A 132,540-nucleotide genomic window follows, 5' to 3' on the forward strand; every position below is an offset into this window, starting at 1 on the left:
GAAAATGAAGTTAAAATAAGGTCCAAAAGGTTCTAAAGTAAGTACATTCTGTACTTCCAGATAGACATTAAGCAGGTTGTATTTGCTCAATCTTTAATCCTACATTAACGACATACTGAAAGGAAGGACAAGCCAGCACTGATTAAACTAACTACAAGTAAACGTCTGGCAGACTTACAGAATACAATTAGGGACACATGTATATTAATAATAAGCACATACTTGTGAAAACTGTTATTTATTAAAAGTAAGCTGCAGGTTACAGAGAGACAAAGCTGATACCTTAAAGATGCCAGAAGCTGCCCCTTGGTAGGTGGCGAATGCCAGTACATATGCTAATAAGTGGATGGTGTGACCATATTGATGATTAGACATCCTTAGCAAGAGGATCCTTATACTCCTACATGGACGATTGCCTCTCTTCTCTCACAGCTAAAAGTGAGTCTGGTATAATAGCTAGTGGATTTTCTTCTAAATCCAGTGCTCTCTTGCTTTTGAAACATTAGCATCTTTAGTATTCAGGCATAAGGATAATTTCTCATAATATTAGGACTCTGCTTCCATGGAGATAGCAGAGGCTTCAAGCAGTGGCAGGTCCAGATGATGGAGCTTGGCTCTGAGTCTGGGCTTGGAGAACTGCAAAACTTCTGGAGAAACACAAAATTCCTGCAGTCCTCTTTCAAGTAGTCTCTGACTTGCAGGGCACAGCTTCAGAAAGTTATCAGAAAGAGAATTAATCATCTGTTCTACTCAACTTGAGAGCTTCACATCAATTCCAGATGTCACAGGTGTTTTCTATGCTGATGGGAGAAATCCATTCACATGCAGAGATCTGCTTTCACATCCATGCATCACGTTTTCAGTCCATGGAGACACTAGGAAATGTATTGAAAACACTCCAAAATCTATAAAATCCAAGAATACAATTACTGGAGATGTGTTTTTAAGTCTTGGATACATTTTTGTATTGAGAAGACTATCATTCAGGAGCAGGCACAAAGGCCATATTCTGCCATCAAAAGCTGCTAAATTACTTTACTTGTATCAGGGTCTCATTCTCTTCAATGGTTTACCTAGTATTATATTAATTTTTTGTCAAATAGTCAGAGAAAGTTTGTCCTCATACAGAAATGCATTTTTTCTTGAAACAAAATACTTGGGAAATTGCCAGAGAGTTTTAGTAGTCCAGATCATTCTGACACAGACTTACTTTCCTCTGAAGTGGACAATAACAAATATCATCCATTCTAATACTAAAACTCATGGCCATTAAAAAAAAATAAATTACACAAGCTTCTCATTAATAACAAAAAGTCCTGGGTAAGCACCCCACCATTCTGCACTTAACGATCCTGACATTCATTAGCTAAATCATGTGAACTGGTGCGTTTCCTTCTTCCTTTTCCCAGACTTAGAATAAACAAAATATTAAGAACACCATGGAGTGAACCCAACCTAGTAGTAGTAAATTGTCTTAAAGGGCTGTCTTTTCTTGTCCATTCAGATTTATATATATATATATATATATATATATATATATATATATATATACTTGAAAGATTTCAGGCATGGATTGTGCAAGAGCATATCATGTTCACATCATTGCCCACAACTTGTCTGGTGCAGTGGTAAAGCAATTTGTTCAGTGTCAGTAACAGCATTCATAGCCTTGTGATGCTGTGGGGGCCTAGGACGAAATTTTTCCTGAAGCAGCTGAAGATGAAGCTCCAGCTGCACTATATCCTCTTCCTCAAACCAGCTGTAAGTTACAGCCAGATCCTTGAAAATGGCAGGGAGATACTGAGAAGATGAAAAAGGAAAACATTTGCAGAGACAGAGTACCTCACAAGGCTCCAGGGCACTTGGCAGCCAGCTTTGCTTGGCTAACGGTCTTCTGTATGACAAGGAACATATGGCTACCTTAGCTAAAAAAAGGATCCCAAAAAAGCATATTAGAAAAAGGAGCATTAAGCGGCTTTGTTTGTTGACAGGCAAAGGGAGTCAAAGGCAATATCTTATCTGACAAGAGCTAAAACAACCCCAAAACTTCTTGCTGAATCTGGAAACTGGAAATCATAGCTAATGGAAAAAATGTTACTGCAGTGGGTCATATGGTTCCACCCATGGAGAAATTATTGCAGAGTTATATAGCTGACAGAAATAAAACACCCAAACCAACAACCACTGTTCCCATCTCCCCCAGATACCCTTTGGTGAGTCTGAACACTTCCCCAACCTGTTGAATCTGGGAACAGAGTACTCTAGGGCATACAATAGTTGCTTAGAAACAATACATGGCCCCATTGTCTTTGACAGCTGCCAGATAAAAACGTGAATTCACAGTTGTCAATTGTCCATATACGATCTGAAAACAGACTCCAAGGGGAACCCATCTCCACCTCCTATCTGATGGTAGGAGCCAGTCATCACCTTCCATCTGATGTTAGAGACAAGCAGTATAGGAAATGAGAGTTTTAGTTCAAAAGCAAACAGAAGAAAACATACTGATCAAGCAGATCTTCTTAAAGCAAGAAGCCTTGCTGAAACAATGCATTTGACCTAAGTGCATAACCAGAAATGGGTAGGACACAGTGGATGAAGTGGATGAAGCTCACCACCGAAACAAAATTCAGTTCACTCAAATTCACAAAATTCATTGATATAAAATGTCAAACTTGTGGCAAAAATCTGCCAAAGTTTTCACTAGAAGACAACAAAGTCTCCTTTTGGGCTTCCACTTCAGTACATATTGCTTGCATACATGTCTACTATACATACTCACCCCTTCACACAAGCACACAATTCAGTTTAATCAATAATTTTTTACACAGGGAAATGATTCACATACCAACACGGATCCTAATAAAACCAGTTTGTTCTAGATGTACATCTGAGAAGAAAGGGCAGCCTCTTTCACTTTCAGAAGGAAGCATGGATCATCAAGAAAAATTGGCAAGTAGGGAAGCTGTGACAAGCCCAAGTAGTTGCACAGTGGAAGTCCTTGCCACATTTCAATATGGAACATATACATAGGTTTCATATACATTGAAGGGCAGATCATGAAAGTTAATGGAGAAGAAATCCACAGTTACAAAGTACACAGAAACCTTTCTGGCTCAGCAAGATGTGAATGGAAAGGACTTGGACAGCACAGTGGGCAGAAAGGAGAACTGAAAGGCTGAAATGTCATGCAGTGGTTTCTCTGGGTCTACCCTCTTTCCCCAGCATCCATCTAAGGTACTGTAGGGGACAGAGTCTGGGATGCAGACTGTGCACAGATCCAATGAGGATTCATTGCATCTTTGCAGACTTTTAAAAATTTGGTTTTAAGCTTAAAATGAGAAGAAAAGGTAGCTCCCCATAAACACATTAATAACAGGGGTTTAGTTCCTTCTTTTCATTCGTGACAGTGTTTACTCTTTGTAGAAAGCCAGTGCCTTTTCCAAATAAGTTTTTCCATTTTTATGTGGACATGTTACATCTGGAAGTAGTTTAAAAATGAAGACAGCAAAGTCACATAAAACATATCAGTGCTCAATTGCAGGAAATTTCCATTGCAGCACTTAGGAAAACTTCTCTACTCTCAGAAATTTTAAAAAAACAAAAAAAATCTAAAACCGTTAAACCAAAAAAATCCTCACATAAGTTGCAGTTGGAAAACTTAAAACAGAAAATATAGCCACTCTTGGCAGCATTCATCTGATCACCCTCATTTTAAAGTTGCTTTTAGAAGGAAACAAGTTTTCTTGTTAATCTCCTAACCTTCATTCTTCAGGTCCTATTTAGTTTCAAAAGTTACCCATTACAGGTAATCATAAGAGAAAACATACTGAGACACAAAAATCACAGCTAGAACATGACAGTTTGCTTTTGCATATCAATCAGAATCCCATCTCTTTTCTCTACCCGTCATATGACCTCTCTGAGGACATATACATCTGCCAGAGGTATGGACATTGGACCAATGTTCCTCTAAAACATGAACTGCAAGAGAGGATTCCTGGACTGTCAAGCCCATCTGACTCATGTTCTTTGTTTTGTGGGTAGGTCCAGACTTGCCTGTAAATAGAGCTCAGTGCTATCTCTAAGGGTGATATTTCTCCCATAACGGATTCAAACAAATCCAGTTTATGTAAGAAGAAGAAATGTTATTGCCTGAAACATTTCTGAGCTTTTTCAGATGGGTATCCCAGGCCAGACTGTGAATAATGAGTAGTGTGGAAATCCCTCCAAAAGTCCATTCTTGGGCTTGCTCAGAAGTAACCAAGAAATTATCACTGGAAATTTTCTCCTCCTGAAAACTTCTGCCTGAAAACTCCACTTGTCATATTATCTTCTTAATTCAATAGCATGCAGTGAAATTATCTCCATAAAAAGGGCATCCATTAGTGACAGAACTTGACAATGATGTGCTTTACTTCTCTTTCAGATACTATGAATTTTTATAGGCCTAATAACAATTTCTGCAAAAGTATCTATGCTGGGAGGCTAAAACTGCACTATACAGCATGGACTTTGTCATCTGTGGAACAAATCCAAATAGGATTACAGGGAAGTTGCATCACTTGCTAGAGGAATGCAAGGAACAAAGTAAGAACTCCCGCAGAGAATGCAGCAGTTCCCATCTACACTGCAATTGGGAAAATGTGTAAGAGAGTAACATTTACATGTTCTAATGAAAGAACAATACCGACACCAATGAGACTCCCTCCTCCACCCTGCAGACCAAACAGTATTTTATTAGCTAACCACTAAGATTGTGGGGGCTGAGGGAGTGAAAGCTGCAAGATGGTATTGGCAGTCTTCCTGGATGACTGAGCTTGGACTGCTTAATAGAAAATGCAATTCTGACAAGAAGAAACCAAAGACTGATGGGTGAATAGGGCAAATCCTGGCTAAATACAGGATTTGTAGGCTGTAAATTTTGTCTTTCATATCAGATCCCAGGAAATGTTAAGGCAACACAATAACAGGATGTCAGAAATCTGTAAGCAGTCAAACCTTACAAAATCATTACCCTGCATTTTAACTGTGGCAACCGGATGTGTGTTTTTTCTTCTCCATGGTAAATTTAGAGTAAAACATACCAACGAAAATAAGGAAGCTCAATAATACTGAAACAGTTTATCTCACCAAGTTTTGCAGGTTTAAAGCGCCAACACAAACCTCATATATCAAGCGTTAATTTGTGAAACTGCAATTGTAAGGTTGTATCTTACAATAACTTCAGAGAATTGAAAGTGAAATAGTCAGTTAAATGAATAGCAAAACACATGTATAAAGGTTTTGCACTTTCTCCCAGAAAAGGATCTGTACCAGTCTATCTTTTAAGTGGCAATCCTTAAAATAGCTTTTGTTACAGATGTAACACCTCCTCCATCCCTCAGATGTTTCCATAAATAACTGTGTCCATTTTGAAAAATTACTAATTTTAAAGTAATTATTTCAAATTATGTAAATAATTCTAGGAAAAGTCACAAGAACTGTTGGAGTGAATTGCCATTAAGGTGAACAACAAAGAATGCAACTCAGCAGTGGAAAACTGAGTTATTCTACAGCACGCATGTTGAACAAAGCCATTCCAGAGAAATTAAAACCAGCTGTTAGAACGCCTCCTCCCAACAAAACAGTTACTGGAATTCATGGGAATACAAACGTATTTAATGACATACCTTCTAAATCTATGTAAGATTCTTGGTTTCTTTACCAATTTTCTGCAAAGTTACTTTTTCTGCTCTTTGTAGAAGATATAATTCAATAATCAAATCCCTTGAGTAGCTAAAAATGTTGCTTGCCAGCCTTTCAGTTTATAAATGACTGGCCAGGTGCCTTGTGAATAGTTTCATTACCTGAAAGATGCATCTCTGTTTCTAATGGATAGAGAGCAGTCAATTGGGTAATGAATAATAACTATAAAGCATAAGAGAGATTGCAACCAGACTACTAATAAGTTGCTTGCCATTATGCTTTTGTGCTTTAAATTCAGCCAATGTGGCCAGATCAGATTTCCAAGTGAGAGAGGAAACAGGATCATGAAATCCCAGGAACACTACAGCAAAGGACAGGAGGTTTAATAAATTTTCACACATAAATATCAGCAATCAGTTGGTTGCTACTCCAAATTTGCAGAGATTGCGCAGGTAATAGATAAATGGAAGGATGTGGAATGTACATTAAAAAAAATATAAAGAAAATCAGAACAAATCACAAATAATCTCCACAAAAAGCCCCACAAAACATATGAGAGCTTGTAAGGGGCGTCTAAAATCTATGCATTCAAACCAACAGCACATCTGGTGAAAGGCAGTCACGGGTGAAGGTGTATTAGACTACTAACCTTATTTAACTCTCCCAGACAGTTACACATATTGCAGAAGTGGAAACTGAAATACCTGGGGTATCATTAAGACATATATAAAAATAATCAGTATTTGCATCATAGTCAACATTCAGATAACAGATGGGGCCGCATGAGAGTGAATAATTGTAACTGAGCACTGTGTGCACCCTCCACACTGATCACAGGTCTCTAATCCTGCTGCTGCTTCAGGCCTGTCCAAAGTGCCGAGACACACTTAGTGCCATGCTTGGGTTGCTAGTGCAAAAAGACCACAGAACAGCAGCAAAATGAGCTTACCTAGTTTCAAATTTTATGTCTGCAAGCAGATAAGAAATTAAGCCTGAGCTGAGGTCTGACAATGAAGGGCTAGAGAGACCAGTTTCCATGCAGCTTTCACTTCTGAGGAGTCATTGGCTTTTAGGGGGCCTTGGTCACTAAGGGCTTGCCCTTTAAGTTACATTACTCACAGCTCCCTGTGTGGTCTCCTGCTAGAGGCTTTATTAAAAGAACGTGGCTAGAACTAACTGTTAAAGAGCATGCCTTTGTAAAGCAGAATTGGTTTCATGAAAGCTGTGGAACATAAGGGATGTAAGAATTTTTCATCTTTTCATCTTCTGATTGATAAAGGCCAGATGTTTTTTTCTTTTTTTTTAATGAATTTGTACTTACATCATTCTGAAACAAAATACCTTACAGTGGAGAAGCCTTGCTAAAGATTTTAGCTAAATGTTTAGACTGGGTCTCTTGCTTATGGTAGATACTTCATTTCTCTTATTGCAGCTGTGAGAGATTACCACAGTGGCTGAGCTCTGGCTGAAGCTGGAAAGCTGTGTTGTTCCTCAGGCAAGAATCTGAAAGGTTACATTGCATGAAGAAGATAAATCCCAAAGGCAGTCTAGCTTTGTTAAGCTGGTTATGTTCAGTCTGGGCTACTGAACCCTCTTTCTTTTTATTGTGATTGCCCTGCTGCCTGGTGCAGGTACAGCTAGAAAGCAATCATGTCAAGCTGGCTGGTCAGTTCTAACCAGTTCACCATTATCCTCCTTGTATCTCATTTTCTCCACCTGTGAAATGGGAAGACTAGTGTTTTCAACTGCGGAGCTTCACCATCTACAGAAGGAAGAATACACTGTGAAAACTGGGACCCTGTAATCAGCACAGATTCCTGTAAAGTTCAGTGGTTAACTTTGTCACTAGTCACACTAGTTGTGTGTTTTCATTCAAAAACAACTGGAAAAAAAAGCTGAGGACATGGGAGAGTGGGCAGCAGATGAGTCAGGAATTCATTCTTACTTTGTAAGCAAGTACTTTTGCTTACAAATCCAAAACAGCTCTTCACTGCACTTTCGGCTTACAAATAACTGGCCAGGTTCCCTGCAAACACTTTCTGCAAATTCTGCAAGTGAGACACAGTATCTGCTAAAGATGTCACTTTTAAGAAATCAATATTGTAGTTCACTGCACACTGTCCATGTTCACTTCCCTTTCAGCATAAAATACTTCTTGGGGGAAAAAGATGGAAAGTTAGTCCCAATGGATTGCCACACAAAGCTTTGAACAGTTGTGTTATCACACCTTAGGGCACCAAAGAGTTTCCAGGTTTTTATCACTCAGGAGTGGCAGCAGAATCAATCACATGAAAGAGAGGAATGAAAATTTATTTAAATACAGCCACATTTGGGTTCATGTCTGCAGATCTTTTATGTATTTCCTTGAAAGATCTGAAGACAAGAAGATGTTAGAGAGATTTCCTAGATGAAAGGGAAATATCCAGGTCTGAGTGTGGGCATCTAGAACAGAAGGAGATCTCAAAAACACAGGAATGTGAAATTAAGGGTTAAAACCCTATGAAATGGACATGCTGACCAAGACATCAGCCTGAAAGCTGCTTCATGCCCATGACTGTCCCTGAAGTGAGGATAAAGTGAAAGGATTTGCAGGGCCAAGACCTTAAACACACTCTGAGCACCTCAGAGCACTTAATGCACATAGTTCACTGGACTGAAACACTGCAAGGGTTTGATGCACTCAAGTACAGAGGTCTTTTTTTTGTGTTGCACTAACATCAAGAATTTAAGACACATTAAAAGTCAGGAAACAAGATATTGCATATAAATTCACATACTACAAAAATTAAGAACATCACCTGGTTTTATTAAGAAATTTCACACATGGACCAAATGAGAAGGATTTTAAAGGGGAACGTAATTATGTAACTCACTAGTAGTGGAAAGAAAAAGCCATACTCAAGCATCAAGAAAACACATTTTGAAGAGGAGTTAGAATAATCAGTACTTTTTGGGATTGAAGGACAAGGAATTATACAAAGCTAAAATCACAGTGATGAGCCAAATGTCTGTAGCTAGGCAGTGTTCCTCAGACATTCCAGACAAAGTGCTCCAGAAAAAGGCAACAGTTTTTTATGAGTTCTGCAGAGAGGATATTTGAGCTTTTTCCTACTCCTGAGACTTGGTCCTCTTACAGAGCAGACACATCACTGCATCACTTCTGTTATCAGACATTTTACAGTCCCCAAAAACTGAAACAGAATGATCAAGGGGCAAGGATTAGAAGAGGCTCAAGCAAAAGATGAAATAACACATAGCAATTCAATAGTCAAAGTAGAGAAAGATAGTGGAGGTTCCCTTAATGTTTTTTATACTTCAATTTGTTTATTAACTAAGGAAGGCAATGATTGATGATGGCATTAATCAATGAGCTTTTGGAGAACGAAGGGATAACTAAACTATAAAGCAGGTTATTCTGTGCATAAGATTGACATTATGAAGCATGCAGACAGAGCTGTGTGGAAAAACATACAGAAGAGGTACTCAGACAAGCCTGTAGGTTCTGCTTAGAAGCTGATGGCCGGTGGTGGCAAAGGAGTCATGAACGATATTTGAAGTCCAGTCAGTACTTGGATATGCTGTGGAGCAAAAGAGAATGCAAAGAACAAAAGAGGATGAAATCAGAAGCCCTCCTTGGTCTAGCAAGGTGAAAGATGTTATATGTTACATTTCTGAGAGAAAAATTGATCTAACAGAGCAAGTAGAGTCTATGATACAACATCTTATTACCATGTTTCACTGTGTGCTAACTGACAAGACAGAGGTGTGCCAAAGACCATGGCATCAGAAAGGATAGAACCAGTGACTACTTTTCCTGGCTTTGAGTCCCTGGGTCTTTTACATAGCTAGCAGCTTCTGTCCTAAAACAATTTCTTCAGAGCAAGAAGGCTTTTCTGCATTCAATATTTGACAACTTTTTAATGAGGGATTTACATCATGAAAAGGAGGAGCAGGTTATATTTTTTTTTGAGGAATCATTGACTTTGGATAATACAGCAGCTCACTGATTTTAGTGATAAGAATTCAGGACAGGAGTAGATCTCTAGATGTGGATATGGTTGACATAAACCATGAAAAAAAATCTCGTTAGTTCATGTAACATATTTCAACAAATAGCACCACATATGGATTACACTTATTCCCTGTTAGAGACACAGAAGAATACAAAGGTGAGCACTGATTTAAGTTGAATTGCTGCACACAGAAACATGGAAGATTTCTATCTCCAGTCACATGTTTTATAACTTCCATATTCTGTTATATAGGTTTTATTCCAATCCATAGAGTCTCTCCTCACCCTTCGATCAAGTCTTTCCTTTATACACAGAAATGTTTTTCCTTACTGAAATGAGTTTTAGTCTCCTGTTTTAGCCCAAATGAGGCTAAGGTAAAGACGTCTATGCCTATTCAGGAAGAGTACAAGCTCCTACTGTTTTGCTTTGCTTTGCTTGTTTAGGAGACAATTTCCCCCAGGAAAGACGGTTGTCACATCACAAACTGGGGGGGTACAGAAGAAAAAATGAGGAGGTAGTGCACACAGAGAGCACATGGCAACAAAGAGGAGGAAACAACAGGGCCAGCGTAAGGAGAGGAAATCTCACCTTAAACCTTGGGGGATAACAAGACTAAGAGGAACACAAGTTCAGACAGGCTCAACAGGTTACATGCAGAGCAATAGAGGAACAGCAGAAACGAGGAGACAGAAAACAGGGCATTATATCCTGAAAAAGATCACAAACCAGATGATTATGTTTACAGATTTATTGAGGAGGAAGGTGGGAGGATGAAGAGAGATCAGAGGTTGCAAAGACGTGACCCAAGGCTGATGAGAGAATTAAAGGAGCTTTCCCACACAAAGCCAGTATGCTTTCCTCAGTTTATACAAATACCACAAGACTCCAGCTCAAAAAGCAGATGTCACATTTTAAAACAACCTTATTGTTGTTTCAGGACCTCATGGTTAACACTGCAATAAACAGAGGCACAGAGTAATGAAAAGACATTCCCTGAATGCACAGCTTGTCATCATGACCACTCAGAAGAGTGAATTCCAGTTCAGACCACAGTACCAGTCCAACTGGTTTCAATTTTCTCCACTCAGCGCACTTCATTTTTGCTAATGAGCAAGCAATCTCTCCTTTGCAGACCAGAAACATTCCCACAGAGGACTCACTGTGGAATAGAGGGTCTTTGTTCTTTGTCTAAACTCAGTACCGTTAAAAGCCCAACAGCTGCAACAACAGTTTCAGCTGAACTGTCCTCCCTATTACTGAAGCTCTTCAGTTATTTTCAAGTAATAATTTTAAATATCTCTATTGCTCCTTGTGTTTGTTTCTCCAGGTTTCTTCAGTCTTTCTTCCTACTGTGAGAAACACTATAAAACAAGCATCTGTTCAAATAATATACAAATTAAGTACACAGTGTCTTACAGTGTACACATCATAACAAATACTTCAGAGAGATTGTACCAGATAAATCAGAAAGATTCTAATAAGAGTAAAACCAACCTGCCACAGACTCTTACACTTTAAAATCTCCTGATGTTCCTGTGCATCAGACATCCATTTTGTTTCCTTCCAAATGCCTCCTGGGACACCAGTTCCTCTGCAAAGCCCACCAATGCTTAGTAGAAATGTCACTGGTATACAAATGAAAAGAAAACCTGCTGGGATCCCAAAGCAGATCTTGCTTTTGTAAGTACTCAGCTACTTACTCTGTATTGCTTGAAATTGGATTACGCAGTTGCTGAAACACAGGAGTCATTTTAGTTACATGCTGGAGTAACTTCTTGAGTTTCTTGAAGGACACCCTTGTCTCTATGGTGCTCTCGAAAGCAAAAGTGCTCTCACTGCACTTAATGAGGATATTAAACAAATTACAGCACCAGAGGATATTTATTTTACAGAAAGAAGTGACAGTGTTTTTTTCTTGTTTTAACTAGGGATTGTTCTATGGTATTGACAAACCAAGCCCATTGTTTCATGGGTGGAGTTAATGGGAGGCGTTTCTCTTTTAAACAGCAAAAAACAGGCATTTTCCCTGCTGTTTACTCAACAATCTCAAAGAGCACTGCACACAGAAGGTAAGTAATCCATTGCAGTAGTTATAGGCTTTTCACAAATCAGCCCAAAAAAGAAAATGCTTGAAGTAGGAGCAATAATGGCTCCTTTTTTTTGCAAGTGAAAGAAAGCAAATATTACTTGGATGAAGTTCAAGCAAAGCTTTCCCAGCACACTCGACTTTATTTGAGGTATAAAGGCCTTCAAAAAAACCCCAAACATAAAACCGATCCAGCTACAGCTTGTGGAGTTTGCCACCTACTGAGGGAAGCACAGCACAGCAATGCCAGGGGAAAAAAACAAATGCTGCAGCTGTGACGTTGTATAGCCATATTCATCCTTGGAGACTAAGGCCATAAAGGCTTCTGACACCTCTAAAAAGCTGAGAAGAGATTGATTAAACAACGAGAATAACTTTCCTCTTCCTCCTTTGTTCACAAAGCCTCAGAGACTGTTGTTTTATCTGGAATCAGACCTAGATTTTGTCTCAAACCTAGAAGTGATTGAAAAAAAACCTCACAGATTATGCAGGGAACATACAATTTCCTAGAGATCCAAGGTATTGAGATGTCTCAAGTCACAAACTGTTAGGTAATAAAAGTCACACTAGCCATTTCTAAAACTGCATTGGTAAGTTTTATTCACTTCCAAGGCCCACAAGTACTGCCTTTACAACAGGAGGCATATGAGACATATTGCCTGCTAAGTTTTAGAAATATTTGTTGTGGTTCAGAAAACCTCTGAGTATGCTTTTGTGTGAACCACATGGCATATACACAGCCTCAGAGCAAGGCATAGAATCCTTAAACAGATCATGGGGACATCATTGACTACGTGAAGGTTGTTCACATTTCAAATTCACATAGGTAAAATACGTATAAAGCCGAAAATGCTATTAAAATTTTAATGGAGCCACAAAAAAAAACCAAACAAACAAACAAAAAAAAGCAACAAAAAATGACAAAAAAAAACGTAATGTGAAAGTTTCAGAAAACTTAAAGTCCATCCTGGTGTTCCTTTGCACTTAGCCATCAGGATATAAACAAAGTAATACTCCCCATCTGAAGATGAGACTGCTGGCTGGCACAGCAGAATTTAACAGCTCCACAGTGGAGCTCATCGGCCTCCCTCCTCGGAGCAGAAATCATCAGCCCTGGCTGCTCCCAGGTGGGCTTCTCACTTGGAATTGGAAAGCTTAAGGACTATTAGAGCTGATGAGGACACAGCACCAAAAGTAATTGCACTACATCTGTATAGATGAGTACTTCTGCCCAAGTGTAGGGCAGTGAACCCATGGCTGACCGAGAGGAGTGACGCCCAGGCTCTGAAGTCAGCTGTGCTCCCCTCCTGTAATAAACTCTATTAGTGCCAGAGCAAGCACTGATGGGGCAGCAGTGTTCTCCAAGCTGCTAGAAATCAATAATTCTAAAGCTGACATTGTGATGTGAAATTACAGTGGGATAATTATTAATTTATTTAAATCAAATATTTAAATCATAACTATACATATGTATGCATATTTTTATATGTATGTATCTGCATGAGTAGTTATATATACAAATACCACAGCAACTGATATCGTATAATTACATATTAATACAGAGATATATGTGAACGTACATGCACAACAAATAAATCAGCATTATTATTGCAAGGTGAGTGGCATGAAGAGATGGTGGATAGAGTGGCTGGGGCAGTGAGTGGCTTCCTTTTTCAGGAGCTAAACTGAATCCCCTGCTGAGGTGCTTTTGGTCAATCAAATTGTAGTGCTACAGCAAACATGATAGACTCATTTTATGCTGTGATTAAGAGAGCACTGACTTCTAGCAAACATTGGATCCTAATCTAATATCAATGACTTTGAAAATGGCCACAGTCAATACAAGGTAACAAAACAGGTTTGTACATCCCATACTTCTTTGGCTTTTTTCCTGGTGGGCTAAATTAAGTTAGGGGAAAACATTTTGTTTCTTAAGTACATTAACAAATTTCAATTACAATTGGAGGTAATTTGTCTCAGAATGTCCCATAACATCAGCTGCATACCCATCTGGTCCTAGTGCTTTATTATCTAATATAGGTCTTCTTTATTTCTTCCACATCATGCAGTTCTGTTAACTCTTTTGCCTCTCATGCAAGGTAGCAAGCCCAGCAAGGCACTGGCAGTCAGATGTAGCCTCCCTGGGTTCTGCCATGCTGTCGTCCATGATCACAGCGGGCACAGCTATGTTCTCAGTAGCCCCCGGCTTAGATTCCACTCCCACTTCGGTGACCTACCTGGAATGTCATGGTAGGGAAATGATGGATTTTCAAAGTTTTGCAACATATCAGGACCATAAACCCAGTTCCTGCATTAGGTTCAACATCTACATATGCCTCTTCAAAATAAACAAAGATCCCACAGGTGAATTCTGTGAGATCCAAACGAGCAGTGTACAAGACAGTCTGAGAAGTTGGAAAACAATTCATCTCCACCTGTCTCAACTACTACTCCCAATTTAATTTCAGATACACTACCTTTCACATCCTAACCATCCAAAGCAGTTTGTCCAGCCCCATATGGCAGCTCTGGATGTGTCAGATACCGTGTCTACAGGACTGCAGACCCCCATGTCAAAATGTCATCTCAGCTGGTATTTTGGCTGTCTCTCTCCACATCGTGTCCTTGTGTGCCTGCAGCCAACACAACCAACAAGGCAATTTTACAGCTGTGAAACCATGAACCCATGGCACCGGTTTTTAAAGACTTTTTATCTTGTCAATACTAATAGGATTTTTGTTATGCCTTTAGTCACCAGATCTCACTTTCTGCTTTTGAGACTGCTGTTTCCTCCGTGCATTTCTCTATAACCTGCAGCTATCTGCATTCCGTCCTCCAATTGTGTCTCCAACGATCAGAACATTGTCCTCAGTAACATTGCACCTATTTCTCAGCCTTTGCTAATCTTGTGAGGGCTACAGCCATCTCTTTCATATCTTGGGAAATAACTCTCACAGCATCTTGCATTCCCAATTTTAACTAACAACTGTAAAGAGAAATCCCTTTTTTTCCTCTGCCATTTCAGAGACCTTCTTTGTTGTTTGTGTCGATAAGGGTGAGGATAGCTCCTGGCAGCCATCACTTTCCCTGGGTGGCAGAGTCTTTCCCTTCTGGCAAGCGCTGATCTAGTTATCTAGGTTATTTACTTGGGATGAGGTAAGGATACAAGAGGGAAGGAACTCAGAAAAGGGAAAGAAAAAGCAAAGATAAGAGCCTACAAATTGTGTGCTTGGTAGTGTTCTAGGGTCTTTGCTGCGGAGCTGCTGCCTGGCCACTGCAGTTTGGGGTAGCAAAATAAGTCTGTGGTTTCTGCTGTACTCATGTCAATCTTGTCTCTGTCATGGTCAGGGAGGCTGGGATGTTTTCCCTGGCTTTGGTGAGGGAGCGTTACTCCAGGGTACCCAGCAGGAGCATTACTGACAGCTCTTTGGGAGCTCATTCAGATTGTTGTCTGACTAGTCATAAAACTGTCCTAAAGGCTCTCTAGATCAAAATGCTTCCTTCCTTTCAGAAATATATTGTTTGCAGGTTTTCTTTGACCAATCACGATAAACCACTTTTATGAAACTTGAATGCTTTTAGAAGCTGTTCTCCTATGCTAGGCCTAACCTTTGGTAAACATGCCACCATCCACAGCCTTGTGGTATGAGACAAACCAACCTCCTGCAGTCCTAATTTCTTTCTAGTGGCTGGTTGGAAGACAGAGCAGTTTCAAGACTAAGATCAAACCTAATTACTACAAGCCCAATTAGAACACCTGTACCTGTCACTGAAAAAATGCCATATCACCCACAGGCCCTACCAGGAATGCTCTCTCACATGTTAAAAGTAGTACTCACTGTGCAGGGTTTTTTTTAAGTAGGAAAGTTAAATGCTTTACATCCTCTATGCTGTTTAATTTCCCTGTTCTGTAAGTGCAGCATGGCACTCATACCATCTGTATGAAGAATGCCTGCAGCAGGTCTGCAGACTTATGGAAGAGGCTCAAGGCCCTGTTTTTTTTCACATACAGTGAGTGTGCTTATTAATTTCACAAGAACAGCACTAAACATCCTGGCCACAACCAGCTCCACCTGCAAAGCCTCAACAGGGCACAGTGGGAAGGCACATTGTGTCCTTGCTGGGCCTGGACACTCTTTATGAGTGGGATAATCCCAGGCTCTGCTGCTGGGTTTCCTGAAAGACTGAGTCTGAGGTTTGATGAGCCTGAGGCCTCTGGCAAGTGTGTTGCCGCCAAAAGCAAGTCTGAGATGGACAACATAGAGTTCTTGGGTTGGGGTGTTTTTTTGTTTAACAGGGACATCTTGCAGTGTTTGGCATCGTTGTTTCCTCACCTGTCTCTGCTCACACTCAAAAACTATCCTTGCCGTTGTTATTGTTAACCAGGGCCATTTCAATGTACAGCCACCTTGGAAGGAACTTGAGCCCACAGGAGGCAAAGCCAGATGCCCAGGATGTGGACTGCTCCCCTTGCTGTACCCGGTACTTCTGGTGCATCTGTCTTCAACATAAGAGTGCACTTCCCCTGCATTGTGAGCTGCTGGACTGAATGTATAACATCTGCTCCTTCCATTTACCCAGCAATGAAGGAAGGCTGTGCAGAAACCATCTGATATAGGCTCGAGTCAGGACAAGAGAGAGAGATAACTGGGTCTTGCTGAGGGTAGGCAAAAGATGTAGAGGAAGAGGCAGGAAACTACCATTGACCACCACCACTCTACCCACTCCACTCCCAGCTTCTCTTTTCCAGATATGAACCCTGGGATGGTCCAGACCCACAGAAGGCACCAGTCCATAAAGGAAGGTGAAGTGTACTAGTGATAAAGGGCCTCTTGACCACTGCAGAGGTTGGACAACAGAAGGAGATTGAGGAAACAAAACTTTTGTTTGTAATTATTGTTTTTCAGCCAGACACTTCTGTTCCCTAAGCTTTCTGCTCAGATTGAATTGCGTATTGCTCATACCCCTACCTCCAAGACTCCAAAGAAAGGATTTTAAATGATAGCATGTGTTCAGGGTCGGCTGTCACTAAGGTATCTTCACTTTGTAACTAAGAAACAGTGAACATTCTTCTCCACTGCTGGGTGGTTTGTCCTACTTTATTTACAACTCAGCCCTTTCCTGAGAGCCCCTTTCACTGGCTTTGAAGGAACTGAAATATCTGAGACTGGAATTTGGCCCTTAAAAAGCTCTGACACAATATTGTGACTATTAGGAAACAGCTGTTTTCATATCTTGTCTTAAACAAATAATATTATATGAGACAGAGAAAATAGAAATAGTAAAGAACAAAGAATGTGTAGTGAAAAGTAGGGAAAAGTGAAACTCTCTGGAATCCTAAGACTGGTTAACAAACAGGTGTCATCTTAAAAAAACTCCAAAAACTAAACACAGGCTAAAATAGTTGAAAATCTCGGTGAAAAAAGCTAAAGGCCAAATCTGAGGTGACAGGAAAAGCTGCACTTCAAAGATTGCCCAGCAGAAGAATGGATATGTGAGATGGGTAGCAAGAAATGTTTCTATAGCAATGCTAGGTATCCTTCTAGGCCTACAGTTATTATGTGGAATATCTTAGGTGCTTAAAGGACAAATACTTCCCTAAGCAAATCTCTTTACAGACCGAAATTGAAGTTAGGGCCACCAAGGTGATCAGGTGACTGGAACATCTTTCGTACAAGGAAAGGCTGAAAAATACTGAATATTGGACTACAAATAAAATAATCTAACCCCCACTCTTTTAATAGAAATTATCAGCTCCTCTGATGATATCACAGCAAGACATGCCAACTAAATATTTGCCCCCAATCTGTTACTTCAGTATTATTATTTAATCCCACTTTGGACTTCAGGTTTTGCTTGAAGATCCTACTGACTTTCCCTGGAAACAATCTTCTGTTAATGTAACATACATATTCAGATCTTGTAACTGAAAGTCAAGAAGTCTCGGAGTTAAAAACTCTGCACATAAATAGTTCATGAAAGTCTAATGGATTTAATAATTGCAAACATTTTTCACCTAGTAGCAGAGCTGTCATGCTACAAAAAACCCTTGTAATTTGTTTCAGATAAAAAAGCTAGGCTTCTTAGGAAAGTACAACTTAGAGCAGAATTAGATTAATTTACACACAGTATCTTCAGGAAAACCTTCAACTGCTACTGGACACAGCAGCATAAGGTATTTGGGGAATGTGAATGCTAAAGAATTCAGGACATGTAATATAACCATTATGCCATTTACATTTGTATGATTTCATTGTTAAAAATGTTTAGAGATGTTGTTTCACCACAATGTTTGATGTTGAAAATCATCCAGGTCATAGTACACATGTTAGCACAAGTGGCTCTCATGAAGTCAACTAGTAAATATAAGAATCTTTATTAAAAGAATTTTATCTCCTCCTCAGTGGCATATGGAAGGCATCCTGGCCTCACAAAACTTTGAGTACCTACCCAAGTCTGGAAAAAAGGGATAAAAACTCCTACTTAGCCTGTAAAATGGACAGTTACTTCGGTTGGATTATATTGGTAAACAATCCCCCTCAAAGTACTAGACCATCACCTCCAAACTGATATCACACGTTTTTGGACAGAAATAATTTAGTATGCAGTAAAAAATGCAACTACTGTAGCAGTATTACCTTCCTTGTCAAAATACCCACATAATCCACAGAAGCATAGATTCAAAATTTAGAGTAAAGGTCCACAAACATTAGAGATTTCACAGGAAATTCAACAGCAAGAGCTTACAGGACCTAACAGAGGTTACAGAACATTAAGTAAAACCACTGTCAAAGATCTGTAAAAGGTTATTTTACTAGTATTCTTTAAAAAGCTTGTACTACAATCTCAACTAACTTCTATCCTTTTATAATAGGATGGACAGCTATATTCTCTACTCAAATTGTGGCTGTTATTAATTCATTGTAGGTATGGAACTGAGCTATAGTGGAGGAAATATGGTTGCTGTAAAGTCTATATAAACCCTCTTTTAAGAACTGCTCTTGGGAACCCTGCTTACTCTAGGAAACCTTGTGCATTGGCCCTGGCTACAACTGGTGTCCATAACATCCTGTCTCCCATAACATCCTCATCAGAAAGCTCAGGCAGTGTGGCTTGGATGAGTGGACGATGAGGTGGATCAAGAGCTGGCTGAATGACAGAGCCCAGAGGGTGGTGATCAATGGCACAGAGTCGAGTTGGAGGCCTCTGGCCAGTGGAGTTCCACAGGGAAGGATTCTGGGTCCAGTCTTGTTCAACATCTTCATCAATAACCTGGATGAGGGGACAGAGTGTACCCTCAGCAAGTTGGCTGATGACACCAAACTGGGAGCACTGGCTGATTCCTCTGAAGGCTGTGCTGCCATTCAGCGGGATCTCGACCAGCTTGAGAGTTGGGCAGAGAGGAACCTCATGAGGTTCAACAAGGACAAGTGCAGAGTCCTGCATCTGGGAAGGAACAACCCCATGCAGCAGTACAGGCTGGGGGTTGAACTGCTGAGGAGCAGCCCTGCGGAGAGAGACCTAGGAGTCCTGATTCATAATAAACTAACCATGGACATGTTCCAGGTGAATCTGCCTCTGCAGAGGCGTTGGACTAGATGATCTCTAAAGGTCCCTTCCAATCCCTACCCTTCTATGATTCTATGAGCCAGCAATGTGCTCAAGAAGGCCAATGGCATCAAGAAGAGTGTGGCCAGCAGGTCAAGGGAGGTTTTTCTCCCCCTCTACTCTGCCCTGGTCGGGCCTCATCTGGAGTCCTGTGTCCAGTTCTGGGCTCCCCAGCTCAAGAGACACAGGGAACTTCTGGAAAGATTCCAACACAGGGCCACCAGGATGATCAGGGGAATGGACTATCTTTCACATGAGGAAAGGCTGCGGAAACTGGGGCTGTTTAGTCTGAAGAAGAGGAGACTGAGTGGAGATCTTAGTAACATTTATAAATCTCTAAAATGTTGGTGTCAGGAGGTTGGGACATCCCTTTTTCCAATGGTATCTAGCAACAGGACAAGGGGTAACAGGATGAAGCCGGAACACAAAAAGTTCCACTTAAAACATAAGAAAAAACTATTTCACCATGAGAGTGACGGAGCAGTGGCACAGGCTGCCCAGAGGGGTTGTGGAGTCTCCTTCCTTGGAAGTCTTCAAGACCCACCTGGACATGTTCCTATGTGACCTGACCTAGGTGGCCCTGCTTCTGCAGGGTGTTTGGACTAGATGATCTATAAGGGTCCCTTCCAACCTCTACCATTCTATGATTCTATGATAATACAACTAGACTTGCTAAGTAGTGTTTCAGATCATTAAGAACAATTGTGTCTGCCAGCAACTAATTCGTACTTTGATCCTTACTACAGTTTAATGCCAGTGGAGCTGAAGAATCTCAAAAAGAGGGCAGACACCTCCCCACCTCCCCTGCCCCGCTCCTCCCCAATTTACACTGAGGACAAGACAAATAATAATTTAAGATCAACTATTTTCACACTAGCTGATTTAATTAAATCTAGTTTAACCATTAAGTCTAATCAGTATTGATCCTCATTTGAGATACCTGCCCTAAATGTTGCTCTCCCGAGGTTCTCTGAGGAAACCTACAATAGATGGCCCACAGTTCACTGCAGATCTGTAGGCAGGTAACTGTCTAGTTCCCAGAATGAACACAAAGAATTTTAAGTAAGTATTGCCAAGTCAGACCAGAATACATGAAGATTAAAAGCAACCTTCCTCAATTTAACTTGCAAAAAACCTAAAACCATTACATGTTTAAGATCTATCACTAGAAGACTTCCATGTTTTTCACAGAACTTCAGATTTTTTAGACATCTGTCACCTTAAGAAATGGCTATTAGTCACAGTTCTACAAGGTTTCCACATGGACACAGAACACTCTTCGGGCAGTACAAAATATCTTTTTCTTTGCAGTTGTCCCCAGGGAACTTCACTACATAAAATCAGCAATTGCCTAGATTTCAGCCCTTGGAAGGATTTATGGACTACTGTATGTCAACTTTGGTTTGCAGCTTGTACAATGTTTCTTTGAATGCAGTCCCTGTAAGGGGAGAATTCACTCTCCATAGGCCCCTCAGGAGCACAGCTCCTTCTCCCTAATTTAGCCTGAAGGGAAATCTATCCTCATTAGCTCTTTTCTTAAGCAGAAAGAACTGTTTTGTTCTGCATTACCTCTAGATCACATTGCCTCCTTTAGTCAGGAAAGTGATTACTCTGCACTGTAACTTTTCTTGACACTTTTCTATCACACTCACATTTGCTTCATTCTTTCACATTATTCCGTTTTGTCCCAGTCTTAATGTGACTTCAGTGCTTCTGGTGCTACGGAAAGCCCTATCCAATATATCCCTACTTCTACCCCACTCTTACCCTTCAAGCCCAAATTTCTCCTGCATTTTCTCCCTTGACCCTTTCCAAATGTCTGTCCTCTTTCCCATCTGAATGGAGGCAACTGCTACAGCCAGTGAAGAAAAGCAGGTGTCTCGGTTCTGCATTATTCCAGGGAAGCACAGAGCACAGATACTAATGGCAGACAAAAGATTTTTCTCTGAAGGCCCCGCTATCAATTTCAGACAGGTAGACAGGTAAGAACAGGATTCCAATCCAGTTGTCTTAGGCATGCAATGAAAAATTCAAGGAAGAAAAATAAAAATGATGTCCCAGTTTTTCTGTTCTAGCTTCAGAAGCATCAATAAGGAAGACGGCTGACAGAAAACTTCTCACCGTTCCAACTGGGTTTCAAGAACCAGAAACGCTGGACATGGAACAGTTTTCAAGGCCCACCCAGATAAAATTTCCAGATAACATACTGGAGAGCATTCAGCATGGGAGACCTAGTCTCATTGAGGTGCACAGCTAAGATTCCTAAGTAAGGAAATTTGCTTGTTATCAGAAAACAGGAGTTAACTTTCTATTTTTGTCCTGACAATGGCAGTAAGTAAAATTGAAATGCAATTTTTCAGTGGATCCAAATCGAATTGGTGTCTCTGTTGCAACATACTGTTTGAGTAGCATCTCAAATAAAAACCCACAGTAGTTGACCGACAAGGACAGAAAATGAAACATTCTGACATAACGTCCTCCAATTTATCAAGTTGCACTGAAGACTATCCCACAGAACTGCTTAGCTGAGAGAAGTTGTAGTTTATTTTGATTTTAATTTGATTGCATGACTCCAGATATCCCAGAAATGGCAACATAGTAACTTTTCGCTTACAATATGTCAACCAGAATGTGAAGCTAGCTTACTTGGCTTTTTTTCACATTTCCTTAAAAGAGGGTAAATTAATAAGCAGAGCTGTTATTATTCAACAAGACACAATAGTCTGATAGCAGAGTCTAACTTTCAGGCAAGGTTTATTTTCTTCTGCTTAAGCTATTAAAATCTTAGTTTCAGGGAAAAGAGCCACAGCATGTTCTGTAGATTTCTTTCATCTTCACTACATGCTAAAACACTCCGATTGTCTCACCTCCACAGTATATTGCATTTTAAGTGCCATCTTGTTTAACTCTTCATCTTCTATAGAAACCTTCAGTTCCTCACAGTGCATTCCATTTTCAGCCTTCTTCCTTTTCTTTCAGCTCTCAAGAATCTGATTTAAAGCAGCTACTACTTCAAAGATTGATTATGCAACAGACACCATGATTATCGTATTAGTTACTGGAATAAATTAAGTAATTTGCTTCTATAGAATATGTAGTCTACTAAAATTCATGCAAAATACAAGAGGAATACTTTCCGTTTGGTTTGTGAAAATAAATCAGTCTTCAACTTTATTTGTATTACCCACAAAACAAGTGCAAACTCTTCTTTCAATTCATCCTCTATCCAGGCGTATAAAACAAGAAATAGCAGGTGAAAAAACATCTAGCATTTTCTCATTGTCATCCATGATGGGAAGTTTTCACTGCTGCTGAGTAAACATGCATGGAAATTGATTTCAAGTGATTAAATTAATGTGACTGACGAGTTTGGAAAGAGATTTAAGGCAAGTATCTCATCAAAGTAATAACTGATCATGCACATTCTACAGCTGTATTCCTTTGTACAATATTGTTCAAGTAGGTTCATTGATGCATGCAATACAGAACCTCTCTTTCTTAAGAGAGAGATAAATAATCTAATCAAGGTGGTTGTGTATAAATAATCTAATCAAGCTGGGTTGTATGTTTGGAAGTTTTACACCTGTATCTCAGCATATTATGACCTCCAGTGTTGCCTATCCCCTTGAGTAAAACTGTCTTAAAAATAAAATCATATTTAAATTCATACTGCCCTCTTTTCTACATCAAGTTTAATTCTGAAGATCTCCTAATACTCTGAAACAAGTTAAGCCTAACATAAGCTATATGAGTAGCATTAACCTAATTTTACATATCCCTCCACCCTGGTTTTAGACATTGAAGTAAGAACAGGTCATTTCAGCATCTCAAAAAAAGTTATCTTAATATTGTCTTGCACCCATTTTACAATAAGAAAATTAAGCTTTGAGATCCATATTTACATAATCAAGTATATAAGGGTATTAATCTCTCAAGAGTGACATTGGCAAAACCTTAACAGTTTTCCCACAGTGGTATGTCATCAATACTGAGTATTCTCCATCCTATGGCTTCAGATGAGGTAGATATTGAATCTGACCCACTCAGCTTGGATGCTCCAACTACAATTTTTATGATATTAAAGAATGGCACAGACACCAGACAACACCAACTGCTAATGCATTTGAAAAAGTTGCCCCTTTAAATGAAGCACTAGGAATACCTAGGAAGGTATTTCTAGCTGTGATTTCTAACTGACATGTGCTAACCCATTGACTGGAACTGCACGCTTACACTTCTAGAAAAAGGCAAACATTTAATTTTGCATTCAATAAACATTGCATTTGCTATGCTAAACACAGGCTCCATTTTTTTCCAGAAGTTGTACAAACTACAAAAGTTCAAAGCCACAATGCTCTCTCTGTTCTTACAATAACTGTAACCATCATTCTCGTTATTCAAATCACATAACTAAGATCATTTACTTGCTGTGAAGCATCAGGTAAAATTACATGCAACTATGGGAAGCATTTAACAGTGCCTCAATAAAAAAATAAACTTTGAACAGCTACTCTTCTAAGTGTTTGTTACTGAAGCCAAGCCATGTACAGGTGTAAAAAGGTCACTTATTCCTCTTTTTAAATGCTGGGATTTTAAAAGAATCCTAGGAATATGTTATGTCTAGTTGTCACTGAATTTAGTGACATAACTGATAACAGAATTAGTTGATTATTAATCTCCTGTGTATTTTATACCATTTAAAGGTACTCCTTGATCTCTAGTGAGACATAAAGACTAAATTAGCTTCTTATGTATTTGCTGTCTTAATTTCAGGAGACCCATTATTCTCTCCTTAGGCCTTGATAGCTTCTCGCAACACCTCAGCCTAGATAATTATATAAAGAGAGGAATATGCCCAGCATGGTGTGTTTAAACTTGAGATCAGGCCTTTTCAGTGGATATTGTTTTGATAAATTTCAGCTGAAGGTTCTTTACGCACAACTAGAATACAGTGTCAAATTCAGCACTTAATGGCACAAGTACAAAATGTGATTTATTCCTCTGAAGTGAGAATCCATTCCAATGCATCACAACAGGCACTTCTACATGCTCTTAAAACCACAACGTGTTTCATCATCCTTCACCCTCCATTATTCTGACCTTGGTTCTACTTAAGTACCAGATATGAGCACATGCAAACCTCAACAGTTTAGAGGCGAATAAACCACATCATCAGTGCAAATATAAATGTTCTTTGTTGAACTATGCTGTATAAGAACACACAGAAACCAAAGGATATTAAACATAAGATTAGTAATAAAATAATTGCAAAGTCCAAGTTGGATTTGTTATAAGAAATCACTTTTTATACATTAGTTGGCAAGGTGTTTTAGAAATATAACAGCATCTGATTATGGTACATTTTCCTGGCCATAACATGCTAAATACAGCTGCTAGGCATGTGTATTAGAGCCGATATAAATCAATCTTCAATCAGCTCTCTTTTAACATGTATTTTCTTTCAATTTTCGCTATCAAGTGGTGTGCTAGGACTTAAAAGCTATAATATTATTTTTCACCACACTAAACATTTGAATTATATGAACAGGACAGAATTTTTTATAGTATTTCCTACATAGACAATACTAAATGAAACTGAAGCTTTGTCCTGTAGCTAGGCTACTCCATTATTCCTCGTCCTAAAAAAGAAAAGTCTCTTGTCAGAAAGATCATAATCACCTTTTGCATAACACAACTATATAAGTTTATCCTTGCTTGCTTAAACTAAAGACTTAGCTTTGGTCTTGTATACATTATAATTTCTACTATTACCAAAGGAGGTTATAGCATCATAGGTAAATACTCAGTTTTGCTCAGTTTCAGTCCATTATTCAAAATTCCTATGGGACATGAGCAAGTGAGGTCAAGACTCTAAAGAGCATTAAGACTAGAGTTCTAAGTAAGGCCCAGTACAGCACATAGCAGTTAAAAAAAAAAAAAAGCCATAGTTCTTGTTCGAACTCTTACCCACAGATCACTCAACATAGACATCATGTACTAAATACTGCATCAGTGACACATTGTGTCATGGAGGAATGTGCTTCTTCTGCAGCATCTGGAAGATAAACCTTCTCTGCAGCTCTACTGAGACCTGACTTAAGTGCATGATTACAAATAATCCTCACACATTTATATTTCCACTGTTATCAAGTTGGGAGAAAAAAAAAAATCCAGAAGAAAGCTAAGAATCTTCATCAATCAGACTTTCTAACAAACAAGTTTAGAAGAAAATGAGAGAAGCTGTAAATATGTGTGCATATGCTGGTGACTTCAGGGCACCAAAACACTGCAGAGTATTTTAAGTCTGTGATCATATGCCTGTTCCCTGCCTGAGTGCAAAAAGGCTCATCCTAAAGCAGACAAAGTGTAACAAGTACAGAGTGTTAACATTGGCATTGGAAGGCTGAACTGAAGAAAACAAAGTTCTCTTTTACTATGCCTACAGTCAGCATTGTTATCCACAGACTGCTACACGATACTTCGTACTAAACTTTCAGAAAATCACCTTCTAAGGAAGTTCATTGTTTACTTTTTATTTCTATCCCAAATAATCCATAAAATACTATCTGTTAAAACACTGCACAAGAACAAGAGACCAGAGACTACTTCATGCTCCACTCTGAGTCTGTAGTTCCAGTTCTAATTCTTATGTAGTGTGAAATACTATTTGAAACGCAAGTTACAGAAGTTTTACTGGCAATTGTTTTCACCACCTTTCATCAGAAAATTAAGTGGTTCTATTTGATTGCTATAATCCAATAATCAGATTAAACCAAAATAACCCTAAACTAAACATGAAAATAAATACCCAAAGAGGTATTAAAAGCATTGTCTGAAAAGATGATAAACATAATTTTATTTTTGCTGCCTACTGCTTATATATATATATATATGTATAAGTGGTCAAGTTATGTATAAAAGGACAAGTAAATAGAGAAGTCAGTTGGTTGCATATGCTATTTTCTGTTGACAGAGACAGAATTATCTTCTGTACTTTAGCTACAGGCAATAGAACACATTTTAAAACAAGCATGCTGCATTTTCAGTTGATTCACTGTCTCAGGTATCTAAATTTCACACCTACATGTGTGAAATTATTGTAATCTAATGTTATACAATAATGCATTTACGCATTTGCAATAGGCACAAATCCAAACCAGTAAAGACAGAAGACTTTTGATCAGGTTTCCACTTTGAAAGGCCTACTATGTTTATTTAGCTAATATTTTAAAATCCTTATTTCACCTGTAAGTATGCCACTGTGTTACAGATTTATATGCAATTAAATGACTCGGTTGCAGTTGCAGAAGAAAGCTGTGTTCTCTGTCATCTAAGAACAGTAACTATAGCACTTAGATTATACTGACTGTTTAATTAGAAACTTTCAGTTACTCATTTACTGAAGATGCATTGTTCACTTATTTCTTTTGTTTTATTTTTGGGTTTTTTTTCTTCAGTGGGTGTTATGGTCAGAGAATCACATACAGGAGCATAGTTACTATTAATTTACCACGCAGAAGTAAATACACTGGCACTAATTAAAATCTGGAAACTGACAAGTTTTGCAATAATTAATGAAAGAACAGTTACTGGGTGTATACTTAAATAAAATCAAGTATATTGTCATTTTTAAGAACAAACAGCTAGAAGAATCTGCATATATAATGAACTGGCAAACTCAATTTGATACTGCTCTTCACATGCTAGCCTGAAAAGAAAAATGCATACAGTCATAAAGGTATTTCAATTTTACAACACGTTTTTGTTAGAAAGTAGTAATTATAATATGCATGTTTTCTTAACATTTCCACGTTTAAAAGAAGATTCACTTTTTTATGCACAATCAACTTGCATTAATAAAAGTTATTCCAATTATTAGGAAAGTAAATAAAATTGTGCAATTTTAAAAATTTTAGTTGGAATTCAAGACCAGAGAATACCAACAATGGTGTTAGTCTTCAAATATTAAAAGAATGGTTCAAAAAATGAAAACACAATCCTTTGTCCAGAATTATGACAGGGAAGATGGGAAACAATCAGTTATGTCAAGAATTATTTTGGGTAGACATCAGCAAAAGTATTCCCAGTCTTTTCCCACCAGGAAAAACATCTTGTGAAAGTTACAGTCTCCCTCAGTGCAAGGTGGGTTTCTGGTTTTTTAAAAAAAACCAAAACAGACAGGTTAAACAAGTCTATCAGGAACACAGGACTGCTGATTCTGCTATAGGGCAAGAATACAGAATATATGCTTTCTTGACTTTCTCTAGTAGTCCTGCTTTTCCATGACTGAAAAGTATCCCCCGTAACCACTTGAGTGAATGGGACCTGCAAAGACTTTGTATCTGTAGCCCTCCTTATCTGACAGTATAAAAAAATATTGTTCCCAACATGAAATTAAACATGAATTGTTTGCTCTGAAACACAAATTTCAGGACATGGTATGCCAAACATGGGTAAGGTTATCTGCAGACATTGCACTTTTGTTCCAGGGGCAAAAGAGGTTTCAAGTGTACTGCAGAAAACTGAACCTTGCAAAAAAGTAGGAATTATCACTAGTTCCACTGCTAAAACCATCATCTGTTTTCATATAAAAAAATAAAGTGTTCGCATTAAACTTTATTGCACCATCAACTTTTGTTTTAAATATCCCCCATTCAAGTCAAATATTAAATTATCTTTATCAAACAAAATATAAGGTCTTCTTTAAAGTATCAAGTAGATATAGTATATGCGCTACACAGAAAAAGAATAGTCTAAAGGAATGACATGCATCAAATCAGAGATGAAAGAAAACAATCACTATGTTGTTTCTTTTCCAGGATTAAAAAAAGATTGCAAAAAGATTGTGTAGGCTACTGTATGCACTGTATGCATGAAATGCACCCCTCCTCATTCAAGGTGTTGAAGCAGGTGACACCTTCAAACTGTCAAGTGCTGCGTGGATTCTGAAGTGCAACCTGGACTCCATAGAGTATTCTTTGTAGTTGTTTCTGCAAGTAACAAAGTTTTTTTAAGAATTACATTCTTGGCCTGGACTGTTTCTACTTCATAAATGCAAAGAAGTACCAAAGTTAACAGCCTTCATTCCTTCAACAGAGAGCAGAGGCTAATACATAGGTGAGTTATGAGACATTTAAAGCTACATCCACAAACTAAGAAGAGACTTAAGCAAGCACTAACAATTAAAAGTCCTGATAAAATGAATACATGTCTTAGTGTCACTTCAACTTATTTTGATCCTTTCAACAACCCTCCCAAATACTGAAGTTTGCTGGAAAAAGATAAGCTACAGGAAAAAAAAAAAATGCTGTTAACTGAAAGTGTATGTTCAGCTTCAAAACACAATTCAGCCAGAGCAATTAAACATAGGGAAATCACATTAAGTAATCCAAACAACAACAACAAAGCAAAAAACTACTGTTTCTGAAAAAGGTTTCAGGAGATTTTTTTTTCTAACTCACATTTACAATGCTACTGCATGACTGGTATGCTTCTCTATACACACAAACTGCAAATTCCATCCCATACAACAGTCTACAAATGATGAAGCAAACATTCTGCTCTACAGTAAATTTAGCTCTCTACTGCTCTGCTGTGATAGTATGTGAAAGGAAAAAAGGAGGTGGTCAGAAGTGTACTGGCTTTTAAACTGCTCACACTAACACCTTTACTGCAGCAAATGTTAAGCCCCACAGCTGCTCTCTGGGACAGAGGCAGTACTGATCCTCTCCAGCTCCACCTCATGCATGCAGTGGAGCCTCAGCATCTCTGAAGCCTAAATGAAAAGGAGACATTTTCCCTTCATACTATGTCTTAATTGTTAATGTCTATCCCACTGTGTCTGAAGGACAGCGTTTCTTGGAAGTGTAAAACTAATCTGCATTGGACGACTTTTCCAAGTCAAGAATATAGATTTATAAACACCTGTATTTTGCAAAGGGGTTGGCAGAAGACAAAAACAACAGATACATGCCTTCATTGCTAAAGTTACTCAGTTACTTCTAATCTACAGATTGATGCAAATAAAAAAGAGTTCACTTACTTTGCTGCTTCTATGTATCTTATTGCTTTTTCTCTCTCATCCTGTTCTTTGTGCAGAAGGCCCAGTTCATACAAGGTGAACGGCACCAAATAACTATCATATTTTATTAGCTTCTCACTGCAAAACCAGAAAAAAACCCAGATACGGTTAATTATAACCTTTCCTCAAGTGATCAGTTAACTTCTAAATACAGTCACTGCTTGTAAAAGTACATGGCCAGAGAAAACACAGGAACCCTTTTTACTAGTTAACTCTGTGCACACTAATTACAGCTGTAAAAAGCAGACATAAAATACCGCCAACATAACCTTCTAGGAGCAAAAATTTATTCTTTCTTGCTTCCTATTTGTGATACCTTACCCAAGCTATTATGGACACAAGTCCAAGACCTTTTTGTGTGACTTACAGTTAAAAAAAAAACCCAAAACAACCATCCAAAAATATAACTTAGGATAAAAACACCGTTCATTAGGTCAGGCAAAACAATACAAACACTTCTTCCCCACACACATCCCTAGTTTGGCTGAACGAACCACCAGAGAAGTAAGGAAATTAAACTTTTCCTCAATACAAGAAATTCTCAGAATCACTGTGTCTGGAAGGCACCTCTGGAGACCATCTAGCCCAATCTCCTGCTCAAAACAAGGTCAACAGCAATAATCTATCCAGGACTACATGCACCTAATTTTCAAATATCTCCAAGAATAGAGACTCCACAGTCTCTCCGGACAACTTGTGCCACAGTTTGACAAAACTTGAGAAAAAAAAAATCATTCTCCTTATGTTTAAACTGTATTTCCTGCATTTCTGTTCAAGCCCATTACCTCTTCATCTGTCACTGGGCACCACAGAGAGAACTTGGTATCTTTCTCTCTCTCCTTTCCTCCCTCCAACCTTTTTAGGTCTTCTCGAGACTGAAGACTTCCCACTCTCAGCTTCTTTTTATGACAGATCCTTTCACCATCCTTGGGGTCCTTTGTTAAGATTCACTTATGTCCATTTCTCTGCTACACCAGTGAGTCCAGGACTAGACATAGTATTCTAGATGTGGCCTCACCAATGCTAAGAGAGCAGGAAGGATCACCACCCTCAACTTGCTTATTGACACTCCTCCTAATGTACTCAAGGACATAGCCACCTTTTTTGCAAAGGCATGTTGCTAGCTTGTGGTCAGCTTGGGGTCGATTGTGGTGTTCAGGATGCCATGGGCATTTTGTGACAATCTGCTCCCCAAACAATCAGCTACCAGCCTGATGGGATAATAATCCTGCATAGGGTTATTCCTACCCAGAGGTATGGACTGGCACTTCACTTTGTTGAATTCATAAAGTTGCTCTCAGCCCATTTCTCCAGCCTGTCCAGGTTTCTCTGAATGGTAATACACCCATCTGACTCATCAATGACTCCTCCTACTTTTTATCATCTGCACATTTGCTGAAGTTGCATTCCAGCCCATCATCCATCCAGGTCTTTAATGAGGATGTTAAAAACTGCTGTCCCCATCAATGAACTTTGCATTATTCTACTGATGATTGGCCACCAGTTGACTTTGTGCTGCTGATGACAGCCTTCTGAATCCAGTAGCCAGTTTTCAGTCCACCATATTACCCAATTATCTAGTTAAGACTTCATCAGTTTGTGATGATATTGTAGGAGACAGTGTTAAAAATCATTCTGCGTTCAAGATAAAAGAACATCTACTGCTGTCTCCTCATCTACTGAGCTAGCCATCTAGTCATAGAAGACTGTAAGGACCACTGAGTATGTCTTCCCCTTCATAAATCCATGCTGATTCCTGATCACTTTCATACTTTTAGAAATGGTTTCTACAATTAGAAAGTTTCCAGAACACTACCTTGACAGGGACTGATGAGATGCTGACTGACCTACAGTTTCCCAGATCCTTCATCTTGAAGACAAGAGTGACATTTTCTTTCTTGTGACTCTCAGGAGCTTCTAACTGTCATGATGTTTCAAAGGTAATGGAGTGTCACAAGGACAGTGGGCATCTCTCTCAGCACTCGTGGGTACATGTCAATGATCTATATACTTGAGTATATCCAGTTGCCAGGGACATGCGTAGGCTTCACTTACTCACACTTTTCCTAATCTGATCCTACTCCATCAAGGGTAATTCTTGCCCTTTCCAGACTTTCCCACAGATTTCATGAATCTGGAACTCCTGAAAGCTGATCTTGCCACTTCAGAATGAGATGGCATTGCATATCCTGTCCTTTATCTTTCACAATCAAATCTTTGATTCTTATTTGGATAGAGCAACATCAACCAATGTTGCAGAACAAAAAAGTTCACAAGGAGCACTCGAAAAGCTGGCAGCATTTTGAGAGCAACACTTCTAAGGCAGCACCTCACACAAGACAAGCCTTGATGCACTAAAAGTGTGTCTGAGTGAGGAGACTGCTTATGTGATAAAAAGCCTTAGTGTACTTAAGCAGGCCAAGCAAGGTAGAGAGTAAAGCTGAACATAATGTAGATACATAATTTACCAAGAAACTTCTCCCAATGCAAAACATCCACTTTAAAAAAGAGTGCTGTCTAAAGATTTTTGAGATATCTCAGCTCTAAAAGCTTCCACTCTGTCAACTACTTTTGGAGAGAGATTTTTAGAAACAGCACTCCTTTAACTAGTAATGAATAAAAACCCACTACCCTGTAACTCGGAAAGTGCTTAACTAAACTCATGCAGGATCTTAGAAATGGTAGAAGGAGGTGAGAAAATTATAACAGGCAATAGAATTGTATGTAAAGAATTTGCCTTAAATACCATTTTTTCACATTATTAGAATATATTATTAGAAAAATTGCATGTGTAAACAATCCTTTTTCAGCATGATACTCTAGAAAATTCTGAAAAGTTTATAACTACAATCAGTACGTGTCTCAGTGTTATAGAAAGAAAAGTTATTAGAGTTGATATGGATCTAACACCTAATGCATTTATTAATCCATAACAAATGAAATTCAAATTTGCAACTGAAACAAGGAACAATTACAACAACAATTTCTCATCTAGACAGAGAAGCACCATCTACTGAAGTTGGATATCCTGTTATTTTTCAGGATTTATATGTGAATTATCTTTACCAATATTGACGGTTCTCCAAATACAAAAGTACTCATTCCAAGTGTATCTAGATAAATGCATTACTCATCGATTTATTTAGTCTACAACATCACATTTATATAAACCTATACAATATTAAATTGCTACAGAAAAATATTAGCAAACGTTTGTGGTTCTTCAACTGCTTTCAAAAGTGTTATAATTCCAGCTCTTTAACAGGATGTTGAAGTTTAATTATTCAGAATTTCAGCATGATGGCTAAGGCAGTATCAGAAATTTCACTCAAAGCTACAAAATATGAAGGCTAAAAGTCTGTTTATGTTAACTTTTACCTTTGAATTACTTTATTGAAACAGAGTTCGGCTTGCATGAGTCTTCCCAAATGTTTCAGGCAGAGGCCCTTTAGTAACTGCAACATACATGCATCATCCATGTAATATTCATTGTGATCTAAAAGTAAAAGTAAGATATATCAAACAATTTGGAGACATCATGAAAAGGAAAATTAGGTTTTCATTAGGGAACATGTATTCAAACTCAAGATCTCCCTTCACACATACAGCCTTCAGCCAGTATTTTGAATACCAACTACTGAAGAAGATATGCGCATGACATCTGTATCTTTCTCTTTAAAACACAGGCTAAGATGAAATAAGAATAAACTGAAACATCTAGATATTCCCCAGTCTTCTGTATCTGGAATAGAGTACAAAGCAGGTATAAACTGGCATCAGCTAAAGGTTTTTGTACTTGTGAAATCTAAAACAGGAACCAAAACCTACAGGGAGACTGAAGTCTCTGTTGCACTACATTTACAGCTCCCCCATTAGCAGATCTCCAGCAACATCAGTAACATGAAAAGTGCAAGAATACACTACAACTATGTCCTCCAGAACCTTTTAGAAGCATTACTTTGCTGCACAAATTCAAGAAACCATGTTTATCAGCATTCTCATCCCCACTAGAGATTAAGAAGCTTCACTAGTAGTGTGTAACACGCAAAATTCAGGAAAGTTTGATTTTCCATAGGACTTAAAATATCAGAGGAAAGAGCTTCTGTGAAGTGAGTTAGAAATTTAACCTTAACAAGCATGGTCCATTTGTTTGTTGCCTTGGCTTATAGCATTTGCTGGGTACAGGGAAGGAAAGGAGAGGCAAGAAAACACATATGGATAGACAGATGGCAGCACATAGATTAACAATTCAGGAAGCAAAACACTCTCTCTTCAGATAGTGTTGTTTACAACTAATTACCAGTTCTCTAAGGTCACGTTAATTTTTTTTTCTTAATAGTCTGCCAAAAAAAAAAAATCCTACATAAACAGTTCTGAGACATGCAAGACTAAAGAATCTTAAGATTCAGCAAAATGCATTGCCACCACATTCAGGCTTACTTCTGTGTTTAAACCCAGAAAGTCTCAATAAGTAATAACTGACAGACTGCACTTTTAGTGACGGGGAGAAGCACAGTGGGTGAGTATTTTGCATTTCCCCTAGCCTGCTTTGCTAGGCTAAGGTACTGTATTCAGGTGACTGTCTCCTAAAGGACTCATTCATTGAAATTACTGAGGGCAAGCACTGATGACAGTAAAAGCTGTTACAATTTTAATACCTCCCTGTTATTTCCCACAGCAAGAAAAGCTATTATGCCAAAACACTGACAGTGAACAGCCATAAATGCACAGGCCAATTTAACAGACATCCTTGCAATAACTGTAGGAGAACCATCTTCCTGCAGTCCTCCACACCAGAGGAAATATCATTAAGGCGATCATAAAACACACAATAAATTATTTTTTCTTGAAGCTATAAATTCATTTTCCATATCTTGGAGGTGACACAGCTGTGGAAAAATAAGATTTCCAGAAATCCTAAGAAAAAAAAAAATAATTTCTAACATCTTTCATGTGTTCCTTCTACTATATTTTCAGCTTTATACAACAAAAAATCACTTTCAGTCCTTGACAGATTCCTTGCTGTGCCTGTTCACTCGAAGTGAATGAAATACCAACAGCTTCCCTTAAGAAGTCTCAATCCCTAAACAACTTTTGTGCATAATGAACACACTACTTTACAGTACCTTAACAGTCCTCTAAAGCCATCTCCTACTGAAAGCTGTCTCTGAAAATAACATGTATCCTTGCCACAATAGGCTAATAACCATAATCACTTTCTTTGGGTCTCAATTCAGCAGCAATTCAGGTAATCAAGAGTCCTTATCTTGTCTGAGTCCATACCTTTAAAAGCAAATCAGGCTCACAGATATGAAGTCCAGAATAAAACTACATTTGACTACACTATTAGTAAAAAAGACACTGAGAGCACAGAACCCAAATATGCTTCCAGATTACATCTTACTTCTAAATTGCATATTTACATAAGAAAAACATACTGGTTTTATTTCTGTTCCTTGTATTTTGGTACCTTGTGCATCTCCATTTATGAATTTGACAGGAAATTTACTTCGCTGTTACATCCAATTAGCAATTCTAATGCAAGCCTCTGCATGATACAGTACCAGATTTCCAACAGCTTCTGCCAGAGCCCTCCATACAGAACTCATGGGAACATCAATTCAACTGTATGTCTGGCATATTGCTGCATTTCAGTTTTAACATGACAACAAAAGAAAGGAAAAACACTTGAGGCTTAAGAGGCACACCACTTATTCTGCAGAAATGTGAAGTACAACAGAAAAGAATGAAGCAATCCAATTAAGTCTTGGGCTTGCAAGTTACTCTTATTTAATTTATGACACCATCCAGATTTTACCACTATGCATTTCTTGTATGTCCATGTGTAATTTCTAACACATCTGATGCATCGGGGTTGGTCTCTTCTCCCAAGTAACAAGTGGTAAGAAAAGAGGAAATGGCCTCAAGTTGCACTAGGGGAGGTTTAGATTGGATATTAGGAAGAACTTTTTCCACTGAGAGGGTTGTTAAGACACTGAAAGGGGCTGCCCAAGAAGGTGGTGGAGTCCTCATCCCTAGAGATATTTAAAAGACAAGGTGCTGAGGGACGTGGTTTAGTGACGGGCTTGGCAGCATGAGGTTAGCGGTTGGACTTGATCTTAAAGATCTTTTCCAATCAAAATTATTCCATACTTCTACCCCAGTTTAGAGGCAAGTAATAATGGGATGTACTTTCACATTTCACAATTCATTTTTTAATCATGTGGCAAAACTAACTTTGCTAAATTACTGATAAGCATGATTAAACTCTTTGTTCAACAGAAATTATTTTTAGTGATATTCAAAAAAGTTTCATGTGTTAAAAGACAGTGTGTATTCATTCTACAAGAAATCAGAAGTCTCCCAAGAATTTCACATGATTATGACAGCACTCACTTGACAAAACCTGATAAAGCCGAGTACTTCTGCAGTAAACTGTTGTAACTTAAGTCTCCTGAGGAGTAAGATGTGAACTGATTGTATAAGCATTACCTTGAACATCTATGCTTCAAATACATCAAGACCTAACACCATGGCCAAGGTTTATTTATAGCTTTTTTAATTATTATTTTATAACTATCAAGTGTGGTTTATTTTTCCAGAAAGTAAAAAAAGCAGACTCATGCATGGTACTTCATTATTTCCTCTCAGACATACTCTGATTAGTTAGAATAGTGATGTGTACTCTGTAGTAAATTGTGGTGCAAACTAGTTTAGACAAAGTATTTTTCAGACATTTAAGAAATTAGCACATTATGCTCCAAGGATGCTCTCCAAGACTGGAATGTCTTCATAAGAATCAGTGAAGTTCTGTAACTAATCTTAGAATCACAGAGTCATAGAATGGTAGGGGTTGCATATCCTTGAGTTTTCTGCATTCTTTTGCAGTACCAATAGAGCTGGATATAGAACATATTGAAGAACCACTGCTCACTTTCACCTAGCTCCAGAATTTCCACACTCAGATTCAACAGCACATTGCCATAGTCAACACTTGCCTCACAGAACATTAGTACACAGAAGCAAAGAAAAATATCAGTATTTCACTTACTAGTTTCATTTTCTAGAGTGGTTTCTTCATTTTCAATTGTTACCAGTAAGTTTTCAGTGAGGTCTGTTCTTTTGCCCACAATTGCAAAGCCATTCCAGACATACATCATTTCCTGACAAAATCACAATAGACAGGACAAAGTCATGGAATTGCATAAAACTTTAACTAAAAAATATCCCTTGGAAGGCTGTTATGGAACATTTTAAGTACACTAAAGCACTGCCTACGAAAACTTGTTTTAAACAGTATGAAAGGTTTAAAAGCCAAAACATTTACTGTTGAGAAGCCTATGAATAAAAGTATTTGTGTGATTTCAAACAGAACTTCAAAACTTGCAGTCACAACAGCCTCATGCAACAGTACAGGCTTGAGGCTCTCCTGCAAAAAAATGACCTGGGGGTGTTGATCAACAACCAGATTAATATGAGCGAGCAGTGTGCCCAGGTGGCCAAGACCACCAATGGCATCCTGGCTTGTATCAGAAATAGTGTGACCTGCAGAGTAAAGGAAGTGATTATGTCCTCCTGTACTCGGCACTGGTGAGACCACACCTCAAGTGCTATGTTCAGTTTTGGGCCCCTCACTACAAGACAGACAATGAAGCTGGTAATAGTTTTAGAGCACAGGCCTAACAAGAGCAGCTGAGGAAGCTGGAGGTGTTTAGCCTGGAGAAAACTGTAATTACACCTTTGAAACACGAAGCCTGATGTAATTCTGAAGTTGACAAAATACATTGCGATACAAAATACAAATACACAGAATTACTTCCACTTATGTTTGTGCTGTAACTACGTGGGTTTTCAGAAGAAGAAAAAAACTGCTTTTAGCAAAGTCTGAAGTAGTATTATTGACATTACTAACTACTTGATGCTAGATTCACTTTGGTTTTGTAGTGCTGTTTAATTTATATCTACTGAAGTAACACCATACACTATGTTTATTTTTGCCTAACATATAATGGAAAATTTATTAAATTAAAATATACAGGACTTGACAGTAAAATCACATTCTCACAATTGAATAGCACCGTGCTGCACAAGCCCAAGACAACTTAATTACCTAGGTCTTTATACGTAATTGAGTATATAATGAATTTTAAACTGAAATTCCTTCTCAAATTATGTTTTTATTTTCAATTGTTGCCAAATCATCCACATAAAAAAATTCTTGCATACACATACATTGTTACACACATATTCTTACACATATACAAAGCTGTGCACATATAAAGAGAGTGTACACTACTAATGCCTCTATTTTAAAGCCTGGGAAATCAAAACAGCATTAGTGAAGTATCATTAACTTCATTTTACTCAGATTCAATACATATAAAAAAAATGAAACAAAACATCACTTCCGATTTTCACCAGAAGAACAGAAAGTGAAGTGTTCCTTAACTTCTTAACGAGTTAGGAGGATGAGGACTGAAATCCTGCCAAACTAAAGAACATCAACACATGCTGGAACGCCATGCAGGTTTCAAGCTGAAAGGAGGCTTTCAGCCTCATGGGGCAACAGCAATAGGTCTCTGTATGTCTGAACTTTCATGTGAAAAATCTGTCTCTGGTTTTGGCCTGCTAGTTGTTGGTTGCATGACCCAGCCCCTAGTACATTTCATAATTCTGCATTGCAGAATTGCAGTAATAAAAAAATAATTTAGAAAATGCAGACATAAACTACCTGATAATATTGTTCTTACTCTTCATAATGAATTATACTTATTCTTTTTCTATTTGCAAACGACGAAAAGAAGGCAAGTATATATACCAAGGCAGGTAATATCAGCTTCACTGGTTGAGAACTTGCATAGCGTCGAGCTTTCCTTACTGCAAACTTCTCAGTTGGGATAGACTTTCCAGCAATTCTCTGTTTCAGACCATCGACTTGTCTACAAAGAGGGAATACGGAAAATACGTTGCTTTTCATCAATTTTTATTTCTTCTTACTTCACTTAGTAAGATTTGCTGTCTGCCTCTGAAGTGTTAACTAAACCTTAAATTGCTTCACACCACTTAGGTCACAGTTGTAGGACATTTGCTGATAAAAGCAAAAAGAAAAACTGAAAAGTTGATGGTTGTTAAGTAGGAAGCAAGTCACACAAGACACTCAAGTCAAAAACTTCTACATAAGGGGAAAGACATAGCACACAGATTAGCTTTTTAAATGTTTACCTGAATAAAGATACAATGTCCTCACCAGTCCTTTTCAAGTCATCCTCAGAAAGCATACATAAAATGGCTGCCTTCTGGAACACATATATTGCCTATTTCAAAAAGAAACAGTAGCATGTTACCATACCTACTTTGCTGTATTTACTCAATACACTAACGACTGGTATCTTTCACCCCACTTTCTGCCACAAGTATTTCCAGTAATTCTCAGGCAGGTGGAACTACAGAAATTTAGCTTCTCCTTTGTCACACAATTTATGCTGTAATTTTATTTCCAACATTTATTAATATTCTAAGTAAGTCAGTCAGAATGCTAAAGCTGTGTCCTGCAAGGAACAGGACAATTTACTATGCAAATCACTGATGAAGAGATGAACTTAAATAACATAACTATTCTAAAGTCCATTACTGTTATTTTATGTGCAGAGACCCGCCCGAAAAAAAAAATACAAAAAACAAAACAGAAGAAAATATTTGAGTAGTTAGTCAAGGAGAATTCAATAACTGGACTTTGAAGAGAAAAATGAAACAGTCATATTTCTACCGAAGACATTTGCACTTCACATTGAATATACTATTCCTCTTCTGTCCAGAATTGGATGTGTCCCCTTTTCCACCAAGTATAACAAAAGTCTAGAAGGGAACACATAAAAGTGATATACCAAAAATTATTTGTATATTGCGCTCAGTTCATACTTTGAGAATCATTTTTACAAGGAAGAGGTAACATCCCACTTTTCTCATGAGACTCCATCTCCAGAAGCCTTCTCATTTTATGTTGCTAAGCATCTACCGAGCAGCTGTGCTAACTAACAAATACAGCTTCTTCAGCCAAGTTTTGTTAGTGAGTGTTAGAACTTGGTTTGAGATAGTGTTAGAACTTGGTTTGAGATGGAAGCTAAAGATGTTCTTCTCTCTCTTCTTTATCATAACTCTGGTAAGCACGTATGTTTTTAGAGGGGCTGAACCATTGTCAGTTACAGCTCTGGTGCCTCAGAATCCAAAACAAAAATTCCTCCTTAACCACACATCTAAAGCTACCATTTTGGTACCACTGTGCTTTTGCTTATAGGTTTCAGAGGAAAGCAAAAATTACACTTATTGTGAAAACTGAAATGCAGGTTTAACTTTGGAGAGGTTACTGGTGTATCATGTCCACCTGCCCATTTACCTTAGACCACCTGCTCTCTTTGCTGAGCAGGTCTGCATACCGATATGCTTGAAGCCAGTTTTGCTGGAAGGTGTAGCACCACATGAGCTCCCAGTAACAGAGATGATGAATCTGTTTCCACTCTTGTTGGGCAGCTATGCATTCCTGGAACCTCAACTGCGCCTACAATGCAGTTAAAGAATGGCAAAAACTGGCTAAGTTGCAGATCCATTCCAGAGACACGTCTAATTACAGAGGAAATTCCTCCCTAGCATCCAAGTGGAGTATCTATGACCAGCAAAATGAGATAAATCACAGAATCATAAAACGGCAGAGGTTGGAAGGGACCTTTAGAGATCATCTAGTCCAACTCCCGTGCCAAAGCAGGTCCACCTAGATTAGGTCACACAGGAACGTCTCCAGGCAGATCTTGAAGATCTCCAAGAAGGAGACTCCACCACCTCCATGGGCAGCCTGTGCCACTGCTACTTCACCCTCACAGTGAAATAGATTTTTTCTTATGTTTAAATGGAACTTTTTGTGTTCCAGCTTCATCCCATTACCCCTTGTCCTGTTGCTAGATACCATGACAAAAAGTGATGCTCCAACCTCCTGACATCCACCCTTTAGATATTTGTAAATGTTACTAAGATGTCCCGTCAGTCTCCTCTTTTCTAGACTAAACAGCCCCAGTTCATGCAGCCTTTTCTTACATGAAAGATGTTCCAGTCCCCTGATCATCTTGGTGGCCCTGCACTGGACCCTCTACAGAATTTCTCTGTCCCTCTTGAGCTGAGGAGCCCAGAACTGGGCTCAGGACTCCAGATGAGGTCTCACCAGGGCAGAGTATGCTGGGAGCAGAACCTCTCTGGACCTGCTGACCACAATTCTCTTGATGCATCCCAGGATGCCATTGGCCTTCTTGGCCACAACAGCACATTGCTGACTCATAGTTAGTTTACTGTCAATCAGGACTCCCAGGTCTCTCTCTGCAGAGCTGCTCCTCAGCAGTTCAACCCCCAGCCTGTACTGGTGCATGGGGTTGTTCCTTCCCAGATGCAAGACTCTGCAGTTGTCCTTGTTGAACCTCATGAGGTCCCTCTCTGCCCAACTCTCAAGCCGGTCGAGATCCTGCTGAATGGCAGCACAGCCTTCAGAGGAATCAGCCAGTCCTCCCAGTTTGGTGTCATCAGTGAACTTGCTGAGGGTACACTCTGTCCCCTCATCCAGGTCGTTGTTGAAGATGTTGAACAAGACTGGACCCAGAACTGACTCCTGTGGATCTCCACTGGCCACAGGCCTCCAATTCAACTCTGTACCATTGATCACCACCCTCTGGGCTCTGTCATTCAGTCAGCTCTCGATGCACCTCACCGTCCACTCATTCAAGCCACACTGCCTGAGCTTTCTGATGAGGATGTTATGGGAGACAGTGTCAAAAGCCTTGCTGAAGTCAAGGTAGATGACATTCACTGCTCTCCCTTCATCTGGCCAGCCAGTTACTTCCCTTTCAGTCTCACAGAGAGAGAGAGTTGTAATAAATATCAACAACAAACATGAAAAGGAGTAGAAGTATAACTATCAGTCAAAATAAATAAGTTACTTAGATCAATTAGGTACTTTTTTCCGCAAGCTGAACAATGAACAAATAAAAACCTTGAAAATGAAAAATATTACTTACCGTTTCAAAATTTCCTTTCAGTATATCTATTCTGGCAGCATAAAATAGAATAATGGAACCCTTGAAAAGAGATGAGAAAAATATCCAGTTACTACTGTAAGTTTATAGAAGTACTTTGCTGTTATAAAACTGACTGAGAATACACACATTGGGAAACTTCTGGAGATAGGGTTCGAGGAGGCTGTCTGCTTCCTGAAGGTTGGCTTCCCCTGTACCTAGAAAATATAATAAACCAACCTCAGTGCACTTAATCTATGAAACTTCTATTTAGATTTTTGTTTCTAAATCACATTATGGCTTGAATATATTAATATGACTGCTTTTATACAAAAGCAGAATTATGTCATCATATTGTGTTTCCATAAAAACAAATTCTTGTCCTGAAAGTACTAAGTGCTTTTAAGATAGCAAATGTCAGTAAGTAGAAACAGAACAGAATATATTAATATTATTTAAACTCTTCCGTTACAGATCCTAGTTATATTTTTTAATTCCTTTAATTGCTTTAGCAAGTTAGGAAAACATTCTTCAGCTGCCTCCTTTCCCAATATTGAGTTCAGTAATGAAGTACAGGTGATACCGAAAGAAATGAAGTTCTCCTTAATTTCCTGATGAGCCTGAGGGACAAGGAGTAAAATACTTCCAAACTAAAGAACATAAAATTTTAAGTCAAAGACGTATACAGAACTCATGGTGATTTTTAGCCCCCTATGGCAAAAGCAATTAATTTTCTACATGTTTGAACTTCCAAGTAAATCATTTAGGAGTACTTTCTGGAAATAGTTTTTGCAGTATCTGTTATTAATTTATGGCTAAAGACTTTTTTTAACTTTAAAGTGTTTTGTTACATTTTGCTGTTTCATGTTGAGATAGTCCTGCATATGGAGCAAGACATTGGTATAATGCTATCTATATTTGCTGTTTCTGCAGACATAGCTTTGTCAGAGATATTCATTTCGGATCACGATCAAGCATACAGCAATCTCCTGTTACAAAGCTAATTGGCCATGGTTTTGAAATTCAGCTAAAAAAAAAAAAATCACAATATCTATCATAATGTGCAGCATAACTGAACAGCTACACAGTGGGTCTCACCAAGGATTAAGGAGACGTAAGTATGATAAACCAACAGGGTGAAAGTACACAGAATGGCCCTCAAACTGCTGCCAGATGCGCCTTCCCATAGTTGACAGAGGCCCAACTCCTAAGAAACATCACAAACACATGCAAAATTAACTATCAGTATACAGAGTTACTATTAATAGTTTCTGGCTCCCCCAAATCTAGTTCTCCTGTCAGATACAAGTATCTTGTAATTCAGCACTTTATTATCATCTCAGATTGAGCACAAATTTCTACCACAACAGTCCTGCCACAGCTGATAGCACTCAGCAATAAGATTAAGCTAAAATCAAATAAAATTACACATGCATTTTAGTGCTCTGGTGAAAATGGAACACTGCACAGACCATGCAGACAAACAGGCCTACATCCCTTCCCCACTATTTTCTGGCTATAAGCCTTTCAGAATAACATCCTTAAATATCTGTTTGGTGAGAATCTCTCTCAATTGTTCTAGTGCTACTTGCTGACAGGAGTCTTCCTTCAGAAATCCCTGGCTGTCCTCACAGAATCTTAAGGGTTGTAAGGGACGTGGAAAGAATGTCTTCTCCAACCCCCATGCCAGAGCAGGACCTCATAGAGTAGTTCACACAGGAACTTGTCCAGTTGGGTTTTAAATGTCTCCAGAGAAGGGCAGCCCATTCCTCAATTCCCTTCTTAACATGTAAATATTCTTCCTGCTCTCCTCAGTGTATTATACGGACAGCTTGAATTGTCCAGATGAGCACAGAGCTTGCCTGCTCAAAAGCAGTGGCCCTTCAGAAATGTATTAGACATTAACTTCTAGATGGTAGATGTGCCAATGAGAGATAGTCAATCTTCAAGCACCACTTTCTCCAAACCCAGGATCACTGTGTCCCAGTGCACAAGAAAGGAGGAAAAGGAGGTAGGAGGCCTCCATGGATGAGCAAGGATCTGTTGGGACAACTCAGGCAGAAAGCAGCCATCTAGGAGAGGTGGAAACAGGGGCTGGCTTCTTGGGAAGAGTATAGGAACATTGCCAGGGCATGCAGAGGTGCAACTAGGAAGGCTAGAGTCCTTCTAGAATTCAATTTAGCCAGGGATGTTAAGGACAGCAATAAGGCATTTTTCAAGTACATCAGCAGCAGAAGGATGGCCAGAGGGAATGTGAGCCCGCTGCTAAACACAGAGGGTGCCCTGGTGTCTGAGGATGCAGAGAAGGCCAAAGTACTGAATGCCTTCTTTGCTTCAGTCTTTATGGCCAAGGCTGACCCTTGGTAAGCCCAGTCTGGCAAGGATAACAGGATGGCCAGGACAGCAGAGGACTTGCCCTGGGTGGAAGAGGAAGAGGTTAAAGACTTGTTGGCCAAGCTTAAGGCTCATAAGTCAACGGGTCCTGATGGGATGCATCCTAGAGTGCTGAGGGAGCTGATGTGATTGCTAAGCCTCTCTCTATTCTTTTTGAGCAATCTTGGAGGACAGACGAGGTGCCTGAGGACTGGAGAAAGGCCAATGTCATGCCAGTCTTCAAAAAGGGCAGGAAGGACGACCCAGGAAACTACAGGCCAGTCAGCCTCATCTCCATCCCTGGAAAGGTGATGGAACAACTCATCCTGAATGTTATCACTGAATATATGAAGGGTAAGATGGTTATCAAGGAGAGTCAACATGGCTTCACCAAGAGGAAATCCTGTTTGACTAACCTGATATCCTTCTATGAGTGCATAACCAGCTGGCTAGATGAGGGGAGAGCAGTGGATGTCATCTACCTTGACTTCATCAAGGCTTTGGACATTGTCTCCTACAACATCATCATGAGAAAGCTCAGGCAGTGTGGCTTGGATGAGTGGATAGTGAGGTCGATCAAGAGCTGGCTGAATGACAGAGCCCAGAGGGTGGTGATCAATGGCACAGAGTCGAGTTGGAGGCCTCTGGCCAGTGGAGTTCCACAGGGATCGATTCTGGGTCCAGTCTTGTTCAACATCTTCATCAATGACCTGGATGAGGGGACAGAGTGTACCCTCAGCAAGTTGGCTGATGACACCAAACTGGGAGCACTGGCTGATTCCTCTGAAGGCTGTGCTGCCATTGAGCAGGATTAAGAGTTGGGCAGAGAGGAACCTCATGTGGTTCAACAAGGACAACTGCAGAGTCCTGCATCTGGGAAGGAACAACCCCATGCACCAGTACAGGCTGGGGGTTGAACTGCTGAAGAGCAGCTCTGCAGAGAGAGACCTGGGAGTCCTGATTGATAATAAACTAAATATGAGCCAGCAATGTGCCCTCGTGGCCAAGAAGGCCAATGGCATCCTGGGATGCATCAAGAGAACTGTGGCCAGCAGGTCGAGAGAGGTTCTGCTCCCAGCATACTCTGCCCTGGTGAGACCTCATCTGGAGTACTGTGTCCAGTTCTGGGCTCCTCAGCTCAAGAGGGACAGGGAACTGCTGGAGAGAGTCCAGCGCAGGGCCACCAAGATGATCAGGGGTATAGAACATCTTTCATACAAGTAAAGACTGCGGGAACTGGGGCTGTTTAGTCTGGAGAAGAGGAGACTGAGGGGAGATCTTATTAACATTTACAAATATCTAAAGGGTGGGTGTCAGGAGGTTGGGACATCCCTCTTTCTATAGTAGCTAGCAACAGGACAAGGGGTAATGGGATGAAGCTGGAACACAAAAAGTTCCACTTAAACATAAGAAAAAACTATTTCACCGTGAGGGAAATAGAGCAGTGGCACAGGCTGCCCCGGGTGGGTTGTGGAGTCTCCTTCCTTGGAGGTCTTCACGACTCGCCTGGACATGTTCCTATGCGACCCGATCTAGGTGGACCTGCTTCTGCAGAGGGGTTGGACTAGATGATCTCTAAAGGTCCCTTCCAACCCCTACCATTCTATGATTCTATGATTAACAGTTTTACCTCAAACAGTTTTGACTTTATCAGAGTTTCATTGCATAGCAACTTCTATCACCTTTTCAGTGAGAGTAAAAATGTGTATTATGGAAGAGCTTCATCACAAACCAGGTCTTTCACAGAAGAAAAAGAATGAACAAGTCTCTACTGAAATCTAATTTTACATAAGCAGAATCGTATTTGTGGACAAACTAACAGCAATAAGACCACATGGTGACTCTATGTCACTAATAACTTCAAGTTTAGTTACTTGTGATTCTGTGGGTTGCTTTGTTTGGTTGTTTTTTTTAAATTTACTATGGGTGCCAAAAAGGGTTTTAAAGGGCTCTAAGATACTTACAAAATCATATAAGTGAGGACATAACACAAAAGGACACAAAATCATAGAAATAAGGACAGATTTATAAAAACAAGGCTTTGATTAAAAATATATTCCTCTGAAACTGGGACTCCACAGAGACATATGATATCCAGAAATTTCTTCTCCCAAACAAATGGGTTGGGATTAGGGGTGGAAAAAATGTAGAACTGTGACTCTCCCTTCAGTTTCTGACTGCATAGGCTAGAAAACTGATATTCTCTCTTTAAGGATCAGCAAAAAGGAAACAAAATTGCAATCTGAAAAATCCCCTTGAAGCAGACTGGTAAATTCCTGTGCTTGTTCAAGTTCAGGATATCACTATATGTGCTTTTATGCCTGCATCATCTAGCCCATTTTTTATCTTTTTAACAACATTGAAATACTGATAAACAATACAGATCATTCCACTTTTAGCATGAAATACATAACATTAAATCCATCCAGTCTTTATCTGAGAAATCCGGAAAAAAAACAAACATTAGATCCAATACCCTATTGCCAGAAAATCCAATGAATTCCAAAAGTCGAAGGATTCTTCCTGGTAAAAGTGACAGCATCTGAAATATATTTCAAACAAAAATAAAATAAATTAAAACTTAAATACAGGGTCTATTTTTTAAATAAGTAACATCACTACAAACTTGAGCCAAAAATGCTAGTTACCAAGTTAAATACCATTACACATTAGTGAAAAAATAAAATACAGAAAAACGCAAAAACAGGCATGTGTGACCAACAATACACAATCAGTCTGTAGCTTCAGAGAAATTGAATTTGGAAATTGAATTTTGGCCATTTGAAATGAAAGCATTATTTATTTTGGTAGCACTCAATTTACTATTTTTATCTTCCTTTACTCCCAAATCAAAGGACACAATGGTATCACAGAAGTTCTACTTACTCTTACTACGGGAACACTGAATTAGCAGACCAGCAACCATATTTGGTTTAGAAATACTAGCTATTGTTAGTATCCTTTAGCTTTCTATTACATGCACTTTTTGTTCCTCTTGAAACTGTACTCTCCCCATCCTATCCAACAGAGAACTTTTAAAGATCATAACCACCTTTTCAACAAGCACTACAAGAAGGCCTATTGGAAGGTCAGATTTTTGAAAGCTCCATTCACCTTAATACATTCTGCCCAGCAGAGACTTTTTCTTTAAAGCTGCCCACTGATGAGACCTCATAAAGAACAGGAAAGGTCAGACCACTTATGAACACAGACATCTACCAGCTTCTACACAGACATCTACCAGAGAGACCTGAGTTCTTCTGGCCCCATGCAGAATTGGCCAGCTCCACTTTGGAATTATACAAACCAGCAGAAATCAATTCTCACTGTTGCCATGACAGATGTGAAAAGGCAACTGTAGTAACTTGTACTTGTGAAAGTACTTGTGGATGTACCCAGTTTTCTTTTGCACACAGTGAACTACTACTCATTCTGAATTTGTAATTACCTATGTCAATCTACAGTATGCCACTGAAGGAAGAGAATGGTATACATGATGGTGTTAAAATAAATACAGACACTCCAGGTATCCTGTAACCAACAGTATAAGCATCTTAAAAATTCCTAGTACACATAGGTAGATGTAGCTGCTTTTCCTTGTAGGAAATAAATGCATTAATCAGCCCAAGAGAATTAAACACAATTCAGAATAAATTACTAGAAAGATCTTAGAAGGTATGCATGCAAAAAAACCCCGCAGTTTTCATATTGCATAAGTTCTTCAAAAGTCTGTATCTCTTGTTTTGGGAATGTGTAATTTTAAAAAGGATTACAGTACTGTAGTTGCAAAGAAAGAATCCTATAGAATTATTTCTATGGCTTTCTGTAGTCTGAAGAAGTCATACCAAATTGAATGCTCCAATTCCAAGTTTTACTCCTCCTTCAAACTGGTAGTAGGTTTCATTTTTGCTTTTGTTCCCCTGAGTCATCTGTAGCACCTGATGACATTCTCTTTTCATGTAGGGGAAAAAGAGAGAACAGGAAAAATTATTTAGAAATTATATTAAGTATAACTATTGTGATGGCAATAAAAGTATTTATTTTTATTTTAGAGGTATTAATGCACTCCATCTGTTTATATCAGCATTGAATTAAAGTGTTTTCTAATGACTTACTTGTATATTTGATAACTTGTCCTAATTTTGAGGCCACCTTTGATGAAGTTGATCATATTTTCATCCTAGAAGAATAAAAAAGATTGTATAAATATATGCACCAACTATTAAACACATAAATATATCTGAAATGTCTTTATGTATAACTTAATCATCATTGAAAATATTAAAAATAGGTTTCAGTTATTAGGCTCATCTCTAAGACTGAAGTTAACGTTTAAGTTAAGTTGCCAGGGAAACATTTCTCTGGTGCATGTTAAAAGTTTTAAAACAGGGGTGAAAAAAATTCAGAGTGAGTTTTAACTGAATTTCCAGTGCATATAAATGAAACAAGAATGTTCCCCACCAGATGGTGCTGTAGGAACTTTTAATAAAGTTTTGAAATACCAATTCTGACCTACACAAGGAAGCCCAGACCCTGGCAGAAGAAAAACCAAAGAATGCTCTGAACAGATGAATTCCCACTGCTGATCAACAGTAATCACATGTACCACCCAATTTACATGTTACTAACCTCTAGAAAGAAATCAAAGTAAAGTCACAATGTACTAGACATAAAAAACAAATTCCTCAACAGCAAGACAATCAGCAGATCCACAGGACAGAAGTTTTACTGTTTGAATTCAAACAGAAGGGAACGTGTTCAGGTATTTTAGAAATGCACATTCAAACACAGACAGAATATATAATGTGGAAAATGAAAAAGCACCAAAAAAGCCTTAGAATCATCAACCAAAGGAAATTCTGGCTTCCACAAAAAGGTTGTAATTTCAAAAGCCCTCAACTGTTTTGTCTGCAAGACTGAACACCCAAACCAAGTGTTTTAGTACAGGTATTCTTGCTACCTCTTTCTGAACAGGTACTTTTTCATTGTCTTCATCATCCTCAGATAAATTGTCAGTCAGGGATGAAGAATACAGGACATGACAGCAGTCAGCAGGGTAAGGTATATAACCAACAACAATTATCTCTCACATGATGGACTGCACTGTGCTTTTTTTTTCATTTTATACAGTCCTAAGCTCATCTTCAACAATTGTTTAAAAATTCTCATCACACTTATACAACTCCACCTACAGGATAAAAAATAAGTTGCTTCCACTTGATTAGCAAAGGAGAAATTAAGTTATAGGAAAGACAGGCACTCCACTAACAACATTTTCTAACTCTTCTGGCCAAAGTACTGTATTAAGTGGTTTAAAAAGCTTTGCCAAATTAACCTCTGCTCTCAGTACCTTTGTGCCTCACTTTTTCCTCACAATTTACTTCTGAAAGGATTATCTAAAATATATTAATTAAATGTTTGTAAAACACTCACTTGTGTAGAAAAGTTATGACTAACAACTCCTGGAGCCAAATTTCACATAGAATTTGAAAACACTGTTGCACTAAGTCTCTGAATGACAAGCTAAACAAGAAGCACTAGACAGTATTAAACATAATATCTTTCTGAGAACTGAATTACTACCTCAGCAACATTAAGGCATGCTCATTTTATAATCATTCATTACTATATTGTTCCTGACACCATGTCAATGGTGTCATGTTTTGGAGAATGTCATGCTCATGGAGAGTGATACTGGATTGGAGACAAGGGCACATCAGATGGAAGTTTTGGTACTCGGGAAACATTCTATCCTTTCAGCATGAAATACGACCTGCACTTTAAAACAAGATACTTCCTCATACTTGAACATCTTTTTAAACAGGTGCTGGACATTGGCAGACGTAATGCAAGACATTTAAACTTATTATCTGGGTAAGACTGCAATATATCTTAGGTTTTTGATTCCTGGGTATCAGAAACATGTCTGGTTATTAATATAAAGAGAGGATTTTGCTGAGTAGGCACAGCACGTCCCATACTTTCAACCACTACCATGAAATCACACTCATTCCCTAGGAAAAGGTTTTGGTTTTAAATACCATACCTATTGTGGGAAGAATGTTTTACAAATACTAACATCTTCCCATTAAATCACTACACAGAGATACAAAAAAGCAATTGACTTTACCTGTACAAAGGTCAGAGCTGCTTTTTGTAGTAAGCACTCAGCATAGCAGATTTCAGCATGCATTTCCTCTATACAAGAAAGAAAAGTTATTTACTGTCAGAAAACTTACTGTCAATGTTCTCTTCTTGGGGTCAATGAAAGAAATAAAATGCTGCCAAAAAAAGAAACAAAAAAAGCAAGATTCTGTTGTTGCTGTTCTGGTAATTGCTATTCTGCTGAACAGCTGTTCCTGTTCTGCTGAATAGTAGCTGTAACACACAAATCCAAATAAAAGTCCTTGTCCTTCACTTCTCCCCAAAAACTTTGTTCTTGCTAGAATTGATTTCAGCCTAGAGTAACAGCTATTTGTCATCCTGGTGGATTATCTCCTGCACATTCCATTCATCCTAAGTTTAAGTATCACCCTACAGCAACTACGTCTTCCAACCCTCCTTCTCTGTCTTCAAAAAAGACTTAGAGATGAATGGTAACATTCACTACGGCTCAGGCTTTTCCTAAGTCCATTAACACATATGAACAGGTTTTCACCAAGTCATGCTCAACAAAACAAAAGCCTCAGGCAGAGTTTCTGTCCTCATGCAGCACTAAGGTACATTTAATTGAACACACATAGCACAAGTTACTCTGCACCCATGCTACAAGACCAGCCACATGCACAAGGCTGCTGTATGTACAGTGCACAGGTGGTGAGTTTGATACATCCAGTATTCAAGAGGATTCTTTTGTGTCAGGTTAGAAAAAAAATGCATACTTGATTCTGCCTGAATCAGAAATAGGAGATCTACATTTTCAGAGCCATGAACAATGTACTGATACCACTTCCCAAAATACCTTAAGACAGAACAGACAAGCACAAAACTTGTTAATATATTCAGATTCCAATGCAACTAATAAGGACGTATTCAATGGCATGATGATTCTCACTCTTTGGGAGCTGTCATAAGTAAAAGGAGGATGACATCTCTTTCCAGTTCTACAACAGGTTGTGAAAATAATTCTTTTCTTAATTCATGCATCCTGAGAGCCAAAACAAAGTATTAGGCTGAATCCCCCAACTTTGAGAAGGTTTGCATTCAATTAAAAAAAAAAAAAAGCAAAACACCACACAGGTGGTTTGTTTGTTTATTTTTTACTGTGAGACACTAGTCAACTTACACAGTTAAGCATATTCATACACATTGGTAGGGTGTTTTTGAGCTTTTTATCTTTTATTTGAATTGTACGATAAACTTCTTACCTTCACTAAACTGATCCACTGACTGTTTAGACACTAGATTGGACAACGATTCCACCACTGTGTTTCTCTTCCTAAATCTAAATCAGTTTTATATGGAAGAAAAGAAAAGAAAACCACAGAGCATGAGGAACATTTCAACACAAATTTGAACATAATTATTTCTTATTCTTAAGCATTTCCAACCACAACTTTTAGACATTCTTATTAAAGTAATGACTAGCCAATAGTCCAAATTCTTTGAGTAGTCTAATAACATCCACTGGTATGCAGCTAGGCTCAGAAGCATATCCAACCTTAACTGACGTTTCAAACATGCATTTAATCTACTTCAAGTGTCCAATCACTTCCACCCCACCTCCACCCACCAGCTGCAGAGGTGTCTCCAATGCTGGGCAAGCCACTTAACTGGACTCCACAGTTTTGGAAATTAATTTTTTTCCACTTCTTAAGCTTGCACTCAGATTTAGATTGAAAAATCAAAAGGAGCTCTGCTTTCAATATAAATGAACACATATACAGTTCAGTATTTTACATCTTTTTATGCCAGATATGATACCAGAATAGTAATATATGTTACTTTCAACAGATCTTAACTGCCCTTCTTATAAACTGCTAGTTTACTTCAGTATGGCACTCCAAAAATGAATTTCTTACTACTTATGAACAACTCAGCTGTACAAGGAAGCTAAAGAAACAATTCTACATTCAGAAAAGGAATGTACTTGTTAAGCTCAGAAGTCATGAATTACCAATACGGAGCATTATCCTCTCATTTGTTTACACTATCCTGCACATGGAAAAGCACATGATCCTAATGAAAAGATTATGAAACTACAAGCTAACGTAACACATAAAAACCAAATTGGTCAATTACAGCCCATCTAGCTCTGGCAATTCTTCACCTTTAACAGTGTGCTTGCCTTTATCTTGCACTTTTATGAGTTCTGTGACAAAGTAGAACAGAGTATTTAAGCATAAAATTTTTGCTGGTATAGAATGCAGGCCTATGTTGAAACTATTAAGCCCAAGCAGGCACTAATTTTCAGTCATATTAAACAACATAGTTTAAATGAAACTGCAAATCAGTAGTATATCTAGAAAAGGCAGAAACTGCTGATGCTTTGTTTTCTACAGGTTGGATATGGTAACTTCATGCCATTTCCTTTTTTCTTTGTCATTGTTAAGGAGGTGATGTTAAATATCTGAACTAAAAACATTTTGAGGTAACTTCTTCGGAGATCGTTCATGATAAACTGTGGCCTAACTATCATGAAGAACTAATACGGTACAAAAAAAGTACTCATTTTTTTTTGTTTTGCCAGAGGCTTGTTAAGCACTTTAGCTTTTACAACCCATTTTCTGAAGTTTGGTGAGTTTTGGTTTGGTTTTTTTTTTACAAAACAATAAAGGTCACCAATAACTTCTATTATCTACTCTATTTAACTGTTGTTCCAAGGAAGACCAGAAGTAAGATGTTCAGATCATTCTTGATGGGAATAATAGCCCTTTTAATTTTCAAGGAAAGCTACACTTCCATTGGTAAGAAGTTGGTTTTTTGAAGAAACCTCAGTCCAAGTTTAATCCTAGTAGACTACTGGGTCCACTTTTGAAAACTTTTTTTTTCTTCTTAAAGAGAATTTTCATTCTCAAAGGGAAATTTCAAAATATGGAGCTTTTAAATTGTTTTTCCTTGTGGAAACTAAAAAGTGTCAGGTTGAAATATCTGAGGCAGTTCAATCATGCAGTATCAGCTTACATGAAGGTCTGCAGAGCCAACCAAATATTTCACTAACTTCCACAATCCTAGGAAACGTATCAATAATAACTGAATATAAGGCTTACTCTATTTTTCCAAATGTAAACTACTATCATATTGACAACAGCCTACTTTGAAAGTGTACACACAGTGGAGATCTTACAAAGAACACTTTGTGGATTGAGTACCTAATAAACATTCATTGCTTGGATTTACCTTTGACAGGTTTGCAAAGCTTCCTTCATTGTAGAAATTCCCATTTGTATATCCTGCTGTTCAAAGGTCATAGCAGCTTGCATAACTAAAATAGTGCTGTATCCAAGGGCATGGTACATACTATCTTTAGACCTAGGGCAAACACATAAATCTTGTGCATTTAAGCAAAACCTTGCAATACAAAATGAAATTCTGAGACACTTGCATTACTTTAATAAAAGACAAAAGAATAAAGCAGGAAAGTAATGCACATTAGAACATAACCTACTAAGTATTATCTTCACTGGGTGTACATGTCTGCCTCCACAGGACTCTGTCTCATCAAGTTTCAGAAAATATCCAAACTGGGTTACATAAACATTTGCACTTAATTATAACCCTTTTATAGTCTGCTGGTATATCTTTTTAATTTAGCTAATTAAATTTACTTAAGCTAATTAAGACTAACAAATACTTGTTCAAGAAGTCAAGATACCCTTCTAACCTTACTACTTGATTCAAAGACACAAAAATCTATATCTGAGTTGAAGAAAACTCAGTACACACATGCTTGGTCCTGCATACAAGGTGACATTGAACCAGTCTCGTTTCACAACATAATTGTACAATCAGTAAAAAGAAAAGTTTAAAAAGTGTTGTTAGAAACCTGATACAGGAGGCCATATACACAAGCCTACCAGCTGCAGTAACACTATTGACAATGTTGTGTCAGGCAAACTCAGGTTTGGGCTTATCAAGTTTCGAGAGCTTCAAGAGAAAGAAATACGCATCTGGCAGCCTCTCTGGTACTGTACTATGAATGCACTTCTTCCTAATGTCCAATTCAAACATCTGAAGCCTCAGCTTGTGGTGATTGACTCCTGCTTGACCATCTACCACTATGTGGAAAGGATGTCTCTGACTTCACATCTTTGCCTCAATAGCTCCAGACCACTATCAGTTTACTGCCCAAGTCTCCTTTTTGCCAAACTAAAACAAACCCAGCTCTCACAATCTTTATTAGTCATATGTCCTCATCTTCTATCCACACTGGTAGCCCTCTGTTGGATCCTCTCTAGTTTCCCCAACTTTTTTTCTTCCTCTTAAATCAAGGGGCCACCCATCAAGTGTGGTTTTGAAGACAAGAAATTTCAGCAGTTAAAGAAGACAGACACTTGGGCTAATTTTCCCAAAAATTTTTATATTATTAAAGGACTTGAGTTTAACTTTCATTAAAAGGCTATTTATCAGTAAAGCAATTGGCCTTTCTCTTTTTCAAAGGTGGTCTTTTGTTTCCTTGCTAGGCTAGGTCCTCCTTTGCAGATTAGCTGCACATGCTATATAATATGCTACAGACAAAGTTTGTTAGCTGCAAGGACTCAACACATCAAAATTATGGAGTTTAGAATGGTTTTTTTCTCTATAGCAAAGGCCAACTAAAACAAATACTTCATTGTTTATACAAATACTGCTGTATAAAAGAAGGAATTTTTTTTGTTTTAAAATGCAAAATCAAATACACAAAACATACAAAAACAATTTGAGTAATATATGTGTGTGTGTGTGCCTATTTAGTAACACACACGTGTACAGTCCCCACAGGTCCTCACCATGGACGAAGCAGTTCCAGGGCTTCAGAGAACTTATTGTTTAGAAATAAGTTCAGTGCCATTGAACACTCTTCCAGCGCACACTTGAGATCCATCTTGGTTGCCCTAAAAAAATTTCGTAGTTTAGTCAAACTATAAACACAAAGTCTCCTTATTTAAACACAGAAAGCATTTTACAGTAATTTTGTTACTTGTTTTTAAAATCTAGCTTTACAAAAACAAGTCATATGCTTACCATGTTATCCATGCCACAAGCGTGTGACCTCTTCACTTATTTAAGTAATGTCTATGGCTCTGTCTTCCTTTTTTTACTGGTCAGCATGCAGTTTTTACTGCTATTTATACATATACACAATACTCAAAACTTATTACTGTGCCCAATCTCTCAATTTGCTGTTATCAATACAAATGCAGTTTCAGACTCTGTATTCAAATCTAAATCTTCAGAGAGATTACAAAATAATATTTTCACCCACAAAAGCAGTAAACAGACAATCAGTCACTCTGCAAACATATGCTAAAAATAGTCCTGTCAGAAGCCTGCAGCTATGCCAAAGGCTTTTGTTCTTCCTAATTTATTTCAGGTAAAATCACTTGCACTTGCTTAAGAGGTAAGCATCTAAGAAAACCACTACTTTGGCCAGCTTTGTCTGAAAGACTCAAGAGCGCTCACATATTGCTCCAAAGAGAGAACTCAAGACAAACTGAACATTCATGGTAGTGATGAATGGCTAGATGCTATACAGCCTGCAATGTGCACAGCTGGATCTGGAAAAGGTAATCTGTCTAAAGCTTTAAAAAAGGTTTAGGCTCTATAATGGGCTTTATCCAAGTAAGGTTAAGTAGTGTTAGCAACAGATCATGCCAATGAGATCAATATTTAAGTGCTGACCAGAAGAGAAGAACCCTGAAGGAAGAATTTAAGAAGTGACAGTGGAGCACAGCTGCTCAGAATTTGAGAGTAACACACATATAAACCAAATTACAGAAAAGTGGGACATGAAAATATGACTGGACAGGATTTTACACAGAATCATAACCTTCCCCCACCCTCTTCCTCTCTCCATCATCTGAAAGCTTTAAAAACAAAGCTCTGCTTTTTATATAGTTCTGCTTTTTATATCCCTTCTGGGGTAGAAAATTTGGATAAGGCTAGGTGACATCCTAAAACTCTTTTTCAGCTTTATCTTCCATCATTTTTTAGTCACAGAGCTTGAAAAATTCACCTTCTGTAGAAAAATAAAATCGCTAACACAATACTTGGCAACTGCTAGATGTTTGAACATACCAAGAGACAAATCCTGCCCTTCATAATGAAGTACTGAATTCCTCAATAGTCAAAACTGGACAGTTTTATCATCAGAGTTTAATCAACTATTTTTAATACAATTTAAATACTCTGATTTTCTCCCACACTGGGATTTCATGTGATTATTATGCACATAGTTTTTAGACTTACATTATTTTATGTAACAAAACACTAAACTTCTTAAAAGCTGAAGCATTTGTAGCTCTGTTTCAGCTGCTACCGTTAGCCACTTGCTAAGCTTTCCCATTCTTCAGTTGCACCCACACTGCAGGAAAGGTCATAGTCTCAATGCAACCTACAGCCCTCATCTCCAACGAAAGTACTGCTGTCATATCAGAGGAGAAACCGCACCATGGCAACCCCATCAACTAGAACACATCTTTCTAGCAACACGGCCACCTCTCTTCCCACGTGTGTTGGGCTCCTGACAGCACATCACATCCCAATTTTCATCCCAGTATCTAGTCCGAGGGGTGGGAGGGCCTGGGGAACGAACCCTGCAGTGTGGCCTACAGTTGTGCTACTATATAAGTACAAGTACCAAAGCCTTTATTAGCCTGTACAGATTAGTACTGTTTGGCTACTGGAGAGCAAGTCTATCACCTTTGTGTTCTCTTCATTGTTGGCCTGTGTCACCAACAACATACTGTCCAGCTTACATTACTAGTTTATGTTCTCTCACTTAAATACCGTAAAGCTGGCTATTTAAATTTGCCTTCCAATTGTTGTAAAAGTATTTCAGGAAAGTTACTGTGTGAGCAAGTTTACCTAGGTCTACATATAAATCCATGAGCCCCAGGTACAAATAAAAATCCTTCAGACACAGCAACAGCACTATCTTTTCTCTTGCTGCAGGGAGACAGAAAAATGTCAGCTTTTTGTTGTTGTTTATGTAACACTTTTCATACTCTAGAGACTGTAGTGGAAAATCAAGGTACAATTTATAATTTTGACTACATTGGCTAATCTTAACCTGGTATGTAGACATTTTTTACAAGGCAGTTCCATTAATTATGGCACTATATTACAATCTTTTATTTTTATATGGAAAGCTTTACATTGTGCATTTAAATATAAACACATTGGTGTGCAACAAACTTTAGCTTGAGACTACTTTAATTGAAGAGTTACAATTGAACTGTAAAAAATCTGTGTTGGTTTGGGGGTTGGGGTGGGGGGTTCTTTTCTTTTTCTGAGTCCTGAATCTTTTGGTATATAAGCCTATGTGATTCAACTTTGCAAGACAACTGCCAATCAAGGCTACTCAGTAACAGAAGTGTATCTCAGTAAATTTTTAAGTTCATTTTTTAAATTTCTCCCACTACACATACTAATCAATAGGTTCTGAAACACATAGAATCACAGAATGGTAAGGGTTGGAGGTGATTTCTAAAGACTATCTAGTCCAACTCCACTGCTAAAACAGATTAAACTAGATCAGCTTGTTCTTTATTTTTCAGTGGACACAGCTTTTTATGATTTTACTTGCACTGAAATTAACATGGGACTTTGCACTTCACCAATCAAACTTGAACAATCTTTGAAATACTGGAACATCAGATACTAAATTGTAAATGCAAATAATCACTGCATGTTCACATCTTGCTTGGATTCACAGATGAAAATGTAAATTGCCTTACAATTAATTCTAACATTGAGTCACCTTCCACCATTCCTTCCTGAAAAATGAACTTACAGACCAAGAAAGCCATGTGTGAGACACAGAATATTTTTTACTTCAGTTTGGAAAAAAAAATCCAAGACCCAATATATAAAGGTCAACCACAAGCTCACTTCATATTTTGCTCTTTCCAGCTTTTAAATCCAGAAACCAAAATTACCTAGCTGAACATTTAGCTTAGATACCTGCCAAAGCCTCAGTCTGTAATAACTTTTCATACTCCCAAACTATAGTTCTTTCCAGAGCCTGGATGATGAAAACCACAAACTATAGATTATGAAGCGTCCTGCCTATTTGGTAAAAGAATGGATTTAGCACTTTGCACTAAATCCACACAACTGGTTGAAGGTTTTGTATTAACAACAATCATCAGAAATAAGTACGCTAAGATCCTAGACTTGGTCCTCAGTAAAGCCAAACTAAAATGTTTATTAAAACTGATATCAAGAAAGCAGTTGTATTTTAGTGCATTCAGACTCTAAATATGTAAACAAATCAGTCTACTTTACTTACACAAGCAGTAGAGAAATGTGTGCATTCACACGTTCTATTCATATGTTTTAAATATTATGCCCTCCAAAGAACAGTGTTACAAAATTTTAAAGACGTTCTTTTATAATGACTGGAAGTTTTGTAAAACACTCAGTTTTATTAGCTGATTCCATGAATACCACCTGCTAACAAATATTTTTCAAAGAACTACTTTTTAGATAGATTTAGAGGCTAGGAGTTTTTTCTGGTACCAGTATCACCACTATTGTGTGTTTCTATGCCACTATATTCTCATATCACATTTGTCTTTTAGGAGACTACATTTCACTCCCTGCCTGGTTAGATTACACATTCCATTTGCTCTGCCTTTCCCATCAGGAAAATGGGTAGCTGCTTTCAAATAATTTCTCAAGAAGGAGGGGAGAAAAAAAGGGAGGCGGAGGGAATTTTCTTTCTTAAATACCAATTGACAGTGATTGTTTTCAAAAAATCCAGTAATCAAAGTTGAGATCTACTAGATGGCAAGAATGAGTTTGTACCCTCTCATACGTGCGCAACACAAATATTTTGTGAGCAGCACTGAAGCAGTGCCCAATCCTAGGTATCTTCCAAACAGAAATCACATCACCATATTGAGCAGTGGTAGAACGAGGAGGGGCTGTACAAGTGTCCTTCAAAATTGCAGAGGACAGATGGACCTTCTCGTCCTACCTCCTTACACAGCACATTTGCTAACTTTGAGGTGGTCCAAGAGTTCCGTAACTCTCAAGGTGATCATGTGCCACCCTGCATATGAAGGAACTACAGACAATCATATGATGTAACAGGGGGAAGAGAACTCGAACAAGAGATCACAGTTCATAAAAGAATCTGAGGAAAGTGGATCATTAATAACAACAGGTAATTTAACAACTGATCATTACATTATTCATTTAGTTGTAAAATATTTGAGTTCAGCCTAGAAAGAAAGTTTCTTACCACTTATTGTGAAATAAAACAAATAAAGTATTACAGTACCCCACCACTGCACCATTTTTCTGAATGCAAGGATCAAGATATGAAGGCAATATCCTATTTTTACTGCTTCATTAGGTCTCAATCCTAGTTGTTGTGATTTTGGCCTAGACAGCTATGAAGCACCACGACAGTCTCTTGCTCACTGCCTGCCATCACACCCCACCCTCATTAGGATGGCAGAGGCCTCAGGGAGATGGAAGAAAATAAGATAACCAAGGACCTTGTGGATTGAGACAAGGGTAGGGAGGGCTTGCTGCCAATTACAGTTCCAGGCAAGACAGACTTGACTATTCGACTTTGAGAGGAAAGTAAGAACAGTTTCTTCTACTACCTACAAGGAACAAAAAACAAGAAAGCAAAAACAGCAGAACAATGAGAAAAATTACAACCAGCACTTCAAGATCTTCCCCCACCCCTCTCTTCCTCCTGGGCTCAGCTCACTGCTCCAGATATCTCTACCTCCTCTCCCTCAATGGCACAGGGGTCAGGGAATGGGGGGTATATTCAGTCCCTCACAGATGAGCTCTGCCACTTCTTTCTCCTCAGAGGAGGACGACTTCTCACACTCTTACCTGCACCAACTCAGGGTCCCTCCCACAGGACATAGTCCTTAACAAACCTCTCCAGTATGAGTTTTTCCCAACAGCTACAGCTTCTGCTCACAAACTCCTCCAGGGCGGGATTCCTCTGCAACCAGCAGCATTCTGAGCGCCTTCTGCTGCAACGACACCTTCCCACAAATTCATGGCCGCCTCCTGGCACAGTCACCACACCTGGCATGGAGTCCTCTACGAACTGCCAAAAACCCTCAGCTTCACCACTCCTCTCCAACAGAATGAAGGGAGGTCTCTGCTCCAGCACAACTCCTCCTCTCTTCCCTCACTGACCTTGGAGTCTGTATGGTCATGTCTCTCTCCTCCAATTCCTTCCAACACCACCAGCCAGAAAAAAGAAAGAAGAACAGCAAGAAAGGACAGCAAGAACCCTCCTCTTTCAGATTATTCTTCTTTAAAAAGAGATCACTGAGGTGGCCAATTGGCTCAGCCCCAGAAGTGGGTCTGAGTCAGAGATGGGGAAAGTTTTGAGCACCTTCTTACAGGAGCCATCTTTACAGTCCCTTCCTTGTTACCAGCTACAAACAAACACATGACATTAGTGGAAAGAAACATAGTGTCTTTGTTTATATGCTGTGCATTTTCACACTCCCTAGCCTGCAATCACCAACTGATGGAACATCCTTTGGAAGGAAAAATCTCATCTTTATTTTGCGTACCATAGCTATCGACATGGCGGCTTTATAGCTGTTACCAGAAGGTATCGTTCACCATCAGGCTCCCAAACACCATTGTACAACCAACTCAGGCATCACCAGTGTATGTAATAGTATTTGTAAAACAATCTCATAAACAAACAGCACAGACCTGGTACCTGGTCAAAACTATCTTTTCCTATTAAAAGGATGAGTAGCAGATCTCTCCAGTAGGTTGCTGTCATGTTCTTTCCCACGTTACAGACTAATTGCAGCACTGCTGCCTTTATATGTGAAACCAAAGCCTGCAGGCAATGCAAACGGTTTTTCTTATATCAATACATTTACTGTACCTTACATCAAGCAAACTTATAAAATTATTCTGCCACTTCAGATATAAAGCTTAGGAAGCCAGTTCTCAGATTCCTTTCTGATAACTGAACCATATTCCCTACTCAAGAGTCTCACTCCTGTTTAATTACTCTTTACATAGAACCAGAAAGAATCTCTCCAACTCAGATACATAATTTGATACCAGTCAGAAGTCAGGAGCATACAGATTCAGAAGCAACTTGGCTATCTTCACTGGCAGACAGGAATATTTCTACGCAGTGCCTCAGAAAAAGCACATTTCCTCCTCTCTTCCCACCCCACCAAGTTCAGTGAGCAATGCTGACTCACATTCTCATTCACATTCTTCTCCTCCTGAGTCAGTGTTATTTTGGCAATGTTTTTTCTTCCCCCTATCCCCAAATACAGTTTCCTAGAACTGACAGAGACTTAACACATTTTATCACCTCAGAGCAGCATATGCTTCAATTTATCCTGGAGTAGACTAAATTAACACTGCTTCAGTTAACTTACTACAAATTTTACACCCAGTGAATATACTTTACTGTGAAATTTTAAAAGAAAAAGTGTCCTATACTGGGTGTTACACAAAGATAACAATGTTACTTAACAAGAAGAATATCAGTGTTAAAATCTAGGTACTTTAAGGACTCTGTTTCCCAAGGCAAAGCACTTTTCAAATTTTCTCATTATTGTTTCAAGCTTCATTTATGAAAAAGGAATACGTGTTTTGGATTCCAGCAATAGCTTATGTATCTTGGGTTTGGGGCTGAGCTACTCGTGAAACTCATCCAATACAGAGGGATATATTATCCATAAGGAAGTTATTAGCAGCATTAAGTAGGTTCCTCTGATCAACTACTTCAAACTGCAACAGAAATGGAGGATAAGAATACTGACTTGAAAACCCTGAGATATGTTCATTATTAGGATGATAATCCTCAGGATGTACACAAGGCAAGAGTTTTAGTAATTTAAACTGTCAAAACAGTTGCTTAAGCCACTTTTCTTTCTTCCCTCCTACAGGGAAATTAAAAAGATAAACAGAAGTAAAACATTTGTTTTACCAGCCTAAAACAAACGAAAAAAAAAGTAATTGCTCCAGTACTTAAAAGAATCCCAGAATCAAAGAACAGTAAGGGTTGGAAGGGATCTTTAAAGATCATCTAGTCCAACTCCCCTGTTGAAGCAGGTCCACCTAGATCAGGTCACAACCGAAACATTCCCAGGCAGGTTCTGAAAACCTCCAGAGAAGGAGACTCCACAACCTCCCTGGGCAGCCTGTGCCAGGGCTCCCTCACCCTTACAGTAAGCAAGTTTTTCCTTAAGTGGAACTTCTTTGTATTCCAGATTATGTCTATTACCTCTTGTTCTATCATTGGACACTACAGAAAAAAGTGCTGGCCCATTCCCTTGACATACACCTTTTAAATACTTGTATCAGCAAGACTCACCCTCGGTTTCCTCGGGGCTGAACAGCCCCAGATCCTGCAGTCTTTCCTCACAAGGAAGATGCTCCAGTGTCCTGACCATCTTGGTGGCCCTGCACTGGACTCTCTCTAGAAAGTTCCCTGTCCCACTTGAACAGTCATAGAATTATAGAAACATTTAGGTTGGAAAACATCACTTGAGTCCAACCATTAGCCCAGCACTGCCCCATCGGCCACTAAACCATGTCCCTAAGCACCACACCTATCTGACCACACCAGGGCTCAGTCTAATAGCATTCCTTAAGGCAGTTGCACAGCTAAAGTATTAATTTGACACATGCTGCTGACTCAGTATCCGCAGAGATTTAGTTATCTTTGGGTGGAATGATCTATCAACTGCTTCAAAGGGGATTCAGTAACTAAGAGTAGGAGAAGTGCAGAAAAGTTTACCTTTAATCTAACTGTATTTTCCACATTTTAAATCATATATTTAGAACTGAGTTCCACATCACTTTATTAACAGTAGCTGGCCTTAAATGTGCATGCACTATTTTGCATGAACAGCGACTGTGCAGCTTCTAAAACCATTTATTGGCTTTTTCACAATACAGTCAAAACAATTAGCTGCATCTGATAAACAACACTTAATTGCCAGTGACTTGGCTTTGTTCAGCTACTGTTCTTGCTAACAAGTCTCACTGGGCTACAGTCACTGAAAACATCTGAAGTTATTAGTGGGAGCAAAACAAAACTTTTGACACTAAAAAAACCCCACAAAACCTATACTGATAGTGCCAAACTATCAGTTACTATTTAAGATACCCACGTTAAGATGCACATCTGACACAGAACGAAAGTAAGCTGTTCTAAAAATGGGGGGGGAGGGGGGTACACATAGAGTAAGATATTTTGGTGATAAGGGTCACAAAAACAAGATGCATCACAATTAAGAGAACGTTTGCTCAGGAAATAAATACTTCAGCAAGCAAATAACCTTTAACACTCATGGAAGTTTCATCAGAAGCCATCTTTAAGAGGCATTTGTTTGCTTAAACTCAAACTAAACCACTCGGGGTGTCAAACACAGCATCAACAGGTAGGACAGCAAGAAACTGTCATCTGTAGCACTGTTATTGAATAACATGCATTCAGACATCTGTTAGAGTATTTCCTGCCAAGTTGATGATGACAGAACAGCATCAAAATGTATTGTTCTCAGGCGGTTCTTGCCCTGTGCAGGAAGGTGCTAAGTCAAATAGTCTTTACTGCCAAAATCTGACACTCACTGCAGTTATTCAGAACATTTGTACACTTCCTGAAAAGATCTTTCCCTTTGTAGTAATGGATATCTTCCATCAGAAAACTTGATATTTAACTATTTATATTATACCATGTAAAAAAGAGTAACTATCTGCTCACACGTCTTAACTAGCCAGGAGATGACTTCTTAACAGTAAATAGCAGTTGACCTTTCCCAGATTCTACTCAATAACTCAATTTTCATGGCTAGGATACTTATGTTATTTTTCAACACTGCATTAAAAGTGTATTGATTCCCTCAGAATGTCCAAGAATGGTAGTGATTCTGATGCATTTTAGCTGATGGTACTCCTCTTCCCCTCCCTCCCTTACTGAGGCAGGCACATTGTGCTGCTTCTACATATGTGGCATTGAGTTCTCTGCTGATGTGTACCACTATGTGTGCTTAGTATAAAATAAGCTCAAGCATCCAACAGAGTCCTGTTGGGGCTATAATCACTGTCTCCTCAGAAGATTGTCTCCTAGACAAAGCCAAAAGCTGTACTCAAACTACAGTATCAAAGTTTAAGGTTTACAGCTCAGAGATATCATTAAATCATCACTTTACGTTTGTTGCTGTGTTTTTAATCTCGAACTACACTTCAGATTAGTAGTGTGACACTAGAACAAGGATACTTACATTCTTAATTCTGCAATATTCAACCATCATGCTTTAAAAATGACTAAATTAATAAAGAACACACTCTTAGCACTTGATCCCTGCCAATCATTTTCTATACAAGCACATGAAGTCTTGTAGTAGTTTGCTAATACTCTCTTCCATCTTAGTTAAAATAACAATCACCAGAATTCTGATTTCTTTTCTTCAATCATTTTAGCCTCCACCAACTTATGCCAATTCCTCTTGTGATTCAATACCTTGCCTCTGAATTCTGTCGAATGGTTTTTCTGCTTGAAGTTTACCAGAAGAAAACTAAAGTCTCTGTACATGGGAAACAAATAAAAAAACATCTTCACCTTGTCTGTTTACTGAACTACACTTCTTAGTACCTAATTAATGTCCTCCAAAACATGGTGGTTTCCTGTCTCTGTTTAGTGTTTCCAGGGTTGCTCATCTTCTTATGAACATTTTTCAATGTTTATGCTCTTAAAAATCTATTACAGGATTACATTTGGACTTTTTTTTATCTACACAGCTAGCAACTTCAAAGATTTGCAATTCCCAATAAGAATTGCTTCCATATCAACAGAAGCATATATTCATGTGTACCCACTGTATCCCAGCAAGCATATAGAAAACTCAGCTTTTAGTTCAATTATCTGCTAATACCTCTTCAAATAATTTTCTTCATATTTTGAAAGTATAGTACTCCTCATCATGAAGTCAGTCATTTGAGAAGAAAAATCTTATCCTTCCCATCCATTACTTGTATCAGTCAATAGCAATACTTCAGTCTTCTGCTTAGGGATGTGCCAAAATCTCGTTTGCATTATTACACAAATGATGTTTATTTGCTATTACTGTTATCAATTCTTTGCATAGACACCAAGCTGCAACAAAAGTACAAATCTCACCAGAAAAAGAACGAGAAGCTTTGTAGGAGTACTACCTACCACAGAGCAGCAGGTAGCACCACTCCTCACTACAGCTATGCACCAACAGTTCTATGACATGAAACAAAAGCTAAGACAGTAATCTTCTTGCCAAATCCTACCTACTAAGACTTTCTGTTAGGTCTACACGTCATGCTCAGGATAGTTCCAGTGAAGGATGTCTGAAGGCTTAACATGGTCTTCTGCAGTATAGTCTAAAGACTTACATACAGTGAACATTAGACAATGATCATAAAAGCAAACACAGAAACTTTCGAGTTATGTTGGGTTTTCTTGTGTGGTACTTCTGTTTCATTTCTTTTTAAAATAAATACAAACAGGCATTCATCATTTTCAGGAACAATTTCAGTAACAAGTTTGAAACTAAAGACCCTAATGTATCACTCATATCTTTATAGCTAAGCAAAAGACTCGGCTTTGGAAAAGCAAGGTGTAACAGGCTAGATTTTATGAGGCCAGTCTGTCTTCTCCTATCTGTATGCAAGCTATGCATTCCTCCCATCTGGAAAACAATTCTTTAAGGTGGAATCAAACAGAGCAACCCTTCTCATATTTAGGCACTGCAGATAACAAATTAAATCCTTTACATTAAACAGAACACTGTATTTTTTAACTGCCAATCACTTCCAATTTATTAATAAAAAGGATTCTTAACTCAATGTGTTCATTTAAAAATAATCAGGGAAAGATATGACATCACGTGATGAACAGTTTTTTCTATCATAAAGAGAAAACTTTTGAGAACGGTTTTACCATTTACCAGACTTCTATGTCACTTACCATCACATAGCAGACAGACCTTTAGCCTTAAGGCTAGAAGTATGAGTACTTTGACTTACGTAATCAATCCGTATCCTAGGCTATTATAATTAAGACAGAAGTTTACAAATTACAACTAACTAATTAGTATAGCAAATGCTAACTTCTACCCATACAGAGAATCCACTAGTTACAATTTAAGTCCCTAGCAAATTCTGCATTCATTATGCACACATCCCTTTAAGAGAAGCACAAAATATAAGTAAATAAAATTGTGTATCTCACATATTCAATGGAAATACTACCAGCTTATGGGAAACACTGAAAAGAAGCCCAATCTGAAGTGTGACAAATTTTATTCTTTTGAAGGCATAATATCTTCACTGTTTCAGAACATCACCAACGCATGTAGTCTGTGTGCTAAACATTCATTTAAGGAAATTCAGCTGGCAGCAAAACTATCCAGTGCGGTGCTAGTCAACTTGGCAAACAGGAAGAAACTACTCTAAAAACTTACTATAGTACAATCCGTTCAACAACAGTCAGTTTCTTAAAAACAAACAAACAAAAATAAATTGAAAAAAACCACCCAAAACCGCACAACAGGCACACACTCCCTACAAATGGTTACTTAGTTTAAATTATATGAATTTACACAGTCTGGCATTTTGGCAAACCATTAGTATAACACACTTATTTTCACTTCTTCCTCCCTTGAGACTTTCTTGCATGCTGTATTTAAAACCACTTTCTACTGCAGACAGAGGCAAACAGCAGTTCTCTTACCCAAGCCTTTCTTGGATACTAAATTCACTTAAATTTTGGAGCCATTTACCCACAGATCTGGTAATGGCAGAGGATGGAAACATAATGCTACAAAGCAATTCATTTCAGTAAAGTTGCATCTTTCTCCTCAATGCTACCTGACTATAGGACTGTAGTCAGGTAGCATTCAGATTTACCGATTTTTAAATCTCTACTAGTGGATCCCTGGATTGTTGTTGCAATAACAAGGGATCTGCTCATACCATCCTTTGTATGATCAAGCAGTCTCACCAACTGGGCATTTTCCTTTTCTTTAATAGTGTTGGGTTGGGGTTTTTTGGTTTTTTTTTTTTTTTTGTATGGTTGGTTTCACTGTGCCTTTTCAGCTTTGGAAGCTGTGGAAGAAAGTAGCCAGCTGGTATCATACATTTGTATACATAGTGAAACAAAAACAAAGTATCAAACACTGTATTTTTCAAAAGGAACAATTGTAGAAACTGAGTTGGAGTTTTCAAAAATAGAGACAGCAAGAAGGGAAGGAGTAACAGTGAGAAAAAAAAAAGGTAGTTGCCACTGTTGAAAAATCATCAATTATTAGCAATGATATGCATGAAAACAAGCTGCGAATTACTTCAGCTTCTATACCTTAGCATTGTTTAGAAGTTCAAACTGACAGCTTTTCATAGACTACTGGAATTTCACTAGGAGAGTATCTTAATTCATCAATGATTATACCTTACCAGACACACGTAATCCAGCAATGAGGTGGACGGAAGTTAGATAAAGCTCTGTTACTCACAGATCAGAAGCTGGGGCGCAGATGGAGCTGCCGTCATTTTAGAAGAGGTGTTTGCCCTCTCTTCTAATTTTAGCTTTTCTAAATAGTTCTAAAATTAGCTTCTCTAAACTTCACAGATACTTACAGAAGGCAGTTATTTTGTTTTAGGAATTATTACTGCTTACAGTAGTACAAATATTTGTGATATTGTCTTATGAAATAAGTGTATTTTAAAAACAAACAAAAACTTCATATGGAAAGAAAAATTCCCTCTTAAAAAACTCATCTGAAATTAAATGTCGGACCACCATCTGTCAGGGAGACCAGGGATGTTTCTTTGCATTACATTCTGCAAGTCAGTCTGAAATCTTGAAATTTAGGGGCATGGACAGGATTATCTTTGTCCTAGTTACAAAGCAACCCAGTGCCTACAGCACTGCTTCGTGGCACTCTAGTAACATAAAGTAAGAAAGCAATGAAAGTGTTTTGCTTCCAAAGACTTTAAGTCCACGACTAAGGGGGCAGGGAGAGGTGATGAGATAAAGGAACTTTCCCTTTCTTTTTAATGAAAAGTGGAATTTTTGTATCTGTATATCTATAATCAATGCAGTAACTGAACATCAGAAGAAAATACTGATTGCTGTATCCTCACACATTATTACTACTCTACAATGCAACAAAGTAACTGAATATGCTTAAAGGAAGAAAACCAAGGCAAAGGTATCATCTCCTTGCATCTGAGCTGCCATAGCAAATAATGACAAGACTAAACTCATTGTACATGCTGATCAGCACTTATCATTGCCAACATCAAATCACAAAAGGACAGGCTACATTTCTGGCCTCTTTTTTTTTTTGCTTATTTGAAGAAAAGACACATGAGAATTAACAAATGTCTCCGTTTCAGAGAGACCATTAATCTGATTCCATTAGCCAACAATCAATGTATTGCAAGTCAGATGTTTTACAGCTCCAAGTGAAAAAAGAAAAATCATCAGCTTTATCTGACACCAAATTCTTTAAGTTCAACAGCGAACTGCACTGCACATGCACAGTAAGCAAGATGCAAATTTTCCATAATGAATCAGCCATATTGTGGAAGCAAGACACATGACAGCTACCTGGGTCACTATTTACCCACCTGAATGCAGTTTATCATCTAATTACTAAAATGACTGTGACTATTCAAGTACATCAAATCACTCCAGTATGAATTTGATACAGCATTGCAAAATATATGCAATCCTAAAAAGAGTTGGCAAAACAAACAAATGATAGGTACAAAGAATTGATCATAATTTGACAGAGGGAAAAGAAAAATCAAAGAAGTGTCAGTTTGCAGGTAGGGGGAAAAAAAATCTGCTTTACATTGTTCTGCTGGACACTAATTGAAGTGCACAGCACTCTAAAGGTTGTTAGACTTATTTGCAGAACTCAGTGGTTCATCAGTATTTGTAGATATAGGTTTTAACAGGAGATCTTTGCAAGTAAACTGAGAATTTACTATGTTTGAATATCCCTTATCAGACTAAGTTCATATCAAATAAACCTGATGAGGTCAATACACACAATACTGCATAGAAAAATGAGCACCTGAATGTGCTAGAACACAATACTGCCAAAACTTAATATATAAGATGTAGATAAACAGAAGTTCACCAAAAAAATAAATCTCTTCAACACTTCCCTTATAAAGCAGTTCTGAATTAAGACATGCTGACAAGAAATTAGGCTGAAAAAGAAAGATCTAGCATATATAAATAATAGTGATAGCTTACTGATGGTTTTACACAAAATTAATAAAGATTCCACTTACATTGCTATGGAATAAAACAAGAAATAATTCATGCAGCAAGTAGGACACCAGATCAGGCCAGATGTTTATAGAACTAACACTGCGTCACATAAATATTGGCTCAGAGACAATGAGGACAGTGTGACCCTAGTAAGACACTCTTCCTAAACTTCAAACCAATTTACTGAAATTTATTACATAGTGAACTTACTGCAAATGTCAAAGACCTTACATTACTATAATTTTTCAAAGTATGCTTCATTACACTTAACATTTGTACTTAGAAAGCACAGAACTGCATACGATGAATAAAAGATTTGTATTTACCTCAAAAATTATATAATCTCAAATCAGTGCAGCTACAAAGAGCAGAATACAAATTCTGTCGAGTGGAGAAAATAACTACAAGCCTGATACTGTCCTTAAATTACTACATTTTAAAGAACGGTATCCCAAAATACACACCTTTCAGTGCTCTACAACCTACAGCATCCGAGCTGATTAAGCACTGACATCAGCAAAGAAGCTTCTGCTCTCTAAAAGCATTGTTCACCATTGCAAAGTGCAGAGAAATAGCAATTATTCCATAAATCCATTGTGAATGTATCATTTTTCCCTCCTCTAAATTTTAAATAATGTTTGCAGTTTAAGTGTTCAAAATACCTGGCAAAGTAAATTTTCACAGATAAAATCACATAAATCTCACTACCACAATCATGATTTCAAGGACTATCAGACAGAGAAAGTATACTTACAGGATTAATTCAGTTAATTTCAGGTATGTAAATACAGTCCTTATGCAAAAATAAGCACTGCTTCTTTCACTTTGTCCTTTTTCCACTGCACAAACACACACACACACACACAAAAAAAACCCAAAACAATGCAGAAAAAGAGCATAAGGAGAAAAATGATTCTATTTTATTTCTCAGTATCCATGAGGTTTCATTAATGAGTTATCAAGCAAAATGAATAAAAGAATAAAAGTTTATAAGCCAGCAGCTGGCATCACAGGCACTCTCCATAGTCGAATTCAAAAGAAATGTCAGTGAGAGTGGCAGCAGCTACAGTCAATGCTGGAAGCTGATGCCTCTGCGGGAAGAGGATGCTGGGAGATTTTCCCAATCTGTGCTGCAGCCTAATTCTAATCCATCACTCCTAACTGCATGGAGAAAATGGAGACATAAAGGAATGCAAAGTGATTTATATTTAAAGGCAAAAAGAGAGCTACCTCAAGATTTCCTGAATTGAAGAAAAAGATGCTACTATTGAAGTCAGACATAAAAGTATACTAATTTCACTGCAGTAAAAATAAATCAGATACAAGAGTTGGTAGTAAGTAGTAGCAAAGAAAACTACCTAGCTCACGTTTCATTTCATTATTGATGGTACTCAAATCAACATTTTCTTTTCTATTAACTTTATTAATTATTTATTATTGTTAATTTTATGTTATTAATTTTATTTTACTTTTTTTACCCCAGAAAAATAAATTATTAGCTGAAGTTGCATGACTAAAATAAATCTACAGCACAGAGAGGCAGCTAATAAAGTTATCTTCATGAACATCAGCAGCAATAGGACAAAGTATGAGTTAGAAGCAAAACAGCTGCAATAGAGATAGTTACATCCCCTTGGTGTATTCTCTACAGAAGACATATGGGAAAACTCAGCATATGGGAGCCAAGCAGCACAAAACTAAACTATGCCATCCATCATTACCTTAAAAAAAAATCTCTAAAGCTACACTGCCTGGGCTAAAAGTACCTATTCCTAGCTATGCTTACTCTGAACTGAGATTTATCAAAAAAAAAGCCTCAAAGAAAGTCTTTAAAATACAATGCAGGAACCTATAGATTTGTATTTACTCATTTCAGATGGACGCTAATTAATATAAGTAACAATCCTCCAAAACAATCTATCTGAAAAATTTACTTTTGAAGATACAAATAAGAATGCAACTGTGATGGTTTAGCCCTGGCTGGGTGCCAAATGCCCACCAAGTCATTCTATCATTCCTCCTCTTAAACTGGACAGGAGAGAAAGAAATATAATGAGGTGTATGAGTCAAGATAAGGAGAGGGAAATTGCTCAGCAATTAGTGTCATGGGAAAAACAGACTCAACTTGGGGAGAAAAGGGTTTGATTTATCAATGAACCATCAAAACAGAGCAATAAGGGAAATGAGAAATAAACTAGAATCTTAAAACACCTCCCCCCACCCCTCCCTTCTCCAGGACTCTCCTTCCTTCCTCCCCAGTGATGCAGGGGATGGAGGATAGGGGTTGTGGTCAGTTCATTACAGATAGGCTTTGCCACTGCGTCTTCTCATTGGGAGGCCTCCTCACACTTCCCCCTGCTACACTGTAGGGTCCCTCCTACGGGAAACAGTCCCTCACGATCTTCTCCAGTGTGAGTCCTTCCCATGGGCTACAGTTCTTCACCATGGGGCCTCCCATGGAGGCAACTCCTCACGTCCTGCCCCAACATGGATCACCCACCAGAAGAGTCCTTCAGGGACAGACTGCTCCAGCCTGAGTCTCTCAAGGGTCACAAGTCCTGACAGCAAATCTGCTCTAGCATGGGCTTCTCTCTCCCCACAGACTCCCAAGTCTTGCCTGGAACTCGCTCCAACGTAGACTTCCCACAGAGTCACAGTCTCCTTCAGGCATCCACCCTCTCCAGCGTGGGGTCCTCCACAGGCTGCAAGTGGATCTCTGCTCTCCAGTGGCCTCCATGGACAGCAGGGGCACAGCTGCGTCAACATGGTATTCAACACAGATCACAGACGAATCTTTCTTTCCAGGCCCAAGCACCTTCCTTCCCCTCCTTCTCCACTGACCTTGGTGTCTATGGAGATGTTTTTACTCCCTGTTGCGGTTGACTTTTAGCAACTACACAGCAACTTCTTCCCCTTCTCAAATACGTTATTCACAGAGGTGCTAGCTCCATCACTAATTGGCCAGGCCTTGGTCAGCAGCAGAGGATGCTCCTGGCAGATCTTCGTTTAAAAAAGCCACCCCTGTAGCTCCTCTGCTACCAAAACCCAGTCCAGGCAAAACTACTACAGCAATATACTAGGAAAGAGTTGCACAGTATTTCTAAAACATCTGAGGAAACTAAGAACTATGATCAGGTAATACGGACTTTGCAGGAAGAGATGAGATGGACAGCTGTAACTTACAGACAACAGTGCCTTTAAAAAAAATCAGGATGTTTATACTTTTTCCCTGAAATTGTGCCTGATAAAGACCAAAGTGTTCAGATATATCAGAGTTCTCTAACCCAACTTTGAAGTAATGCTCATGTGTACTGTCACTTACTATATCATTTGAGGCAGGGGACTTAGAAGTGCCAGGATTCCTCTCATCTTGAAAGATAAATCAGTTTTGAATCAAGTTTGAGCAGTCACAGAAAAACTGGCTCTGTTCAACTCGGCGGCAGTGGCATATAGTCCACACTTGAGGCCTTAGAAAGTGTTTCCCAGTAAAAGCTGAGAGAGTCAGAAACACATTTCCACAAAACTGACAAAAGCAAGCTTTCTTTCTGCAAATATCAACACATTTTCCCTGGATTGTCTTAAAGAAAAAACCACCAATACACGCTGAAGTCACCTTCTACTCAGATTTTTCTGTGCTCTGGTCTTTCAGTGAAGACTTGCAAAAGACAAGAGTTTTGAGCAGTACTGTGTAGAATGATCCAGGATAATGTTTGTTTGGGGTTATTTCCTGCTCATCTACTGTTTTTTAATGCTCCTTGCTTTGTAAGAAGTTACAAACATAGGCACAATTGAACATTTCAAAGCAACAGAAGATAGGAAATACAAAAATTTGCACAATGTAGCATGAAGGCTTCTACTTAAAAACACACACAGAGAAATCTGACATCTCAGGCAAAAGGTGTAGTTGCAATAAATATGGAAAAGTCAGGGATATCATAATTATTGTCCACCCAAATCCCCTCAAACTTCAACAATTTACAGTCCCAGGACTGTTCAGAATAGAGAACAGTTAGTGAGATTAGGCTAGTGTCTCACTACGGCTGCTCTAAATGTTGAGGCAGACGATATTAAGTAGCCACTATGTCATATTAATGTAGCTACAAAAATATTATTTACTGTAAACAAAAATCACCTTTACTAGACTTGTTTTCCCCTTGACCTTAGGGACCAAACATACAAAAAGGAAACTGATTGTTTAAATTGTCAAAGCTGTTTCTCATCATATTAAGACAATGTCATAATTTGAACTTATGGAGACAGGCACTGTTCTTAAAAGTTTTTTGCTCCATGAACTCAAATTTTCATGTAAGGTTATTTCCTCAGTGGCTCAGTTTCATTCACCAACAACACACACACATGTGCAGGTATAACTGAAATCTTAACTACACTTCTGAGATTACAAGGATAACCTGCTCTAACTTCCTTAAACACTTCTGGTCCTTAATCCATCACCCCAGTAATACCATACAGAGCTGCTTTGGTAGGATCAAGGATTAATAGTATCCAGCTTTGGGTAGGAAAAGGAAATGCAAAAGCAGAATGATAATATAGCAATGAAATCTGCCTCTTTCTGATGAAATCTATAAAAACAGAAAATTCTAAGAAAATTCCATTCATCAAAAATCACTTGTTTGCTTTTCTAGAGGATTATAGCTTCCACATTTTCACTATTTCATTTTTCTAACGTGTATAAATGAGATCTTACTATCTTTCAACTGGCAACAGAAGTATCTATACAAATAGTTCAACATGAAGACTTCCTCTGCACCTGGTTGCAGCAGTCAGGCAGAGTACTATGTTTCTTCCCAAAGGCAACTACAAAGCATCTTCTATAAAGATAGCTAGGCAGCTATAGTTATTCTAAATGTTGTTATTCATTTGCGTAGATCTCTGACAATGGGGTAGTAATTGAAAACATCATCTTACTTTTCCTTCAAAAAAGAGGTCTGCATGCCAAGCAGTACCATGGAAAGGTATTAACAACTTGATGGTAACTTATTGTCACATACAGATGACATTTTAAGGAAAAGTAAGTAAAATGAGATTGGAGGAAATCCAAATACAATTAAAATTTCATACAAGCTCCTAACAAATTGAGAATTTTAGAGGATAAAGTACATACACAAATCAAAATAGCAGTGACACGGTCAGTACATGTTAAAATATGGTGATGATAAAAAATGATCACAATATGGTGATGATAAAAATAGTCCAGAACTCAAACTTCTTTTTATCTTCTTATAAAATCAAAGAAGAGGTAGCTTATAAAATCATAGTTTGGGAACAGAAAACACGGATCTCTGCTCTCCACAAAAATAATTTCTGAGTAATTTGAAGAAAAAAAATAAACCAGCAGACATATATAAGGGGAAAAAAGTCACAGAAGTTGCAAATTATCTGTTCAATAAGACAGAAATTAAAGTTCACAGTTTTTCCACAATAAAATCCAGGTACTGGTGAATTATTTTTAGCAAGAATTAAATAAAGGAACAAAATACACATAAATCTATTCCTTTCATGTTTTAACCTGAAGATGCTTGGCAGGTAACAGCATTGTGAAACAGATTCATCTAAAAGATAAAGTAAGCACACACTCCAGTAGAAAAGTGGGTAAATATTTGGCAAAGAGTAGCTTAACACTATGAAATTTCTTGGCAGAGGCTGGAATCATAGAATCATTATGGTTGGAAAAGATCTTTATGATCAATCCAACCACCAAACTAATGCTGCCAATCCCATCACTAAACCATATCCCTCAGCACCTGAGCTATGCATCTTTTGAATGCTTTTAGGGATGCTGACTCCACCACCTCCCTGGCTAGCCTGTCCCAATGCTTAATAAACCTCTTAGTAAAAAAGTTTGTCCTAATGTCCAATCTAAACTTCCCTTGGCACAATTTGAGCCCATTTCCTTATGTCCTATCATTCATTATTGGAGAAAATGAATGACTTCCACCTCACTACAACTCCCCTTCAGGTAGTAGTAGAAAGTGATCATGTCTTCTTTCAGCCTCTTCTTCTCTAGGCTAAACATCCACAGCTGCCTCAGCTGCTCCTCCTAAGACTTGTTCTCCAGACCCTTCAACAGCTTCATTACCCATCTCTGGACAAGCTCCAGAACTTCAAAGTCCTTCTTGTAGTGAGGGGCCCAAAACTCAACACAATATTCGATGTGCAGCATCATCAGTGTTGAGTACAGAGGGACAATCACTTCACTGGTCCTGCTGGCCACATTATTTCTGATACAAGCCAGGATGCCACTGGCCTTCATGGCCACCTGGGCACACTGCTGGCTCATATTCAGGTGGCTGTTGATCAATATCCTCAGGCCCTTTTCTGACAGAAAACTTCTAACCACACTCTGACTCAGGCCCATAGCATTGCATGAAGTTGTTGCGGCCCAAGTACAGGACCTGGCACTCGGCCTAGTTGAACCTCCTACAGTTGGCCTTGGCCCATCACTCCAACCTGTCCAGCTCTCTCTGTAAAGCCTTCCTGCCCTCGAGCAGGTCTACACATCCACCCAGTGTGCTGTCATCAGCAAACTTACAGAGAGTGCACTCGATTCCCTCATCCAGATAATTGATAAAGATATTAAACAGAACAGATCCCAACACTGAGCCCTGGGGAACGCCACTGCTGACTGGCCACTAGCTGGATTTAACTCCATTCCCCACCACTCTCTGGGCCCAACCATCCAGTTTTCCACCCATCCCAGAGGAGATCCATCCAACCCATGGGCAGCCAGCTTCTCCAGAAGGATGCTGTGGATGAGTGTCAAAGGCTTTAGTAAAAACCAGGAAGACCACGTCCACAACCTTCCTTCACCTACTAACGTCATCTTGTCATAGCAAGGTTTGTCAAGCAAGACTCGCCCTTCACAAGGTCACGGTGATTGGGTCTGAACTCTTGGTTGTCCTGTATGTGCCTCACAATGGTGCTCAGCATAATTAGTTCCATAACATTTTGCAGAACTGAGCTCAGGCTGACAGGCCTGTAGTTCCCTGGATCCTCTTTCTGGTCCTTCTTGTATATGGGTGTCATATTTGCCACCTTCCAGTTCGCTGGAACCTCCCCAGTGAGCCAGTGCTGCTGGTAGATGATGGAGAGTGGCTCAGCAAGCACTTCTGCAGCTCCCTCAGCACCCTCAGGTGGATCCCATCTGGTCCCGTGGACTTGTTTGTGTTGAGGCAGAGCAGCAGGTTACACACCAGTTCCCCTTTCATTAAGGAGGCTGCATTCTTTTCCCTATCCCTGTCTTCTGGCTCAGGGGTCAGGTGCCCAGAGAACAGTCAGTTTTATGATTGAGAAAGAAGGCATTAAGAGCCTCAGTCTTTTTCTCCTCCTTAGTCACTATGCTTTCCCCTGCATCTGTTAAAGGATGAAGATTCCAAAACAGAAAGAACTGTTTGTCTCCAGTTACTTATTTCCTTTTACAACAGAATACGCCAATATGAAACCAGCTCTGAGTTAATGCAACCACGTAATGGAAGATTTCATTTCACATATATCCCACCTATCTTTTCAGTCAGGTTGAAGATGCTACATAAAAAGTTATCACCAAGTTAGTACCCTGAAAATTTATCAACTGTCTTTGGCAGAGAATATACTAGGTGAAACACTACTGCTTGTTTTAAGCAAAATGGGAGACTAACCTACTCTAATTAGGTTGGCTCTAACACCAGTGAGTAAAGAAATGCATTTACAGGGAGAACTCCATTTAACGGTCCCTCCATGTTTCTACAAAGCAAGTAATCTTAGCTCATTATGAAAATTGTTTTGGAGTTACTGTGTATACCTACAGCAGCCACCACGACTAGAGGATCAGAAAAGAGACTAAGGAATCTAATCCATTTATACAATCGTAGCAAAGACTGATTTCCTCCTGGACCTGTCCTCAGATATGACAGCCAGCACTAGAGATTTAGGGAAGGATTTTACGCTATTAAGATAACTCGTTGCGCTTTTAACATCTAACCTGCACAACCTGGTATCTACAGTTCAGCAATAATATTTAGGGAATAAAGCCATTTGCTAGCACTTACTGAAGCAAGTATTACCCTGTACGTAATTTTCATAAACAATTGTAATAGCGTATGAAATACTAAAGACTTAGTTCCCACACATTCTTTCCAAATTCTCTAAACCAACAAGTTGATCTGACAGAACTTGAACAAGCTCTGACCTCATAAGTAAACATCAGCAGCCTTTGTAGACATGGCTCACTATAAAAAAGGTCCATTTTAGTTCACTGCATTTGGGTATTACCAAACTGCAACAAGCACACAAACCAATGCCAGGCATATCAGAGCTGTAACAATGCCATTTTCTTATCTGAAATAAAAGGGACTGAAGTATAGATACATCAGAAAATTTTAAGACACACACTATCAACTGTGAAATCAAAAAACAGATCCAGCATCCCAAAATGTTGAACCTCTAGTAATGCAATGCAGTAATGTTTACAAATATCTATTGCTGTGTTATTAGTAGAAAAAAACTACCATTAATTCTAGACAGGGAAAGGTCAAGAACAATCATCATGGCACTAGATTTGGGAAAGACTCCCCCTCAGAAGAACTACCAGCATAGTATGACCAAAGAGCTTCAAGGAAGGCAAGACGGAAAACTTCTACAAAGTCCCAAGGTTTTTTTCAGTTCCCTATGCATCTTCTTTAAATAGCTTCATCTTCTAAAGGATTTTAAAAAGGAGGCCAATCAAGTGAAGAATCCTGCCCAGATCCAAAAAAATATACACATTTCCACATAACTTCCATAGCTGCAGAGTAGGTAATTGTCTGAACACAGAGCAAGTCATCTGCAGGTATTGTACCTGAGATTATCCTACTCTTATTGCTCAAATATTCCCAGACTGGCTCTCTAGGAAACTTCATTTTCAAAGGAATCAACATACAAAATTATGCCAATTGTCCAGCCATGTGTCCCCACACTCTCAATATTTTAACTTGTTGGACAGTTTCAATCACAACATTTGACAGAGAAACTGCTGACTCGAGAGACTATTAAAATAACTATCTAGATAGTGCACAAATACCTGAAGGGTACCTAATGAGTGAAAGACTACAGTGTAATATCCAATTTTCTGTTTTATTGGCCTGCTGAAAACTCAAGCTACCTGTTGACCATCCAGGAGTAAGGAAGACACAAGCACAACTGACTGAAATGAGAGGTAAGTAGGTCATGAAGACATATGCAGGGATAAATAAGAGCTCTGGCGATCCAGTTACTCACATTTTGAAGGACCACTCAACAAGAACTGTAGGTAGTACCACATTACTGAAACAAGCCAAACTAAAGGCTGTAAAACCCAAACAAATGCAACATTTGGCTTAGGAGACACATATACCAGAATCAGACAACAATGTAACAGTATAGGTACAGTGCTATTGTCCAGTGGATGAGAAGAGTGACAACCAGTGACAACTAGAGACGTTAAGTAACAAAGTATTTTCTGTAATAGTCATCCCGCCCTTAAGCTTCAACACAGTGGTTATTACAGAAAGAAAGAATACCAGCTAGAATAAACTAGCATCAGTCTAACTTCTACACCACCATTAGACCTGTCTCTGTAAGAGAGATATCAGCAAAGAAAGGGAAGAACAAATGAGAGCCCTACATGTCAGTAATAAACATCTATGCCCAGCTCATATACCAGTAAAAACAACCTTCTCATAGAAGGAATGAGTGTTAGATATTCTCATCAAGTAAATATTAGTCACTGTCTCCCCTCTCCTAAAGGAAGCAAGGACCATTGAAAGAAATCATCTCATCACACAGCAACTGCTAGGCAGTCAAGGGAAGAAAAAGTAATCATTAACATTAAAAGTTCCCAATATGAATATAACAGAGTCTTACTTCTTTCCTTATGAATATCACAAATTGGTATGTTTAATTTTTCAACTACAGTTTTACAAAGAGAAGAGACATCACTATTCGAGTAGTCTTTTTCTACTCTATAAATAGAGTCTGGCAAATACATAAAACATGATTTGTGAAGGCCATGGAAATATTAGCAATTAAATTCAGTCCAAAGCTACTACTCCTAGGTCTAGATGTGTTTTACAACTTAAGAGATATCACTGGAAGTTTCCTGCTCATGTGTTTCATGGCACAAAAGTGCAATAAAGTCCCCCAGAAAAACTAAAAGCCCCTATGAACAGCATTATCTGTTTCCACCACAGTTTAAGTAAGGTGTTGCATCAGCATGGCATCTAATGTCAAAAGTGCCCATCCCTCACTCCATTAGAGGAAGATATCTGTGCAGTAGTATAGTATGAGGTATACCAATTTCCATTTGCATAGCTTACCTAGATGACCTTACACAGTGTGTAATGCAAGGTTTTTCCACTAATGTTGAGCTACCATTTCTTCCACCATGTAGAAATATCTAGAGCTGTCGTTATGTAACTAAGAGTTACTTACTAACTGTGCTATTTTTAATTTTTTACAACTTTCACATTTGTTGACAAATACTTCATCACACGTATCAGCCTAATTACACTTCCATTTCCCAACTCTTGGAGACCTTAACTGTTCTGGAAAATGTGAATGTAGGCCGTGAATGTAAAATGGTGTTTCTTTGAACTGATATATACATGGAATTTCTTTGCTGTATAAATGGGTCTAACAATTAAAAAGAAAATTCAACTTACACGGGGATGTTTTCAAAGGCATCTTCAAAATTCTCCTGCAAAATAAAAAAATCATTTCAATTAAATGTACATGTGTTTTGCAACCCTTATGTAACCATTATCATCTAGCACTTAATTCTGCAGATACATTAATAATCTAGATATTCACAGCCTACCAGATTTTTGTTTTACTTTCAGTGCAAATTATTACCTGAACAGATACATTTCGTCTATGTCCACGACATCAGATCCCCATTAAACTAAACCAAGGACATTTTCCTTTTCTAGAGCAGCTCTTCCCATTTGGATTCAAACCTCTTTCCATGTAGGTTCAAAAGTCAAAGTAAAATAAAAGAATAGATGCACAAATACAAAAACAGCCAGAATGGTTCAGCTCAAGGATCCTTTATTTGTGTACTCATTTTCAAAAACTGGTCTGTAGATGTGCAGCAGAGACAACAAGGCAAACAGTCCTCACTCCTAAATCTTTCTCTGCACCCTACACTTTCCAGCCTTTGGCTACTCAAGGAAATCCAGGCTTTTACACATTTTTTCCATCTGGTGATTTTCAGTAGATAACTGTTCCAAGTACCAGTCCAGTCTTCTCTTGATCCCCTGTAGACTTCTTTTTCAAGTGAGTTCTTGATCTCAGCAAGGTATTGTTGATCCCCAATCGCAAAAAACTTATCTACACAGGAATGCAGATAAGCAGGCACTTTTTTAGTATGCAGCGCTGGGAAACACTGGGGATAGCTCCGCCAAAGGCGCCTCCTTGTTAGTTACCATTTGCAAGGTTTTTATACACTTCAAACAAAGAACTATGTTTGCCAACAAAAGCATGCATAAAATATACATCTCTTAATTTGCCCTTTACCTTGATTGGTTCCTAACTATTATAAAATTTGCGATATCATAGTGATTGGTTAAAAAAATAATTAGTCCCTTTGTTTTAGTAACAGCTAAGGTAACATAACAAATACACATACCAGGGTCTTGTCTTAACAGGTCCCAGGGTTCTGTCTTAACAGGTCCTTATCAGGTGTGGTGTGCAACTCCAGTAGTTTAATCCATATGTGATTCAAATGAATACTTAATCAATAGGTAATTAAGTTATTTGCAAGTGCTTAGCTAACTGATTAAACTACTACCAAATGATTAACAAGTGCTTAACAAGTGCTTGACTACTTATTGTGATGATAAGTTGTTAACTAAAATAATTGTGTATCTGTAACAGCATTACACAAGTCCTCTATCTTTGTGTAACAGTCCCTGGCTTTTGAATTGAAGAATCAATTCCTACTTGCTCTTTCCTTGACACTTAGGATTTTGAAAACCTTTGTTGTATCATCTAAATCATCTCTTCTCCAAGCCAAAGATCGCTACCTTATTCAGTCAACCAAAACCAGAAACTGTTTCCTAAATATGTCTGTCCTTTGTACTCTCTACATCAGAAAAATTGGAAGCATGATGGAAAAGATTGTTACATTTTCAAACATATCCGAGGAATAACATTGACTTGGTGTGCAAAGGAGAAAGATAATACAAAATACATAAAACATTCATAGAATCATAGAATGGTAGGGTTGGAAGAGACCTTTAGAGATTATCTAGTCCAACTCCCCTGCAGAAGCAGGTCCACCTAGATCAGGTCACACAGGAATATGTCCAGGCAGGTCTTGAAGACATCCAAGGAGGAGATTTCACAACCTCGCTGGGCAGCCTGTGCCAGGGCTCCCTGATCCTTACAGTAAGGAAGTTTTGCTTTAAGTGGAACTTACTGTATTCCAGCTTTTGTCCATTACCCCTAGTCCTATCACTGGATACAACAGAAAAAAAGTGATGCCCCACTCTCTTAACATACACCTTACATATCTGTAAGTATTAATGAGGTCCTCCCTCAGTCTCCTGTTCTCCAGGCTGAACAGCCTCAGATCCTGCAGCCTTTCCTCATAAGAAAGATGCCCTGGTCCCCTGATAAACTTGGTGGCCCTGCACTGGACTCTCTCCAAAAGTTCCCTGACTTGAGCTCAGGAACTCAGATTGGACACAGGACTCCAGATGAGGCCTCACCAAATCAGAGGACAAGGGGAGCAGAACCTCCCTGGACCTGCTGGCCACACTCTTCTTGATGCATCCCAGGATGCCATTGGCCTTCTTGGCCACGAGGGCACTTTGCTGGCTCATGTATAGTTTATTATTAACTAGGTCTCTCTCCACATTGCTGCTCTCCAGCAGGTCAGTCCCCAGAACTGTTTCCTGTAGAACTGCACTGGCCACAGAACTCCAACTCGATTCTGTGTCATTGATCACCATTCTTTGGGTTCTGTCATACATTCAGCTCTTGATCCACCTCACTATCCATTCATCCAACCACACTGCCTGAGCTTTCTGATGAGGATGTTGTGGGAGACAGCATCAAAAGTCTTGCTGAAGTCAAGCTAGATGACATTCATTGCTCTCCCCTCATCTAGACAGCTAGTTATACTCTGATAGAAAGCTATCAGGTGGGTCACACAGGATTGCTCCTTGATGAATCTGTAGAGTCCCACTGGTAACCATCTTTTCCTTCATGTGTTTTGAGACGGACAAGTTGTTTCATCACCTTTTCAGGGATGGAGAGGAGGCTGACTGGCCTGTAGTTTCCTGGGTCATCCTTCCTGCCCTTTGTGAAGACTGGAGAGGCACTGGCCTCTCTCCAGTCCTCAGATACCTTACCAGTCCTCCAAAATCGTTCAAAAATGATGAAGAGTGGCTTAGCAATAACATGAAGCAGCTCCCTCAGCACTCATGGGTGCATCCCATCAGTCCCATAGATTTGTGGGTATGCAGCTTGCTCAACAGGTCTCTAACCTCATCCTTGTCCATCAAAGGAAAGTATTCCATTCTCCAGACTATTCTACTATCCTCCAGGGACAGGGTTTCCCAAAGTCTAGCATTGGCAAGGACAAATGAGGCAAAGAAGGCATTCAGTAGTTCTGCCTTCTCTACATCCTCTGTCACCAGGACACCTTCTCTGTTCATCATCATACATTCCCAGCGTATGTAACCACCAATGACAAAAGCACTACAGTGCTTGCATCAAACTTTCAAAACAAACATTTCCAAACCAAAACCAGCACTAATAAAGGAAACAACTTAACTGAGTGAACAGCCTTGAAGCAAACTGCATTTGTTTTAACAAGATATTTAAGACAATGTGGACATTTAGAATAGTTAGACTCACTGGCACATAACTGAAGGACTAGTGTTTTAGTGGCATTTACTTTAAACATGACGTGAGATTGAAACTAATATCTGTTATACTTCATAAGACAGATCTATGCTTCATGAATTTTGCATTCCTCACACACACCAGAAAATAGAGTTGGTAATTATTAAGCAGTATCATGATGCATCAAATATTGCTTCTCTGCCAAAGGATGAATTTGGCAACACAATATGTAACTGTGATCCACAAGATCACAAGAGGAGTGTGTAAGAGTGGGACTAGCAGAAGGGCTGGGGCTCTCCCTCCTCCTCACCTTCACACTGGACTGGACAGAACATAGGACAGACAAGTGGACTGCTGGTGGCACTGTGGACTAGGGGTGCTGACTATTGCACCCTCTCTCTCTCTCCCCCTTTTCTTTATTTCTCCTCTTGTTGATTTTTGATTGTAAAAATAAAGCAGTTTAGCACTTGACTCCACTTTGAGTCTTAATTCTGTTCCCGAGAATGCACAAAACCTAATCACGATACCTGTTTGACTGGACATCACTCAGGAGTTAAGCCTAGCAGTCTCCAGCCACCCAGAATTGCCTGAGGTCAGTTGGAAGGCAAGGGGGTTTAACTTCTGACAAACCGAACCCAACAGGGGATCATGACACCAAGGCCTGGTCAATTTGTGACTAAGGCAATGCCTCTGTGAATAGCGTGTTTTGAGGAGAAGTTGTTGCACAGTTGCTAAAGGTCAACAGCAACAGGGAGTGAGATCCACAGACATCGAGGCCAGTGAACAAGGAGCAGAAGAATGTGCTTAGGCCCTGAAAGAAAGACTCCCCTGTGACCTAGCGTGAGGACAATGGTGAGGCAGCTGTGCCCCTGCCATCCATGGAGGTCCCTGGAGAGCAGAGATCCACTCACAGCCTGTGCAGGACCCCATCCCGGAGCGGGTGGATGCCTGAAGGAGGCTGTGACTCTGTGGGAAGTCCACATTGGAGCAAGTTCCTGGCAGGACCTGGGAGCCTGTGGGAAGAGAGGAGCCCATGCCAGAGTAGGTTTGCTGTTAGGACTTGTGATCCTGTGAGGGACTCAGGCTGGAGCAGTCGGTACCTGAAGGACTGTTCTCCCGGTCGGTGACCCATGCTGGGGCAGGGTGTGAGGAGTTGCCCCCATGGGAGGCCCCATGCTGGAGCAGTTGGTGAAGAACTGTAGCCCATGAGAAGGACCCACGCTGGAGAAGATCGTGAGGGACTATCTCCCTTGGGGAGGGATTCCACACTGCAGCAGTGGGAAGTGTGAGGAGGCCTCCCCTGAGAAGAAGCACCAGCAAAGCCCATCTGTAATGAACTGACCATAACACCTATCCCCCATCCCCTGCGCTGCTGGAGAAGGAAGGAGAGTCCTGGGAAGAAGGAGGGTCGGGGGGAGGTGTTTTAAGATTCAGTTTTATTTCTCATCTCCCTGTTATGATAGTTCATTGATAAATCAAAACTTTTTCCTTTTCTCACTAAGCTTTTCAAAACTTTTCTTTTCTGCGTCTATTTTGCCCATGATGCTAATTGCTGAGTGATCTCTCTGTCCTTATCTTGACTCACAAATCTCTCATTATATTTTTAACTCCCCCCTAGTCTAGTTTAGGAGGGGGAGTGTTATGGTTTACAAAGGAGCAGTTTCTGCTTGGTAAGGTGAGCGGGTTGCAGTGAAGACCTGGTAAAGAGTTTGTGGACCCACCTTTGGCCTGGCTGGGCCAATCTGGCGCCTCTGCCATCATTATTTAGGGGACAGGAATTTGAAGTGCTGGTAGGAGGTGTAAGAGTGATACAAGATGGAGGCAACCACGCAGATCCCACAGTCAGAGAAGGAGGAAGGAAAGGAGGAGCACTAGACCAGAGACCCCTTTGCAAGCTGTGGCAAGAACGCAGGATGTACCCCTGCAACCCATGCAGGGCCATGGCAGGACCGAGAGCCACCAGCAGCTCCTTGTGAGCACATCCGGACGGGCAAGGGCCTGTGTGGGGAGACGGCCATGGCCCAGGTCATGCTGGAGAACCTGCACGTCGCAGAGCAGCCCCACACGAGAGGCAGAGAGGAGCTGCAGCCTTTGGGATAAATGCATGTCGGAGCAGCCCGTGCAGGGGTGCCGTGTGTGAGGTACCCTATGGACTTGCAGGGAGGACTAGTGCAGAGCCCACCTGCCCTGAGGAGGGGAGAAGCTATCAGGAATAGACTGATTGAAACCCCTACTCCCTGCCTCCTGGGCAGTTCATGGGGGGAGGAGGTAAAAACACCAGGATCAGGGCTCTGAGCCCAGGAAGAGGGAAGGAGTGGGGAGAAGGTGGTCTTGAAGGGCTGGTCGGTCTCTTCATTGTTGTACCACTCTGTATTGTTTTATTTTTATTATGTTTTGGGGGTTTATGGTTATGTTTTAGTTTGTATTGCATTAAATTATTTTGTTTTCTTCCCCAAGCCAAGTAGCCTGGTCTGTTTTTTCCTGGACCTTAAGTGGCACTTAAGCTCTCCTGGCCCTTTGGCAATCCTCAGGTCTTGAGGCTAATCATGGTCTTTTGTTCCCTGATGGGCCTAAACCAGCAGTGATATTAGGACTTGGAGGGCACCTGGCATGCAGCCAAGGCTAAACCACCACACATGGAGGAAAAATTTCCATTCAGAAGAAATAAAAACTGTTGTTAATGGATAGTGTTTGTATCATCCTTTACACATAGAATATGCTACTACATTTGAAGAAATATTATTAACCAGATGCCCAAATGCTCTCTCTCCAGCTAAATTTATCAGTCAACAATATTATAGTAGGTAGAACTACTGTGAGGAATACAGTAATCAACTTCAAAGAAGCAAATAAAATAAAGTCTTTCTAAGGAGATCTGAAATGAGTTTCATAAAGCTAAGCAGAAGTCAACAGGAACAGACATTCTGAACAGGAACACTGTTACTAGTGTCTTATCCCAGACACTGATAGAAGCCATCAGCCCTCTAATGGAGTTCTTCTCTAAAGACTATTCACCTCCTTGAGCCACTTCTAGCGATAAAAGGAGAAAATCCACAAAATAAACAAACAAAACAAAACACAATGGCAGCTCTTTGAGCATATCTCCATTTTTCATAAGACAAGAAACCTGACAAGCAAAAGTCAAGGTTCCTTTAACTGTCAGGTACTTAGTAACAATCACAAGTTCACACCAAGATGTAAAAATATCTGTTATGTCAACCTCTTGCTTGCTCTTTCAAACCTGACAGAAGCAGCTATATACAAGAAGAGAGAGTTCACAATCTGTTTAGATATAAGGGCCTCCTCTGCCTGTCTCTGACTCATTTTTGTTCCCCACTGCACACAGTGGTCAAATACATGTCTAAACATTTTAGAAGATGAAGTATAATCTTAGAGACTTTCCTGCATAACACAGTGTAGGGAATAATCACAGTCTCTCAAGAGATTCCTCAAGGGAGCTAAACCCAACATTGCTGAAGGTGACAACTTCTCTGCTAAAAAAAAAATTCTAAAAGCATCTATTTTCTGAAGTTGTCCTGCTTTCTCATTCCCACTGCACACAAAAGAGGTACTAGGCAGCATTCAACTTGACATGTTGATCCCATTTTCTTAATTGTCTCGCATGAGTTCATTGCTACCTCTACACTCTTGCAGATTTCCTATATATAGAAGAAAGCTGAAGGCACCACAAGAGAAGAACAGTCACTTTCCACTCTGTTCCATGCCTACTACAGAAAAAAAAAAATCTGTAAGGGAAAGACTGTAATTGAAGTTCACAGAACAGCTCCTCCCAGGTCAAGTTCTGGGAATAATCATGTTCCTCTTAAGACATAAAAAGTTTTAGAAGTACTTGGAACAGTCACTTTTTTCCCAGCAGTCTGTAAAAATTCACTTGTAAATTAAGCCTGTTCAAAAACACAAAAAAAAAAAAAAAAATACAGAGCATCTTGATGACTTCAAGCTGTGTACAATATACACACATGTATTTAACATCTATTACACCAATTACAAAAAAAAATAACCAAGTGTCTGATGAAGTTTATCCATTCCTCAACACAGAGCCCCAAAACATGGACAGACACATTCTTGCTATTTAGTTAAAGCTTACTAACATTTCTGCCCTCAACTGCTCAGCCCAACACTGCAAATTCCAGCTGATAAAACTAAAACGAAGTGCTTGTTCATTTCAGTCTACTGTAGAATAGATTAGATGACAGGCTACACACAAGTTCCTTCAAATCTAAGGTTGTGTGCAACTAAATCAGCCATATTTGTGACCTCCACACTTAAGCAGTGTTAGCATAGGAATACAATTTCCTTTATTTACACAGCTAGAGAGACCTGACAGAGATGGAGGTTAATGTAGCGTTTCATTCACTTCACTCCATTTCTTCACTTGACCTAGGTCCGCCCTGTAGCAAGTTTCAAAGGTCGTGCTCCAGTACACCCTTGTTGTAACAGCTACATACACTTAGCCAAAATCCTCAGAAAACAGAAACTGCAGTCAAACTCACTAAAAGGTCACACAGGTTCCCCCCCGCCCCAGTATATATTTATCGTTTTTTAGAAGAATATTAACATTTAATTGGGTACTAAGAGAAATATAACTCAGTACATAATGCTGGCAAATGTTGCAATCCATACATTTTTATTGCACCTTTTCCAAAGAACATATCAATCTAATAATTTAAAACATATGAATGTAAGTAAAATTGCTATTAGATGGCATGACAAAAACTGATACAGACTTTTCCACAAATTTGGGGGAAAAACTGGCACAAGATTTGACAAAATAAAGCTGTCTCAAAACAAGTTTTCCTAAATTATATTTTTCTGGTTGATTATTGTCATCATTTTCAAGATATGAACAGGAATTTAAGAGATACTCATGTTTTACAAATCCAAGTAAGTCAGAGACATAAAAGGACACACTGCATTGAAGCAGAAAACCCATAGCCTTTAGCAATGAGAGAACAAACCACTCGCAGCAAAACATAATTCACTTAGAAAGCCTTGAAAGTAAAACAATGTGCAAGTGAGACCCTTAAACTATTATAGGGCATTTATTGGTGACTATACTTTTGTTCCAATACACTAGTAGAAAGTGGAAACAACTGGTTGCCATGATTATTACAGAAATTGTAGTGTCAAGAGTGGATTCTCAATTCTTTCACATTTACGCTGTCATTGATACAACTTTTACACTATATCTTATGACTCTTTGTAAATTATTGTCTTATATTTGCTAATTGCTTTGTGAAGCTAAGTGTTTAAGCACTTTCCTCTTTTAAAGTGAAGCAGGTAAGCTTGGTCAATCTAAACTATTTCTTTAAGATGCAGATTTGTGACAAGATATCATTACCAAGTAAGATATTGTCTAGATTCTTCTCACTGGTAACTTCAGAAAACTTAAGTCCAAAAGGAATACTACCCAAGACATGGAATCCATACATGACTGAGCAAAGGAAATTTAAAAAAAAAAAAAAAAAAAAAAAGTCTTATCTATTTAGCAAATACTTTTGAGATTCTTTTAGGTCCAATGCTTTTGTCCAAATTTGTATTCAAGTATGAGTACATCTAGGTATTTTTCTTCTCCTTTGTGTTCTGTCAGAGTTGACGTGTTTTGGGAAAAAAAAATGGTGACTTGATAGTACTGAAATCTTCTCTTGGTTGAAGAACTCTAAAGACAAACACTTCAGACCTCAAACATCTTTTTTTTTTTTTTGTACATTCTGCATTCATGTAAGTTTTTAAGAGTTACCCAATAAAAGATACTTTAAGAATTAGCTGACTCTCAATAAAAGGAAAAGCATTTGACAGCAGAAGACTGTAATTACATTGTTTCCAACAGAATTTCTCCAAGGCTTCTTTCTGTTCAACACAATGTTTAATCATATAGTATCACAGAATAGTTTCAGCTGAAAGAGACCTTTAGATCAAGTCTAACCTTCAATACTCTCAAAATGAACATTATATCAATGAAACATATTGCCATAAAGAATTGACAGAATACAAACCAGAGTAACAGAAAATACACTCGCTCTCCCAAGTGACTGGGATCATAGAGTAATACAGACTTAAATGAGGAAGAAATCACATCCACAGATTGTGGTTGTATTGCAGACAGCAAAAAACCTAAGAAAAGACTAAAAGGTCATTTTGACAAGAAACTCAGTATGAATTCCTGTTGTCAATGTTATTCTTAAATTAATCTGCAAACAGTAGAAAACAAAGTTTTACCATCCAGCACCAAGGGGATGAAAACTGGAAAATTGTACCTTCCTAAAGTTCAGCTTTCTTGACTCTTTGTAAGTAACAGAAAAGATCCCATGAAAATAGTTCGAGAGATAGAACACGTGACTTATTTCAAGAGCTACCTAAAAGTTTGACCTAGATTCACCAGATGCAGGCTATTGGAGTACTTACTATGTCTGGCTCATATGAACAAACTCATAGAAACATAATCACTACCAGGCAAAACTTTTTCAGTTTCTTATAAACATTATTCTTCACCATGCCTTTTTTCTGCTTTGTCAAACTCATATTTTTCAGGCAGAGTGCTAGCTACTGTAGGAGCACACCAGTGAGGATAATCATAGACACTCTTTCATACCTTCAAATTATGAATCTCAACAGCTACCAAGATTTGCAGTTTAGCCAAGCACAAATTACCAGGTTTGACACCGGTCAAGTTTCATGAAACTGATAGCCTGTGTTACACATGGACCAATTATCTGTAGTTCTGGCATTACTCTGGAGAATTTGTTCAAATGTACTCATAGGCTATCACTTGAGCCAAAGATGCCTTTAAGCTATTGAATCTACTCACAGAAACCCTTTCATAGAATCAAAGCAATAATGCCATGTATAAATACCATTTTAAGTAATTTTTGAATACTGTTCTTTCCCTATAAGCATGCTAATTCTCTCTATAACATAAAATATCTTTTTCAAAGATTTTTATTTTGTTGCTTTAACCAACACCTACTCACTGTCTCAAGCCCCATCTCCCCAACCACTCCACTGAAGCATGTAATATCAGAAACTGCTACGTCACAAAAAGAGAATGATGTAGATAAACATCAATGCAAGCTTAGTGGTCTAAAACTGTGAAAGTTCAGCTCATAACAGTGCTCAGTTAAATAAAAAAATACATTGTACTAAGAAAATTGGGAGTTTTGACTCATCTGCAGTAAGAGAAGTAGGGTAACACATCTACAAACTTCACATAGGATCTGCACGAGCTAAAAAAAGAGATGTAATTCTGTGAACTTGACCTGTGAAACATAATCTGTTATGGACACCTTTCCTGCGTACTAACAATCGGATGATTGTGTCACATAAGGACAGAATTCAACTGTTGATGTTTGAGAAGCTACTTTCCAGCATTACAGCAGAATCCATGTGTCACTTATCTTAAGATAATCTTAAGATAATTCATAAAGTACTGATGGAAATAACTGTATTTCAAGGAGACAAATAACATTCCGATTTCATTTCATAAAGATGCTTTTCGCTTCCTAACACTTACTCAGAACAGAGTACTTTGCACTAAGAGCTTTAAAATGTCCATTTATCAGCTACTGTTGTAGGCATCCAGAAGATCTCGGGTTGTAATGTGAGAGGTGTAGGGTACAGAAGAGGTGGGCACAACAGGGTGGAGTGAAAGGAGGTGCTTCTGTTAGCAGATAAAAGGACATGGTGTAAACAATTAGCTGGAATAAATCATCATCCATACTGAATATGCAGTGATCTTGTCCCCTCAGCAGGGGTAGGCTGAGTGATCCATGTGGGCAGACTGGTGATGTTGTCAGTAGCGACAGCAAGCTACAATTTGATTTGAACGAACATAGTTATTTTTACAGAAAAAGAAGAGTCCATTTAAACTATCAGAAAAGTAACATGGGAATTGCATTACATCTCACTGCTTATCGTCAAAAAAAAACCCCAAGTATGACAGAAAAACCATTTTGATACATTTTGATATGTTGACAGAGTGAACAGTTTGGGAGACCAAAGGGAGGTGAAGACATCCCCAATCCTTCTTCTCTGTCACTATACACACTACTTGCCACTGTGACACCAGATCCTGGTATTAACAGGATCCTGGTATTAACAGTTTGTAGCCTTGGAACAGAAACACATGAAAAACACTTGGTTAAAAGAGGGAGGATAAGACATAGACATTGCAAGAGAGGAACACAACCTCCCCTTCCTTGTAAAACAACTTCCCCATCCCAGAGACAGAAATAGGCTGCAAGAACGGAATTAAAATGCCCAACTTCTGCTCTAGTCAGTACAATCAATATTTACATGAGAACTAAAACCATGAAATTCATTTATCTAAAGGAAAAAAATGCACCTAATTTTGTGCTTATGTATTATTTCAAATTTAGTTGTTTGAACTACAAATATAACCCACCTGCTTTTAAAAAATTGTTCTCAAGAATATTTGCATAAAATATCAGTGTTTTTCCAGAGAGCTGCATGGACCAACTGGGAGCTGTTTTGGAGACCTGTGTTTTGCTACACAGGTTCCACTGTAGATGAGAAACTTCAGCTATCATAAGCCAAGGATCAAACCCAGTAATTCAGACTTACTTATCCAAACTGACCCACATAGCACAGTATGCCATGTAACGCGAGTGACTTTGTTGACAGTTATGCTTTAACAAAAACACCCAGATCCAAAACAAAAACCAGAGTTGATATGGTAGAACCCAGCCTTAGGGTAAGGGTAGAACCCTTTCTAGAAATTTGTTTGAAGAGTTAGCAATCCAGATAAACTTCAGTGTTGTTTAGCTCAAAAATTAGATGTCAGTAGCCAAAAAAACCAAAGGTTTCTCCACTATAGCCTGGAGAGCAGTGACCTTTCGATGCAGCTGGTCACTTCAAAATTACCACAAGACTTCATATGAAAATTGAGTCTTAAAAAAATCCACATTGCATTTTTCACAGAGAACAGATGTTTGTAATGAAAGCACCTGCAATAATTAAATGCAACTAATCAACACATTTTAAAAGGCATACAATTCTACTTCTCCTTCAGCTGCATGCAAGCAGGACAACTCTGAAAGAGTATACCAACCACATTGCATAACCCAGGGCAGGACTGAGAAGGAACTGAAGCTGAAGGAATTACAGATGAATTCAGCAACATCCTTTTTGTGAGTCAGATTGATTACATACCAGAAGGACCAAAAAGACGAAGGTTTTTCTGAACCTACTTCCTTTTAAAAATGGGGCACAAGGTAGTCACACTTTACTAAACTTACATCAGCCTCACTTGTACTGAACACAACTGGCTGAGACTGTGCTGTTTTAAATGATACCTCTCCCTCATGACTGAGAAGTGGAAATAACTAGACTTGGTTACATGCTCAGCAAGCAAAGGATGATCCTTCATTTAAACTGACATGCAAATGGCTCCTGTCAACAGTCATTCATGTTCAGATTCATATCAAACATTTTGCACATAAAAAGCAAGAGTACAGTTTCAGTTAAATTTGGCTGAATACCAAGCTGGCTTCTCTCTGTGTTTACACTGGCAGCTTCCTGCTATTTGACCTGCAGTTGCTCTTATATAAAGAGCACTTTTAAGAGGCAGAATAATAGAGTAGCAGCATACAACTTTTGTTGCTGCAATAAAGCTTTTTCTTCATTTTAAAATTATTTGACCATCTCTCCTGTCCATCTCACAAACACCTTCTCAGACACCCCCAAGTCCCACAGAGTGTCTTGTAGGTTTATACTTGTTTGCAAACGGTGTCAGAAAACAAACAAAACAAAACAGGCACACACACAGAGCAAAACCCCCGCACAATAAAACAAAACAAAACACACACTCAATATCCCAGTACAAACACACCAAACTATGCTCTTCACTGAAAACCTCTGCAGAGACTGTGTATGTTGCTATTTTTAATTCACTGGACAAAACTGATATCCGAGCAATTCTAAACTGAAAGGCAAACACAAATATGCACTTTGGCTGGATACAGCTTCCTACTCACACTGTAAGAAGCGTGACTTGAGAAGAATGTGAAGGTGACTAAGGAGACTGAGATAACACAGAACCATTCTTCTCAAAACAGACACTACGTAAGGGAAGACACTGTAAGCTTCTCCTCAATCAAACTAAATCTTGCAGTACAGGTACCTCCAAGACATGCACGAACTTTGTGTCAAGCCGATTTAAGTTTCTAGAAAAACTTCTGTGTCATAATTCAATCACTTCACAGAAATTACGTAAAATACCATTAAAACTAGACAGAACTCTATTATGGTATTTATTATGTCTCTAAAGTCAGTAAGATTCTTGTTACATCTTTCTACCCCAAATTCTTCTGACACATAACCATAACTAGTAATTAATTATAACTAGTAAGTACTGTGTATATCTGTATTTTCTAGGACACTGCACACACCATGGATGAAATACTGTTGTTGAAAAACAAAACTGGTAAAAACTTCCCTACTTCCAGTCATCTGGATTAGCAATAAACATCTAGGAAATTTATATTAGCTTCACAACAGACTGTTGTGTTTGGTTTTGGTTTTTTTTCATTCACTGTAACAGATAAAGACAGAATGAGAGGTTTCAGAAACACAAGCAAAAGCTAGTTTCAGATATTAACTGAAAGTCAGTTAGGTAGAGCATCAGAAACAGTACAAGTGTTTATTCTTTTAACTTGCTTGTACGCAGCCAAGGCATGATTCCGTGTGACCCAAATAAAAAACTTGGTCTTTATCAACCCTGATAAAGTTAATATTTCACAGCTAGTAACACTTCACTCACTTTAGTTCAGAACTGGCCATCGCTCACCAAGTTTAATTTTCCATGACTGGCTAAACCTCAAAGACACTTCTGCTCAGTCTAGACAAAGGATCATTTGACAGTCAGCTGCTAAATAAAATTGTATCACATTAGGAGTTACGATCCCAGTGCAAAGGAGGTAAGCTGCCCACTTGCACTCATTTGAGTCAATACAAACTACCAAGTAAAATAAAAGTTACCATGAAGAGGAAAGAAAAAAAACCCAGTTGGAAGATCTGTTTGACAAACACCAGACAACAGATCTATGCTTGCTTTTGGAGCTGGAGAATCACAATTCTTCTCATCTCATAAGGGCAGATCTGTTGAGCAATCTCACCTAACTTTCCCACCTTCATTCCCATATGGATGGGAATGATGAGGCAAAATCTGACAGTGTTCATCCAGACTGCCTTATGCATTATGTTGCAATGAGACACTCAAAATGGAAAAAAAAAAAAAAAAAATCAACCAACCAAAGAGTACAGAATTGGAATCAACAAGAGCCACTACAGCAAGGTCTCAAAATCTTTCAATAGTGGATTAGTTTGTTGACTGATAGTGTCCATCAACTGTAAAAGCAGCAAGAAGTGAATGAGAAAGAAAAGAAGTTCTTTAAATCACTTGTCCATACAAACGGCCTTGGATGAGAAAGAACAGTGTATGGTTAACTTTACCCACTTACTGCTTCCAGATTAGATATGCTGTCATCAGGTCCACTGATCAAACCATCTGGCAAAAGCAATTATTTTACAGCAAGTAAAAATATTTTCAATTGCTGTTCTTTCATTATTTGAAGGCTACAATTTATTCTTATGCCCTGCTAAACTTCTTCATTAGTAAACACAAGTATTTGCTATTAAACAAACTTTTCAAACAACAGAAATCCTTAAGAGGTCAAGAACAGGTTTACTCAGAAGCAAACACAAAGACATTATCCCTCCCTTAAACATATACTTTATTTAGGTGAAGTGCTGTTTGCTGCAACCTAACTGAGCTGTTGACCTGGTTGATCATCATTAGAGACTGAAAAATACTAAAATCAACCAGTATTCAAGAGCCAGGGACTAAAGAATTGGAAACTAAACCAAAAAGTACTAATGTTTAAGTGGATTATAAACCAAGGACACTCGAAAGGTTTATAAGCCACCAGCCCAAACACATGGTAGGAGAGAGAAGTAAGAATAGTTCTGTCCTTCAAACAATGTGAATATGTGCACATTTCTCGACAAGCAAGGTTTAATCTTATAATAAAAAAACGTGGTAAGTCAAAAAGACTCTACAATTGCATAAAAATAAAAAAACTTCTTCTCTCTGCTTAGTCATTGATTTTTTTCCCCCACTTCCAGTGCTTGAAAGAGCAACAAATAAAATAACTTCCACTAGACGAAAGACTATCAGCTATACCTTGATTACATAATGCTTGATGCCAAGGCTATAACCTTTGGAACTCCATTAGATTAATTTTTTTTTCATGAAAACTGGTATCTTACCTACCATGAAGAACTTCACAGGTTTTACAAGAAGGTTTTCTAAAGATCTCATTTAAATGCAACTTCAGTTGTCATACTTCCACAGGCTTCCTCATCTCATTCACAAATCAATCTGCTTTATGGGTTTAAAATTAAAAAAAAAAAAAAAAAACAACAAAACTACACAGATTAGCCGAACTAGGAAAATACTAATTGTTCAAGTCACAGCAATATTGCAATCCTCTGTAGAAAAGGACTGAGTAGTCAGCATTTAAGAGTGCGGTTGCTACAGCATTCATACACATCAGGGACAGATTTTACTGTTGTTGCTTGGTATTTTGCACAACTGAAAGCAGCCTGAAGAAAGTAATAATAACCTTGCAGCTTTATCCCAGTGTCAATAGCACACCTGAACCGAATGTGAGGTCTCTGAAGTACAACATCAACTGTGCGTGTGCCATGAAGATAAACAGTGCCATGACAGTGCAAGCAAGAGGAATATCAGTGCTTTCCTTCAGCTTGTCATTAGATAAAATTTTAGAAGTGTATCAGAATTTATCAATATGCTTGCATTATAACATCCAGTTATAACACCCAGTTGTTATAACATATTGTTGTAACGTCTAGTTCTGTCAGCCTGGACATAAGAGGCTTGTCATTGTTTAGTGGTGGTTTTGTAGGGAACAAAAATGCTAATAGAAGTATTTGAGGTTTAGAATTAAATTCATTTACTAAGTTTTCACACCCTTCTCCAGCAAAGACCTCATTAGTATTCAACAGGGTCTTAGTTTAAGCCCAGTCAGCAGCAATGCATCACACAGCAACTTCCTAACTCCACCACCCTCTCACCCCAGCAGGATGGTGAGAACTGGGAGACAAAGAAATGAAACTCATGGGTTGAGACAAGAACAGTTTACTAACAAAAATAAAATAAAATGTAATAAAAAACAGAATAACATTATAATACTAGTAATGAAAATAAATATAACAGAGAAAGAGGGAAAAATAAAACCAAAAACAAGTGTACAATGCAGCTGCTCACTACCTGCTGACGGATGCCAAAGAATGATCTGTCCCTCTCCTCCAGCTCCCACCAGTTTACATACTTGGCAAGACATCATGTGGTATGGAATTGCCCTTTGGCTAGTTGGGGTCAGCTATCCTGCTCATGTGTCCTTCCAGCTTCTTCTGTACTCCCAGCCTACCGGCAGCAGGGCAGTGTGAAAAGCAGAAAAGGTCTTGATGCTGAGTGACTACTGCTCAGCAATAACCTAAACATTCCTGTGCCACAAACACTCCCCTCAGCATAAAATCAAAACAAACTCAAGACCTGTAGCAGCTACTAGAAAGACAATTAACTCTATTCCAGCCAAAACCAGGACAAAAGTTTCCAAGCTTTGATGAGGTTTCTAAATCCACAATCAGGTTAACGTTAAGCATGGGTAACTTTCAGCAGAAAGAAGCCAAACTTTAGTTCCAGTCTCTCTGTCCTCACTCCATAACATACCTGTTTCTTGTGCAATGTAACAGGCCAAACAGAAAAAAAACCCTAAAACAAACAAACAATAACCACCAAAGTCACATAACTTTGTCATTTATGAAAAAATGACTCACACATTTCACAATGGTCCAAATAGAATGAAACAGTGTAAGTCAAACTGCAAGTTCAGAGTCAGTCTCAACTCAGTATAAAAAGGATTTAGACATGATGCAGACCCCTTTACAGTAAAGGAAAAAGGGTGAAATATAAATAGCTAAGAGGAAGAGTATACTGTGTTGTCCTGAACTTTACTAGGCAATTTCAAATAAAGATGCTAGACACTTACAGCTTTTACAGATTTCTAAAGCTAACAAGAAATGCTATCTAATTATACATAAGATCTACTTCATAAGTGCACTTACTAAAACTTACCCAAACAAAGGCACCACCTCTCACAAACTACAGTTCCACTAGAGGGATATTTTGATATAATTTCAGAATGCTTACCAATTACAATGTAATCAACAATCCTAGATAAGCCTCATTACAGAGGCACCACCTTGGAACTGTTGATATTACTACTTTGCAAAGATGATCCCATGCTGGGGAATCAAACCTGTTTACCTCGTATTAAAGATGACTCAGTATCACCTTTGCTTCTGACTAATTGAAAAAAAGGCAACTATGAAAGGGATATTAATGTAACCATCTTGGATATTAACATCTCTCATGTCTCCCTCAAGTCAAATATCTTCTTGACTGGTTACTCATTTGTGCAAAATTCAACAGCATTTGCTGGATATTTAGCACTACAAATATCTACTTGATAGTGAAAAGCAATTGAAGTAATTTTTCCTAACTAGTTTGTTTCCTTTAAAAGAAGGTCTGGCTGCAATAACAGTGATTCCAACAACCCTATATATGGTAATGTTGCTCTCATTATAGAACTTGAAATTCTCTATATGGATACCTTCTGATCCATCAACAGTACTAAATGAAATAATGGTGGAGCTTTAGAAGACAACATTATCTAGTTAGAAATGTCTGTAATACAGGATTAAAGCAATGTCTTTTGTCCAGAGCACAGCTTGTTCCCCCATTGCAAGACAGATCCACTTTCCATCTCTCCTAGAAACAATGAGATAATTTTCATTAACAGAAAAGCATCTGCTTAGGGACACAGCAACTTAACTTCATTACTGGTATAAAATTAAGTAATCATTAGCTGATTTATATACATGTGTCAGAGAGTTTGTTGTCTTTCCATGAGAAAGGAAGACCAAAAAACACTTAACACAGAAATATCATGTCACATTCAGAACAAGTGTCATACTAAATTACACTAAGCAGAATTAGATCTTGACTTAACCAAGCAGTAGGCTCAAATGTTAGTTCTTCCTAGGCTACTGTCCTGGTTTGGGCTAGGATAGAGTTAACTTTGATGAGGAAGTAGGAAGGGGCACAACATGGGCAGCTGACCTGGGCTAGCCAACAGGTATTCGATACCATACTGACATCATGCCCAGTACCTAGAGGCAGGGAGCCAGTCGGGGGCGGGGCTTGGGGAGCACAGGCGGGGCTGCCGGTCAGAAGGGGTCGCGCCGGGTCCCGGGTGGTGAGCAGCCGCGGCACGCGCCATTCCTTTTGTATATTCCCCTCGTGTACTGTTAAAACTGTTCCTTTTTCCCCCTGAACCTGTTTCATCTTATTGTTCTATTAAACCGTTCTGATTTCAACCTACGTGGGTTTTCCCCCTTTTTCTCTGGTTCCCCTTCCCACTCCACCGGGAGGGGAGGAGTGAGCGAGCACCCTCGTGGCACTTTGTCCCCGGCTGGGCAAAACCACGACATTTTTTGGCGCCCAACGTGGGGCCTCGAGCTGCTGGAGATGGGGATTTGTGATAAGGATGGTGAATTGGGAGTGGTAAAGGACAAAACAGACGACTGGGTAAGGCTACCTTGTGTCTAGGGGTGGATTTTTATTTATGTGTATTTATTGTGCTATGTGTATATCATTTATTTTCACGGGGAAGTGTTTGATTCTGTTTGATCTTAGTTACTGTGTGTTGATTTGTGAAGGTGGTTCAGATTTCCTTATGTTTTCTTGAATAAGTGATTCGCAGAGGCGAGGGGTGGAATGTTCTGGTTTAGCAAGGAGCAGCTTTTGGCTTAGTAACAGGGGAGAGGGTTGCAGTGAAGACCCGATAAAGAGTTTGCGGACTCTCCCCCGGCTCCTGGGTTCACACCCACCTCCGGCCCGGCTGGGCCAATCTGGCGCCTCTGCCATCACTATTTAGGGGACGGGAATTTGAAGTGCTGGCAGGAGGTGTAAGAGTGGTACAAGATGGAGGCGACCACGCAGACCCTTCAGCCAGAGAAGGAGGAAGGAAGGAGAAGCAATAGACCAGAGACTCCTCTGCAAGCCGTGGCTAGAATACAAGCTGTGCCCCTGAAACCTGTGGAGATCCATGGCAGGACCGAGAGTTACCAGCAGCTCCATGTGAGTGAGCCCGGACGGGCGAGGGACTGTGTGGGGAGACAGCCATGGCCCAGGCCGTGCTGGAGAGCCTGTGTGCCGCAGAGCAGCCCCACACGAGAGGCAGAGAGGAGCTGCAGCCTTTGGAATAAGTGTGCGTCGGAGCAGCCCGTGCAGGGCTGCCGTGTGTGTGAGTTACCCCACGGACTTGCAGGGAGGACTGGTGTGGAGTTCACCCGTCCTGAGGAGGGACAAACGGCAGAAGCTATCGGGAACAGACTACTGAAACCCCCACTGCCTGCCCCCCCGAACCGTTCAGGGGGGACAGGGTAAAAACACGGGGATCAGGGCTCTGAGCTCGGGAAGAGGGGAGGTGTGGCAAGAAGGTGTTCTTAAAAAGGCCAGTTGGACTCTTCATTGTTGTATTACTCTGTGTTGTTTCATTTTGGTTATGTTCTGGGTTTTGGGGGTATGTTTTAGTTGATGTTGCATTAAATTATTTTCTGTTTTCTTCCCCAAACTGAGTGGCCTGGTCTGTTTTGTCCTGAACCTTAAGTGGCAATTAAGCTCTCCCTGCCCTTGAGCAATTCTCAGCCTCTTAGGTACTCGAGGCTAATCGTGGTCTTTATTCCCTGATGGGCCTAAACCATGACAGCTACTTACAGGAAAGCAAGAACAGAATACATTCTCCTCTGAAGTTACTAGGATAACCCTTGCTAAAAATAAATAAATAATTATTACTCGTAACACATGGCTTCAAGTTTCATTAATATACAAGTTAACCTATTAATTTCCTCAAGTTTTGTTAATGTTTCATCTGCCTATGGCTTTCCTTCTCCTTCAAGACTCCCCTTACTTTTAACTCTTCATCCAGTCTATTCCTAAGCAGAGTATGGTATTTCCTAGGCACTGCAGGACAGCTGCAGGATCCAGAAGAGACATTGAACAGGCTACAAAGGGGCAGCGAAAGCAGCATGCTTTCCCCATCAAAAGTCATACAGACATCTCCCCATAGAGAAGTCATAACACACACTCAGGCACTGAAGCTCATCAGAAAGGTGCAGTTCTTCCCCACATGCACACTCCCCACACAGCTTACTGGTGTAATGAGGAATTTATAGCTTTTGGAAGTTCTTGCTAGAGTGTAAGAAAAAATGAATAATAATATAGCTAGTTATACACTTCTGCCCAATGAGTCACTTCACCATAAACATAAGGTCACAATATGTTAAGGTCGCCAGGCAACTGCTCACATACACACACTCCCTCTCCATCCCAAGACAGGTTACAGCCTTCTTTTTGGGCGTACTCACCAGAGCACTGGTTCCTTTACACCAAATCCACACTGCAGCAAGTGTCCAGAGACTTGGCTGTCACAACTCAGGCTGTACAGAAGGAGATCCCCTATGACTGTGGCAGGGTCCAGCCTAAAGCACTGAACCTCTGCCCACTGCTTTCTCCTGCCAGCACCCAGACACATCAACACAGAAAAGCTGAACCCATTACACAAGGCATAGAGTACTTTCTAACTGCAGAAGAAAAAGTAGCAGCCAGGCAATCATTCAGGGCTGTGAGGAAACTATTTATGTCACAACTGATGTCCACCCATGGCTAATGTGTATCCATTTTCACTGAAACCTCAGTCATTACATATTAGAAAGTCTTTATTAACTTGTGGACGCTGTTGCAAAATTTTTTGAAATCTCACCTATGACTTCTTTAATTACTTCTTCAGACTGTGAAAAAAAAAATACATATTGAAGGGTGAGATTTTCAAGTAAGAAAGAAATAATTTAGGTCAATTTCTGCTACCATGAAAATGTAAACTCTGTAGTTTCCAGAACTCACCTACATAATGTAAAAAGACCATCTGCTACTGTACAGTATGATCTACTCAGATACAAAACACAAAACTAAAACGAAGCTTAACTTCCCAGCATAAAACTGCATGCTCTATTGCCCCTGTAGCACATACCAAAGCTAAAACAAGTACGAAAGATCAAACACAAAACTTTGTGTTAAACTTCAGTGAAGGACAAAATGAGTATGCTACAGAGATGGCTTAGAAGGCAAGTCCTGTATCTTGGGTTTTCACCAAAGGATGTAACCTCAGCTTCCCCTTCTTCCACTACATCTGTCCTTGTAACAGCACAGGACTTCCACAGACACAAAGCTACACACACCAGGAAATTTATGTGAGTTTGAAAAAAAAGAAAAAAAAAACCACAAAAACAAACAAACACAAAATGGAACACCAGAAAAGTCGGCTCTTTCAAGGACGTTAAGTGAGTCCCCTCCTCTGCTCCACTGAAGGAACATGCACACACAAACACTGACTGGAATTCAAAGCAACTGCACAAATTCCATTGGCCAAGTGGAGGCTGATTTTTGTCGAGAAACTAAACCATAAACTACATCTTGTGGTTGCAACTCAAACCATTCAGAGAAAGCATGCAAGTTCTTTCCTACTACCCAATCTCTAGTCCTTTCCTCCCACTTTTCTAACTACTCCTTCAGTTATGTCAGCATAGTTGCCTTTGGTGCACACCTGTAAGCTAAACAACTTGTTGATTCAGCTTGAAACCGCAAAAGCAAAGCACCATGGACACAGATCTGTAGTCGCTCCAATAACTACTTTCTCTTAGAGACACAAAACATCCTCCTCTCCATTCAGGCACATCGTTACTTACAAGCTCACTCTTTCACTACTCCAATGTATAAACTCAAAACAAGTGCCAATTCAGAAAGCAGTTAGAAGTCCTCCTCCGTGCTAGAAGCCTGAAGTGCAGAAGAAAAGGATAAAAACTTCCAGGATACTCCTATCTGGGACCCAATTTGTGATGCTGGCATGGCTCTATATTTCTGTTTCCAATTTGCTGAAAAGTACAAATTTCAGAAAATTTGCATTTACTCTGCACTTTCATTCTGAATATATCACTTAACTCATTCAAAAGAAGACAAAAGAGTCCCACTATTCAAGTAAATGAAATGGATTTCCAAACAGAACACTTTTTTTCCACTTGGACCTTAACACTCCTTTGCTGTTCACTTATTGAGAAAGATGTTCACTCTGCAGCTTCACTATACAACTTGTGCCATCCCTTCTACTCAGCACTGCTTGACTCTACATAGTTTACATCTAGCAATCAAAGTGTCAGACTAATCATTCCATCTTCCAGAAGCTGCTGGCCATGAGCTACCCTGTATTTTCCACTGATAACGGGAGCTATACCCATACATAGCTCTTAATCCAAATTACATTAAAAGACACAGACATTGAGCTGCTGCTGAATCTCTCTTTCCTGAGGTTTTAAAGAGACTTTGCTTAAGCTCAGTAGAACACAGCTTAATAGAGCCACTTACTTCAGTGGTGTCAAGTAGCAATACACAGGCAGATATGTTTAACTGGATTTTCCAGAGTTGCATACTTTTTCATGCTAAGATTCTCCATCTGGACAAGGCATAGATTTAGATATTCTTTAATACTATGTTTAAGCCACTGAGTCTTACCTTTAAGTTCTTCCTCTGGTTAAAGTCACACATTTAAATTTAGCTAAAACTGCTTCATCTGAAAAGCGTAGTTACTATGCTTTTCACAATTCATTTGACAAAGAACATAACAATTAACAAGATGAATATATGAAAGATGTAAAGATATAATAATATAATGATTAGATGAAAAGAGATCAAACGCCCTCTACTCCACCTTACCCATTCTCCTTCAGTGGAGTGAATAGGATCACTCTTCAAAATATTTTCCCTGCTCTAACAAATTGTACTTCATAAAGTATTCAGTTATGCTACAGTTTATGAAAAAAATGAAAATTTTTAAAAAGTTACAAAAAAAGACAAAGAGCATTTAAACCACATTACCTACCATGACTCTTCTCAAAGTCATTAGTTTCACCTGTTTTCATGACAAATTATTGTTTCCTTAAATGAAAGTGGAAATGTTCTGTAGAGACCATGGAATATTTCAGTTTTGCAGATGTTTCTTCAGCATCTTCTGGCCAGGAGAACTACGAAAACCCTAAAGATGTGCACAAGCTCACCTCATCTAAAAAGCCCCTTTACCAAATCCACAACTGTGATTCTGTGTAACTGGTAATTCTACACCTTCACAGTATTTTCAGCAGCAAGTTCAGGTTTTGCCACAGAACCAAAGTCATTTAGCAGTGAATTACTTCACTGTAAAAAAAAAAAAAAAAAAAATTAAATGAAAAAAAGGTAAAGTTGCTCCAGCCCCAGAAGCTTACCAAGTCTGCAGAAAAGGCAAAACAAAATGAAACACGACTGATAGTGCAAGTTTAGCTAGCTGTCCCATTGCACTTGGTGTCAACAATCCTAAGGAAGAGAACCCCGATAAAACATCCTCTTCCTAGACCATTATTTCTTGGTGAAAATAAAAGACAGAGTGACATATTCTACCTTTATAATCGCACTTCCCTCAACTAAAGCTGAGGAGTACTTCTTTATTTTAGCCACCTACTCCTCATTACAAAAAAATATTATTAAACTCACTTACTAAACACTATGCTTCTTAGAACAATCAGTACTGCCAATAGGTGTCAGACACGGAAATTACTGTCTTCAGAAACAGGTTTCCTCCAAACCTCCTGTTTCCATGATAGATTGCTGTTATGTATCCTCCAATATGAGGATTTCTGGAGACCAAGATAGTGAGTGATGCTGGCTCCCGAGGAAAAGAAGAAATCAAAGCAGTGCTGCACAGTCCAACTAGCTTGAAAAGTTTATTTACTACTTTACTGCACAGGGAATGCATAATAGAGGTGGAACAAAAGCAAGACACGCTCATCACATCATAATAAAAAAAATATCACTGCTACTAAGGCCCACATACTAGATTATCTTGCCTTAATGCACTGCAATGATGACAGACAAGTCTTGACTTGCTTAATAAGAAAATATTACTTTTAGAGCCTGGTGTTTTGGTATAAGTCCACAGGTCTGTGACACTTACTATCAACTTATTTGAATTGTTTTCTGAACCCATGAGGGCTTAGGAAAACAGAAGGCTTGCACACACCAATTTTTACATTTTTTACCATCTGTGCAGACATCTGACCAGCTATGGCACAAGGGTCTCAGACACGTTCAGACTCTAGTCAGAACACACATCAACAACAGCAGCATAGATTCTCCTCTTCGAATTGAGAGCAGTGATCCACCATTTCTGCTCCCTCAAGTATAACATTGTTTCTGTTAACGGAGAAGAAACTGCATGTGTGACAACCATTGTCCATAAGATGGATGTGGTCTTTCCAGCTGTATTTCTGCCAGCCTGTCACCAGCAACCGTATCTTACCTCTACCTTCTGTGCAGGTGTGATACAGGAAGAGAAAGCCCTACTACTTACTTGAAACTTCGCTTGCTATTGCAAGTCCTTCAGTTAGGCAAGCTACAAGAGACTTACTTAACAAGACCGGAAGCATAAGATCAAACATCCCTATCATCTACTCACGTTGAGTCATCCTGGTTCATGTGAACACACAATGTGTGGTCTGCCAAGAAGCAGTACAGTACCTCTTCTCTTTCAACATGCAACCTCTTTGCCAAGAGCCCAACAAGAACCTTTACCCAAGTCACTGATATCTAGCAATTCCAACCAGTCCATCAGGCTGTCATGGTTTGGCCCAGCTAGCACAGCAGCACCACAACAGTCTCTCGCTCGGTGCTCCCATGCACCCCCACCCTTGTTAGGATGGCGGAGGCCCCAGTGAAATGGGAGTAAAAACATAAGCAAGGTTGTTTTGGATTAAGACAAGGGCAGGGAGGGCTCACTGCCAGTTACAGTTCCAGGCAAAACAGACTCCAGTACTCAACTTAAAAGTAGAAAAGTTTATTCTACAAGAAACAGAATGGAATAAAAGCAAAAAGGGAGTAGGATGATGAGAAAATTACACCCAGCACTTTAAGATCTCCCTCCCCCAACCCTCCTTTCTTCCCAGGCCCAGCTCACTGCTCCCCAGATCTCTACCTCCTCTCCCCTCAGCGGCTCAGGGGGGCAGGGAGTGGGGGATGTGGTCAGTCTCTCACACATGGGCTCTGCCGCTTCTGTCTTCTCAGAAGAAGACTCCTGGCATTCTTCCCCTGCTCCAACACGGGGTTCCTCCCCTGGGACACAGTCCTTAATGAACTCCTCTGGTGTGGGTTGTTCCCAACAGCTGTGGCTTCTGCCGATACAGGGTCCCTCACACGGGATGCAGTCCTTGGTGAATATCTCTGGCTTGGATTCTTTGCCCCAGTTGCAGTTTCTGCAGTTACAGGGTCCCTCTCTCGGGACAAGGCCTCTTCTGGGCATAAGTTTAATGAGCTGCTTTGTTGTGGATTCCTCCCCACAGTTACAGCTGTGGATATTGGGTCCCTTCCTCAGGATACGGCCTGCTCTGGCCATAGTGATAAAGAATCCCTCCTTCGAGACACGGCCTCTTCCGGCCATAGTTTTAAAGAAGAAAATCACTGCCCCTGGCTCGGGGTCTGTAGTGAAGTGATTGGGTCCCTCCCACGGGACACGGCCTCCTTCGGCCATAGTCACTGTCCCTGGCTCGGCGCCTTTAATGAAGTGAATTGCTGCCCCTGGTCCGGGGCCCGCTTTAGCAAAATGATTATCTACCACTGATACAGGGTCTTTAAAGAAATGAAAATAAATCTCAGCTTCAGCAGTTCTCTCCATAGAATGCAGGGGAGTCTCTGCTCCAGCACACCTCCTCCTCTCTGTCATCACTGACCTTGGAGTCTGCATGGTTGTTTCTCGCACTGTTCCTACTCCTTGCACCACCATCAGCCAGAAGGAAAAGAAGGGGCAGAAGAAGAAGAAAAAAAAAAGATGGATGAAGATGGAGGAAGAAACCTCCTCTTCCGGCTTCTTCTTAAAAAGTGATCGTGTAGGCGTCTAATTGGCTCAGCCCCAGAAGTGGGTTTGGCTCAGAGCTGGGGAAGAGTTGCGAGCAACTTCTTACAGGAGCCATTTTTACAGCCCCTTCCCCCTTACCAGAGAAGTCTATTATAACAAACCATGACACAGGCCTAGAAGTTTATTCCAAGCATATTGACATTAAAATATCAACCAAGGAAGAACACACATTTGCAGAACCAAACATGCTTCCAGAAAGCCATAATTCTTATACAAATTTACTGGAACTTAACAACTGTCGTACGTTTGTGTGAAACTGCTTTTGCTTGGTCACAGAGGGAGAGAGCTGCAGTGCTGGTCCCAGTAAAAAGTTCTCAAAACATACCCCAGCTCTGAGGTGGACCCACCTCCAGCCCAGACAGGCCAATCTGGCACCTCTGTGATTACTATTTAAGAAGGAAAATCTGAGCTGGAAGAGGTTAAGGGGTGGTACAAGACAAAGGTGACAACGCAGACCCCACAGTCAAAGGAGGAGGAAGGAAGAAGGAGAATTGAACCAGAACAGAGACCCCTCTGCAACCCGTGGTGAGAACACAGGCTGTACCCTTGCAACCCATGCAGGGCAAAGGCAGAGCTGAGCCACCAGCAGCTCCAGCTGAGCACGCCCGGACAGGCGAGAGACTGTGTTAGGAGGTGGCCATGGCGCAGGTCATGGAGAGCCTCTGGGCCACAGAGCATATCCACACAAGAGGCAGAGAGGACCTGCAGCCCTCAGGATGAACGCACATCAGTGGCCCTTGCAGGGCTGCCCAGCCTGTGAGGGACTGTGTGCTGGGGCAGGGAGATATATGCGTGCCCTGAGGTGAGACAAGCAGTAGGAGCTATCTGGAAAGGACTCACTGAAACCTTCATTTCCTGTCCCCCTGAGACATTCAAGCAGGGGGAGGAGGTAAAGACCTTGGGACCAGGGCTCTGAGCCTGGGAAGAGGGAGGGGTGGGGAGAAAGTGGTCCTAAAGGGCTGAAAGTGCTCTTTATCACTGTATCACTCTGTTGTTTTCTGTTTGCTATGTTTTGGGGTTTTATGGTTTTGGTTGGTGGTAGATTACATTAATTTCCATTTTCTTCCTCAAGTGGAGTAGTCTTATCTGGTTTTGCCTTGGACCATAAGTGGCCATTGAGCCCTCCCTATCCTTTGGGAGTTCCAGAGACCCTTGGTACTTACAGTCGATCAAATGATTGTGGTCCTTTTTTCCCAGGCGGGCCTAAACCATGAAAACAATAAGCAAACTATCCCCCTTTATGTATGAAGTAGAACTGTCTTTCCATACAGTAGATGGCAAGCTTACATCTACAACCGAGAGACAGCTATACCTGTAAGGACAGCAACTTCCACTGTTCAAAGTAAAGGATTCACTAAAAAATGTTGGATTTACTTCCCACAACAGAATAGCAGCAGTTCAATATAGAAAGAAAAATCAAAACCTTAAAGAAAAAAGCTATCTTCCTTTTTGCTATACTGTTTTCCCCCGATCAAAATAAATATTGTAACCTCAACTGACCCCAGCACCCCTCCAAAACAAAAGAAAATACATAGGAAAGAGAAATTGATCAAATAATAACAAATTCACTTAATAGGTACTTAGCTCTCCCCGAACGCTATCTGTCAGCTCTGCCTCCCTGAGAGACATGTGGTGCTTTCCTCAGTAACGGCACCTTTTCCCATATTCCCTGTATCTTTTGTCCCTTACTCTGAGGAAGAACACCGATTAACCAAAGTGAACACTAAATAAGAAAGTTTTAATTGGAACATGTAACACACTTGCGTTTCCCCTCAATCAACAAAATCAATATAGACCTAAGCCACACTTGTTTTTAAACTACAGTGCTTTTAAACTTGGTCACAATCAAGCAATGGGCTCAAATGGATGAATGAAGCATGCTCTAGAAAACCAACTAAGAAATGGAAAAATGTGAATAATAAAAACTAGTCATCTCAAAGCAATATAAATAATATAAAACTAGCACACACATACTTATCTTGAGTAAGTGGACTTAAAGAAGAATAATACCTCTCAATAGGTACATCCACAGGTAAAACAAAGCTTTATTTGAAATAAAGAACCTTAAAATGTCAGAAGCAGAAAAATCAACCTGATTTTACTTAACAAAAAAGAAATTACTCGTCATGCTGAGTTTTCCCATGGTCTTTTTCCCCATTCGTGCTGTTGGGATAGTTGTCCCTCACCTTCAGTAAAGATGTCATCTGACAGAAGCAGAGGCCAAAACAGGAACAGGAAAAGTATGAGCTATCTGTAGGGACAAACTGACAAAAGGAGTTCAAATTTTATGTTCTTCACTTGAGCAAGATTTATTTCTTAAAGAGGTATATCAGGTTATTGTATTTTAATAATAATCATCCCTTATGAGAGGAAGTGCCCTCATTACCGATTCCTAACGTAGTGTTCACATTTTAAGGTGAAAAAGGTGCCATAGTGGCTTTTTTTCAGCTTCTTAAAGTCTTTGGGGAAGCATAGCTACCAACATTTCTCACTACCAAGACTCTTCTTCTGGAATTATCAAAGAAAACTAGTAAAGAGTCCTCAGTGTAAATACGAGACAAAATGGACAGTGCTGAAGACTTCTATAATTTACTCTAAATTACTACATTAAGCTAATCATGGAAAGAAGCACATCACTAGTGAGTTCATCTGTAGCTGTAGATGAAGAGCTTGAGTACTTAGAGTACTAACCAGTGCTAAACAGCTTTTGATTTAAAGATGATGCTGGTTTCATTTTGGAAGTAGCTCTGAAGATAAGCTGTCTAGGCTGACAAAGCTAGCCTATACAGTGTTCATCCTTGCTTGGGCAGCTCAAGAGAGTACAGCATGCATCATCAGACCTTGATTACCTACATTTTCCTTAAAAAGTTAGTTTAGAGGTGAGGCACAGATTATCAGAATTGGCCAAGCTGTCCTTAATACAAGCCTTAAGAGTTAACCACAGCAAGGTCAACAAATCACTTTCAAATCTGTCTATAATCCTTAGGCTGGCTGACTGTGGCCAAACAAGCCATTTTTTTAGCAATCCAATACTTGGTGACCATGACCTTCTCTGTGTGGCCACAATTCTCACACATAGGAAGGCCAAGCTTGAGTTTGTTGTTTTGTTTGTTGGTTTGGTTTTTTTAATGGACAGGGAATCCCCAAGTAACCAATTAAGCTGGCTTTAAGACTTTGAAAAACCAGGGCAGCACAGAGTGAACTTAAAGGGAAGCAGATCTGGCCCACTATTTTAAGTAATCTTCAGACAGTGGGGGGGTGGGGAGAAGGCTTAAAGTTTTCCTTGAAGATTCCACAGTAGCTAGGAATGTTATTTTGCCCTTAAAGTTAAGCCTATCTGTCCCAGATTTACAACTTGTTCCAAAAGAATACTCATGTGAGTACTTCTAGTACATGAACTTAGTGCCACATAGTTAAGTGCCAATGGCATATCACATTCTGAGCTGAAAACTGGGCACACCTCAAGTGGGCACTTTCACTCTGATCACATAGCATCCAGGACACTGACTCCTAGCAGAGGATGGTCATAAGCTTTCTAACATCTGAGAAGGAATACTGTACTGGAAAGTCTTGAGTTTAGTAACCATTTATTTTCCCAGATGAACACATCTATAACACTAACTCATTAATACAGCCTCTTAGGCTTAGGTCTCCAATTCCTATCCAGTGAAAGGGGTGGAGGGTGCGGGGGTGGTGTGTGTGTTAAAAACAAAACAAACACAACACCACACCAGACTTACAATTTTGCATTAGCTGGGGAAAAAAAGTAAAGACTTATTTATACTTCATACCACTTCCTCGCCATGCCCATTGGAAAGCCACAGCTGCAGGACAATGAGGCATAAATCCACAAAAAAAAAAAAAAAAAAAAAAAAAAAAAAGATATAAACACAGTATCTGGCACTTCCTTGAGCTGCAAGAAGCTTAAGGAAAACCAGAAATTGTATTCACCAGTGCTCACAGCAGAGGACAGCTACCTGCTGCCTTAAGCTTGGACTTCAGAAGCAGAGGTAAGTAGGAAACAACTTCAAGGTTTAGGTTAATATATTCTTCTTCAAAGCTTCAGGAATGAAGGAGTATTCACAAGACCCTGCAAAGCAAAATTCTACACTCAAAGCTATGTTCATATAGCACCAAGTATGTACACTTATAATTGGGAAGCAGAGTTCCTATGTGTCACATTCCACATAAACAACATTTAGATGTACACAGCTTTTAAGAGCAAAACTACCGATAACATTCCCCAACTCCAATTTCACAATATCATAACCACTGCAAACACTTAAAAAAAAAAAAGCTAGGACGCTTAAACAGCTGTCTGGTGCATGAGGTACTGAAATCACAACTAGCGCATTAATAAGGAGATTGGAGTGAGCCTGTAGGAAAAGGCAGCCTACAGCATTCTACACAACTTCTGTTACAGAAGTCATGATTTTCTCCAGTATTAAGCTACTGTTTGCCCACCCACCCTGAACTCTGGAATCCCACCAGAAAAAGCTCATGCATTCGCTCCATTACCTGTTTTGGCTTGTTTCAGACACTGGAGAATGAAGTATAAGTCTCTGCAAAGAGCTTGAGGTCTTTCAAGCTCATCTGGGGAAAGCTCTACACTTTTTGCAGACTGTTGCTCAAATAAAGATCCTTCCAGGTGCTTTTATGCCTACCTTTCCATTTATTTGTGCGGCAGCTTCCTCTTAAGGAAAAAAATTTACTCAAAGACAAATTCAGTGAGGAATATTCTTCCCTACTGTTCACATGGCAGCTAGGCTACAAATAAATTACTAAATATATGTTTTAATAATTGTGCACTCCAACTACTTGCTTACTGAGAGCAGCAAGAGTCTGTTAATAACTTGTTCTTACTGATAACTACTTTTTATATCAGAAGTAAAACTCAGTTGCACAGAAATCACTGTATGAGTTTTCAGTGATTCACTCCAGTATACAATGAGACTTAAACATTTCACATCCTCTTCACATTATGTCTTCAAACTATAACCTCAGGAAGTAGTGACTTTTATAGCAGGCTCTGAAATACAGACTACTATATATCTCCACCTTCCAATCAAGAAAAAGAACAAGCTGGTTTTTAACATCTCTTCCAAAAATGGCTTCTGCAACTGCCAAATACAAAATATGAGGATTCAATCAAACTACACAGCATCTCAAGTAGTCCTTTATGGACATTTGTCAGTTACTTTTGTATGAAACACTGCCTTGCCTCAGAAAGATACAGGGCATTGGTTACATTGGTTACATATCACTTTTCAAAATTCGTCTTAACAAGGTTTAAAAAAAACAAACAAAAAACATCCACCAAATACAAAGTGAAAGAATAAAATAATAAAAATAAAATCAAAATAATACAGAAATCTAAAAATCATTTTTAAAAGAACCAAAGAACATAAGAAACGTTCCACCTATTACATAACTGTACGTTTCATAAGTTTTCTTCAGTTTTGTCAAAGACATGCCTTACAACTCTTTTTGAGGAAGCTGCTGAATACATGCAATGCTACAATCATTCCTTTTAGGCTGTACGGTCAGCAATCGAGGTAATACTCCCCACATGTGCATGCCAAAACTGTGATCTCCTGCATTTAAAAACACCCTCTAGACAAAACTATCTCAGTTCTGCAGTACCTTTTACAAAAAACTAGTCTCGGACATCCCTTACTACTACCGGCTTTTCAAGACGCACTGTCGACAAATCCTGCAATTGCGTTTTTCTGGATCGAGAGAGTGCAAAGAACTCTGAAAGTTCAGGTGGTCATTTTAAAGGATTTCTGCTTGGGTCCCTTAAGGGACCTTTAACTAAAAAACAACGGTGAAATTATAAACTCTGGTTTATACCGTATCTCACATCAACTACAGCTCTGCCCACTTCACTTCCCATGCACAAAAAAACTGCCCGATCCGCCCAAGGAAGTCCTCGCACACGCGGGGCCCACGGAGGAAGCACCGATCCCTCCACGACGATCCGGACGGTCACGCTTTCCGTGGGACCCGACTCTATCACCCAGCACATCCCCACGGCGCAGCTGCGTCGAACCTTCGGCCGCGCAGTAACCGCGGCGATGCGCGGCAGACGCGGGGGGCGAGCGCCTGCCGCCGCGGAGAGCAAGGCGCTGCGCAGGGAGACGCGGAAACTCGCGGGGAGCAGCGGAGGAGCGCGGCGCTGACGCGGACCGGGGGCAAATACTTAAAAGAAAAACATAAAACCAAAGGCGAGCGGCAGGAAACGGCTGCGCGCGGCTCCGCCGCCGAGACAACTTTCCCCCAACTCCCGGCGGCTCCGGGCATCGCTGGAGGCCGGGCCTGCCCCAGGACGAGCCGGCTGCCCGTCCGCCTGGCCCCAGTACAGCGGCAAGGGTCAAGTGGGCGATTGGGATGCCAGTGGAGCCGAGCGAGGTCCCCGCCCGCGCCTTCCCCGGCCGTCGCGCCGGCAGAGGACGACTGACCGCTGCCCGAACGCCCGGAGCCCTCTCGCCGTTACCTCTTCGCCGCCGCCACTCTCCTCCGTGCCGTTTCCTACGCTCGCCATGTTCCCGCTCCGCTGCCCGACGCACCGGGATGACTGCGGTCGCCGAGCTCCGTCCCGCTCTCCACAGCCCGGCGGCCGTCCCCGCCTCCCGCACTTCCCGGCCGCCCCTGCTCCGCTCGGCCCAGTCCGGCCCCCGGCCAGGTCGCCCGCCTCGTCCGCACGAAGCCGCTCTCGCCACCTCCTCCCCGGGCCGGCCGCCTTACAACTCCGGCGGCCGCGCCCCCTCATTTGCATCCGAGGCCCCGCCCCTGCCAGGCGAGCCCTGCCGGTGGCGCCGCGCTTTGGCCGCCCCTGGGTCCGCAGCGGTGCCGTGAGGCGGCGCCCTGCGTGGCGGCAAACAGGTGCTGCGGCGCCGGCCCCGGTATGGCCTTTTGGGTGGATCGGCTGGAGGACGAGGTTGGCCGGTTCGGCCTTTGGGGCGAGCGAAGCGTCGTCTTTACTTCCAGCTGGGGCCTTCTTCCGTCGTGAGGCCGTGGTCCCGCACCACCCTGGACAGCCGGAGTGTTGTGAAGCTGCTGCAGCCCTCCTACGTTCCATCAGTACCTCTGCAGCACCCCCTCGGCCACCTGAGCTCTGCCAGTACATGAGGCCACACTGCCAGACAGGTGTTCTTTGCTGAGCACTACTGGCCTCCTTACTGACGGGGAAGGCAGGCAAGTGCGAGTTGTGATGCTTGTGGCGGCTTTGGAGCCCACCTGAAGGGACCTCAGACAGGGCAGCACAGCACACCAGCAGACCACCCCATGAGTCTGTTGTTGTCAGTCTGCTCCATGTTATTCACTACCTGAAGTCTTTGGAGAAACTTGCACTGACAGCTCTTCAGCACCTTGTGTCCAGGCTCAGGAAGAGCTGCATCATCACCACTGGAGAAGAAAGTTTGCAAAGCAGCTAGGTCTCGGAGAAGGACTGTTAGAGATTCCGACATGCTGCCTTATCCTGTTGGTAGTTCCCAGTATCATTGTACTTTTGCTAAAAATTTACAGATTTCCCCATTCTGCCAGCTGAGGTCGAGTTCTACTAGCAAGTTGGTGGCATCACACCTATCTTTGCTTCCTACTCAGTCACAGCCCCTGTTAAAAAGCATATATAGTTTTGACACGTTAGCTTTGGTCAGAACGAGGGACAGGTGAAGGGAAACAGCCAACTGAAGGATTCAGCTAACCAGCAGGTAGAGGCTTAAGAGCTTTTTGCAACTTTGGGGATTATGGTGTAGAGATAAGCAAGGTCCTTCAGTCTAAAAGGAAACAGAAGTACAGAGTAGGCTAGCAAGTTTGATGTCCCCATTAGACTTACATAGGCTGTACTGCTGCATCCACTCTGCTGTTTTTACACAGCCAAACTAAGTAAAAAGGGGGAGGGGAACCTAACTTGAATATGTTCATCTGTCCTGCAAGATTGCAGTCTTCTCAGTTAAGGTGTCATAGGCACGGTTTTCTCCCATACTCCTGTTGCAGTTGAGTCTGTTTCTTCACTGGCAACTTGTTGGAAGGTACTCCACCAATATTAATATACCTCTCCAGCACTAAGCTGAAGCACATGACACATACTAGTAGACAGGCCCATACATGCTTTGTATTTGACTTCCAGCACAGTCATGTCTGCCCACACAGCTCCACCTGAAACTTCTACATCATTACATCAGAATTTTATACTGTTCACAATAATTCCACAAGTTGTCATCCTCTACTAAGACCTGACTTGCTTCCTGTTTTTTAGAACCAAAGGCAATTCCTTTTTGCTTAGAGCAGCAGACCACTTCCATTTCAAGAATAGTTTTTAACCTGTATTAGTCTATAGTGGAATACTGTAGGGTACATAAGATACAAGTAGGATAACTAACTCATAAGGTCACCAAGCTCTAGAAACATAGTCTTTCAGTACGACCACCAATTACACCATTCTCCAGGAGCCACGCAGTCATGCGCCACCAGCTCTGCTTACAGAGAGTAAAAAATTAGCCCAGTCCTCACATTCTTGTAGACACTGTTAATGGACTATAGCATCATCACTTTTAGACTTAGGTTGGGGAAATCACACCAAGGTGCAGGGTTTGTAGTCACAGGTAGTTAATTTAGGCATAGAAATGTAACTACATGAGTCAGAGGTTCACTTAATATACTCCGCAGGTTCAAGACCAAGGTCTAGTTCAACACCACTTTGTCCTGATTAGTTCTTGATAGTTTCACTTCATTTATTTTGCTGTATTGTTTCCTTTCCACTAAGTCTTTTAGCTCATTTATACTCTTTTGGGTGGATTTAAGGCTCCGTCTATCAGTGACCTCTCTCTGGTCATAACAAAGATGCACACTATAATAATCATGGTGGAAATAACTACATCATATAATTCCTGATCCAGGTAGCTAAGGCAGGAAAATTGTTACTGAAGTTTGAGTACAAGCCTTGTAAATGGCAGAGCCACTACTGAATTTTGCTTGGTCTTTGACAGGCTTCCTGCCCCAGGGCATGCTCCCATCTGAGTCATCCTAATGATACTCAAAAGGGCATCTCAAAGCCAATCCTTTGATTGGGTTTGATCATTCTTTCCTCTCTCCCTTGAAATATAAGCATTCAAAAAAAGCCTTGCAAATTCACATTCCTCTTACAGTTCCCCTTTTGTAAAAAGCTAAAGGAAACAATACCCACAACTTCTGAAGGAACATTAGTCTTACTCCTCTGAGGAAATAAGCCTGCTGCAGTTTCCAGCCAGCTCTAGTTTCTATCCATTTGAATGTAGGTACCTTTGCAGCAGGAATTAGGAAGATTATGAGCAGATTACTAATCTTTCAGAGACTATTCCAGTGGATGTGTTGAAAGGATTTTGCTGATATCTGACAAAGGAGACAAGACTCTGAGAAGCTGTTCATTTCTGGCTGGCAGATCTGTATAGAATTCCTACTCAGGAAAAGCCTGCGTACATTTTCCCCACATCTTCAGAGCCAGCATCTGCATGCAGCTTTGTTAACCTTACCTGGATATTTGATAGCTCTGCTAGTGTTTTCCTTCTGCAGTGAAGCTATTCACTGGGAATTTTTATTATTATAAGGATTCATGGGACAATGAGGGAAAAGAGCTTCTGTAATCAAATACAGATCTAACAAGGCTGAAAAGTTCTATTCTGCCCTTCATGATGGCATAATATAGAAGAATAAAACCAGCTTCAGTATAAACACTTAGTACTGATCTAGTTTCTTTGAAGACTAAAAAATAGTCTTTGAGAATAGGCACACTTAGCCTTAGCACTCCTGCAGCTACTTTCCAGTTGCCTTACACTGAGACTCACCCAAACAGAAGAACTGTAGGTAACAGTCATTAAAGAATTAGCAGATTTCCTGATGGAGGTAAGGCAAGTGAGCGACATAGAAAACAAGTCCCACCTGGTTACAGAAGTACTGTTTCATAAACCTTTTAGAGGTTTCATTGCCTTTTAGAGCAATGAGTACCCTTGGCACTACAAACTGCATGTAACTCTACCCTCATAAATACACTGTGAAAGATTTGCTGGGAGAGTAAGAATCATCATATTTGAGGAATACTTTTCATGACTGAGACAGAAATTTCTTACTGATGAACTGAGTTAAAAGACAGCTAAGCAAAAAAGATTTTTTTTTTTTTGCAGTAACTTAGCAGAGATATGCATTCACAAGAAAGCCTGTAACAAAAGCAAGATGTAACAGCCATGAGACAAAAAAAGATGAGGGTATATTTCCTTATGGATTGTAATAGCCATGCTGTAACTTCTAGGCAATTAATTTTCTTTAGCCAGCACTAATTTTGCCAGATGAAGCAACACCTCTTCTTGACATGGACCAAAATATTGTTTCTTCCCGCAAGCTGAGCTAGTCTGTGTCTTACAAACAGTATTTCAGAGATTACTATAGCAACAGCAGTAATCTCTTTTAGAGTTAAAACACATGAAACTGCATTGATGCATACATGTAGTTATATGAGAAGGATAAGATTGATTATAAGATTATTTTCTTGTCAACTACCCACTTCCTGCACAGAGTCACTTGCCACTATCCAGCCATACAACACAAGTCTCAGGTTTTACCTTAGTCTCTACAAATATGAATTCTTGGTCTCAGCAGCTGTTTTCCCACACCCAGCTGTAATGACAGCTCACTAAACTGCAGAGCAGCCCACCTAGCAAAGTAAATGCAACAGTTCAGGTACTAAAAAAGGAAAGTCAGTGTCCTCAAATAGGTCCTGGAGTAGTTCATAAGGAACAGAACCAGCCACCAGCATATGCCTTTAAAGAAAGCAGCCTCTCCAAGACACCTCATAGCATGCACGGAGGAGGTATTGTGGCACAGCGTATTACTCATGTACTGCAGAAACTACAGATATGAACATCAGATAAAGCTTAAAGTACTGCACTGCTACAGGTAGGAGTGAACGTTTTCTACCCGCAGTAAGCTGCTTCCTGTAAATGCTGTTTGTTAGACCTCTGAAGAATTTTATTTGGAAGTGAAGCACCGAGACATTATTTCTTTGAAAAACATATCAAAGCAGCATTCTTATTTAAATTCTTGGAGTTTTACCTCCTGTTAGGCACTTTTAGAGAGCTACAGTGGTTTCAAGCTCCCAGATCATACTTCCCTACTAGAAGTGGCAGCCATCTTCTGTAGAGACACTCTTTCTTTCAGTTGGACAGCTATATTTCCCTTTGATCACCATACCAGCTGGTAGTAGATATTGTTGTGGTGAAAAGATAAACAGAACTACTAGTTCATGTGCCCAGGACTAGAAGAGGGGAGTTACCAGATGTTTCAGTGTAAACAGGATCTTGAACAGTATCTCTAAGAAAGCTCCTTCTACTCAGAGAAGCCCTGCCTCTTTCCCAAAGCCAGGGAAAGGACAGTAATGAACTTTGGACAAGGTATGGTGGTTTACCTCAGTTAACATGTGACTCATTTTCATGTACTTAAGAAGGACTGTATACGTGATCCTCAGTGAAGGCATAAAGCAATTAATGCACCTAGCTTTCAGTCAGCTTCTAGTGCTTCTTACCAATGTATCTACACAAACATTATTTTGCATATTAATTTCTAGCAACACTTCTACAGGTGCCACCTCTAACTGTTATATTTTGATTATTCTGTGTATCCCCTTATCGCCTTCTTAAGGGAAAATCCTAAAAGAGGTCACTCAGAATGAGAAGTTGAATTTTTTAGCTCAAGAAACAGGCATACTCCCCAACATTTATATACCACTTCTTTCCTGTGCCTGATGGAGCCAAGCTTTTCTTAGGCTGAAACAACTTAAACTGGATATCTCCACAGCCAGCGCACAACTTTTCACAACAGTGTAATGAAGTAAGTGAGAGTGTACTTGAGGTTTGAAGTGACCTTAGGAAGCCACCTGATCCACCCACAGCTGAAAGCACAGCCAGACTCAAGGTTAGAGCACAATGCTTATACGGCATTATACACGTGCCTTGGCAGAGAACACGTAATACACCACATACAGACCTTCAAGCCAAGTATCAGGTGTTGAGTCAAACTTGATAGAATATTACGTTAGAAAATCAGTAAGCCATGCAGAGTAAAGAAAACAATAAGCAAAACAAGATAAACAAAAAACCTCGCCCAGCAACAAACCACCATAGCATTTAATATCTCTTAGAAGGTTTAAGGGTCATCCAACTTTCTGCGATTCTAGATAACAAAGCCAAAGACCTACCTGATACTTCACAACATGTGGAAGCATACTGAAACTCCTCCTCCTCCTCTTGATACCTTTACTTATCAGCATTCTCTCTTCTCAACATACATACACATAGCATACCAATCTCTGACATTCAGTCTCATCCCATCCCATCTTCCTCCCTCTTTTTCCTTTCTTTTTCCTTTTTTTTTGTTTTTTAAAAGCTCAAGTTTTGTTTCTTTCCATATATCACCTCCCCTGCTTATTTACCCAACCAAGGACACTTTCTAGCAGGTCCTTAAGGGTCCCCACCTGTAACAGCTTCTATCAAGCCAGATGATTAACCCTTTCCTATCCTACAGCACATGGTACATTGCTTCATCTTGATATGCTATGTTTTGTCTCTTGGCAGTTTTCTTCCCTTCTCTCTTTTGCAGCTAAGAAGTTTCCTGCTATTTCAGCAAGAAATATATTCTCTGTACTTCTCCCAGTCTTATCACTAAAATTCTTCCTGTTTACCCTTACAATTAATCCTATTTATTTTCTTGGGAATTATTTCAACGTTCCTTCTCCCAGCCTTTTGGCAAAGAGCATATTTTAGAGAATTATAGAATAATAAAGGTCAAAAATAACCTCTGCAACTGTTACTATCCAATCCTCCTTTTTTGTTTTTCTTTTTTTTAAAATATAAAAGACCACACTAAGTTACATTTTTTTAGAAAACAATTAGAAAACAAAATACATTAATATATTTTATTTTCTACTGATACTAACATGATGCTTGATTTTTGCATGGCATATTGTGAATGACTGATTACATCTTCTTACAGAACTTCTTGTTAAATAAATCTTTAAGGATGTTGCAGCTGTTTAATAGGGGTAAGTTTTAACTATTTTTTTTTCCCTTTGAAACTTTTGGTCCTATTAACAGTCTAAAATGTATTTTGTCAATGTGGTACTTTCATTAGCTTCAAGAAATGGAGCAGTTTGCCTGTAAATCCTCTAGTAACTAGACCCAATGGCACCTTGGAAATGATGTTATGTAGCTGAATCTTTTCCATGTGCTTTCTCTTCACATACTATTTGTAACAGAAAAAGGTTTAACTTTACCTTACAGGAATTTTCTTTGCCTTACTAAGAAAAAGTTTTCCAAGTTATGTTTGCCAGAAAATATGTTACATCTTTTGTCTGTTCATTTTGTTATTCTTTCACTGCTCTGAAAACAACATGTTCTGAATGGAACCATCTGAACAGATGGTTGTTACGTGGCCAAGTCATCAGGGAATTAAAATGCCTGAACGCAACCCTTTCCTCCCCCTCCAAAAAAAATGTCCTAAACTAAACCTGAAATGTCATATAGGCATAACATCCACATTCCCACAAGGAAACGGGAATCATATCACTGAGGATCCTGTCACAGTGATAGGATAGCAATTTGTATTTGCAAAATTGTACCCAAAGGCTTTCCCCTTATACTGTAGGGTATAAATTTTTTTAATGTTTACTTTTAACTCTTCATAATTGATGTAATACCAACATTAGATGTACTTTTTCTAAAAAGCAAAGTCCTGTGTGCTTCTTTCCTGTTGTCACATCAGCTGCCATGTTCAGAAGCTCCTACTATAATGCCATGTTGGTCCTTCTGTGCAGTAAAGAGATTTTGCCACAGATTGCATAAGGACTGTCTCTGTGCTTTGCAGCTAAACGCATACGTTTAGCAGAGAAATGGCTAAGATATCTCATACAAGGACATAAACCTTGTTCAGTACATCATGGCATTTGTCCAGTATATTAGTAAGAGCCCCTGAAGCTTGAATATAACTCTTCTGGCTCCAAAATTCCACAATAGTCAATAGAGATAATGACATGCATTAAGAATAATGTGAAATGTTGTACTCTCCTACTAATATTTTTTTAAGGAATAATATGCATTCATAACTTGTGCAAACACTGTAGGTTTCAACTACTTTGTTTCTCTTTGAATTTTAACTGTATTTATCATTAATGAATTACTTCACCTGTTATTTAAGAAGTCCTAAAAATGCAAGAGGTAGACAACCAATTTCTTGAAAATGCTTTTATTTACTTTATAAATTAAAATTTAATAAACATATTTTGTGCACAGACAGATGAAGGTAAACCCAAGCTTACCTTTTCCACACTTTATGCTGGCTCTATCTGATCCTAGCTCTTAATCAAGAGCCTAGTAGGCATATTAGTATGATGCTGTCCCCAAAGTAATATGCTTCCACGCCAGGTTGGTGTGCAGCAGTTTTCAAATGTTCCCCCATTAGAGTTGAAAGTATGCATTCTGTATCAAAATCTTCCCATTGTGCTTTAGATGATGTGGCATTTGGCTAGTTTAGAAGACAGACTACCTGTCTCTTTTCCGGGTTAGATGAAAGTGGCCTGTCTACTTGGGTCATGGCCAGAGTCATGACTTGTGATGGTAATGCAACACATTATCTAGATCAAATGAAATTCTGTGTTGTGACTATGACAGCCTGGGTGGAACTTGGCGTTCACAAGCAGCTGTCTCATCTAGTATTGTGGCAGATGGTAGTAGCCACTTTACAGGGTGTCAAAGTTGATACAGCTCCCTTCATGGCTGCACGACTGCCCCCAGCCTTAGCTTGTGGGCAGAGAGACGGCCTTCCTGCATGCTCATGCATTACTGCTTGCATGCTTAAAAAAAGGTTTGTTTTACCAAGTTACAATACTATTAAACAGTTGGTGAGGCTGTTCCATAGCGAGGAAGTAGCTTTAACTACAAGGCCTGGGACAGTGACCAACTCAGGCAGGCTTCCTGCGGGATTGCAGGGAGGTATGGTCACTACAGCTGAGCCCAGGTTGTAACTATGATCCTGTCTTAAGAAAGTCATAGTTACTCCTGCCGTTTACCTGCGCTTCATTGAATTTATTCACTTTGACATTCAGAGCACTAGGCAGAAATCAGGCCAAAGGCAGAGCCTGATGAGGAAATCAGTGTATTAAGTGTGTGCCTTAATTTGCTCTAGTCATAAAACCAGTAAAGTTCTCCTGGAAGGATGGAATTCAGATAGCTACTTCTGTTTGAAATGAAGATAAATTCTGTAAAGTAATTATGCCTTGACTAACATCCTCTGCACTATGTGGCACAAGGCCAGGAGGCGTCAAAACATCAAAGAGAAGGTAGATATTTCCCGAGTAATTATTTCTGTTACTGGCCACATATAACCAAAAGAAAATTTCTATTCATGCACAAGCAAAATACCAAACATGTTAAAGAGCACGTAGGCAGGGGCTGCTAGTCTATACACAAGCTATGAAAAAAATGCTTTCTGAATGCTCTGGGTTTGAGTTACAGAAACATACAAAGAGAAGCTTTCACCTCAGAAATAGATGGTCTAGGGCACACAGGTATTCTGACAAAAAACCTGATGACTGTGTCCTTGTCCAAGTCTACCAGGGCATGGTATCCTTTGAGGGACAAAGTGATTTTGATATTCCTATCAGTTATGCAGTGAACAAGTCCTTTGCAAGAAAATAAAGGCTCATATTTTTCAAGAGACAGCTCAGAATTTTCATAATATTTGGTTTCCATACAAACACATAACTCTTAATTGAATAAGGAAATTTTCTAAGAGGACAAATGATGTGTTTTTTTGTGATATAGCAGAATGTAACTACTGAACAGATAATATTTTTCCTGTTGTGGTGGTTTAGCCTGATGTCCACTCAGTCATAAAATCACTCCGGCTCCCAAACTGGAAAGGAGAGAGAAAGAAATATAACAAACAACTTGTGAGTTGAGATAAGCATGGAGATATCACTCAGGAATTAGCAGCAATTAGTGTCACGGGCAAAAGAGACTCAAGGAGAAAAAGGTTTGATTTATTAAAGACACAATAAGCGCAGGGAGATGAGAAATAAAATCATCTTAAAAACACCTCCCCCCACCCCTTCTCTTCCCAGGACTCCCTTTCCTTCGCCTCCAATGTGCAGCGGATGAGGGAAGGGGGTTGCAGTCAGTTCATTACAGATGGACTTTGCCGCTACATCTTCTCAGAGGGAGGCCTCCTCACACTTCCCACTGCCTCACTGTGGGGACCCTCCCATGGGAGACAGTCCCCCATGATCTTCTCCAGCGTGGGTCCTTCCCATGGGCTACAGTTCTTCACCAACTGCTCCAGCATGGGGCCTCCCATGGAGGCAGCTCCTCACACCCTGTCCCAGCATGGGTCATCCACCAGGAGAACAGTCCTTCAGGGACAGACTGTTCCAGCCTGAGTCCCTCACAGGGTCACAAGTCCTGACAGCAAACCTGCTCTGGCGTGGGCTCCTCTCTCCCCATAGACTCCCAGGTCCTGCCTGGAACTTGCTCCAGGGTGAGCTTCCCACAGAGTCACAGCCTCCTTCAGGCATCCACCTGCTCCGGCATGGGATCTTCCATAGGCTGCGAGTGGATCTCTGCTCCCTGGTGGCCTCCATGGACTGCAGGGGGACAACCTGCTTCACCATGGTCCTCACCACAGGTCACAAGGGAGCCTTTTCAGTGCCTAAGCACCCTCCTTCCCCTCCTTCTCCACTGACCTTGGTGTCTGCAGAGATGTTTTCACATTCTCACTCCCTGTTGCTGCTGCAGCTTTGCAACTGCCCAACAACTTCTTCTTATTCTCAAATACATTATTCACAGAGGCATTACCTCAGTCACTAATTGGCCAGGCCTGGATCAGGTGCAAGGTCCAGCTTAGAACTGACTGGCCCAAAGTCTGTGAGCTATATGGGAAGATTCTGGCAACTCTTTTTGTTTAAAGAAGCCACCCCTGTAGCCTCCCTGCTACCAAAAAACTTGGCCCAGGCAAAACCACTACACCTGTTTCTAGCTTACTGATTAGCGAAAAATTCTTTATTTTTTTTTTTTTTTTTACTGAGAACAAAATAATCATTAACAAGAAGAAATTATTTCGCTTTTTATTTCACCTTCTACTCTTAAAAATGTTAAGGTCAAATTTAGAATATTTTCCAGTTTTGTACAAGCTGTTCTAGTCTCATTTCCCACTTTAAAAGTCATGGGTTTACTTATAGATTTTTAAAAGTCAGTATGTCTTCAGCATCCTTACTCAGAAAAACACTTCAGCACCACACAACTAAACCAGGTTGGGTCTTTTCAGTTCCAGCACATGAAGCATTGACTCCATTCTCAGAATGTGGCTGCATGAACAAGATACCATGAGAGATGAATGCACAGTGAGTTAGCTACTATACAGGCCTGCCCATCCCAAATACTCTTGTGAAAACTGCAAGACAGTTTTTCTGCAAAGGCCAGTAAGATAAGCAACCTCTCATTCTCCATTGCACAAGTTGTTGTTACCTAAAATGTTGTAAATCATCATAGACTTCTTTAGCATAATTTTCTTACAGTGTGTCTGATATGTCCTATCTATCCTATCTGCCTGTCTGTCAATGCCTATCCTATGCCCTTCCATCTGAACAAAATTTATGGTATATTTGCATTCTTTAACCAAGCACTTCAGTCATTTTTTAAGTATTATTAAGTATCTATTTCATTAGATTCATAAAGCTTTATGCTCACTTATAGAAGAGTAAGTAGTTAAGGCTTAAACAAAGCAGTTACATTGCATGTATCAGTTTAAGGAAGTCACACAGGAAGTGTGTGGCAAAGCAGGCAACAGACTCCAAGTGCTGTCCAGATCCTTGATCTGCAAATCAGATCAGTCAATGCCCAGAGGCCATGAAAGACACCATAAAAAAAGAGAAAAGACAGGCTGGCAGCAATCAGTGTGGTGCTCCCCATAGAAGCATGCACAGCACGCATTTCCAAACACTTCCTGCAGAGTTGTGTTTCGTTCAGGCTTCTTCCATGGCAGCAGCAATTCACATTCTCACCCTTCTGGCAGTGGAAGAAGCTGTGCAGTGACTGGGAGTGCAGGACAATCCTATAAAATGCTTCAGAAGCTGCATGCAGCCTTCTGTTCTATGATGCAGGGAATTACTGGGATTTCTTCATATTTGCAACAGCCATGGAACTTCCTTCCGTATTGAGACAGTTTACCTTTGTTAGATGCAATCACTAAGTGTGTTGTGAACAGAGATATGCACATGAGAATTTCGTTGTCCTGAAGACCATTAAGTGGTAAGAACAGCTGTGCTTCACAAGTTCCATAAATGCATTCCTGTTTGTTACCTGAAATGTGAGTGCACTTTTCAATAACATCATGTAAAAAATATCAAGTCTTAATTTGATCTCAGTTCCATTCTTTGCCAATGACATTTATGGGAAAACTTTGGGCTTTAAGTCTTTTTGCATAATCATATTCACAAATATATATGTAGTCAAGCAGAAACAGAAGTGGGTCACAGAATAAATTTTGTGGCTATTCCTGGCTTCAGTGAGTTTGCTGACAGTCTGAAGTCAGCTAACATGGAGAAAAGGAGAGTTCCCAAATGCCCGTCATGGTTTTGTGTGGAGCAGTTTCTGGTAATGGGGAAGGGGCTGTAAAGATGACACCTGTAAGAAGTTGCTCAAAACTCTCCCCAGCTCTGAGTCACACCCACTTCTAGGGCTGAGCCAATTAGGCACCTCCACAGTCACTTTTTAAGAAGCTGGAGGGTTCTTCCTGTTCTGTCCTTCCTTCTTTTCCAGCTGGTGGTGGTGCAAGGAGTTGGAGGAGAGAAAAGCAACCATGCAGACCCCAAGGTCAGTGAGGGAAGAGAGGAGGAGTTGTGCTGGAGCTGAGACTCTCCTGCCTCCTGTGGAGAGGAGTAGCGAAGCAGAGATTTGTTTGCAGTTAGTAAAAGACCCCGTGCCAGGAGCAGTGACTATGCCCAGAGGAGGCTCTCATATTTGCAGAAGCCACAACTATTGGGAAGAACACACATCAGAGAAGTTTGTTAAGGACAGTGTCCTGTGGTAGGGACCCCATGTTGGAGCAGGGGAAGAATGTGAAGAGTGCAGTGAGCTGAGCCCGGAAAGAAAGGAGGGATGGAGAAAAGGAGATCTTAAAGTGCTGATTGAATTTTCATCCCACTCTGTTTTTGCTTTTTGTTCTGTTCTGTTTCTTGTAGGCAGTAGAATAAACTTTCCTTACTTTCCTCTAAATCAAGTACTGGAGTCTGTTTTGCCCAGAACCGTTGGCAGTGAGCCCTCCCTGCCCTTGTCTCGATCCACAAGATCCTTGGTTATTTTTTTCTCCTCCCATTTCACTGGGGCCTCTGCCATTCTAACGAAGGTGGAGGTGGATGGGAGACACCAAGCAAGAGACTGTCATGGTGCTTCATTGAGGCTAGGCTAAACCACAAAAATGTGAAACTGAAGTTTCCGCAACACACACCACACACTGAGGACATTCATGGGTTTGGCTTTTTCTCATTTACATTTTGACTTGTTATTGAATATGTGTAAGTTATTTGAATGTGCAGCCACTGCTAGAGGACCAGAAAGGGTCTGAGGCAGCTAATAAATGCTGATGGCAGTAATCTAGTAATCTTCAACTGCCGATAACACAACAGCATCCTTGAAACACTAGGTCAAAGAACTGCTAGATTGCTTAGACTTCAAAAAAAAAAAGATCTGTGTAGGCACTTACACCTAGACGGAGGCACACTGAGCCTGCAATAGATGGAGAGTAGAGTAAAGGAGAAAAAAAGAAGAAAGCTTGGGTTTTGATACTGTTTACAGACTAATGCATGTGGGCGATCTCTTACTGTAAACACAGATGGCTGTGAGCCACAATAGGTCATGCTGAGAAGCCAAGCATATATTTGTGGGCTTCCTATTTTCCACTGAAGCAATGATTACTTGCCAGAAAGGCATATATTAGTAGTCCTTAAAAGAAAATCTTTTGGATTAGACAGTTTGGAATTCAAATCCATTGTTGATGCATCAAGTTGAAGCTTAGGAACAGTGAGTTTGATCATGTTTTCTTTACTGAGTGCAACTAAGGGCTGCAGATTTAGGTTTCAACATTTTCTAATAAAGAGGAAATAGGAAATTCAATGTCATGGCACATGTGATGACAAGATTTTATGTCAGCTTGAGCTGGTATGCAAAGTGCAAGGTAACCAATCACAAGAAATAAAATAGAGAACTGGGTTGCAGCCACATGGAAAGGCATATATAGATAGGAAGGACAAGACAGAGGGTCAAAAACTAGTCTGGAGCTAGAGTAACTAGTTCTGTTGCCTGCCTTGGTACGTACTGACGGGATGATTCTATGCTGGCCACCTAGTGTTCCCATGCCAGTCTTATAATGTAGGATAACAACACTGGCTTGCATCATCAGGGTGTCATTAGGATTGGTACTCCTACAGAACCTTCTCATAGAATCATAGAATGGTAGAATGGTAGGGGTTGGAAGGGACCTTTAGAGATCATTTAGACCAACCCTCCTGCAGAAGCAGGGTCACCTAGATCAGGTCACATAGGAACATGTCCAGGTGAGTCTTGAAGACCTCCAAGGAAGGAGACTCCACAACCCCTCTGGGCAGCCTGTGCCAGGGCTCCGTCACCCTCACAGTGAAATAGTTTTTTCTTATGTTTAAGTGGAACTTTTTGTGTTCCAGCTTCATCCCATTACCCTTTGTCCTGTTACTATCTACTATAGAAAAAAGGGATGACCCAACCTCCTGACACCCACCCTTTAGATATTTATAAATGTTACTAAGATCTCCCCTCAGTCTTCTCCAGACTAAACAGCCCCAGTTCCCACAGTCTTTCCTCGTATGAATGATGTTCTATACCCCTGATCATCTTGGTGGCCCTGCGCTGGACTCTCTCCAGCACTTCCCTGTCCCTCTTGAGCTGAGGAGCCCAGAACTGGACACAGGACTCCAGATGAGGCCTCACCAGGGCAGAGTATATTGGGAACAGAACCTCTCTCGACCTGCTGGCCACACTCTTCTTGATGCATCCCAGGATGCTATTGGCCTTCTTGGCCATGAGGGCACATTGCTGGCTCATATTTAGTTTATTATCAATCAGGACTCCCAGGTCTCTCTCTGCAGAGCTGCTCTTCAGCAGTTCAACCCCCAGCCTGTACTGCTGCATGGGGTTGTTCCTTCCCAGATGCAGGACTCTGCACTTGCCCTTGTTGAACCACATGAGGTTCCTCTCTGCCCAACTCTCAAGCTGGTTGAGATCCCGCTGAATGGCAGCACAGCCTTCTGGGGAATCAGCCAGTCCTCCCAGTTTGGTGTCATCAGTGAACTTGCTTGAGGGTACACTCTGTCCCCTCATCCAGGTCATCGATGAAGATGTTGAACAAGACTGGCCCCAGAATCGACCCCTGTGGAACTCCACTGGCCAGAGGCCTCAAACTCGACTCTGTGCCATTGATCACCACCCTCTGGGCTCTGTCATTCAGCCAGCTCTTGATCCACCTCACTATCCACTCATCCAAGCCACACTGCCTGAGCTTTCTGATGAGGAAGTTGTAGGAGACAGTGTCAAAAGCCTTGCTGAAGTCAAGGTAGATGACATCCACTGCTCTCCCCTCATCTAGCCAGCTGGTTATGCACTCATAGAAGGCTATCAGGTTGGTCAAATAGGATTTCCTCTTGGTGAAGCCATGTTCACTCCCTCTGATAACCATCTTATCCTTCATATGTTCAGTGATGACATTCAGGATGAGGTGTTCCATCACCTTTCCAGGGATGGAGATGAGGCTGACTGGCCTGTAGTTTCCTGGGTCATCCTTCCTGCCCTTTTTGAAGACTGGCATGACATTGGCCTTTCTCCAGTCCTCAGGCACCTCGTCTGTCCTCCAAGATTGCTCAAAAAGAATAGAGAGAGGCTTAGCAATCACATCAGCCAACTCCCTCAGCACTCTAGGATGCATCCCATTAGGACCCATTGACTTATGAGCCTTAAGCTTGGCCAACAAGTCTTTAACCTCTTCCTCTTCCACCCAGGGCAAGTCCTCTGCTGTCCTGGCCATCCTGTTATCCTTGCCAGACTGGGCTTCCCGAGGGTCAGCCTTGGCCATAAAGACTGAAGCAAAGAAGGCATTCAGTACTTCAGCCTTCTCTGCATCCTCAGACACCAGGGCACCCTCTGTGTTCAGCAGTGGGCCCACATTACCCCTGGCCATCCTTCTGCTGCTGATGTACTTGAAAAATGCCTTATTGCTGTCCTTAACATCCCTGGCTAAATTTAATTCTAGAAGGACTCTAGCCTTCCTAGTTGCACCCCTGCACGCCCTGGCAATGTTCCTATACTCTTCCCAAGAAGCCAGCCCCTGTTTTTACCTCTCCTAGATGGCTGCTTTCTGCCCGAGTTGTCCCAGCAGATCCTTGCTCAGCCATGGAGGGCTCTTACCTCCTTTTCCTCCTTTCTTGTGCACTGGGACACAGTGATCCTGGGTTTGGATGAAGTGGTGCTTGAAGATTGACTATCTCTCATTGGCAGTTCTACCATCTAGAATCATATCCCATGAGATCCATCCAAGTATGTCTGTGAAGAGGCCAAAGTCGGCTCGCCTGAAATCCAGGGTCACGGTCCTGCTTTGTGTTCTGCCCCTTCCACACAGGATCTTGAACTCTACCATCTCATGGTCACTGCAGCCGAGGTTGCCTCCAACCTTCACATCCCCAACCAGGCCCTCTCTATTTGTCAGTACCAGGTCCAGCAGCACACCCCTCCTTGTTGGTTCCTCGATCACCTGCGACATGAAGTTGTCGTCAACAATCTGTAGGAACCTCCTGGACTGCGTGTGCTTGGCTCTGTGGCTGTCCCAGCAAATATCAGGGTGGTTTAAGTCCCCCATGAGGACCAGGGACTGTGATTGTGAGGCAGCTCTCAGCTGTTGGTAGAAGGCCTCATCCACATCCTCCTCCTGATCAGGTGGCCTGTAGCAAACTCCTACAACAATATCACCTGCCTTGCCCTGCCCATTAATTTTTACCCATAAGCACTCTACCCACTCCTCATCCCCACCCAGGCACAGTTCAGTACACATTAATTGCTCCCTCACATAGAGAGCAACTCCACCACGTCCACGCCTTATCAGTCTGTCTTTCCTGAACAATACATAACCCTCCATGGCTGTGCTCCAGCCATGGCAGCTGTCCCACCACGTCTCTGTGACTGCAATGAGGTCGTAGCCCCACATCTGCACCCACATCTACAGTTCCTCCTGCTTATTCCCCAGGCTGCGTGCATTGGTGTAGAGGAAGCGCAGGGGCTTACTCAAACACACAGGTTCCCCTGGGCGGGTGCAGGAGCTTCCTCCCTGGTTTGGCTCTTTCTCAGGGTGGTCAGCCTTCTGTATCTCAGCCCAGTGTGCAGATGAAGGGCACTTGTCATTGCATTCCCTGTCCTGCCCTGTTTCCCAGCTAGAGGGGACAGCTTGTTCTGTTTTGCTTCTCCCCCCATCCCCCAAGTCCCTTAGTTTAAAGACCTACTTATTAAATTTGCTAGTCTACTCCCAAATAATCCAGTGCCTTTACAGGAGAGATGAATCCCATCCCATCCTATCAAGCTGTAGTCCCCAAGGAAGGATCCATTGTCAAAGTACCCAAAGCCTTCCTGTCAGCACCAGCCTCTCAGCCAGGAATTCACTTGGCTGATTTTTCCATTACAAACTCCTCCTTTATCACCAGTGAACAGGACAGAGGAGAAAATAACCTGAATCCCTCTACCTTTTACCTGCTCCCCCAAGGATTTAAAATCCATCTGGATCCTGGAGATGTCATGCCTCATGACATCATTCATAACTACATGGAACACAAGCAGGGGGTAGTAGCCTACATCGATGATGAGCCGTGGCACTCTCTCGGCCACATCCCTGATCTTGGCCCCAGGCAGGCAGCACACCTCTCTTGACTCCCTACCTGCTCCACAGATTGGCCTCTCAGTGCCCCTTAGCAGTGAGCACCCACAACAAGCACCCATCGCCTCTTCCTGCGATATCCATTACCTACTGCAGGTGATGGGTTGTTTAGTGGCTTTACCCCTCTTGGAGCTTGCTTGTCAAAGTCCCTTGTCGCCAGTGCCTCATATTTATTTGTAGTGGGCACTATGGAAGGAGGGCTTTGAAGACGAGCCTTTGCCTTTCTTTTTTTTTTTGTAACCAGGGTCCATGACTTATTGGATTAATTGGAGGCTTGCATCTGATTGCAGAAACCTCCATCTTTCTCCACTTCTTCCCCTCTAATACTAGAGAGCCTACTCACAGTTTCCTGCAGCTCTTTCACCAGGTGCTGCAGTTCTTGAACTTGAGGGCACCTATGACACATTTTTCCCTCAAGGGCATAGGTCTCTAAGCAGTCTAAACTCTCCCTGCACTCCACCTGGACTGAAGCTTCTCTGCTAACCAGCTCTGTCTGGGTGAATACATTGACCTTCACCTGGGTTTCGTCCACCTGAGCCTTGGCTTTAGTCCTTAGGCGAGTGCTCACCATTTCGCTAGGCTGAAGCTGGGGCACTTCTCTGACTTCTGCTTCTCTAAACGTGCCGCGGGGTTGTTCCCTGCCCGTCCTCCCTGTTCACCCTGCCTGCGCAAACAACTGCCGCGCAAACTGCCGTGCAAACTGCCGCGCCAGTCTTGGGTGCCGCGTCACTCCCTGGTCGCTCGCGCTCTGCTGGGGACGTTTAAATCCCCCGCGGTTGCTGCAGCTGCGCCTCCCGGCAAGACCGTCCCCCTCACGAAAGCTGCCTGCTCTCCTCACTTTTCTTCCACTCCCCGTGCTCCAGGAACCCCCGGATTACCTCAGTCGGCCGCAAAGCCGGGAATAAACAAGCCTTGCCTCTGCTTTGTTTACCGCCGCTTAAAATTTTTGTAACCTTTTCGGAACCTTTTTGTAACCCTGTGAGATCGTATAATTACCTACGTGCCTATAATAGGTTTGTGTACAGATAGCTACAAAGGTCAATGGACTTATCTCCAGATCAGTCTTCTCTTGTAACTACATATTTCTCTTACTGGGAGCTGTGGAGCACAAGGTGAGGAGAACCATGGTTACTGCCATCTTCTATTCCTCATCTCTCCCTGGGTCAGTCAAACCACAACAGTAGCATTAGTAGCTAATAGTAAAAAAGAAGGAGTCTTGTCTCCTAGGGAGCAGCAGTAGTGCTTAAACCTCTGTTCCCATACCTAGGATAGTTGAGATCATACCAATTAATTTACTTTGTAGGAACTGAGTCACTCTGTGCACTAACAACACAAAACAATGAGCCATCACCTGAGGTTTCTGCAGCACAAAGCTGTTGTGTTCCATAATGGGAAACAAAGGAGTATAGGGAAGCTGTTGACCAGACAGTGGTATTTCAGTTGTTCCCTACTCCTCTATTGCTGGATTGGCCCACGTCTCAGAGGAAGATGTGGAAGGAATCATCAGTTAAGAAGTCTCCTGTAACTTAGAGCCAGGCCCAGACAGCTGCTGTATGGAGGGTGCATTGCTGCTGGGAGTGGGGAGAGTAGACATCCCAGGAGCCGTGGAAGAGACAACACATGTGGAACTGGGGAGAATAGTATATTGGGGACCAAATCAGAGTCATTCTCTGAGGGCACAAACCATTTGGAACCATGCTTCTTTTCATACTGTTATGCTTAATGAGAATGTCCAGTTATATACAGTAATTCTCAAATAATTCAGATCAACTGAAACTGTCAATTTAACAGAAAATAGATTTATTAGCACAACATTAATAGATATTTGTTAAATTGTATTTGTTGAAGAAAGTTTCATGAATTTAAACATCACATTAGTTTGCAAAATGCCATTTTTAAGAAAGAGAAACAACCTTTCAACCCAGCATTCAAATGTTGAAACTTTTACCTCACATCTAGAAAGCTTTACTGCACAACCAGTGAAAAGAGGGACAGAGGAGATACCATGCTCTTGAGGCCTCATAGTGATCTAAAATCACAGTGGCCTTCCTCATTCCTTCCTCCTCTCTTCCTTTCATTGACAGTAGTGCTGATGTGGTCACAGAGTAAGATCCGCTCTTTGATTCAAAGAATGCAACAGCATAAAAAAAATCT

The 132,540-nt window shown here is 40.1% G+C and overlaps 1 protein-coding gene across 1 annotated transcript; it reads right to left on the minus strand.

Annotated features, from left to right (window-relative positions):
• Positions 1–24,025: 24,025 nt before the first annotated feature.
• Positions 24,026–113,095, minus strand: TTC39B (tetratricopeptide repeat domain 39B). Its single transcript, XM_062018143.1, has 19 exons — positions 112,862–113,095; positions 80,002–80,036; positions 54,828–54,932; positions 53,239–53,370; positions 51,267–51,343; positions 50,030–50,097; positions 48,015–48,079; positions 47,745–47,850; positions 46,376–46,441; positions 42,625–42,733; positions 41,677–41,744; positions 41,530–41,589; positions 39,870–40,031; positions 38,699–38,790; positions 38,295–38,415; positions 36,528–36,639; positions 32,855–32,972; positions 29,438–29,554; positions 24,026–28,385 (listed from the first exon to the last, which is right to left on the minus strand). Exons 1-19 carry the CDS (start codon positions 112,907–112,909, stop codon positions 28,289–28,291), a joined length of 1,758 nt encoding a protein of 585 aa, XP_061874127.1. The 5' UTR covers positions 112,910–113,095; the 3' UTR covers positions 24,026–28,288.
• Positions 113,096–132,540: the final 19,445 nt, after the last annotated feature.

Source organism: Colius striatus, chromosome Z, assembly GCF_028858725.1.
Source record: "Colius striatus isolate bColStr4 chromosome Z, bColStr4.1.hap1, whole genome shotgun sequence".
NCBI lineage: Eukaryota > Metazoa > Chordata > Aves > Coliiformes > Coliidae > Colius > Colius striatus.

What these genes read in the sequence shown, in the direction of transcription:
- TTC39B (XM_062018143.1), bottom strand. Translation starts at nt 112,909, where the DNA reads ATGGCGAGCGTAGGAAACGGCACGGAGGAGAGTGGCGGCGGCGAAGAG. An exon ending in TTACGTCTCCTTAATCCTTG is followed by an intron (nt 41,745 to 42,624) that starts GTGAGACCCACT and finishes TATATTTTCTAG; the next exon opens with GTACAGGGGAAGCCAACCTT. An exon ending in AGATACATAGAAGCAGCAAA is followed by an intron (nt 28,386 to 29,437) that starts GTAAGTGAACTC and finishes TGTTACTTGCAG; the next exon opens with AAACAACTACAAAGAATACT.